At 44.5% G+C, this 144179-nt stretch overlaps 1 protein-coding gene across 2 annotated transcripts; it reads left to right on the top strand.

Moving 5' to 3' along the window:
- Nucleotides 1-37381: 37381 nt before the first annotated feature.
- LOC121270737 (microsomal triglyceride transfer protein large subunit-like) lies at nt 37382-132962 on the top strand. 2 transcript variants are annotated; one of them, XM_041176116.1, is made up of 18 exons: nt 37382-37954; nt 44215-44405; nt 46526-46669; nt 47662-47769; nt 58696-58812; nt 73441-73580; nt 74756-74903; nt 106383-106540; nt 108136-108304; nt 113668-113775; nt 115962-116174; nt 118825-119039; nt 122183-122280; nt 122412-122533; nt 124788-125018; nt 127085-127209; nt 129857-130027; nt 132483-132962. In XM_041176116.1, the coding sequence occupies exons 1-18, from the start codon at nt 37885-37887 to the stop codon at nt 132628-132630; spliced, it is 2676 nt and encodes an 891-aa protein (XP_041032050.1). In that variant the 5' UTR covers nt 37382-37884; the 3' UTR covers nt 132631-132962. The 2 variants fall into 2 exon arrangements, with proteins under 2 accessions (XP_041032050.1, XP_041032051.1); XM_041176117.1 differs by lacking the exon at nt 37382-37954 and adding an exon at nt 37969-38000.
- The last annotated feature ends 11217 nt before the right edge of the window (nt 132963-144179 follow it).

Here is a 144179-nt window from a genome sequence, read left to right as displayed (position 1 = left end):
TCCCTTTGAAGACGGAAAAATCTCAAAGTTTGTCATAGGTTTGTATTGTCATCACCGTGTGACCACATGATGGCATTTTCCTCCACCAGACCCCGAGGGGATAGCAAAAATGTAAGATGTTACAAAGAGAGCTTGGCAGGTACCGCAGGTTTGCAATAAAAGTAGTAGGGGGGGGTGGGGGGGTTTATATTCCGCTTGTGGATTATAACTTGCCACCGAGGAAGCTGATGGAGTTGAAAAGGTGTTCATCAATTTGTTGCGTCCATGCCCAAATAACTTACAATTAGCCAAGCAAACTGGAAGCTTAGTTACATGGGCAACCCGGCAGAATTCACTTCCCACAAGTCATGGTTGAAGGTGTACAATGCTGCGGTCCGGTTGTAGCTGGAATACTGCGTACAGTCTGACTGCTGCAACACACGAAGTCCACCCAGTCCCCCCACTGTGCTGAAGACTGGTCTCACTCATGAAGAGCAACTTAGTAAATTTTACTAGGGGCAGAAATTTATGCTGAGCAGGAAGGCAGGAGGGTGCCTGACGCCATCGCGCTCTTGTGCGATATTTCGGTCGGCGGGTGCGCACAGGAGTGGGCAGCACGCCTGCTGCCAACAATTAACAGGCTTATTAAGGCCATTGACATGAAACTTTTCACTGCCCGTCCAACCTTAGGTTGGCGGGCAGGTGAAAAGGCCAAGCAGCCTTGCATTTTATACGAAACCTCATCCACAGGTCGGGGGGGGGTGTGTGAGGGGGAAATGAAGTTTCCAACAGCAAATAAATCGTTCATTCATTTTAAAATTTCATTTATAACACGTCCCTGCTCAGGTGACAGGGTCAAGTGAGGGAACATGTTTCTAACATTGCTAAGCTTTTAATTTCTGATTTTTTTTCTTAAGTCTTCAGGTGTCTGGGGCAGCTCTGTGCCTCTGGGGTGGGGGGTGCTTTTACTGTGTGCACGTGCCCGCATGCGTGAAATTCTGCACTCGCCCTCCTACCGGCAGTGCTGAGCGCTGCAGCGTGAGTTTCCTGCTGGTTGGCCGTTAATTGGCCAGCCAGCGTGAAACCGATCGCGGGCGGTGGTCAGTTTCACAGCTGTTCCCGCTCCCCTGCCCTCCTGCTGCACCCGCCTGATGAGGGGAAGATCTTGCCCCAGAGGTATCTGGGAGTGCGCTCATGGGGCTTTTTAAGATACTTGATGGAATGGATATAATATACGAATGTTCTGATGTCGAGTAGCAGAACAAGATGACACCTGCTCAGGATTGTGAGGGGCTTCAACAACTTTAATGGGTTGCCAGGACAATTGATTTAAAGTTACAACAATCCACTCAATAAAAAGGAAAGCAGTTAGATACTATAACGAGAAGACCTTAGAATTGATATTCTGGTTGTTAAGATCAAATGGGATGAGAAGTTTTCTAATTGCATTGTAATTATGATTAAATACGCTTCATTACAGCCCCTGTTAGAAAGTGCTTATTACCAGAGTATGATTTAATATTGCCTGTAAAATATAAATCTCCCCATCAAATAGAATCCGGATAAAATTCTAAGGAAAACATGTTCTATATTTAATAGCAATTGGGTATAAGAGTTGTAGAGTTTCTGATATAAAATGTTTTCAATGTTGTGGCAAATAACAGCAAAATGCCCTTTCCCTAGGGGTCCTGTGGATGTGTTTGAGAAAAGTGGCCTTGTGTTGGAAACATTTCCTTCTGATCCCCAGTAGCCTAGTTGTGGCAATGAGGAGGCAGGTGGTGGGTGGGAAATTCTAAATCCAAGGTAGGTTTGTACTTGGACATTCCTTTGTAGTTTAACTGGGGGATGGGCATGCAGTCACATTGTGAGCCAGCATGCATCTGTCCCTTCTCTGACAGAGCACTCTGAGAAATTTTGTCAAACCACAGCTACCTGGCCTATGTCTAAAAGACCAGGCAGGAGTTAGTATTGTTAAAATTGTCCTTCTGTGACCTCCATTTATATAGAAACATAGAAACCAGGAGCAGGAGAAGGCCATTCAGCCCTTCGAGCCTGCTCCGCCATTCATTATGATCATGGCTGATCATCCAACTCAATAGCCTGCTCTCGCTTTCTCTCCATATCCTATAGAAACATAGAAAATAGGAACAGGAGATATATAGCACCTTTCATAATCTTAGGGCATCCCAAAGTGCTTCGGAGCCAGTGAAAAGCTTTTGAAGTGTAATTGCTGTCATAATGCAAGTGGGCTTGGGTGGACGATTTACACACAACCAATTCCCATAAACTACAATGAGATAAATAATTATCCAATCTGTTTGTTTTTTCTAAGGTGATATTAGTTCAGGGATAAATATTGACCAGGACACCAAGAGAACTTCCTTGCTCTCCTTCAAATAGTGCCATGGGATCTTTAATATCCACCTTAGTTTGCCATTTCACCCAGAAAACTGGAGGTCCTTCGGTATTGCACTGAATGTGAGCCTCGATTATTTGCTCTAGTCTCTGGACCAAGGCTTATACCTAGGACCTCGGGCATGAATCCCATTGCTGAACCAAGCCAGAGAAACATGTGGAAAAGCTGTTGCTACCTTTTACATAGCAAAGCCTGTCAGAGATAACAAAAAAGTCTAATAATTAATATATGGTCACAAATTTAGTCTACTCATCCCTCTATAGTCAGACCAAATATTTGCCCTTAATTACCTCATAAATTCTCATGTGTGTGTGTGTGTGATATTCTGCTAGACAGAGTGTCCAAAGGAAAAACTATTAAATTGATGCTTCTCTAAAGGTCATTAATGGTGACCTTGATGCCAGAACACGACCAGCGAGGGTTGGTCTGGAATCTCCAGGAATTGAAGGTCAATCTCCAGGACACTGCTGTGTGCAACCGTGGAGAAAAATCATAGGGACATTAGGAAAAATAGTTGTTTTTTAAATTTTCTTTGAATATTTCTCTTTACCAGATATAAAAATTTTGAAAATGGTGGGGGAAAGAAAGGCAGTTTGGCTAACAGTCAAGCATCATCCAATTGGGTAATGAGTCTTTTTGCTTTCCAATTGGTGTAGGAAGTGTTATCACTAGACTAGTAGTCCAGACCCCAGGGTAATGCTCTGGGGACCTGGGTTCGAATCCTACCATGACAGATGGTGACATTTGAATTCAATAAAAAAATCTGGAATTGGAAGTTTGATGATGACCATGAAATCATTGTCGATTGTTGTAAATATCCATCTGGTTCACTAATGCCCTTTAGGGAAGGAAATCAGCCATGTGGTTGACTCTTAAATGCCCTCTGAAATGGCCTAGCAAGCCACTCCGTTCTCAAGGGCAATTAGGAATGGGGCAATAAATACTGGCCCAGCCAACGATGCCCATATCCCACACAGAAACTTTAAAAAGGGAAGGCAGTGCGTCACAAGGGTGGATGTGTTGGCTGACTAATGGCTGGACTGTGGGGGCAAGTCATGTGATGAAACCTCCAGGATTACATTAAATCGCAGTTGGCAACCCTACTTCCAGCCAAAAGCGTCAAAAATAATTTATTTTGTAGTAGATCAAAGTTACCTTCCTAATGTCTGGCATTTAGTTTTAGATGAAGAAAGGATTTTTAACCAAGTATGTCAATGACATAAGTACATTCCTGCAGTTCATCTTCCTTTGTGCTAGATTCTATGAATGGGCCTTGATTATTGGAAATGCCTGAACATTCTGACAAGCTGCATGCCATGCCCATTGAATAGACCCATTTTTATTATTGGTGCCATTTGTCAAGCTAAGAAGGACGGCTTTTTATTTCAGAACCATTGTCTGATGCCTGGCGTGAGGAACTACAGGAGTTCACCTCAAAGGCCTGTCTCCTTACAGCTGAACAGCCTGAAGTAAAGAAGGTGGGTCAGTATACCTTCCTTCACTTTGCAGGATTGTTGCATTTCAATTTTCTATATTCTTGTGGGGAATTGCATCAACCCTGACACACACAAAGGTGAAAAAAAAGCATTTCAAGAACCCTAGGTGCGGCCGAGATGAAGATTCCAGCGCAGCTCATTGTCATCCTCACAATTAATGAGTAACTCACATGGCCCATGCCAGCTGGTGAATCATTCTTTACTCCCCGTTGACTATCTGCAAAAAAATATGGCCGTTTAGCAGCAGGAGGAGGCGATAATGATTTGGGGCTTCAAGCCGCACATCTTTCGTTTTTCCAACTTTAAGTTTGGCCCTGGCGGTAACAGCCTTTGCCCATACCCCACTGAGAAATATATAGAAATCGCATTATCGTAACAAGTCACAATGTAGCGGTCTTCTGTACGCACGTTGCAAATTCTTTTGAAGATGTTCTAGGTTTACATAGCTGATTCAAAGCTTTGAGCTTGGACTTGGGTACCTGCAGCCCATTGCTTTGTGAATGAAATGAAAGACGCCCAGAGTAGAATTGAACGTAGGCTGGAGAGCCAGCAAGAGCCCCACATCACTGGAGAGCCAGCAAGAGCCCACATCACTTCTATTTGGAAAGGCCAAAGGAAAGACTAGTAAAACTTGGAAGTGAAGGGTACCAGTAAGACCAGTTGGAACTAGTCTTGTATACCTTAAAGTGGAACTTCAATATTACTGGTGCCAGTATTAGCGATTTTAACTGGGATTTGAAAATTTTGAATTGGTTTTTCCTGCAGTCAGGCACTTAACTGGGCAGCGGTGATTCAGGGGGGCAGGAATTCTCCCCCTCTCCCTCCCCCCCGCCACCCAAGAGATGCTGGCCAATCAGAGGCTTGTGGCTGTGCATTGCTGGGCAGTAGTGGCTGCTGTCAGAAATACACCCACCCAGGTGGTCCAGTCATCGGCGAGTAACACAGGTCACAGGTGAATAATGGCAGGAGGGGTGCCATGGGATGGTGGGGGGGTGCAGTCATGGGAAAAGGGCGGTTCTCAGCAAAGGTGGGGGGTGGGGAAGGGGTGACTCACAGTGGTCACCCCCTTCCCGAAGCTGACTACTTTGTTTAGGTACTGTGTGCCTTCTTTAAGCGAGGGACCACCCCCTCCCACCACCCCCCCATCCTGGAAACCCGCAAGCAAACCTGACAGAGGTTCAGGCTCCCCACGTGATGAGTTATTAGTGCACTTAAAGGCCTCAATTGGCACTGGGATGGGAAGGCCATCCACCAGCGTTCCTGCATTTAATCAGGGTAGTAGTGGCAAGGCCCCTCTCCTCCACCCTCCCGTCCGATTTAAATGCCCCCCCACCCCAGCCACCAAACTCAACTTGAAAGCATTAAATTCCAGCCCCAGTTTCACAAGTTGGTCAATTAGATGGAAGTAGTTCTATTAACTGAAGCTCATAATGCCCAGGAAGAACATCAACTTTCCAAGATCACTTCAAATTTGCTACAAACATGCTGCAATCATCATGCCAGCATGAGCAAAGGATGATATAATCTGCACAATCAAATACATACATCTATTAAAAATGTGTGTTTTAAGCTGCTGTGTTATTAGGGCCCTTTTAGATTATCAAAAACCATAAAACCAAACATTCAAAAGAGTTTATTAATCTCCTGGAGCCAGGATGACATTTCCACCTTCTAAAAAATTTGAAGGTTCTTACCGCATGTCCACAATTACACTTCCCCCGGAATTTTTGTCATCCTGTCGTGCCTAATTCATTGCATTACACATTACAGTGCCTACTGTGTAAACTGGAATTTCATTCTTCAACCATATCGCTGACTAAACAGTTCTGTGGGGTGCCTGCAGTTCAAATCCCTGATCATTGCTGTCAACAGCCTGATTGTCAGGGTTGTAGCCCAATGTTTGGATATTAAAGTATAGGATTTCAGCAGAGAACCATAAGGTAGGGAAAGATTAACACCTCATCTTAATAACTTATAAAGACATTAAGCCATGCTCAATTAACCCCTCAACAGGGCACAAACAGTAGCAGGCCATTAAAAGATATTGAAAGGTGAAAGTTTCTAATTACAACTACGTATAAATAATTATTAATTTCAGAAACTAGAAATTCTGTATGACAATAGAGGTGGGTTATATTACAGGGTTATTATTAATCTGTATAAATGGAAAAACGTTAAGAGAACCATTTAACGATTGTTAAGTGTGTTTATTTCATTTTAAGAAAGTTAGATGATATGATGTAAGAACTTGAGAGCTTAAGAGAGGTCTCCTTAACAACACTCCGTGCTGCACTGATGTTGCAGTTCAGAAACTGGTTAGAACGAAACCTGAGCAGCCAGTCTACCTGTGAATTGGAGTTTGCAGTTGGCAGTAAATTTATTCTATGTCAAGTTATTTAAGACTGTGGCAAATGTAGTTGTTTATCATGAGAAATGGAGTGATTACAAATTCTAACAATCACCTGGTCTGTGATAGGAATAACAGTGAGGCCAATGGGACTCACTGTTAAAATGGAGTAAATCTAGAGAATGCAAATGCACAGTAAAATGCAGAAATCCAGGCATTGCTGTCAGAGATACCCTGCTTCTCCATAGGGTGTGTTGTTGCAGTCCACTTTGATACACTCAGCATTGAAATGACAGCATACCCATGCACTAAAAAATAGCTGAAAAGATTCGGGCCGATTTTTTCAGGATGGGTGAGTTTTTAACAACACAGGAAGGGCAAACAGAAAGTGTAACAAGAACCCTAACTCCCCAGCCAGGGGGAAGATGTAGGTAAGATGTTTCTGCTGGTTGGGGAGTCCAAAACCAGGGGACACAATTTCAAAACAAAGGGGGAAGCCACTTAGGACCGAGCTGAGGAGAATTTTTTTTACTCAAGAGGGTTGCGAATCTTTGAAATTGTCTACCCCAGAGGGCTGTGAAAGCTCAGTCATCAAATCTGTTTAAAGTAGATATTTACAGATTTATGAACACCAGTCACATTAAGGGATTTGGGATAGTGTGAGGAAAAAGGAGTTGAAGTGGATGATCAGCCATATTGATATTGAATGGCAGAGCAGGCTCGATGGGCTGAATGGCCCTTTTGTTGTTCCTAAGTGTTGATTATTGCTGAACAACCTCTCGGGCTGTAAAGAAAAGCATTTTCCAAGTGTAGAGTCCCATTCCCTAGAAAAAAATTAATGTTAGAGATTTTAAAAATAAATATTAAAATAAAATATCTCTCTCATTCCCCTCAGTTTTTCCCAATATTTATTTCATTTTCTTTACATCAGTTATACCTAATTTGTATTCCCTTCCTGGTTTGAACTCTTGTGTGTCTCAGAGAGGATCTTCAATCCGATTGGTTGAAGAGCTGCACAGCTCAGTTTTGGCTGTTTACCCAAGCCCCACATCCACTGTAGAAAGCATTGCACTAAAAAAAAGATGCGTGAAAATTTCTAGTGACAAGCCCATGAAAAGTCTGTGGGCAGCAAGGTGAACGGTCAGTGTCAATTTTTTGCTGTGGAAAGCAAAATTCAGGCCAATCACCTTCTGGATGTGGAGGCACATTTTGATGTGCAAGTGGCCACACTTCATTATTTTTTTGGAGGAAATCCGATTTTCCTCTGCATTCCTGACCCCCCATGCCATTTTCTTTTTGCAGGTTAGGAATGCCTAGTGTTCAGAACCCACTCCCGCCCCCACTGGCGTCTGGTCCCCCATCTTAAAGGGGGTGTGACAATTGGATTTCCTCCCACACACAATTTTCACCTGGTGGTGTGGGGTTTTGGAAGCCTATTAAAAGCACGCCAGGTTTAAGAGGCCGTGAAGAAAATGGAAAGCCTTCTAAGAAGTCAGGAACATGCTGAATGGCAAATGTAAAGTCTTTTTACACCTTCAAATGCCACTATTAGGTGCTGGATCATAATGCAAATGTATTTTTAATGCAGTGATTCATCATAGGGACCTTTCCTTTTAAAGGTAAGTTGACCCTTACATTGACCAGACTTGCATATTTCTTCACATGCATTAGAGTACTTTTCCAATGGATGAAATGCCATGATGCAGTGAAAAATGTTACAAAATGTCCTATGCTGACTCTTGTGCTGTCATCTTTTCTACTTTGATTTAAATGGCTGTTGCTGACTTTTTAAAAAACTGGTTTTGACACTTGAAAAAAATCTAACTACCTGCTCCCTTACATAATTGATAGGCACTCTGCTTTGAAATTGAAATGAGCACCTGCTGTTCTTTACTTCCCAGAGAGTAGTCTATTATTTGTACAGCTGTGACCATTATCAATGCTCAGCTGAGTTTCAAGTTCTAATGGGTTTCAGCACAGTCGGTGTCCATTCATCTGAGAACGAATGATTGTTTCAAGAAGTTGTAATAATAGATTGTTCCTTTGATGTGGTTTCTGGTTTGTTGATGCAAGCTAATAGGATTACAAATATCACAAGGTTTTTTCAAACAGCAAAATAATTCTTTTTCACAATAACAATGATATGGAGGCTTTTATTAGATGATGAGAGGTTTATTTTTTCTGAAGGAATGTACAATATTTTCCATTGATACTATATGGAATCTGAGGACCTGTACATAGTACATACTGGGCGCATGGCTATGGAGGATACATGGGCTCATAGAGGTGGTATTGGGGTGGATGAGTGATCTGAGGAGACATGGAGGATACATGGAGGCATAGAGGTGGCATGGGATGACATGGCTGATCTGAGGGGACATGGGCTGGCACAGTGGTAAGAGGTGAAGTTTAGAGGGCTTTTAAGCACGGTTGGAAGCTTGAATACTGTGTTGGAGAACTGAGGCGGACTTTCTAACTGGCCTGCCTCTGCGCCCACACTCCTCATGCACGCCAACTCAGCTAGCAAACTGCATTGCGAACCTGAGCCCAGTGTGAAAAAACATGGGTTGGGTGTGCAGGTTTTGAGCTGATTTGCCCCAGTATGTTTGATATAAAGTGAACAATTGCATTATTTACCTATATGTACATGGTAATTCAACCACATGTCCAAATAAGAGCAATAAAACATAATTGCTTGGATTATGTGTTCAGTGATGAATGAGTAACACTTACACAGCCACAGAACTACTGTGGCCTTTTACAATGCATTTTGCTGTCATCAGACAACTAAACAGTGTGGCTCCTTCTACAGGAGATCTGGGACCTGTGTGAACAGGGCAAATAATGGCATGTCACCTCGTGTGATCAGATTGAAGAATATTTACTGGAGGCACAAGTCTAAACCAGGAAGTGTAAATTAGAAAATTTACACAGAATTACATAGAGGTAAAATCACATACAAAAAACAAAAGAAAGAGAAAGAAAATGTGATTAAAAAAGAAATAACAGAGAAAAAGTTAAGAAATTTTTGTTTTAGTTTTCTAAAATCTCCAACAATAACTAAAACCTAAAGGAATGAGACACCACATTTGTAAAAGTATTTTTTTAATACCAGAGCTTGTTTGGCAGTAATTAAGATTAAACATATTAAAAGTTCACCTACCCATGAATGGACAAGCCCTCTAGTGTGTTTACTGTATATCTAGTGTGTAAATACTGCAACTTCACATTCACATTCATGTGTTTTGGTCTCTTGACAAGGTGCCAGTGTAGTAAAGCATCTCAAAGAGCAGGGCAAATCGAACAGCAACTTCCATGTATAACTGCATGTGCAAATGCTGCTGCCTGATTTCCTGGGCAGCCAGAACACTTGACACCGGCCTCCCCCAGCTCTGGGGAAAGTCCAAGCAGTAGCATGAGGAGGCTCTTAACTGGCCATTAACTGGTCACTTAAGGGCCTCAATGGGCGAGCAGGCTGTCTGATGCCTCCCCTAAATGGGTGAAACAAACGCAGCGGTGGGACAGAGGTGTAGGCGACGGGCACAGTGCCACTGTCATGGCGCCCAATATTACGCCCTTTCCCCTCTCCCGTCTGCCATCTCGCCCCCCTCCCCCCGCCCCCCCAGAGGTGACATAAAAATTCAGCCCAAATTGCCCAGCGGTGCATTAGGATGGGAATCAAGGTGAAAAGGTTAATCCTGGGCGCTAACCTTTCCAGAAATCCCAAGAGATGATCATTGGTCACTCGCAGAGGTTGAACAGCTTGTGGAGATCAGGCAAATGGGGACTGGGAGAGGCCAATTAGTTCCCTTACCTACAGAGTGCAGGTTAAAGCTAGCATTACACTTTTCAGAACAAAAACAAAAAAATACCTGGAACAACTCAGCAGGTCTGACAGCATCTGCGGCGAGGGATACAGTCGGCGTTTCGAGTCCATGTGACCCTTCATCAGGACTAAGAAATATAGAAATGAGGTGGAATATTGCACTTTTCAGCTGTGCTGTTGCACCAAGTGCCTTTAAGTTTTGAAGAGTACAGCATTGGTGTCACTCCATGAAAGAACAAACAGGCTGTTGTTTCATTATGTTTCAACAGACAGAAGTAAGGAGAACGACTCAGTATTCTGCACAGACTGGGCGAATCATCCCAAACTCCACTCCTGCTGTGAGCCGTCAGGTTTGTCGCCGATTCTCCAGGAGTGATGCCCAGGAGAGGAGTAAGCACCATGGGCTTTTCCAGGACCAAGAGTTACTGGTGAGGAATACATTTCTATTTATAGGAACAAGGTCGGAGCATTAGCTTTGATGTGTTTCAGCCATTGCGACTTTGAATAAAAGAAATATCACGAAGGAAGCAAAATACTGCAGGTGCAGGGTGCCTGAAATAAAAACGGAAAATGCTGGAAATGCCCGGCAGGTTTGTTGACCCCTCCCCTGAGCTGTGACATGCCATTTTGCCTACTTTCAGAAACTTCCCTGGCCTCTATGGCACGGTCTACAGCTGTTCTCAGCACGTCTAGGCAGCTCCAAAAGGCTGGTCACCTCCGGGAAAATCCAGAAGCTCCTCAAGAGACAGGTTTTTAAACAAGCCCTCGACGGGCTTAATTGGCCTTTTTTAGGAGCACGGGCGAGTTCATAGGCCGATGCTACTCCCCCTTCCCCCTCCCTGGCACTCGGGAAAATTTATGATGTTGGGAAAGGAGGCAGGTTGTCCAGGTACACCAGCTTTTACTCAGCCACTCGCTTCTCTTCGGCCCGATTTGGGCCACAAAAATCCGGCTGCATGTTTCAGGCCTGCGATTGTTTGAGGACGTTGATAATTTATTTTTTTAAAATCTTATGTCTGTGAGCATTTATTGTCTGCAAAAGCTTATTTATTATTTTTCTGTATACCTCTTGTGCTGAAGTTTCCAATTTTAAATGACCATTTACGTGTTTGTAATGGTAATTGCCTACGTAAACTTGTCACACTGTAATTACAGTCTGCTGCCAGCGGTGACACTGTGGGCAACTCCACATTGCGCCTGCCACCTCCTCAACCTTTACTGTCAACAAATATTTCATTCAAAATCTTATAGGTGCCTACTCTGGTCTAGTCATTTCCACTCCCCAACCCCACTTCACCTAAGGGTGATATCTTGACTCACCACTTGCAATTTCACAGGAGACAGGCTGACATCAATGTCCATGTGTATGCACACATGCATCCATGTGTGCATACGTCCGTGTGTGTGTGCGTGTGCGCGCAAGTGTGTCCACATATTTTTCTGTGCGCTTGTGTATCATTGTTTGCATGACTCCATGTTTGTGCATGCGTACATGTATGTCCGCATGTCTTTCTGTATGCCTGTGTATCCGTGTGTGCATGTGTCCATGTACATGCGCATGTCTTTTTGTGTGTGTGCCCGAGTATCCATGTGCGTGTGCATCCATGTGTGCGTGTTTATGTGCGTGTGTGCAAATATCACATCAGCTGGTCCTTAGGCAACAAAGTGGCAACCAGGTTCTATCATCACCACCCCCCCCCACCCCCTTTGCTTTTTAATTGCTGGCATCCTGTTTTTAAGGTACAATATATGAAATTGTGGGTTGAGTTTCTCCCACTGCTGTGTGTGCCAACATGGGGACAGACAGATCAAGGCTGATTCCCGAAATTATCCTATCTGTTGCGGTGATATTAGTGTCATCCTGACCTGCTATATTTGTTTTTCTTCTCAGGTGCTGGAACTGCTCTGCCAACTTCTACAGACTGACTCATTCTCTGCCATTCAGCAATGGCTGCTTTGTGCAGGTCAAAGAGGTGAGCGAAATCCGCTATCTTGTGGATCATTGATTGTGGTCTGATCTCATCTGTCCATAAGATCATAAGACGTAGGAGCAGAAGTAGGCCATTTGGCCCATCGAGTCTGCTCCACCATTCAATGAGATCATGGCCGAACTGATAATCATCAGCTCCACTTTTCTGCTTTTTACCCAGAACCCTTGATTCCCTTACTGATTAAAAACCTGTCCATCTCAGCCTTGAATATACTTAATGATCCAGGGTCTACAGCCCTCTGTGCTAAAGAACTCCACAGATTCACTACCGTCTGAGAGAAGAAATTCCTCCTCATCTCTGTCTTATATGGGCGACCCCTCACTCTGAGATTATGCCCTCTGGTCCTAGACTCTCCGACAAGGGGAAACAATCTCTCAGCATCCAACCCTGTCAAGCCCCCTAAGAATCTTATGGGCTAAATTTTCCCCCTGTCAGTGGGGGGGTTGTGTGGGGGGGCGTGTGGGAGCGAGCACGAACCTGATCGGCGATCGGGTGCGCGCCACCATTTTACATGGGTGGGCCAATTAAGGCCCACCCAGCATGATGCTCGCCCGGAAGCGCTGAGCGCTCCCTGTGCAGGCAGGGGGTGGTGGGGGGGGCAGTGGATTAGCTGAGTCGGGAGTGCATGCGCGCCTGAAAGAACACAGAAATCTCCCTGAGGCCTCAGAGAGATTTGTTTAAGTTTTAAACATCAAAATAAATATATTAAAAACTTTTAAAACATGTCCCCTCATGTGACAGTGTCACACGGGCTGGAATGTACCAATGAATTTTTTTGAAAGTTTTTATTGACTTTTTAAACAATTCATGAAACTTCATCCCACCCGTTCATGAGAAATGTGAAGGCCACCTGGGGTCTTCGCCTGCCCCCCCGCCAACCTTAAGGCTGGACGGGCAGCTCAGTTTATGGGTTTAATCAGTTTTTAACAGGTCTTAATAGGCCTTTGACAGTTCGGCAGGCGCACAGCCAACTCGGCTGTGCCCCCCACCCCCACCGACCTGAAACTCGAAATGACGGGTGGTGACTTCAGGACGCCCACACAACGTCACCGTGCGTCACTTTACGCACCGGCAAGCAGGCCCCGCCCCCCCGCTCGCTGACCGGAAAATTCTCCCCTATACATTTCAATAAGATCATTGCTGGCCCATTTGTTTCAATCAGCTCTTATAGGATTATTTTCATTATGTAACTTATTTCCTTCAATCTTTCTACAATTTGCTTAGATGGGTACATTAAAGAAATGCAAGTGGAGTATGTCATAGTGTCGAAGTTATTTTATCGACAATTTGGCACACTGCCTCTTTAAAACCTCTTCTTGGGAACTAGGACACATTGGCAAAGCAGTAATTTATTGCCCTTTCCTAGTTGCCACAGGGCATTAAGAGTCAATGGTGTACTATGTCACTGTTACTTGTACGTCAATTGTGTTTAACTATATGGAGGTGAAGGGCATTGATTTGCTTGTTACTTCGGCATGTATAAAGGGACACTTACTGACACTTTAGTGTGGCTGGATTAGGCGGTATATGATTATAATGGTGGACTGTGAATAAATCTAAGACTGAGCAAAGATTAATTCCAGTATCATCCCTTCACCAACCACCTTTCTGGAATATAACACACTAGAGTCACATATAGGCCAGGCCTTGTGGGGACAGTGCATTCCTTTCCCTGAAGGGCATTATGGGAGCAGTTGGGTTCTTACAATCCTGGAGCTTTTCTTGGTCATTTTCTGGTGTTACTAGATTAACTGAGTCCAATTTCACTCCTGAGTTTGCAAAATCTTGACTGTTTATTTGCTAGATATATACCTCACAGTGATGTAAATCATGTTACAACAGCTGGTCCCAGTGGAGTTATTTTTCATTCATGGGATGTAGGCATCGCTGGCTGGGCCAGCATTTATTGCCCATCCCTAATTGCCCTTGAGAGGGTGGTGGTGAGCTGCTGCCTTGAACCGCTGCAGTCCATGCGGTGTAGGTTCACCCACAGTCAGGAAAGTTGCAAGGTAAAAATAATCTGGGATTGATCATGTTAACGTATTTAAGACTTGGGAGCAGCATTAGCCCCATTAAAGTTCAGGAACCCATGTCCGCTCTTGGCAAGCATAAGGTTCTATGGGGCCTCTTGGCTGCTATTCCACAGGAGCTGGCTATACAGGCAAATCTGCCTTGGCACGGGGATGGGGCGAATGGAAGATCTGGCGTCCACTTAAGTTTAAGGAGCTGCTGATGGGACAGAAGAGAGGAAGGTCCTGCCTTTCTCTCCTTTCTTGCTGCCCTACACCAGTCTTTGCACCCTTCCAGCCCCACAAATTTTGGGGCTCCAGTTTCTTTTGAAAGAACATTTATTTTTGCCATTATGAGCTCTTTGGCCTGACATCAGCGATTTTTTTATGGGCACCATTTATTTGCAGAGAAAGACTTTGTCCTGGGAATGGTTCAGTCGGCTCTGGCAAGCTACCCTGGCTACCAGCAAAATGCTGATTACAGAGAGGAGCAACTAAAACAACAAACTGATTGCAGTCCTTCAGCCTCAAGCTCAAAAAGGTCAACTTCTAACAGGAGAAAACGTATTAGGTAGGAATAAAAGTGCTACACTATTGTGTAAATTGTGTTTGGGAGGTAGGAATTGCTTTAACCAGAACTGCTCAGCTTTTAAAGCCCTGTGTATTCATGGGATGTGGGCATTGCTGGCATGGCCAGTATTTATTGCCCATTGCTAATTGCCCTTGAGAAAGTGGTGGTGAGCTGCCTTCTGTAATTGCTGCCACTCACGTGGTGTAGATACACCAGCCGTGTTACTAAGGGAGGGAGTTCCAGCATTTTGACCCAGTGACTGAATAAACAGGAGGGAATTTTCCAGTGGCCCCCTGACACCCCCCCACCTTCCCCCTTCCCTGGGGCAGCAAGCCATTGAAATCTCCGTTACACATCGGCAGGACCAGAAGATCCCGACGGTGTGAGGGACTGGAAAATCCTGGCCGGCAATATAGCTTCCAGTCAAGATGGTGTGTGACTTTGGAGGAGAACATGCAGCTGGTGGTGCTTCCCTCCACCCACTGCCCTTGTTCTTCGAGGCGGCAGAGGTCACGGGCTTGGAAGATGCAGTCAAAATCAGCCCTGAGCAAATCCTGTCACAGGGAGTAATCTGACTTGATGTGACTTGCATGCATTTATTTCCTTTTACCCTTCTCTTTCACATTTGAGGTTTTTAATATGCTGACTTGTGTTTTAGGGATTTAGCAGTGTCAGGTTAATAATGAGGTGCTAATCTGATTGCTGGTATTCAAGTGGATTTCTTTACTCAGAGAGAATGTCAAACTTGTTACAACACAGTTGGTGCGAAACTAGATAAGTATATACGTACGAACATACAAAATAGGAGCAGAGGTAGTCATTTGGCACCTCAAGCCTACTCCGCCATTCAATCAGATCACGTGTTTCGATTTCCACATTCCCATCTACCCCAGATAACCATTGATTCCCTTGCCTAACAAGAACCTATCCACCTCTGCCTTAAAAATATTCAATGACCCCACCTCCACCGCCCTTGGAGGCAGAGAATTCCAAAGTCGCACAGCCCTCTGAGAGAAAAAACCCTCATCTTTGTCCCAAAAGGGTGAACACTAATTTTAAAACAGTGACCCCTAGTTCTGGACTCGCCCACAAGGGGAAATATCCCTTCCATGTCCACCCTGTCAAGACCATTCAGGACCCTATATACTTCAGCCAAGACAATCATGAATGTAGGATATGGTAATAGGGTGAAGTAAGATAGGAGGAGGTTTGTGAGTGCTATAGTAGACTTGTCGATCCAAATTTTCTGCTTCTGTGCTGCAAAGTGTTATGTAATTCTATATTATAATATTTCGAATCCATTCATGTTGTAATTTTCAATCGACTCTCGGGGCTTTATCCCATTGTGTTTAGATGACTTTTTACATTTGCACTTCCAAGCTGCCATAGTCTGACTGTGGATTGTTGCCTGTCCTTTGTCCATCCATTCCATCATCACAAACCCTTCAACCCTGCCCTCTGAAACCCAAACCACATACTACTCCCCTCCAAAAGCCTGTCACCGTAGGCATCTTCCCTCCCCCCCCCACCCCTCAAATCTTGTTACCTCCTTTGGGCTCCACGTCTTCCCCTTTTTTGTAAACTCCTGAGACTCCGTTCTACATGAGGAGGTGTTTGTCTAGGCGTTCATGCCCCTTCTCTCTGTGGGGAGTAGGAAATTGAAGGGTGGAAACCGGGGAGTGTGTTCGGGGCACATCTGCCGGGAACTGCACCAACCTTCTGACCCCGTCTTCCCCCTCTCCCCAAATATAGCCCCAGATTGACAGCAAACTTGACTATGTAGATTTGTAATAAAGTGTCTGAAGGGCTACTTAGTTTGCCTACAATGAAAACTGTGGTATAGTGTTGCAAGAACCTACTCTTTGTCACCGTTTGTAGCATCTTCTATTTTACGCCTTAAAACTACATTTTTATGTATAAAAATATATATGTAAACTATATTTTATGTTTATTTAGATATTATCTCAAAAAGAAACCCGAAATCATTGAAGAGGAGCAACCAGGTGAGAGAGTTTTGTCCAATTTAACTTGGCAAAAAGATGATCAAATCAAGCGTTCAACACTCATGATACAATTAAAATGTTGAGATCGAGCTAGAACCCAGGAGCACAGGCAGGTGTACAGAGTCAGCTCAAGAACAGATTTTATTTCATAGGAAGCGAATGAAGTACCATTTTCCAGGAAATATGTCCAGAAGGAAAATACACGAGGAACATGTACATGGGTGTGTGTTCCTACAAGCTAGACATTAATGGTGGTGATATCAGCATGTAATGTAAAGAGTCAATGAATGGGGTCTTATAACTTTCCTCTGTCCGTTATGCCAGCAGAGGCTTTAATGCACTTAAAATGAATTTATACTGAGTAGCGGAATATTGCAAATGTGTTTAGCACCCTTCTATTAATATTGCCAAAAGAGATGGCAAGGGTCCCATTTAAAGTAGGTATCTAATCTGGTCTCTGACTGACAAACCTGAACGCTGAGTCATGCACATCACTTCATTGAAGCTTTGAGGAGAAATGTCTGTCCCAAGTGACACATGTAATGTCACCATGTGCCATCAAGCTGACACATATGAGCACACGTGCTATGCCAGTCAAAAAAAGACAGGAGGAGAAACCAGAACATGTTAAGGGCCAAGTAGCACACATAAGAATTGTACAAAAGTAGGAAGGTCATGTTGAGTTGTATAGAACCTTGGTGAGGCCACAGCTGGAGTACTGTGTGCAGTTCTGGTCGCCACATTATAGGAAGGATGTGATTGCACTGGAGAGGGTGCAGAGGAGATTCACCAGGATGTTGCCTGGGATTTAACATTTAAGTTATGAAGAGAGGTTGGATAGACTTGGGTTGTTTTCGTTGGAGCAGAGAAGACTGAGGGGCGTCCTGATCGAGGTGTACAAGATTATGAGGGGCATGGACAGGGTGGATAGGGAGCAGCTGTTCCCCTTAGTTGAAGGGTCAGTCACAAGGGGGCATAAGTTCAAGGTGAGGGGCAGGAGATTTAGGGGGGATGTGAGGAAAAACTTTTTTACCCAGAGGGTGGTGACGGTCTGGAATGCACTGGCTGGGAGGGTGGTGGAGGCGGGTTGCCTCACATCCTTTAAAAAGTACCTGAATGAGCACTTGGCACATCATAACATTCAAGGCTATGGGCCAAGTGCTGGTAAATGGGATTAGGTAGGCCAGGTGTTTCTCATGTGTCAGTGCAGACTCGATGGGCCGAAGGGCCTCTTCTGCACTGTGATTCTGAATTAGCGAACCATTGATTGAAGTTGAATGAACGATTTTCACTAACAAATGACAACAATTTGTCTATTTAAAGAGTGCTTTTCATGTAGAGAAACTCCCTATGGAGCTTCACAGACACAGAGGTGAAAAGAGTTGGATGCTGCCATTTGTCATGGAGCTCAGAGAGTTGACTGAGAGTTTAGTCAATGAGGTGTATTTTGAGGAGGGGTTTTAAGGTGTGAATGGAGGAAAGATGGAGATGTTTGAAATTGAATTCCAAAGGCTGGGCATAAGGCAGCTGAAGGCTCTTAACCATGAAATATTTTGTTATTACAGAGAATTCCATCTTATTTAAATGTTGAATCTCTTGATCTTATGCCCATGTGGCCTAACTCCATAGGCTATAAGTGAATAACTATACAGACCATCATGTGCCTTGCATTGTGTGGAAGTTTAATACATTTGAAAAGGTTGAGCATTATACTCTCTTTGTACTTGGCAAATGGAATTCAATCTGGAGAAGTGTGAGGTGATGCATTTGGGGAAGGCAAACCAAGCTGGGTAATACTCAATAAATGGGAGGATATTGGGAGGAGTAGAGGAAGTGAAAGTCGTTGGAGTGTATGTCTACATCCCTGAAGGTGGCAGGGCAGGTGGACAAGGTGGTAAAGAAAGCATATGGAATGCTTTCCTTCATTGCAAAGGTATTGAACACAAAAGCAGAGATGTAATGCTGGTACTGTATAAAACATAGGTTAGGCCACAAGCTGGAGGTTTGTGTTTGGTTCTGATCGCTACATTACAGAAAGGACATAATTGCTCTGGAGACAGTGCGGAGGGGATTTACAAGAGTGTTGCCAGGGCTTGAAAATTGCAGCTATGGGGAGAGATTGGATAGGTTGGGGTTGTTTCCCTTGGAACAGAGGAGGAGGCTAAGGGGTGACCTAATTGAGGTGCACAAAATTAGGAGGGGCCTAGATAGGGTAGACTGGAAAGACTTGTTTCCCCTAGCTGAGGGGTCAATTACCAGGGGCCATCGATGTAAGGTGATTGGTAGAAAGATTAGAGGGGACATGAGGAAAATCTTTTTCACCCAGAGGGTTGTGGGCATCTAGAATTCACTGCCTGAATTGGCGGTTGAGGCCGAAACACTCAGCTCATATAAAAAGGTACTTGGATCTGCATCTGAAGCTGTAATCTGCAAGGCTACGGACCAGGTGTTGGAAAGTGGAATTAAAATGATCAGCTAGTTTATTTTTTTTCTCTTTTTTTGGCCAGCACCGACACGATGGGCTGAGTGGCCCCCTTTTTTTCTCTGTGCCATAATTTTTCTATGGTTTCTACTTGGTCCTGGTGGGTCTTTGTAAAACTTGATTATAATTCTGGTCTACTATGCAGACTGAGCTCTGGTGGCGTTGGAAGCCAATCAGGAACTCTAGAGGAACAAGAAGCTATTGTTTGGCTGAATTCTCTGCATTGAGCCCTGCATTCAGTCACTGTGAGAGAGGTGCTGAGTAACAGAAAGGACGTGGCCTGCCACAATAAAATAGGCAGCCTTCATTTCAGAGCGGCCATGGATGAGATAGAGAGAGTGGGAGATATTGCAGGAGGAAGGAAGAGATGGAGGAAAATTATTAGTTTTTATAATTTTAGAACATGTTGAAAGCTTATTGTTTGGTTTGCCATGTTGGAACAGATTGTAAGCCGATAAGGGGGAGTTTCACCCCCGCAAGGGTGGGTGGATTGGGGATGGTGGATGTTACAAAGTCTAAAACCCGATCCCAAACAGGCTCCAACACGTCCACTTCTGTCTTTACCAGAGGCAATTCAGGAACCTTGTGACTAACCCGCTCTCTGGAGGCAGGTGGAACATTCAAATCTTCTAGCAAGGCTTTATACTTGTGTTTTAACTGGGTTTTAATTTTTAACCCACGGAGGCCAGGTTTACCAGGGTTCAGGAATCACAGCAGGTAAAAGGTGAGAAGGGCTGGATTCACAAGTGCATTTATAGCACTGCTTGTGGGCCAGGAGGAGCAAACTTACCTCTGATCCTTGACTCCAATTTTTGCCCCAACCTCCATGACCTCTGACTCCGCCACCTTGAACTCTGACCCCACCTCCCCACTCAATGTAATCTCCAACAACCCATCCGCTGTAAGCTTTGAGACATGGAATAATAATCATGGGGGATTTCAACTGTCCTGAAGTTAATTGGCCAGAAGAGGTAGGTAAAAGGGATAAGGAAATGGAGTTCCTGCAATGTGTACAGGACTCCTTTCTAACCCAGTGTGTAAGAAGATGTACATAAGGTCTTTAAAGTAGTAAGGGTGAGGGGACAGGGGGTGAGTTCAAGTGAGGGTAAATTTATACGTCTGGAGGGAAAAGTCAAGGCTGTAGAGCAGAGCAGAGTAGAGATTTGGGTAAAACCAAACAGTTTGCATCAGGAAGGAACAGAACATTTAACAAAAATAATATGGCACTAGTGGCAATGCCTCTACCAATCAGAGTCCACTTGCCAACCAATCAGCATTCTCTTCTCATTCGGTATAAATTGTTGTTTTCTCCTTATATTGGTATTCTTGCGAGTGTCCTGATGAGTGCAAGACAAAAAGCTTCAACATGTCTCTTTTTCAGCAATACTCAAGTTCTATCCTCCCAAACGACTAGTAGTGACTAAGGCTAAATCAGGGATAATTAGCAAAAAGTTAAAATTGAATGCACAAAGCATCTGTATCAAGACAGACAAATCAGTGGCACTAATGGAGATAAATAGGTTGGATCAAGTAGTCATTACAGCATGGCCAAGGTTGGGAACTAAAAATTCCAGGGTGCTCGACTTTTAGAGAAAATAAGCACAATGGAAAGAGAGGTAGAGTAGTCCTCCTTGTATCACTGCTACTTTTCTCTTATGGTCTAACATGTGGTACTTTATCAATTCCCTTTTGAAAGTCCATATACACAACATCAAGCACACTGCCCTCAGCCACTTTCTCTGTTACCTCATCAAAATACTCATTTAAGTTAGTGAAACATGACTTGTCACTATCGAATCTGGGGCTCGCTCTCCTTTATCTGTCCATACTAGCCCAAGTGGCTGTTAATTTTCTCCTGGATTATTGTTTCCAAAAATTCCCCAACGCCAGTGTTAAACAGACTGGCCTGTTGTTGCCAAGTTTATCTTTCACCCTTTTGTGAACAAAGGGTGTAATATTTGCAATCCTGTGTTCTGACACTACCCCTGGTATCTAAGGAGAATTGGAAGAGGTGACCTGTGTAACTATGACCTCCATTTCTTCCTCCTCTTTTCTTACAAAGTCAGAATATGTTATTGCATTGAGCTTAATTGTATTTGCCCCTAATTATTAGTCAAATTGGTTCAGTAATAATTTACAATGATATTGGAATAGAGAGAAAATGTTGCTAAACATGGGAGGTAGGTTGGCTAGAATATTACAAATGCTGAAAACAGTTGACATGTTATGATTAAATGTGTATCTAGGTGAGGGTATGTCATTATTCTCTCTTAACTAAATTTCATCAGATCGTTCTTATTTCTGAATTCTGTCTCCCTTCAACTTAGATCACATAGGGAATGCTGAAGTTCTTCAGATTCATCAGAATACGTCTCCTGAATCGCAAAGTAATGCAAAAGAGGAAGTCACAGAACCGAACAGGGACACAGAGTGCAAAAAAACAGTCCAGGATGAATAAAACTTACCAGTCTGTCTTTGTGATTGGAGTCTAGATAGGAAAAGGTTTAAAAAAAATGTAATAGGATCTGATAGCATTTGATTATAGTACTAACATTTTTCAAGTGGTAGGTCCAAATCCTCAGGTTAAATTTAGCAGCTTTTTTTTTTGTAAAAGACTCTCAGATTATCAATTGGAAAACAATAAGTAATATACTTCTGGTCAAATGTATTTACTTTTCTAATATCTGATAGTGTACATCAAACGACAGTTGTGCAGAGTATATTTTCAGTTGGTAAAACTCAGCAGGTCTGACAGCATCTGTGGAGAGGGACACAGTTAACATTTTGAGTCAGAATGATTCTTCATCAGAACTAAAGAAATATAGAAATGCGGTGAAATATAAGCTGTTTGAGGGGGGGTGGGACAGGTAGAGCTGGATAGAGGGCTGGTGATAGGTGGAGGCAAAGAAGAGATTGCCAAAGATGTCATAGACAAAAGGACAAAGGAGTGTTGAAGATGGTGATATTATCTAAGGAATGTGCTAATGGTGACATTAAGGGTAGCAAGCAGGACAAACAAGTGGCAGGTGGCCCTAGTGACGGAAGGGTGGGGGGAAGGGATTGAAATGGGCTGAAAGGTGGAGATAAAACAATGGATCGAAATAAATGTAAAAATAGGTGGGAAAAGAAAAATATATTTTAAAAATCTAAATTATTGGAAAAAGGGGGATCAGAAAGGGGGTGTTGATGGAGGAGAGAGTTCATGATCTGAAGTTGTTGAACTCAATGTTAAGTCCAGAAGGCTGTAAAGTGCCTAATAGGAAGATGAGGTGCTGTTCCTCCAGTTTGCGTTCAGCTTCACTGGAACAATGCAGCAGGCCAAGGATGGACATGTGGGCATAAGAGCAGGGTGGAGTGTTGAAATTTCAAGAGACAGGGAGGTGTCATTTGGACTCGAAACGTTAACTGTGTTCCTCTCCGCAGATGCTGTCAGACCTGCTGAGTTTTTCCAGCTATTTTTGTTTTTGTTAAAGGTTAAGTAGGTTTTCTTAGTTCCCAGAGGGTGCAGGTACATTGCTGAAAGCTACCCCAAACTGGCACAACTTTCATCAACAAGGCCAGAAATGGAAAATATTCCCATTGGTGCTCTTCTGAAGTTGAGATAAGGCACATTGTTAGGACAGAGAGAAATTCACTCTGCATCCAATTCCCATCAATGCTGACTTTAGAATGCTCAATGCTAGGAGTGGATATCGAAATTGGAAGCTCATGGATGAGAACAAACATTTGAAAATAAGTCCAAGAAATGGAGCAATGAAGCAGCTGGTAGTTTACAGATTAAGACAGAGTATCAGCTCATTGACAGAGAAGTTACGATCGAGTAGCAAAGATCATTCTCATGATTACAACAAGCTGGATTCTTACAGTTTCATTCTGTTTCAGATTATAAATAGGATAGTTTTGTTCAAAATAAAGCACAATGGAACCTTTGTCAATGCCTTATTAATTACACTTTTAAATTTAATGGCAACTACATTGTTAAACAGGTGACGGGTATTTGTATACCTATTAATGGGGATAGCTGGGACACTGGAGGGATTGGAGTAGTGCTGACTGTGAACCGTCAATAAACTCTCTCCAGCAAAGAAAGCAGCTGTATCTTAGTTTTAACTTCACCAACTGGTGTGGATCCAGTTAACACCTTCATTATCCACACTTCCCTTATCTACAATCTCAACTACCTGGGAGAACTTAGGGCATTTTCTTTCAAGTTTGGCAGGAATAACTACGAAGAGGCAACTTCCTCATCAGTTCCAAATATGCCAATTGAGCAATCCCTCAAACCTTTCATTTTGAAACTTTCTTTAGCATGATTAAAATTAAACAATTATCACTGTAACTATTTCTATTTCTGTACACAAAGAAACTTTATTTACATCCTGTTGAAATGAATGAGCCAAACTGGTGAGACCACACCCCCTTCACTCGTTGATTTTGATGTGAGTTTTACCAGGTTCATTCTATGCAGAATGTACATCTAAACACAATATCACCAACTTATAAAACATTTGCATGATGGATGGCAATTTCCTTTTGCACAGTTGATCAACCCCACACATACACAATTGTTAGTCTCTACATTTTAACTTCCATGTTTTACTTTGCTAAATGAAATTATGGTTATTGCATTTTTTAAATGTATGAGAAATATGGGGGCCAATTTTAACCGAACTCACCTCTTGGGAAACTGACAGTGCAACTCCAGTTTTGTGCCTGGTTTGACTGAATTCTTCTTTGAAGTCTCCCTTCAGGTAATATTGGGCTGGGTGAAACACTGGTGTTCCACCTAATCCTGGCCAGTCAGTTTGGTTAAGATTAACCCCCATGGCTTTACCTTTGACTTTCCATGTTGAGCACTTATTATCGGCAGTGGCTTATTACAAATGGGTATCCATGTCATTATCTTTAGCTTCTTATATTTTATAACATGATCTGTAGGATTCCTCTCACTTATGTAAACAAGAATATTTCAGAAGAATTAAATTGTCAAAGCTCTCTCATGGCTGAGACTTGATTTTTAAATACTTGATGAGCATTCTTGCTAATAAAATCATAACTTCATACAGCCAAAGATCATTTGGCTCATTATGTCTGACTCTTTGAAAGAGCTATCCAATTTGTCCCACTCCCTACTTCTTCCTCCAACACTCGCAAATTTCTCCTTTCCAGCCATTCCCTCTTAAGACACTATTGTATCTGCTTCCATCAACGATTTAGGCAGTGCATTCTAGATCATAACACGCACTACATTTAAAACAAATCTCTCCATTCATTACTTCCTCCACCACCGACATACAGTAGCAGCAGTGTGTATCACCTTCAAGATGCACTGCAACAACTCACCAAGGCTCCTTCAACAACATCTTCCAAACCCACAACCACTACCATCTAGAAGGACAAGGGGAGCAGACACATGGGAACACCACCACCTGCAAGTTCCCCTCCAAGTCACACACCATCCTGACTTGGAACTATATCACCGTACCTTCACTGTCACTGTGTCAAAATCCAGGAACTTGCTTCCTAACAGCACTGTGGATATACCTACACCACATGGACTGCAGCAGTTCAAAAAAGCGGCTCACCACCATCTTCGCATGGGCAATTAGGGATAGGCAATAAATACTGGCCTAGCCAGCGACTCCCACACTACTTGAAAGAATTTTTGAAATGTTCTTACTAATGATTGTAGCAGACCTGTGTTCTCTGGTTACCAACCCTTCTGTCAGTGATAAAACAGTTTCTTCCAATGGAGTCTACCAACGCCTCTATTAAATCTCCCTTAACCTTCTCTGCTCTAAGGAGAACAATCCTGAATTCTCTCTCCTCTCCATATAACTGAAGATGTTGTTCCCTGGTACCATTCTAGTAGATCCATTCTGCACTCCCTACAAGGTCTGTAATCTTACATATTAGTTTCAATAGAAAAGTCCAAACCATATATGATACAATGCACCTCGGATTTACATTTTGTTTTAAGTTGATGTTAATGGCAAATATTTCTGCAGGTTATTCTGATTTGTTAATTTGCTTTTACTGAGAAGCTGTGGGTCTTCACACCCACCACAGAAGGACTTTCAATGGAGCCGCAGTGAAGGGTAGGAACTACAACGCTGTTACCTAGGATACCAATTATGCGATAAATTCACACCATTATGGTTCCATATGCCGAGCAACTGAAATCAAAACAATATCCAGATAGGCTAGTAAATTTATACATGCCTTATACAGAAATAAAGCTAAATTACAAATCATGAAAACTCAGTAAGCATCGATTATTTCAGCCAAATGAAACAGTCATTGCTCAATTTGCATTTCTGTGGCGTGCTTAAAGTACATTCTTAAAGCAGCTTGAATTCTCTCAACATAACATGCGATTTTCTATTCAATCTTATCCTCAGAAAACTATCAAAATCGGCTTAGCTTCCTCCCAACATCATAAGTTACTGCAGTGATTAGCAAGTGCAGCATATCTTAACAAAGAACTTATAACACAGAATACAATACCTGGATGAATGTACTTACATTTCGTTGGATCATAATTAGTTCCAGTAGTCATGATTCATTGAATGAACATATACTACACACATAGATTACTTATCAGGCTGAAGGAACACAGAGAAGCACAGCTCATTAAAGCACATTAAAGCACAATCGTATTCCTAATTCACAAAAGAGCTTTGCCAACTCCTTTCAGCCTTCAGAGTTATTAAGATACAGTCGATATAAAAACTTCAAGAAAGAATAAGATTTTGGGCAATCATAGACCAGTTACTTTCATGTCAGTATTGGGCAAACTAATAATTTCCTTCAAGATAAGATAAGGGGTCATTTAGAAATGTCCAAGTAAATCACAGTCAGCGTGAACATAATTGACCAATTATTTTTTTTGAAGGGGTTGACTGGTTGGATAAATGAAGGGTATTCCAGTAGTTGTAGTTTAAATGAATTGTCAGAATGTGTTTGATAAGGTGTTTCATCAGAACCTGCTTAGAAAAATTCAGGCATATGTTTATTATAAGAGAAACTATTGCTGCATGAATACAAAATTCCTCCTTAACTACAATGTCATCACTGGCCTCCTCTTTTTATTCATTAAGAACCTTATCCACATCTTCCACCTCCACACACACATTAACTTCTTGGTCCATAGTAGGCCTGACTTTTTCCTTATTTATCCTCTTGCTCTTTATGCACTCGTATAACATCCCATTTGGTTCTGCGAGCACAATTTTGAAATCTGTTGACAATTATGGTTTAGCAAACAGCGAAGATGATTGCAGAACAATTTAGCTGAATGAGCGGACGAGTAGTTGATGCAATTTAATGTGGATAAGGATGAGGCATTTGGAGAGTCTGAAAACAAGGAATTGGAATCTACAATGGACAGATATCATAGAAACATAGAAACTAGGACCAGGAGTAGGCCATTCAGCCCTTCGAGCCTGCTCCGCCATTCATTATGATCATGGCTGATCATCCAACTCAATAGCCTGCTCCCGCTTTCTCCCCATACCCTTTGATCCCTTTCACCCCATGAGCTATATCTAACTCCTTCCTGAAAACATACAATGTTTTGGTCTCAACTACTTTCTGTGGTAACGAATTCCACAAGGCTCACCACTCTCTGGGTGAAGAAATTTCTCCTCATCTCAGTCCTAAATGGTCTACCCCATATCCTCAGACTGTGACCCCTGGTTCTGGACGCCCCCAACATTGGGAACATCCTTCCTGCATCTACCATGTCTAGTCCTGTTAGAATTTTATAGGTTTCTATAACCTATATCAAAAGGTGCAGATGAACAGGGAGACTTAGAGAGTCAACTACATTTTAAAAAAATCATTCCTGGGATGTGGGTGTTGCTGGCTAGGCCAGCATTTATTGCCCATCCCTAATTAACCTCGTTCAGAGGGCATTTAAGAGTCAACCACATTACTGTGGGTCTGGGTAAGGACAACAAATTTCCTTTCCTAAATAAATTAGTGAACCAGATGGGTTTATAATGGTTTTGTGGTCACCAGATTATCAAATTCAAATTTCACCATCTGCTATGGTGGGATTCAAACCCAGATGCCCAGAACATAACCCTGGGTCTCTAGAATACCAAGCTAGTGGCAATACCACTATGCCACCACCTCCCCAACCATACCCTGAATGGGAATACTGGCAGATAAAGCCATAAACAGGATAAAAAAATTTTCGGCTTTTATAGACTAAAGAAGTAAATAAGTAATGATAAATTTGTAAAAAAAACATAGGTTATTGTCACCCCTTTACAGAAAGAGTATTATGTAGACAGCAGACTGTGGAGCTGAAGAAATGGCTATGAAAACTTTAGGAGAAATTTGAGATATTGCAGCAGAGAAGACTAAGTGGACATTTAGCAGATGCATTAAAATTTATCAAGGGTCTTAGCAGAAAGATTATCAAAGTACTATTTTTTTAGTCAGTAAGAAGAGATCACTAATTTAAAATAAACATTGAGAAAGTAAAGATAAATATTAGAAGAAATTTCTTTGTGCAGTGGATTTCTGAAGTATGGAATGTTTTACCATAGAGAATGGCTGAGGAAGAAGTGGCTAAAGATTTGAAGCACAAGGAGGTACAGACTAATGAGGCATCAAAATTTGTTTGGGGCTGCCCTAGCAAAGATCCAACACAGATGTGATGGGCTGAACTACTTCCTTCTAGGCCGTAAACCTCCATGATTGTGGAGGGACTCAATACAGTCATAATTAGGGTTTATGTATAATCAAAGTTTGTATCAACTAATCAACAACAGCTTGCATTTATATAGTGCCTTTAATAAGATACAAGTTCCCAAAGTACTCCACAGGAGAACAATCAGACCGAAATTAACACCAGCCCAAAGTAGGAGTATTGGAACAACTGACCAAAAGCTTGTTCAAAGAGATAAGTTTTAAGGAGTGTCTTAAAAGACAGGAGAGAGGGAGGAGGGGAAATAGAAAGATTAACAGAGGGAATTCAAGAGCTTAGGACATAGATGGCTGAAGGAACATCAATGGTGCAGCTAAGAAAAAAGGCAATGCACTGTAGGCCAGAGTGGAAAGAATACAGAATTCTCAGAGGTCGTAGGTCTGAAGAAGATAGGATGGAGTAAGGCCATGATGGGATTTGAACAAGAAGATAAAACCTTTAAAATCAAGGCCTGGAGTCAATGTGGGTCAGAGGGCACAGGATGATGGACAGAACTTGGTTCAAGTTAAGATAGGGGCAGCAGAGTTTTGGATGAGCACAAGCTCAGAGAGCGGAAGATGGTTACTGACTTGGAGGGTGTTGGAATAGTTGTATCTGGAGAAGGAAAGATTGTGTGGTCCTAGCTTTTCTTAACCACCCTGTAGCTCTTGTGGCAAGAAACCTGCATCAAACATTTTAGCTTCAATAGTGTTACTGAGTCTCTGGATCCTTTGGCCCTAGATTGACACGCTCTTGCAACTGAATATAAAGAGTGCATTCAGGTCTCGAACCAGCAGCCTGAGCTCATAACCTAAGGCATTCTAGGACCAAGGAACTTTGAACTGTTCTCCTTGTTCCAAAGGTCCAGGCAATGTAAGATCCCATGGCAATATTCAAAGAGAAGCAGAGAGCTCTCCTGGTGCCATGACCAGAGTTCCTCCCTCTGTCCATGAAATCAATTGCCCGGCCATTCATTCACTGTATTGTTACTCATGGGATATTGCTGTGTGCAGGATGGCTACCATATTTACCTACATGAATGGTCATTTCACTCATTATAATTAAGGTGAAGTAAAGTGATAAGGTACTATGCAAGTACCAGTTTTTTTCTGTACTTTTTTGTCCTTTTCTGAGAGCACACCAGGACTGCAAAATTGTGGTTTACTGGACATGCCGGAAAGATTTGGGGTGAAATTATCCCAGAATTGCACTAAGTGTGGTAGCGGGCATGAAAAACGACATTTTACTCACCAGCTGCAATGGCGGATTTTCACACTGTATCATCTACCTCCCACCTCATTAATTAGAGCCACAGGAAACATGCTGTTTCACTGGCAGACAGCCTCTGAATTGCTCACCATGCCGTTACCTCACCAATTCCTCACTCTGAGCACCATATCTAAACGCACACAGTTTTTTAAAAATTCATTCATGGCATGTGGGCTCCACTCCCTAGGCCAGCATTTATTGCCCATCCCCAGAGCAGTTTTGATGCAACTGAGTGGCTTGCTGGCCCATGTCAGAGGGCAGTTAAGAGTCAACCACATTGCTGTGGATCTGGAGTCACATGTAGGCCAGACCAGGTAAGGATGGCAGATTTCCTTCCCTAAAGGACATTAGTGAACCAGATGAGTTTTTACAACAATCGGCAATGGTTTCATGGTCATCATTAGACTTTTAATTCCAGATCTTTTTTATTGATTGAATTCAAATTCCACCATCTGCTGTGGTGGGATTTGAAGCCAGGTCCCCAGAACATTACCCTGGATCTCTGGATCACTTGTCCAGTGACAATACCACTCCATCAACTCCAGAGAAAAGTTGCCAAGCATTGAAGAAAAATTACTTGAATAATTTCTGGTTGTTCTAAAATTATTAGTAATGAACAATTTCTGAAGCATATACAAGGTTAGGTATTGAATGCACATGTCTTTTTTTCAAAGATTGCCTGAGATAAATTAATCAATTGTATGGTCAAGCACCCCACCAATAATGTGATGAGTGCTGGTAAACAGTCACTTGCTTTTCCAGAACTGCTTCGTCCAATTCTGGGTCAAGGGGAGTTGGAGTGTATCCTGACAAGTGTGGTACACCCAGAATGGAATGCCAGTCCATCACTGCATGCATGCACACATACTGTAGCCAATTCACCTAACCAGCCTTTGGATGGTGAGAGGCAACCAGAGCACCTGATGGAAACCCATGCAGACATGGGGCGATTGTGCAAACTCCACACAGTCAGATACCTGAGGTCAGGATTGAACCTGAGTTCCTGGAGCTGTGAGGCAGCAGCGCTAACCACTGTGCCGCCCCACCACTGGCAAGAAACCTCAAATTGCATAAAACCCCAGAGCTTTGATTGTCTTCTCATTGACTCTAACTCAAGGCTCTTATTCTAGTTAATGCAATAGTTTGCCTTGTGTTTGGGCTTTGTATCACTGTGTACTACAACATCACATTCATAAAGGTAAAATACTCAAGAAGCTCGACACCATCCAGAACATAGCAGCCCACTTTATCATCCACCATCTTAAACATCCACTCTCTCCACCACTGACATACAGTGGCAGCAGTGTGTACCATCTACAAGATGCACTGCAGCCACTTGCGAAGGCTCCTTTGATAGCACCTTCCATGACCTCTACCACCTAGAAGAATGGGTCATCAGGCCCTTGGGAACACCACCACCTGCAAGTTCCTCTCCAAGCCACACACTTCCTGACTTGGAACTATATTGTCATTCCTTCACTGTCGCTGGATCATAAGAACATATGAATTAGGAGTAGGAGTAGGCCACTCGGCCCCTCAAGCCTGCTCTGCCCTTCAATAAGATGATGGCTGATCTGATTTTAACCTCATATTCCTGCCTATCCCCAATAACCTTTCACCTCCTTGCTTATCAAGAATCTATCTACTTCTGCCTTAAAGATATTCAAGGGCTCTGCCTCAACCACCTTTTGAGGAAGAGAATTCCAAAGTCTCACAACCCTCTGACACAAAACTTTTTTCTTCATCTCTGTCCTAAATGGGCAATTTTGAAACAGTGACCCCGAATTCTAGATTCTCCCACAAGAGGAAATATCCTTTCCACATTTACCCTATCAAGTCCCCTCAGGATCTTATATGTTTCAATTAAGTCGCCTCTTACTCTTCTGAACTCCAGTGGATACAAGCCCAGCCTGTCCGACCTTTCCTCATTAGATCACCCACACATTCCAGGTATTAGTCTACCAAACATTCTCTGAACTGCTTCTATTGAACTCACATCTTTCCTTAAATAAGGAGACCAATACTGTGCACGGTACTTCAGATGTGGTCTCTCCAATGACCTGTATAACTGACACGTAACCTTCCTATTCTCGTATCCTAATCCCCTCGTAATAAACGATAACATTCTATTAGCTTTACTAATTACTTGCTGCACCTGCACACTAACATTTTATGATTCATGCACTAGGACACCCAGATCCCTCTGCGTCTCAGAACTCTGCAATCTCGCACCATTTAGATAATATGCCTCTTTTTTATTCGTCCTGCCAAAATGGACCTCACATTTTCCTATGTTATTCTCCATTTGCTAGATCTTCACCCACTCACTAACCTATCTATATCCTTTTGTAGCCTCCTTATGTCCTCTTCACAACTTACTTTCCTACTACCTTTATGTCATCAGCAAATTTAGAAACCATACCATCGGTCCCTTCATCCAAATCATTTATATAAATTGTAGAGGTGAGGCCCCAGAACTGATCCCTGTGACACACCACTCGTCACATCCTACCAACCATGAAAATGAGCTATTTATGTCTACTCTCTGTTCCCTGTTAGTCAGCCAGTCTTTTATCCATGCCAATATGTTATCCCCTGCACCATGAGCTATTATTTTCCACAATAACCTTTCATGAGGCGTCTTATCAAATGCCTTTGGAAAATCGAAGTACAGCACATCCCCTGGTTCCCCTTTATCCACAGCACTTGTTACTTCTTCAAAGAACTCCAATAAATTGGTTAAACATGATTTTCCTTTCATAAAGCCACATTGACTCTGCCTGATTACATTGAATTTATCTAAGTGCCCTGTTATACCATCTTTAATAATAGCTTCCAACATCTTGCCTATGACAGATGTTAAGCTAAGGATCAAAATCCTGGAACTCCCTTCCTAACAGCTCCATGGGTGTACCTGCACTAGATGGACTGCAGCATTTCAAGGTGACTCCATAGCCTTCTCAAGGGCAATTAGGGGTGGGCAACACATTTTACCCTAGCCAGTGATGCTCACATCCCCTGATGGAAGAATAAAATATAACTCTATAATGATGAACTTGTTATTTCTGCATTTGAATAACCTGGCTTGTAGAGGTGACATTGATTTGTAATGGATCCCCACCTTCCCTTTGGTCAATGTGACGCTGGCAGAAGGTCATCTAACAACAGGCCTTCAATTGATCAGAAAGCAAGTATTTCCATTATTCACAAAGGCAGCAGTGGCTATAACCCTACACAGCTAACCATTGCAGTTAGCCTTTGGTAGAAATAGATCTTGTTGTGAAATTTGAAATTGGTGCACAGCAAACATACTCTGTAATCCTTCAACAATGACTACGTTTTGGGGCACCTTGTCCTTGGGTTGAACACACAAGTGCTTTATTTGGCTTTGCAGAGCTGGGTCAGAATACTCTTGGCAGCTGCCAGTAAATGGTATGTCATTATTTTATATAATAAAATGATGTTATCACCACATTAAGTGCAAAAAAGTGCATGCTGAGGGGAAAAACGGCTTTCAATATGTGGCTTGGAAACCATCAATGTTGTGTATAATTAACCTGTGAAAGGAAACGCGACTGAAATTTGAGTCTTCAAACTGCATTAAAAAAAAGGCCTCCAACAATGTGCAGTGGTTAACTGGCAGGAGTCCTTCTTCCCAGTTAATATCATTCTGCAATTAAATCATGCTTTGTGTATTTGGACCTTTTCTTCCCTAATTAGCTGTTACAATCAATGAGGATTGTTGGCCTTCAGTTCTGAGGGAAATGAAAGTTTTCACTGGCTACAGACTCCGCTCACCAGAATGCAAATCTCAAATCCCAAGCTCCAACTGAGACTGGAATGATAATTGACGTACGGTAAAAGATTTTCCTCACACAGATCCTATGGCATGTTAACACAGGCACCACAAGTTTCATTTTGACGACCAGTGCAGCCATAAGTTTTGGACTGTAAGTGAGTGTGCGTTGGTGGAGTGGGCAAGCCGGGAGCAGAAGTAAAGAAACGCCACAGTGCGAATAGCAAATGCCCTCCACCCGAATAAGTCCAGGACGGAAAGGCTCATGGGCGGCTTTCCCACCCAGATGTTAACTGAGGCCCTTAATGCACGCAAGATCTTATTCCTCTGGTATTCAACGAGTGCTGGTTGGGAGGGTTGCCATGAGTGGAGCCCGAAAAGGAAACCCAACAGCTCTCAAGTGGGTTCTCTCGTTCCAAGGCACTCAGTGCCTGCTTGAGGAACCCAGCACTGGGAAGGGGGAGGCTGCTGAGAGGCACCCCCTTCCCTTTCTTCCAACACCCACCTCGCCAACAACCCCCCCCGCCCCCACCCCCCCAACCCTCAGCAGCACTGCCCCCATCCCGCCCTCACTCACTTGTGGCCTGGGTCCTTTGTCAATTCCAGGAGTCTTGGCTGCATTACTGGCAGCAGCCACTGCAAACTTATAGATCAATTTGAAACTTTGTTTTGCAAGCTTAAATATTCGTGTCTATGATACGCATAACAGTAAAATTCAAACTTTTGTATGAAAGTTCAAACCAAAACAGGTTCACACTTTTTTGTGGCAAGGGGTGCACTAAGTGTCAGAAAAAAATAGGGAATAGCTGCCGGCCTCTGTTTGGTTGGCAGCCCTTGGGGGACAGGACTTCTACTCCTGGGGTCCTAAATCCCAGGGAAAGCCCAGAGTTGGTCAGTTAAGTGCCTGATCGGCACTTAATTCCAGGTGCCTTCCCCAAAGGAGATGACATGGGGTTCCACCAATGGGCTAGACCCACCTGACAGTTCGGCGCTATTAGAGAGAAAGGAATAGAAGGATATGCTGACAGGGTGAGATGAGGTAAGGTGGGAAGAGATTAGAGTGGGACATACGCATTAGCATAGACTTATTGGGCTGACTGGACTTTTTCTGTGTTGCAAAATTCTATGCCAACTTATAGATCAATTTGCAACTTTGTTTTGCAAGCTTAAATATTCATGTCCATGATACGCATAACAGTAAAATTCAAACTTTTGTATGAAAGTTCAAATCTAAACAGGTTCACACTTTTTTGTGGCAAGGGATGTATTAAGTGTCAGAAAAAAAAGACAGAAAGAAATAATTTTTACAGTACTACACTGTACGATTTTTACGATATTTGCTAACAGATAACTTTTTTCAGAATTTGGGAACAGAAGGGGCATCACTCATGTGAAACTTGGAGAAGAGATGGAGTTCAGCTTTCGAATCAAATGTGTAGTGAGGATTGTAGTTAACAGATGAGTTATGCACATCCAATATTTCTAGCCACTAACCCTGGAAATTATATCAAACAACTGAGATCCGGCCCTTCACTCAATTAACTTCTTATTTTTTATATTTGGGATGAGGATGAAGATCCATAATACAAGAACCCACTGGAACTGAGCAGAGAGGGGACCTAATTGTTAAAGTGCCATGCTGTTCCATGATACAAGGAAGGCTTATTATCAACCCTTAACTCACCAAGGCATCCAAACACACAGCTCTCCAGGCATCCAACACTTGACAGAACTGGAGTGTATAATTGAGGCTGATACTTCGCTGCTATACCGAGGGAGCCCTGTGTTGTCAGAAGTGCTGTCTTTCTGAAGAGCCATTAAGTGACCTTTCCTTCATCATAAAGTCAGAAGTGGAGATGTTTGCTGATGATTGCACCACCCCATGACTCCACAGAAAATGAAGCCTGCATGCAGCAAGACCTCGACAGCATTCAGGTTTGGGCTGACAAGTAGAAAGCAACATTTGGGCCACACAAGTGTCAGGCAATGACCATTCCAATAGGACAGAATTTAACCATTGTTAACATCTGATGGCATTACCATCATTGAAATCCCACTATCAGCATCTTGAAGGTTACTATTGACCAGAACCTGAACTGGACCAGTCACAGAAATACTGTGGCTACAGGAGTAGGTCAGAGGCTGGGAATTCTCTGGTGAGAAACTCACCTGCTGATTCCCCAAAGCCTGTCCACCATCTCCAAAGTACAAGTCAGGAGTGTGATGGAATACTCCCCACTTGCCTGGATAAGTGCAGCTCCAACAACACTCAAGAAGCTTGACACCATCCAGAACAAAGCAGACTGTTTGATTGGCACCACATCCAACACCTTAAACGTCCACTTCATCCACCACCAAGGTGCACATAGCTGCCACTGTGCCATCTACAGATGCACTGCAGCAACTCACCAAGGCTCTTTTGACAGCACCTTCCAAACCTGCAACCCTTATTATCTAGAAGGACAAGGGCAGCAGATACATGGGAACACCACCACCTGGACGTGCCACTCCAGGCCACAGACCATCCTGACCTGGAAATATATCGCTGTTCCTTCACTGTCGCAGAGTTAAAATCCTGGACCTCCCTCCCACCAAAGATGCAACATTCAGATGTGAACCATCACTTGGACCTCTCTGTGCTTGTGCTGAACACCTCGCCTTGCCAGAGGTGTTCTTGAAATCTCTCCGTACATTGAATCCATATGGTTGCCCGCTGTGTTCACGACAGAGCCCACCTAAGTTGGTGTGGGAGCTTGGATATAATATTGTGCACCATCTCTGGACCTCTTTGACTAGTATCTGGAGGTCCTGGCCACTGAGGTGGGACGCTGCCCCTCCCGCTCCATTCCCGCCTCCCTTTCTATGAGACAACCTGGCGTGAGAAAGGTAAAAAAAGGTATGTTAGCTTCCAGCTTCCAATGGCCTCGCACACATATGTCTGCTTACATACACGAACCACGTTCTCTATCTCATCAATGCCTCATGTCGGATGGTGGATGAGGAGGCGGTGGGGTGGACAATGGGTTTGGACGAATGCAGGGTAGCCTGGCTTTGGTTCCTGTCTCTCCCAGATGCCATGCTGTGCTCCCGATCACAAACTACCCTGCTGGCCTGCTCTCGAAGTCACACTGTTGTGCCAGCATACACCTGTGAGGGTCCCGGTCAAGGGTCAATTGAACGGGCAGGATGGAAAGAGGGTAGGCGGAAGGGGAAAGGATCGTGGCAAATATGTGTGTGTTAGTCATCTCCTGAGGTTAGCTGAGTCAATAGAGTATATTGTGAGCAGCCAATGGTGCCCATCTCCATGGCAGTGTCTTGTAAGCTTTTCTAGCCTTGACGTGGTAGAGTGTGCTCCTTCATTACAATGTGAATAGGCAGCAGCAATGACTGTTTATTTAACCTATGGAAAGCCCACGATGGGCCATCTCTTCCAGTGTCAGCAACCAGTTAGACAACCATTACATCTTGTCCTCAACTGACTGTTGATTGAGGCCTCCTCCAAGTGACAGCAGCACCTCCATCCACTGCCTCACTGCAGAAACTCCCTAGTGGCCTTTCAACCCTGACCGAATTGCGTAACGCACGCCGGGCCCACCTCCACCACTTCCCGGAGGGTTTGCCAACCCTCCAGGATTGGCCCAGAGTCTCCAGGGGTTGAAGATCAACCTTCAGGACAGTGTTGTGTGCAATCCTGGAGAAAAGTCATAGGGACATTAAAAAATATTGTTTTTCTTTGTTATTTTCTTGGAACATTTCACTTGACAAGACAAGGGAGGGGGAGGGAGACACAGTCTGGCTGATAGTCGAGCATCATCCAATTGAGTAATGAGTCTTTTTGCTTTCCAATTGGCGTCACAAGGATGGATGTGTTGGCCGACTAATGACTGTAGTGGGGGAGTGGGGGGGGGTGGCAAGTCATGTGATGAAACCTCCAGGAACACATTTAATCACAGCTGGCAACCCTACTTATGGGGTTGGCAGGCTCAACTCCAGTTAGCCCTCCCTGGAGACAAAAATCTGAACGTTTCTCCTGAGTCAGGAATTTTGGGAGTGAACATTCAGCGCTGTGTGGTGTCTTCCAGTGGGAAGCTTCTTCCCCTACAACGCCAGATAACAGGGAATTCTGGTGGGCATTGGTGATTGGAACTCACTGTTAGATTTATACAAATGAAGTCATTCATAACCCCTCTTGCAATTAATTTTTAAAATGAGTGATCCCTTTTAATAAACTGACCCTTGTCATCTGCTTTGTTCTCTTCTTAAAAATGCTGTAATGTATTTAATATCAAGTCTGCACTTAATCATACTGTTCGATCTGTTTAATTGTTATCCCTTTTGTCAATACATTTCTCCTTGTCTGTTTATCCTCACTGTTAAAACTCCCCCCTTTCTGAAGCAAATACTGTATCACATTATAGCTGCGAATTGGGTTGTTTCCTGGGGAGTTTGAAAGTGTTACACCAATTTGCAGTGCAGTTTTCTGCCTTTTGTTCCTCTAAGAGGCCAAGAGATGAGAAAGACAGATAGATAGACAGACATACAGCCAACCAAGTAGAATGAGGCAGAGACAATGATGCATAGACAGACCTGTATAATCACACAACCCTACAGATTCCCCAACACACTCACACGTACATACATCCAGTCACTGGCATATAATCACAAAAGACATTCAGACAAGGCAAACACACATACCCACTCACACACACACACACACACAGAACTGCCGCCCTTTTGCAGAGTCAGTGACCTCTCCGGACCACCTCTCGTTCAATTACAAAGTTTTGCAAGTTCCGGCGAGTTTCGCAAGTCTCTTTTTTTAAAAAAAAAATAATTATTTTCTCTGCAGGTTCCACACACTCTGGCCCTTTCCTGCCCCGCCTGTCTGGATTTTTCCCTAGTCCGACCCCTATAGCCAGGCGGCGGTGTGTAAACCCCGACCCGCTTCCCAATTCAATTCCTTGAAACTGACCGGGATCTTACAGTGAAACTTTGCAGAAGATGGGGAGACCGGATGTCTCAGGGAGGTGGCTGCTGATGTTCGCGATGTCCATACTGCGAGCTGCTGAAGGTGAGACTGGAACCAGAGTGCAAACCGCCAATCAGGTTTTATTGAGGTCTCTCTCTCTCTCTCTGGTCTTTGCAAATTGTAAACTCTATCCCCTCTTAGCATTGCCCCAGGAAGCGGCCTGACCTTCAGAGCTGGTTTGTGTCTGGATAGGGAAGAGATAGGATTGGAAGGAGTGTAGGGTGATCCAGCCGCTGGTTTAACTAATTCCCCAGTTTAGATACACTGAGGAAAAGTTTAGGATTGGGAAAACACAAACAGATAGCACAAATGTAATTTCTTCTATAGGTTTGATTGGTCACATTTCTTCTGTATGATCCTCGAGTAAATTAAATTAAATATGCAGATATATGAAATACTTATATGTGTGTGTGTATACACAAGTGCTTGCAATCTGTTGATGCAAGTCACATATATAATTAAATTATGTGCATATTTCGGATTATATCAATGACTACATTTCATCATTTCCTAATTGGCTGTAAGGAATGTTTCGGGGTCCTAAGGTTGTGAAAAATGTTATTTTTAAGGGCAAGTCTCTTTTCCTTTTCACAGGAAAGTAGAGTGATACAGCACAGGAGGCCATTTGGCTCATCAATTCTGAACTGGCAATTTCCAACAGCAGTGTAGTTAGTCCCGAACCACTCCACTCTTTCCCTGAACCCCTGTAGTTTTTCTCCTTCAAGTATTTATCCAAGTCCCTTTTGAAATATTAACTTTGTGGTAATCTGAGGTGCAATACACCTAAAGAGAGTGTGAGCAGATTGACCACGTGACTGTATGACCCAATATCTCTGTAGCGTGGGCTATCATGTTGTTAGTTTAGAGTAGGGTCTGGTTGGAGAAACACGTGTCATGTTGGTGCTCTGTTGTCTGTGTAAATAAATAGCATGTGCTTCACCTCATATTGGTCTCTGCGCCTGCGGTTTATTGTTATCAACTCACCTGCTGACTGATAAGCGTGCGACCGGTTCGAATACAAAGTGATCCCACAGTAGGACATAAACCTTATATCCACCAACCCAGTGAATTGCGAATCCTAATCACTGTGTGAGAAAAGGTTTTCCTCATGTTGCTCTTGGTCCTTTTACATTCACCTGTGTCCTCTCGTTATTGTCCCTTCAGCCAATGGAAATACTTTCTCTCTATTTGCTTGATCTTTACTCTATGATTTTCAAAACCCAGAATAATCTCAGCTTCTTTAGTCTTTCCACATAACTGTAATCCCTCGGACCATTCCAGTAAATCTCTTCTATCCCCTCACCCAAAGCATTCACATCGTTTCCTAAAGCATGCTGCCTTGCTAGGGCTGCCCTAGTGTTTTACCTATGTTTTAGCATAGCTTCCTGATTTTTGTACTCTTATGGCCTGGGTTGGGAGCACAGGGCTGGGACATTTCCCAGCTCCACAAACCCGACCTGCTCTGGAAGTCGGGGTTTTCATTTGGGGGTTCTTTAGGAGTTGGACCCGCTGTCCCAGGAATGAGTGCGGAGGCTGCCAGGTGCGGAGGCTGCCAGGTGCAGAGGCTGTCTGGGCAGATAGCCTGCCTCTGTGCTCTAGCCTGCATGCAAGATTTTGCAAAAAAGCATAGCCCTCACAGCTCCCGCCCCCTCACCCTCCCGTACATGCCCCATCCATGTTAGCGCATGCCACCTCATGCCCTCTACCCACCCCATGACCCCACATACCAACCTATGCTCCTCTATCCATCGCATGACCCTTTATACCCCTATGCCAACTTAGAGCCAAGTCATGCTATCCCACGGCCCCCACCCATCATGCTTTGCCATCACGCCTACCATGCTAACTCACCCAGGATACCATGGACAGACCTCAGGGTCCATGCTGAGATTAAATAAAATTCTAAGTGTCTATTGCAGACTTATTTTTTAATAAAAGACACTCCCATTCATAATATCCATTTCATATTTTCCTGCATTGAATTTTACCTGTGTTCAGCCATTCCACCAGCCTGTCAAAGTCCTCTTGAAATCTATAACTGTCGTCCTCACTGCTTATTACACTTCCAAGATTTGCATCATCTGTTCCCAAGTTTTGTGTTGGCTTTTATATGTGTGAATAAGGTGATTGTTAACATAAATGAACTAAAGTGTTACCCTTGAAGCTAGGCTGACAGGTAGCAAGTCCGACACCTGATTGGCTGCTGGGATACCTGTTGGGTTCCCAGAACGCAATCTGAGTTGACTTTTTGGGTTCTGTTTTTCTTTCAAAAACTTAGTGCAAAGTAGAAAAGCTTACCATGAAATGGAAAATGTGATTTTTTTCCCCTTCCTGCAAGGTTTACTTAAAGTCTCACTCAGCAAGCCAAGTCAAGAGGAATGTGATGGCAGTGATTTGTGGTACAAGGTTTTTAAGAGACAATATTTTGTTCCAAGATTTACATTGAATGTGCATAATGCCTGAAACTCCAGTCAGGAACAAAATAAATCATTAATGCATGCACAAATTAATGGTAGCAGAAGCAAATGAATTGGGGCAAACTAAGAGCACTGAGCACATTTATTCACTGCTTTATTCAATTATGTCATACAATTTTCTTTAACACAATAATCCACAATTGCTGAAGGACACAACTGTTCAGTCCTATTCCACTGGTAAAGGCTGGAACAAGTGTCAACAGCCTGTGTAGAGGGGGGGGGGGGGGGGGGGGGGGGGGGAGAATGTGAAAGATGCTTAAATTGAATTCTTTTGTTTCTGATAAATTTAATGTTTCCCCCTGTGCTGTCGAGTAGCTTCTGAGTGGCCCAGTGTCTTTAGTCATCCAGTATTCTGTAAAGAAATTGTTAATGTTTTCAATGAGTGGGGACCTTGCCCAGAATTCTATGTAAATGTTGTTTTTGCACCTCCTGTTATTCCTTAATCTCTCCCTCCATATGAACACCATATTCCCAGCTACCCCTTCAACTATGTCATTTCCCTTGGCCTCTCAACACCTATGACCTTGATCAATGACAAGCTTATTTCTGACTACACCCTGACCATCAACATCCCTTTCAGATTCCATTCATTCTGCACTCACCTCTGGCAGAAAACCCTTCCCTAAATCATTTACTACTACATTTCCAAGCTGCCAATTGGCTAAAGTCCTTCCAGCCACCATAATACTTCTGCTGAAGAATTTGCCCGACTATTCCCTCACCATCATCTTTGCCCTTGTTGCTTGCAAAATGGTTGCTATCCCTCTCATTCAGGTTGTTCCCCTGGTAGGCTTTTCTTTGCCCCCTCTCAAGTCCACCCTTGAGCATAACTGGGGCACATTTGGCTTAACCAGCTGGCAGCAGATCTCACTGGACCAGGTCAAGTTCATGGCCCATCACCAAAGCCGTCACTACATCCAAATCACCCAAGGAAGCAAATATTCTGCCCCAGCTTCTTTTCTTCACTACTGACCAACTCTTTAACCTCTGACCGTGGAACTTTCACGTCCGCAACAAGTACAAGGAGTTCATGGAGCTTATGAGTTGACCTCATTCCTTTTCAAACTGTTGTCATTACCTTTTCCCCACTCAATTCTTCTGTCATGCAATCTACTACCCCCATCTCCAACCTCCCTTTCCTCTCCAAAGCCCTTGGACAATGTTGCTGCCTCCCACAATGACCCGTTTGAATCTCCTCAGTCAGACTTCCACTCCTTCCACAACCACAAAATGGATCTAACAAAGCTCAAGAAGGACATTCTTGTGGTTTTGCCTATGGTGCCATTTCACTCCTCATCCTTCTTGAGCAGTTTGCCACCTTTGACACCACCTTCTTCCAATGCCACCCTCCACTGTTCAGTTTGGTAAGACTGCCCTTGTTTGGTTCCACCCTTACCTATCTAATCATAGCCAGAACATGTCCAGCAATAGCCACTCCCACTCCCACACTGTTATCTCTTGAGTCTCTAAGGAATCTCATCATCTTCCCTCTTTCTCATCTATATGGCTGCCACTTGCTGGCATCAGCTGTAGATACATTGGATACCTATGCAGCTGACTCCCTTGGCTGTACCTCTCCATCACCTGCCTTGTCCTATTCACTGGCTCCATGCTGGCAGACTGTTTCTTTGACATTGAATGCTTGGATGATCTGCAATTCCTTCTGACAAAACATTGGGAACCACCGTCTTCAGTCCCCACTTTAAGTTCTGTATCTTTGCCACTGATTTCATCCCCTTTCTGGCCACTGTCTCAAGTTGGGCAGGACTGCTTACAACCTCAGTATCCTATAGGACGCTGAGCTGAGTTGAGCCTCTCACCCACTTCTTCTTTATCATAAAAACCACTTCAGCAACATAACTGCCTCTCCGGACTAGGCTGGTTTTACTGAGGCTTCAAGTTCCTGAACCTCTGGCTGACAAGGGAAAGTTAATATTATATTTAATGAGATTTAACCCGATACCATTGCTCATCTCTTCCTTTAATCTCTAATATTCAAATTCTCTCCTGCCAGCCTCCCATCCTACACACCCCACAAAATTCTGCTTATCCAAAACTTTGCTTTACTGCACCAAATAACACTTGCCCATCTCGCTTGTTCTTACTGACCTACATTGGCTCCCTGCCCGCCAGTGCCCCACATTTAAAACTCTCATCTCGCTGGTTAAATGCCTCCATGACCCTGCCCTTCCCTATGCCCCCACCCACCATCCCTCCTGATATCCCTTTTCATTGGCTCACCATTCACTCCCTGTAAAGCTCTTTCGATGTTTTTGCACTTTGTGTTTGTTGAAGAAGATTAAAGAAATTGAAACAATATGACTTAAATAGCCAGCTGGCCGGACAGAACTTGAGTATTGCTGAAAAAAAGACATGGTGAAGCTTTTTGTCTTGCACTCATCAGGACACTGTAAGGAGCCATTGAAATATGTACTTTTGCTTCTGGAACCTGGGACTTTGAATTTGGCTCAGACTGACATGATGGACATTCTTTCTTTCTGCCAACTGCAATTGCCCGAAATGAACATGCAGACTCTATAATCGTGTAGAATTTTATGAACTCTTATATTTACCAAGAATCCCGTCAAACGTGGATAAGTAAAAAATTAACTTTCCCTTGTCAGGAAGCGATCAGGTTGAGGGATAATCAACAATATCCAGTCCAAGCCAACCTTCATTCAACCATTTCATCTATATTCATGCCGCATCAACACTTGTTAAAACACAGCATCAAAATGCCTTCTGCCAACCTCTACCCCACACACTAAACATCTAATTCAATAAATAGCGTGGGTCCAAGAATCACCCACCATCAAGATGGTCCAACTCTAGAGATTGTGTAAACCTTCTTTCTTCTACATACCCTTACCACGCAGGGTCTCCGTATCAATATACCCCAGGTGTGTTGGAGGATAGCTGAAGACTTCCACTGTCACAAGCCAGAGTATAGAACTGCTGCTGAAAGCTTTTTCTCATAGATTGGACATTCAAGACTCCAATTGCAAAGTTGATAATCTTTTGCCCCACGTATCTCATATTAAAGGTGTATACTCTTTGTTCCATGAGCCCAAGATTTCCTCCATTGAGGAAGATTCCCGGCCTTCGGTCGTCTCTGAGGCTTCCCGTGCCTGAACAGCTGGAATTCCAAATCGTCATTTAAAGATTATCCCTGCCACATTTCTTACAGTCTAAAGTCCAAAATTGGTACCCAAGGTGCCCAACTTCTTCCACTGGATAACCCTCATGCACCTTGTTAAAGCTCAACTCCCACTGGATTGTGGGACATCTCAGACCAACACTCAAGGCTATAACTGGATCATACCGAAAACTCAGCCCAAAATTAAACAGCAGCCTAACTGGGGCTAAATACTTGCATTGGGTTTCTTCAATTTGAACCTCATATGTCATTATCTCATCTCATAATTATGTGTCATCCCTGAAGTAGTTTCACTGGAATTAAAACAATATTGGATCTATTTTTGGGTACAATAAAGGAAATATTCTAACTGAAGTCTGGAAAATCATTAGGATGCCAATGGAGCTATGAAGAGGAACCTGGGGACTACCAATTGTGGAAGCTTGGAGCTTTACAGTAAGGTTAGTAGGGAAATGTGAAGCATCTTTAAGGTTTTTATTAGAGTCTTATGGACTCTATCCTATTCAAATCCTGAACAGTTGTGAAAAGCTAGTGATCTCAAAGCACACTTGCAACAGATAACACACTTTGTTGAAGAATGGATACCAAGCAATCATCTAAATATGTAGTTGTTGCAACAAATGCTTGTTTAGACAAACTGTAGTAACTTTGTTCTTTTTCTGCCTTAGCACAAGCTGTAGGCCTTGCATATAAATCCAGTGCAACGTTTACATATCAGTACAATGTGGATTTGTTATTGGAGACCTTGTCCAGCCGAGCAGCATTGCCAGGATCAGGATTCAGGATCGAAGCTGCCCTTGAGCTTGGTGTGGTTTGGGAGAATAGCAGCAACCAGCACGAGCAGCTGATTCAGTTGCAAGTAAGTACATGACTTTCTCTCTGGAGGTTGAGAGCTGGATGATTGCAGACTGAGTCACTGGAATGATTCAACCCCACCAAGGCCTCACCCTCCCCTTCCCTCTGTCACCTCCTCCAGCCCGACAAACCTTCATGATCTCCGCACTCTTCCAATTCAGGCCTGCAGCGGGTTCCATATTTTCATTGCTCCAACAATGGTGGCCATGCCTCCAGCTGCCCAGGCCCTAAATTCTACAATTTGCTCCCTAAGTCTCTCCACCTCTGTCCTTTAAGCTACCCCTTAAAACCTACCACTCTGAACAAGCTTGTGGCCATCTGTCCTGAGATCACTTTACATGGCTTGGGTGCCACATTTATTTGCTAACTCTCATGTGAAGTGCCTTGTTCACAGCCATCTAATACCCGGTAATGACTTTAGTTACCCCTCCTGCTGACGAGCTCTGTCTCGGGCAGGGTGCAGTGCCAGCAACATTATTCCACGTATTTATACTGTTGTTTAGATTTTTCCAACTGCACACAGTAATGAAAGGCGGCTTTTTTTATTCATTCATTGAATGTGAGTCACGATACCAAGGCCAGCATTTATTGCCCATCCCTAATTGCCCCTTGAGAAGGTGGTGGTGAGCTGCCTTCTTGAACTGCTGCAGTCCCTGTGGTGTAGGTACACCCACAGTGCTGTTAAGGAGGGAGTTCCAGGATTTTGACCCAGCAACAGTGAAGGAACGGCAGATATATTTCCAAATCAGGATGGTGAGTGGCTTGGAGGGAACTTCAGCTGATAATGTTCCCATGTGCTTGTTGTCCTTGATTATCTAGGTGGCAGCTGTCGCAGTTTTGAAGGATGGTGTCGAAAGAGCCTTGGCGAGTCACTGCTACTACCTAGATGATTCACACGGCTGCTACTGTGCACCAGTAATGGAGGGAGGGAGTGTTTAAGGTGGTGGATAAGCTTTAACTTAGATGGTGTAGAACAGGCTTGTGCAACCTTTTAACTCAGGTGGCCACATTTGCATATTTTTTTGACTCGAGGGGCTGATGAACAAATTTCAGAAAGATTAGGCTTGGCACAACAATAAACTGAATCTCAAAAATAAGCTGAGGTTTCAAGGAAAGAAACAATTGCTGAGCAAAAGTACAGCAATGTCATAACAATAAATTGTTACATTAAAAACAGTAATTAATAAAAATGACGTGTGTGTGTGTGTGTGTCTGTGTGTGTCTGTGTGTCTGTCATTGCATTTAGACTTTTAGGGTGAATGCGTGAGTAAATGACCAACTTTATTTAAACCCACAAAAGCTTGCTGCTGATTGCCCACACACACACACACACACACACACACACACACACACAGATTGAGAGACATACCCACCTTCCTTTCCAGAAATACACTGATTACACACAGTAATGGAAAGAGGGACAATGGTTTCAGTTCCCTCCAGTCCCTGTCCATAACAATGCTCATATCACTTAACAGTTCAGAAGCATTCGTAAGTTTCAGATTTGATTTCCATTTGAAATGCTTTGAAATGGCTTCTGGACACTTTAATGATCTTCTCTACTAGCTGGAATCCTTCATTTTCTTGGAAAGGCTAGGGAAACCAGGATTCTCCTCCTTTGAGCAGAGAAGGTTAAGGAGAGAAAAGCAAAAAACTGCGGATGCTGGAAATCCAAAACAAAAATAAAAATACCTGGAAAAACTCAGCAGGTCTGGCGGCATCTGCGGAGAGGAGCACAGTTAACGTTTCGAGTCTGAATGACTCTTCAACAGTTGAAGACTTATTTAAGGTAACTGACAAAACAGCAGGAGTGATTAAGGGAAAAAAATACACAGCAAGTTAAGATAACTTGGAGTGAAAGGTTGTTGGAAGCAGCTTCAATGAGAAGCAGCACAGGTACAAATGGATAGATGGCCTCCTTCTGGGCTGTATAACTCTATGATTTTATGCAATTAGTGTCTGTTTAGGAAATAGTGAGCTCTGTGATTTTAGACAGGCCTGAAAAGTACTTTGGGTCTGCAGCACTCTAGCAAATTAGTCAAGGCACTGGACACTCTATCTCTTGATAAGGCGTATGTTAAAATTATAATCTTACACTGTGTCCCCCTCTGCCTTGGTCAACAGATACATGAAGTAAAGCTGCTGAATGTGTCAGAACGAACGGACGGCCAAAACATCTTCAAGAATGTTCATGTTGAGGCTTTGCTGGGGCCTTCAACAATGGCAACATTGAAAAAGCCTGTAATCTTTCACTGGAATTCTGGAAAGGTAATTTCTTTTCCCTCTTTAATTGGGATAAAACTCTTGACAAGTGTCAGCTTGAGGTAGAGCTTAAGCCTCTAAGTCAGGAGATTGTCGGTTGAAGCCACACTCCAGTACTTGAGCCCACGATGCAGGCTGACATAAGTACCGAGGGTGTGGTGCACTGTAGGAGGGTACCGTCTTTCAACTGGCATCTTAAGCCAAGGCCTTGCCTACTTGTTAAGGTGGATGTAAAAGAGTCTCTTGCACTTTTTGAAGTGGAGTGAGGGATTACTCCTGGTGCCTTGGCCCACATTTTTCCCTAAGCCAACATCATAAAAACAGATTTGGAATGAAATTTGACTTGGCCAATGGCACAAAATGGACAATAGCAAATCCAGGACCCATTTTATCCTCCACTCCAGTTTTCTTTCCCATTGTTGAAGGTTTAAAACGGGTTGCCAATTTACTATCAGGTGTTTCTCACTAATGCTCGAAACAAACTTCACGTCTGTTAACTGGTTCTTTGGTCAATAACAATTGATAGGTTGAGTAGACTCTGCCTATGTTTCCTAGAACTGAGAAGAACGAGAAATGATTAACTGAGACATACAAAATTCTTAAGGGGCGTGACATACTGGGAGGATGTTTCCACTGGCTGGAGAGTCTGGAACGCGAGGTCACAGTCTGGCCATTTGGGACTGAGATGAGGAGATTTTTTGGGTTCTTGTGTTTATGAAACCTAAACATTACTTAATATAAATTTTATAAATGAGTATCTCCCAGTTATTTGGAACTTGTGGCAGTGCCATGTTTAAATTTAAACTGTGATATTGATGGTTTAACCCCAATTTCTTTTTCATAGCTGTAATTGTTGTTTATTAATGGTGTACCAACTTATGGGCAACTTGTCTGGACTTTGTCATTGGTTATTCATAGTCATACTGGACAAAAGCTGACAGATTAATGCTTCTGAAATTTGGGGCCTTTCAGGAGTAATTTATTTCATTTTCTTTCAGGTAGAGGCTCTGTATGGCTCTGCTGGAGAAACAGGGTTAATTTTAAACCTAAAGCGAGGCCTGGTCAGTCTTTTCCAGCTGCAGATGAATTCGGGGACAGTCACCGAGGTAACACATTTTGTTTTTTCTCTCTGGTGCCCTCTTCCTGCGAGACCTTGCTGTGCACAAAATGGCCACTGCAGTTGCCTAGGTAACAATAGGGACTGTGCTTCAAAAGCTATTCGTTGCACATGAAACACTTTGGGATATCTTGAAAGAGATGGAAGTCACTATGTAAACGTGATTTGCACTTTGTTTCTCCTCATTAGAAAAGCTACGGTGCAGGGAGATAAAAACAAAAAACTGCGGATGCTGGAAATCCAAAACAAAAACAGAATTACCTGGAAAAACTCAGCAGGTCCTCATGAGGACTCAAAACGTCAACTCTTTTCTTCTCCGCCGATGCTGCCAGACCTGCTGAGTTTTTCCAGGTAACGGTGCAGGGAGAGGCCATTCAGCCCTTCATGTCTGCGCAGGCCAAAAAGGAGGAAAAAGAAACTAGCCACTCATTTTAATCTCACTTTCCAGCACTTGACCCTTTCAGTTTACAGCACCTCAGGTGCCAATCCAGGTGCCTTTTTAAAATGAATTGAGCGTATCCACCACCAAAATAGGCAGTGAATTCTAGACACCCTCCACCCCTCTGGGTGATAAATTTTTTCCTCATGTCTACTCCTGCGCCTGTTTCTTATGTTCATATGTTATTTGAAGGGACTAAAGAAGCTGCAGTTGTTCTCCTTAGATTAGAGAATGTTCCGGTATGTTTTAATAGAGGGGTTTTGCAAAGTAAATGGGGAGAAACTGTTTCTGTTGGCAGGAGGGTCAGTAACCAGAGTGCACAGATTGGGGGAAGAAGGCTTCTGGGATTCGGTGGGGAGGGGGGGAAAGAGATGAGGAGAATTTCTTTCACTCAGCAACTTGTAATGATCTAGAAAGCACTACCTGTAAAGGCGTTGGAAGCAAATTTAGCGGCATCTTCCAAAAGGGAATTGGATCTCTGCTGAAAAAGCAAACGTTTGCAGGATTTGGGGAAGGAACACTGGAGTGGGACTAATTGGGTTGCTCTTTTGGATAGAAGGCACAGGCACCATAGCCAAACGGTCGCCGGTGTGATTCTACAATCCCATGACTGCAGTAGCAACATTCTGCACAAGCGCCACCGAAAGCGATTTTGCCAGATTGGCGAGTGTCATTATAGAAATACGTTTCCAAAGTTGCTGACGGGCACCCAGCAATTCTGCATATTCTGTAAACTGTGTGAAACCAGGGACCTGCTAACAGCTTGCCTGCCTGTCACATGCAGTAATGACCTTCTTTGGTTCAACCAGTATTTGTGTAAAATCTGTGAGTAATGTTAAACCACCTCCATAATCAGCCACACAGGAGGATCAAATACTGAAGGATACTGAAGGACCTTTGAGAGAAAGTGAATAAAACTGTGGACTGGAGAACGCTTTTTGCAGCTTGTATATAGTGAGTATGGGCGTCTGGAAGGACAAATGCGTGTGTTCAGTTAAAGCCTGAGCATAGATCCAGTGAGTGTGATAGTAACATCACATCACTGGGGTCAGGTTTGTTCAGCCTCCTTATGTAGACTTTCTGTGGCAGAAAAAAGAATGAGTTAAGGGGGCTGAGCCCTTTTCAAAATGGTGACAGCAGCACTGGCAAAATTAAGGCCCCATTTTCTAGTTTATTTTGCGGAGCCACAGAAATTGACAGTGTGACAGGAGGCCATTCGTCCCATTGTGTCTGTACTGGCTAGAGCAATCCAGAATTAATCCATCTGCTTCTGTGCTGTCCAGAAAGCCCTGTGTCTTTCGTTGTTCATAGAGGCTTGAGGCAAGCAAGCGACTACCTATCGAACCACAGGATTTGCCTTTGCCCAGCAAAGTGTTAGAAGATTCTCCCCTCACTGCCCCCCTGATCTAAGAACAGCCTTCAAATCCCAAATTTGAACTTTATGTTGAGCCTTGCAGTTAGCGAAGACGAAGAAATGAGGTTTGTGGGAAGGGGAGGCCTGATGAATAGTGAAATTATTTGGGTTGTCTCCGCTTCAGTAAGAGGTCCAGTTGTGCCAGTGTGAACATTTTCGTAAATGTTGAAAAGATAGTTTTTTTTTATGTGCACAGAATAGTAAAAGACTTCTGTTGTTACAAATTGGCATATTATCTGACCTACTGCGAAAAATGCTACAGAAGATCCATTAACTAGATGATACCTTTCATAACAACTGGGTTTTACAGCTGAGTGTGATACGGGAGTGAATAAAACATGCAGATGGTACACACTATGTGCAAGGAAGCTAATGTAGATTAAAGCTGAAAGCCTTTATCTTGAGCACATTTCAACAGCTTTTAGCATGTTTATTCTGTGGAGGTCAAGACAGTTCAGTACAATTGAAAGTTTATATTCAGTATATTTTTGTTCTGTTTCTCACGACACATTCCTTTCAACGTGCAGTGTTAAAAAGAGCTGATTGAAAACCCAGCCAGCAATAGTATTATGGTTTATTGAGGTTAGAATAGATTGAATAATGCGTGGAAAGTAATGAGTCCAGACAGTTGGGACCATGGGGAACATTACACTCAGGTCCAGTTGACAAGGTGTAAAGTCAGACTTAAGATTTTTGAGATGTTTTGTGGTTTTTCATTTTATCTTTAGAGGAGTGTGCGAAACCTGGTAAAACCTATCCTTGGCTGATTTAACAGGTTGGATAGAGTCAAAGAGAAAGGGAATGGCTTGATGCCTGTACCTGCCACAGCTGTGTCTTGTGCCATGCTTGATTATGCTCATATAATATTTTTTAATTCATTCAGAGGATATGGGCACCGCTAGCTAGGCCAGCATTTATTGCCCATCCCTAATTGCCCATGAGAAGGCGGTGGTGAGCTACCTTCTTGAGCCGCTGCAGTCCATGTGGTGTAGGTACACCCACAGTGCTGTTAGGGAGAGCGTTCCAGGATTTTGACCAAGTGACAGTGAAGGAATGGTGATATATTTCCAAGTCAGTATGGCGTGAGTGGCTTGGAGTGGAATTTCCAGGCGGTGGTGTTCCCATGTGTCTGCACCCTTGTCCTTCTAAATGGCAGCGGTAGTGGTTCTCCAAGGTGCTGTCTAAGGAGCTTTGGTGAGTTCCTGCTGTGCAATTAATCATGTACTTGTTAGTTAGTCACTTCTTTGACTTAAAGGTGGGATTGTTTACCTTGAGATGGGACTTCTGCCTGCCCCCCAGTCCACATTGACATCAATTCATTTTAAGAAGTTAGGAACAGGAGTAGGCTATTCAGCCCTTCAAGACTATTCCACCATTCAGTTAGATCATGGTTGGCCTGTATCTCAATTCTGCCCTTGGTTCCATATCCCTTAACACTTCACCTCACAAAACCCTATTAATTTCAGTTTTGAATGTTTCAATTGACCCCCAAGCCGCAACAGTTTTCTGGGGGGTGAGAGTTTCAGATTTCCACTATCCCATGTACAAAAATACCAATGTAAGGGGAAAACAACAATTTATACTGTATGTGAAGAGAGTGCCAAACATCCTTCAATAGTTAACTGTCAGTCACTACCCTGGGTGCATTCCCCATGGCAAAGCCTCTACCAGTCAGAGTCCACTTGTCAGCCAATCAGCACACTCTTCACATACAGTATAAGTTATTGTTTTCCCCTTATATTGGTATCCTTGCAAAGGATCCTGGTGAGTGCAAGATGAAAGTTTCAACATGTCTCTTTTCTCAGCAGTACTCAAGTTCTGTACTACCAAAAGGCTGTGTATGTCGTGTATGTGCGTGTGTCGCGTGTGTCGTGTATGTGCGTTTGTCGTGTATGTGTGTGTGTCATGTATGTGTGTGTGTCCATAATTATTTAAACGGGGGAACGTTCGTAAAGACAACTTGTCTATGGGAATTGAGAGATGAAAGGTAAAGGTGCTGGATGCATACATTTGTAATGAAAGGCTATGGTGAAATTGAATAAATGAGTAAATAGGTTGGGTTTTAAAATTTGCATTAAAGAGGGTAAGGACTTGACTTTTTAGCTGTTAAATTTCAAAGGCTAGCTTAGAAGTGACAAGGGACTTTTACAACTTACAATGGTTTCATAAGTAAACAAGGGAAGGTTATTAAATTTTATTTGACCTGAAAGTGAAGGCAATAGGAAACAAGAAAGAGTTTTATATTTTAGAAAAGTTGAGTTCAAAGATCTGCTTAGGACAATGGAGTATAAGATGAAAAGAAAAAAAAATTATGTAAGGAAAGATGTTTAGTTGAGTTGTGGTGGCTGTATGGAGGAGATGTCCTGAGACCAGCCCTGTGGAGAAAAGTTATGAATTTGAAGCAGCCTTACAACTTCAAGCCAGAAAAGTCTTTGTTTTCAGAAAGCAGCCTGTTTCTGAACTAACTTGGATTTCCACAGCAGAGTGGAAGACAGTGAGAAGTCATGTAGTATACTTTACTAAAATAACAGCAGTTTTTCCTTGGGTAATATTACTGGATTTTTAAGATTAAAAATCTGTAAGGGAGCTGTTGCCAAGTAGTTCACTTGTATGTTCTGACCAAGTGGGTTTTCTTTCAGGGGAATGTTTTGCAATATTATTTTAACTGTGTCATTTTAATCTAGTGTGCTTACATTTTTTTTATCTCGTTAATAAATCTTTTAATGTTAAAATCCTAAAAGCGTTACTGGGATTCTATGCTTCTGGGATCAGTAGTTTTCTCCCTTGTTTCCAAAATGTTAAAAAAATATTTGTGATCAGTATAACAAGTTTCCCTCGGTAATTTGTCTTGCTCAGTGAATAACATCAGCTGTGATCATAACAACAGACATACACAAACACACCAATGTATATGTATGGACATGCAAGCGTACTCACGCATGTATATGTATCATGCACACGTGCTCACATTGTCGTTGTAGATAGCAGTCGATGCTCAGCCACTCTGCAGTGCTGTGTGGTGGTCTAAAGTTTGCAGATATGTCAGTTCATTTACTGCCTCTGGAAAGGCTTGGTAAAAGGGCAAGTGTTAAGAATTGGAACAGGGTTGAGGGGCTGACTGGCTTTCTCTTACACCTGTGTTCCCAGAATGGCCTGAAATTGGGTTCATTCCTGTGCATGGAGTTTCACACATGCTCAGAGTTTGGGCTTCAGGTACACGGAAATCCCAAGGTTGTACATGTGCCAAGGCTGCAGGTTTATTGTGGGGAAGGCGCATGTGCCATTGCTGGTTTGACTCAGAAGTTGGCAAGTAAACTTAAGTTCCCTTGCCGGATCAGGATGTAGACAAATTTGCTTCTGTACTTAACAGAATGTGATTGTCAGTTAATTGCTGTTTCTGCTTCAGTCTAAAATGGTTCAGCAGAGTCCTGTTGAAGTAGGAGTTCTGAGGAGGATCCACTGGGTTTGTCTTTACTACCTGGGCTCATTCATGTTTTTAACCTGCTTAATGTAATATAAATTGAGAGCTATTACTGCACTGGAAGCAGAATGTAGAAATTAATTGCCTTGTGTTGAAAGTTGTTTGCATCAAAAGTATTGTTTTCATTTATTTCAATACAATGGTTTCAATAAGCTTATAGCCTATTAATACCAAGGCAACGACATCGGTCAGCTACCAAGCCTGCAGCGCATCTGGGTCTGTTGTGTAGCTCACATTATTGTAGAAAACGTGTACTTTGTTTTAAGATGTAAAGTTGGCCCAGATCTTTCGGTCTCCAGATGGTTGGAGACCGGACATACCCCAGAAGCTATGCCCCTTGAAAGTCCCAGCACAAGGACTCCATGAGAGTTACCCAGGAAGTTTCAACTTCTGATGGACAATTCTGCTGCTCATCAGGTGCCTGCAAAAAAGTCTCCAAATCTGAGAGTTGGAGATTTCGGAAGGTTCTGACTCAGTTGCCTGGATGGTGACTCAGGAAATGTTAGAAAGAATCTAGTCTAAAACATATACAACTGACCTCCCCCACCCCCCACCACCCCCTGACACTCCCATTGACCCCCGACTCCACCGGACCCAACCTGACCTGACTCCACTACCTGAGTACCCGCTCAACCCCCCGACTACCCACTGACCCCCCTCCCCCCAATTCCCACATGACTGACCTGACTCCCCACCCAACCCAATCTGACCCGACCCGCCACCTGACTACCCCCTAACCCGACCAGACTAGCCCCTGACCTGACAACTCCTCCTGGCCCAACCCAACTCGCCCACCTGACCCACTGCCACCCTATCCAACTCACCCACCTGATCCACTGCCACCCAATCCAACTCACCCACCTGACCCACTGCCACCCTATCCAACTCACCCACCTGACCCACTGCCACCCTATCCAACTCACCCACCTGACCCGCTGCCACCCTATCCAACTCACCCACCTGATCCACTGCCACCCAATCCAACTCACCCACCTGACCCACTGCCACCCAATCCAACTCACCCACCTGATCCACTGCCACCCAATCCAACTCACCCACCTGACCCACTGCCACCCTATCCAACTCACCCACCTGACCCACTGCCACCCAATCCAACTCACCCACCTGACCCACTGCCACCCAATCCAACTCACCCACCTGACCCACTGCCACCCTATCCAACTCACCCACCTGACCCACTGCCACCCAATCCAACTCACCCACCTGACCCACTGCCACCCAATCCAACTCACCCACCTGACCCACTGCCACCCTATCCAGCTCACCCACTTGCCACCCTACCCACCTCACTCACCTGCCACCCTACCTCCTTACCTGCTCTAACCCCTACCCACCCAACCCCTTTACCCACCTTATCCCCTTACTCACCCTACCCACTTACCCACTGACCGTACACACTTGCCTTCTCTCCGTAGCTTTTCAAAGTGGGACACTTACACAGATGGCATGCCGCAGCTAGTGCTGTAAAAAGGGTCTGTGGCTTCTGGGCCGATTCTCTGTGCTGTTCCCACAAGCATCGTGTTGCTAACTCTGGTTGGATGTGTTTCATCAGTGATCCCCCTCCCCTAGCCACCCTGCCTCTCTACCCCCGCTGTTACCCATCCCCGCCTTCCCACGTCAATTGAAAAATGAACAGACCCTTTGTTACCTGGTTGGATTGTTCTTGACTGTCAAACAGCTTACGTTTCTTCGTCTCCCATTGCTAAGTATTTAATGAAAAATTTAGGGTGAGAGAGTGGTGTAGTGGTAATGTCACTGGGACCTGTACTACTTATGCACTGGGGTCATGGGTTCAAGTCCCACCATGGCAGATGGTAGAATTTAAATTCAATTAATAAGTTAATAGATAAATTCAATTAATAGCAAAATAATAATAAATTCAATTAATAGCAAAATAGCAGAGGAGGGGGAAGCATAGTAAATCCAGCAAAGAAGAGGAGGTTCCATGGCCCATTAATGTGATGAAGGAAGGCAGGTAGACCCTGAGGGTGCGGACCACCCATTGACTAGAGTGTAGAGGGATCCCCGGACAACCACCAGCCAACATCCCCCCGACCCACCGCTGTGTACCCACAGCGAATCCCCATCCCTAGCACCAGCCCGAACCCTCTTCCACTCCCAGTGGCCCTCCTGCAGCTGCCCTCCCTTTCCAGAACCTGCTCCCTTCGAGAAAGTGGAACTGGTGGGTAAGATCAGAAGTTGTTAAACTCAATTGTTAAGTCCTTAAAGCGAGCCCAGATCTGCCTATTCACCCTGTTGAGTGTTTGTCATGTTTAAGATTAGAAAGTAAGGGTTAGAGGCGGGAGGGGGAGGGAGAGGGACTGTTTTACCCTGGGTGGGCATCAGAGCAGAATGATGAGGAGGATAGTAACATGTCTCGGGAGAAGGTGGGCAGGTTGGTACAGTGGGCAGCCACATGGTAGATGAAGTTTGATATAAAGGCAGATGAAGTGATTCATTTTATTAAGAAGTATGAGAAGAGGCAATATCGATGTTAAAGGGGGCACAGGAACAGAGACACCTGGGGGTATTGGTACACAATCATTGAAGATGGCAGGACAAGTTGAGAATACTCCGAAAAAAAAATAGAGAATCTTTGCTTTATAAGTAGAGACATAGTGGAAAATAGAAAACAGACAATATGAGTAAATAGATATTTGTACTAACAATGGCCCAGATCTTCCAATCCCTGGATCAACGACCCAGGATGTGTGTTGGGACATTGCAGAAGTCCTGATGTGCTGACTTTTGTGGAAAGTTTGAACTCCCAATGGGGAACTTCCCTGCTCCCTGGGACCCTCGTTGAACATCTCTGACTCTGAACCAGAGTTTGAGACTTTGGATAGTTCCGGGGTGCTTGCCTAGGTGGTTACCCAGGAATTGTTAAACAGAAAAATCCTAGTCCAACTCTGGGGTAACTATAGAACAGATCCCTCAATCACTCACACTGACCACCACCATGACTCCCCCCTCAACTCCCTGACTACCACCCTGACTTACCCACATCTCACTGACACCCAATTGCCCCCTGGCCTGGCCTGACTCGACTAGCCCATGCCCCGACCCTACTACCCCTCCTCCCGACCACCTGACTAACCCCAACTAGACAAGACTAACCCCTGTCAACCCCAACTACACGCCCCCCCTCCCCAACAACCCGACCTACCCCCAGCCAACCTACCCCTCACTCATTGGCCATCTCACCAACCTACCATCCTACCCACCTACTACCCTACTCACCTGCCACCCTACTCACTAACCATCCTACCCAGATACCACCCTACCCACCTGCCACCTTCCCACCCTCCCAACCTCCCACCCTAACCACCTCCCACCTTACACTCCTACAAGCCTACCCACCTGCCACCCTACTGACCTGCCACCTCACCCACCTTCTCCCCTACCCACTTAACCTCACCCACCCTACCCATTCACTCATTCACCCATTCGCTAACATTCACACCGGACATTTAAACTTACCATTCTGCAGCTAGTGCTGTGCAAGGTGGCTGGGTTGGGGGAAGGTGCTTTGTCTTTCCTCCAGTGTTACAGCGCTGTGATGGAGTTCTCCGAGGAATGCCGTGCTCTGCATTCCTGGAGAAGCTGGGCTCGGAAGACCCAGCAAGAAATGTGGAGCAGCGGAGAGGAAAAGTCTGAGCGGAGTGGTGATGTGATAATGATTGCTGCCCTGTGGAAGATGTGGGCCATTAAGTTTAGAGAGCTAAAAACACAAATGGGATATTTGGCTTTATAAATAAAAGCATAGAGCTCAAAAGCAATGAAGTTATCCTGAACCTTTCCAAATGCTGATTATGTCCCAGCTGGAGTATCATGGCCAATTCTGGGCACCAGACTTTACCAAATATTTACCACACAGAAACAAGCCTTTTGATCCACCAAGCCCACAATTCTCCCAATTCTCGGCAGCTAACCCCATCAACATATCCCTCAGTACTTTTCTCCCTCATCTGCCGTCCCCATGAATGCACCTATACTATTTGCCTCAACTGCTCCCTGTGGTCACGAGTTCCACATTCTCAACACTCACTGAGTAAAGAAGATTCTCTGTAATTCCTTATTGGATTCATTAGTGACTACCTTATATTTATGGCCTCCAGTTCTGGTCAAGGCCTTAGAGAGAGGGTACAGAGATTTACTGAACGATGGTTAGAAGTTTTCACTCATGTGCAGAGATAGAGAAACTAAAGCAGAGAAGGTCAGGGGAGATTTGATAAAAGTGTTGAAAATTTTGAAGGGTTTTGATAGAGTAAATAAGGAGAAACCATTTCCAGTGACAGAAGACTCAGTAACTAGAGGGCGTTGATTGAAGGTAATTAGCAAAAGAACCAGTAGCAACATGTACAAAACATTTTTACTCAGTGTGTTGTCATAATTTGGTATGCACTGCCTGAAAATGTAGTGGAAGCAGATACAATAACAACTTTCAAAAGCGAATACATGAAGGGGAAAGATTTACTAGGCTAAGAGGCGAGAGCAGGGAAGTGGGACTAATTGGATAGCTCCCTCAAAACGCTGGCAGAGACCCAATGGGCTGAATGACCTCCTCTTGTGCTGCATCATTCTCTGAATACACCATCCCTTTGTCTGATGCCTACAAACGAACACTTCCAGGAGGGAGCGCAGGATTTCTGTCAGGGTCCACACTCGGGGCCATTCTCAAGCTATTGTTCCTCACTCGAGACGTCAGCTGTTTGGCAGGTTTAAGAACTGTCTAGGCTGGCATCGGCGCATCTTTCTTTCCACCGTGTGTAATGAGGCTTTCAGAGCTGACAGACCTTTTAAAGGTCAAATTTTCTGTTGTTCAATTATCAAAAGGCAGCTGCCAGTCTGAGCTGCAGATGTTCCTTCTGGATGAGTTCGGAGTGGCACATCGAGCGTTGCCCCGCAGGATGTTCCCTCAGATGCAGCCAATCTACTGAGGGCCAAAAATAAAAACCGGAAAATGCCGGAAATACTCGGCGGGTCAGGCAGCATCTGTGGAGAGAGAGAAACAGGCCGGGATCATCCGGTTCCACCAAAAATCGATGGACTTTTAAGGCCTACACGTCACATCCCCCGGAAATTCCTGGCCACAGAGTTAATGTTTCAGGTCAATGTGGGGTTCAGGTGCAAGGTTATCTACCTGAGGATGTCTCCCCTTGTGGGAGAATCCAAAACTAGGAGACATGGTTTAATAATTAGGTCTCCCATTTAAAACTGGGATGAGGAGAAGTTTTTTCTCTCAGTGGGTCATTAGTCTGTGGAATTCTCTTTCCCAGGCAGCAGTGGAGCCGGGGTCATTGAATGTATTCAAGGCTGAGTTAGACAGGTTTTAGATCAACAAGGGTGCTGAGGGTTATGTGGGGCAGACAGGAAAGTGGGGTTCAGCCATGATCTTATCGAATGACAGAGCAGGCCCAAGGGGCCGAGTGGCCTATTCTGCTCCTAATTCTTGTGTTCTCGTGTTTATTTTCTGTTTTTATTTTGGGTTTTGGTATTTTGCTTTTTTGCCATTGAGGACAGACCGACTGATTATTTATCGAATCTGTTCTCCTTTTAGGTTGATGTATCTGGCAACTGCAGAGTCACCTACAAGACGGGCAATAACCAGGTGACCAAGATCAAAGACCTTCACAGTTGCGAGAGACCAGAGTTTGGATCTGGTGCATCCAATCAGGTATGTTCCATTTCACTGATCAGTCGATGTAACTCGGAATCAACGTCGGTGTTTTATCTTTACTAACATCAACTTGAATATCCATTTGTCTCAGTCTGTACCGCAGTTACCTGACCCACCAAGGTGAATTAGCTAAAATGAAAGCTCATTGAATTGAAGGCAAATATTCACCTGATTAGGGAATTGGTTATACAGTTGACAGGGAGCTGGGGCGATGGGTATTTACTTGAATTGGAAGGAAATAACTTGTGGTATCTAACAAGGGTCTACAATGAGGCTTCACCATATTTATTAATGATGTAGAGTGCACCAGTGGTTTCAAAACATTTTTGGCCTTCTAACCCTCTTCAGATTTACCAACTTGTTGAGTACCCCCACAGCCTGTTTCTTTTCTAACTGCCCCTCCAATGGCCACATGTTTTGGAAATGTTACGATTGAAAAAGCTCCAATAGGGACAAAGAGTTTGATGCCATGTGTTATGATCGGATGCAAGCAGTGCACAGTACTCTAGCTAGGTTTTTTAATGATATGAAAGAGAAACTAATTACAAAATTTTGAACACATGTTATGAAAACATTTGCTAGCTCATAGATATATCAATGAACCTCTGACCCTCACTCACCCAGCAGCCCCTCTTCATAGCTCCCTCCTCTCCCGCACTCACTCACTCACTCAGGAACCCCTCTTCATAGCTCCCTCCTCTCCCGCACTCACTCACTCAGCAGCCCCTCTTCATAGCTCCCTCCTCTCCCGCACTCACTCACTCACTCAGGAACCCCTCTTCATAGCTCCCTCCTCCCCCCCACTCACTCACTCAGCAATGCCTCTTCCCAACCCCCCTCCTCCTCAATCACTCACTCAGCAGCTCCTGTTCCCAACCCCTCTCCCCCCTCACTCACTCACTTAGCTCTCTTCCCAACTGCCTCTTCCCCCCACTCATTCACTCAGCAGCCCCTCTTCTCAAACCCCTCCTGCCCCCACTCACTCACTCAGTAGCCCCTCTCCCCTCCCTCATCCCACTCACTCACTCAGCAGCCCCTCTTCATAGCTCCCTCCTCTCCCGCACTCACTCAGTCAGCAACCCCTCTTCCCAACCTTCCTCCCCCATACTCACTCAGCAACGCCTCTTCCCAAGCCCCCTCCTCCTCACTCACTCAATCAGCAACCCCTCATCCCAACCTTCCTACCCCTCACTCACTCACTCAGCAACCCCTCTTCTCAATCCCCCTCCCCATCACTCACTCACTCAACAACCCCTCTTCCCAATCCCCCTCCCCATTACTCACTCAGCAACCCCTCTTCCCAACCTTCCTCCTCCACACTCACTCACTCAGCAACCTCTCTTCTCAACCTTCCTCCCCCTCACTCACCCAGCAACCCCTCTTCCCAACCTTCCTCCCCCTCACTCACTCAGTCAGCAGACCCTCTTCCCAATCCCCCTCCCCGTCACTCAGTCCTCGACAGCCCCTCTTCCCAACCCCCTTACCCCCATTTACTCACTTGGCAGCCCTTCCCAAATCCCTCTTCCCCCTCACTCATTCACTCAGCAGCCCTTCTTTCCAACCCCCTCCCCCTCGCTCACTCTTCAACAGCCCCTCATCCTAATTCCTCTCCCCCGCAGTCACTCACTCAACAGCCCCTCTTCCCAACACCCCTCCCCTTCACTCACTCCTCAACAGTGCCTCTTCCCAACCCCGTACCCACACTCACTCACTCATCAGCCCATCTTCTCAACCTGCTCCTCTCCCTCACTCAGCAATCCCTCTTCCCAACCTCCTCATGCCCCCAGTCACTCATTCACTCAGCAGCCCCCTTTTTTTATTCATTCATGGGATGTGGGCTTCGCTGGCTGGGCCAGCATTTATTGCCCGAACCCAATTGCCCTTCAGAAGCTGGTGATGAGCAGCCTTCTTGAACCGCTGCAGTCCATGTGGTGTAGGTACACCAACAGTGCTGTTAGGAAAGGGAGTTTCAGGATTTTGACCCAGTGGCAGTGTCAGGATTGTGAGTGGGTTGGAGGAGAACTTCTAGGTAGTGGTGTTCCCATCTTTCTGCTGCCCTTGTCCTTCTAGATGGTGATGGTGGTGGTTGTGGGTTTGGAAGGTGCTGTCGAAGGAGCCTTGGTGAATTCCTGCAGTGCTTCTGGTAGATGGTACACACTGCTGTTACTGTGCGTTGGTGGTGGAGGGAGTGAATGTTTGTGGATGTGGTGTCAATCAAGCGGGCTGCTTTGTCCTGGATGGTGTTGAGCTTCCTGAGTATTGTTGGAGCTGCTCTCATCCAGGCAAATGGGGAGTATTCCATCACACTCCTGACTTGTGCCTTGTAGATGGTGGACAGGCTTTGGGGAGTCAGGAGGTGAGTTACTCACTGCAAGATTCCTAGTCTCTGATGTGCTGTTGTAGCCATAGTATTTATATGGCTAGTCCAGTTCAGTTTCTGGTCAATGGTAACCCCCAGGATGTTGATAGTGGTGGATTCAGTGATGGTTATGCCATTGAACATCAAGGTGTGATGGTTGGATTCTCTCTTGTTGGACATGGTCATTGCCTGTCACTTGTGTGGTGCGAATGTTACTTGCTACTTGTCAGCCCAAGCCTGGATATTGTCCAGGTCTTGCTGCATTTGGACATGGACTGCTTCAGTATCTGAGGAGTCGCAAATGGTGCTGAACATTGTGCAATCATCAGCGAACATCCTCACTTCTGACCTTATGATGGAAGGAAGGTCATTAATGAAGCAACTGAAGATGATTGGGCCTAGGACACTACCCTGAGGGACTCCTGCAGTGATGTCCTGGAACTGAGATGATTGACCTCCAACAACCACAACCATCTTCCTTTATGCTAGGTGTGACTCCAGCCAGCAGAGAGTTTTCCCCCTGATTCCCATTTTTGGGAGTCAGTTTTGCTCGGGCTCCTTGATGCTACACTCAGTCAAATGCTGCCTTGATGTCAAGGGCAATCACTCTCACCTCACCTTGGGAGTTCAGTTCTTTTGTCATATTTGAACCAAGGCTGTAATGAGATCAGGAGCTGAGTGGCCCTGGTGGAACCCTAACTGGGAATCAGTGAGCAGGTTATTGCTAAGCAAATGCAGCTTGATAGCACTGTCGATGACTCCTTCCATTACTTAATGATGATGGAGAGTAGACTGATGGGGCGGTAATTGGCTGGGTTGGATTTGTCCTGCTTTTTGTGTACAGGACATACCTGGGCAATTATCCACATAGCCGGGTAGATGCCAGTGTTGTACTGGAACAGCTTGATTAGGGGTGTGGCAAGTTCTGGAGCACAAGTCTTCAATATTATTGCCGGAATATTGTCAGGGCCTTCAGCCATTTCTTGACATCATGTGGAGTGAATTGAATTGGCTGAAGACTGGCATCTGTGATGCTGGGGACCTCCAGAGGAGGCTGAAATGGATCATCCACTCTGTCTGAAGATTGTAGCAAATGCTTTAGCCTTATCTATTGCATTATGTGCTGGGCTCCATCATTGAGGATGGGGATATTTGTGGAGCTTCCTCTTCCAGTGAGTTGTTTAATAGTCCACCACCATTCACGACTGGATGTGGCAGGACTGCAGAGCTTAGATCTGATCAGTTAGGTGTGGGATCGCTTAGCCCTGCCTATCACTTGCTGCTTATCCTGTTTGGCACGCTAGTAGTCCTGTGTTGTAGCTTCACCAGGTTGATACCTCATTTTTATGTACGCCTGGTGCTGCTCCTGGCATGCCCTCCTGCACTCTTCATTGAACCAGGGTTGATCCCCTGGCTTGATGGTAATGGTAGAGTGGGGGATATGCCAGGCTATGAGGTTACAGATTGTGTTTGAGTACAATTCTGCTGCTGCTGATGGCCCACAGCGCCTCATGGATGCCCAGTCTTGAGTTGCTAGATCTGTTCGAGATCTATCCCATTTAGCACAACATGATGGAGGGTGTCCTCAATGTGAAGGCAGGACTTTGTCTCCACAAAGAATGTGCAGTGGTCACTCCTACCGATACTGTGATGGACAGATGCATCTGTGCCAGGCAGGTTGGTGGGGATGAGGTCAAGTATGTCTTTCCCTCTTCACCACCTGCGGCAGACCCAGTCTAGCAGCTATGTCCTTTAGGACTCGGCCAGCTCAGTCAGTAGTGGTGCTACTGAGCCATTCTTGGTGATGGACATTGAAGTCCCCCACCCAGAGTACATTCTGCGCCCTTGCCACCCTCAGTGCTTCCTCCAAGTGGTGTTCAACATGGAGGAGCACTGATTTATCAGCTGAGGGAGGGCGGTACGTGGTAATCAGCAGGAGGTTTCCTTGCCCATGTTTGACCTGATGCCATAAGACTTTGTGGGATTCGGAGTTGATGTTGAGGACTCCCAGGGCAACTCCCTCCCAACTGTATACCATCGTACCGCCACCTCTGCTTGGCCTGTCCTGCCGACATACCCAGGGATGGTGATGGTGGTCTCTGGGACATTACCTGTAAGGTATGATTCCGTGAGGATGACTATGTCAGGCTGTTGCTTGACTAGTGTGTGAGACAGCTCTCCCAATTTTGGCACTAGCCCCCGGAGGTTAGTAAAGAGGACTTTGCAGGGTCGACAGGGCTGAGGTTGCCATTGTCACTTCCAGTGCCAAGGTCAATGCCGGGTGGTCAATCTGGTTTCAACCCTGCCCTTCTTCCCAACTATCCTCCCACTCACTTACTCAGCAGCCCCTCTTCCCAACTCAAGCCCATACTCACGCAACTTAGGAGCCCCTCTTCCCAACCCCCTCGTCCCCACTCACTCAGCAACCCCTCTTCCCAACCCCCTATGGCCCATTGGGCCTGTTCCACCACTTAACAGGATCTACGCTGCTAATTTGCTCAATTCCACTTTCTCGCTACTCCCCATATTCCTTGATTCCCAGAGAGACTAAAAATCTCTCTATGTTAGCCTTAAATCAACCACAGAGTATCCACAACCACTGGGTTAGAAAATTCCAAAGATTCATAACCATTGGAGTGAAGAAATTTCTCTTCATCTCAGTCCTAAATGATTGACCCCTGATCCTGAGACTTTAGCCCTCTAGATTCCCCAGCCAGGGGAAACAACCTCTTTCTTTTTATTCCTTCATGCGATGAGGACATCACTGGCAAGGTCAGCACTTATCCCTAATTGCCCTTGAACTGAGTGTCAAAGGGCAGTTAAGAGTCAACCACATTGCTGTGGGTCTGGAGTCACATGTAGGCCAGACCAGGTAAGGATGGCAGATTTCCTCCCCTAAAGGGCTTTAGTGAAGCAAATGGATTTTCACAACAATCGATAATAGTTTCATGGGCACTGTCACTATCAATTACTGTTTTATTTAATTATTTCCAGTAAATTCCACCAGCTGCCATGGTGGGATTTGAACCCATGACCCCAGGGCATAAGCATTGAGTCCAGTGACATTACCACAATGCTGCCATCTCTCCCTAAGAAACAAGCTGTTTGATAGTCAAGAACAATCCAACCGAATAACAAAGGGTCTGTTCATTTTTCAATTGACATGAGAAGATGGGGATGGGCAACAGTGGGAGTCCGCAGGTGAGGTGGATGGGGAAGGGGCATCAGTGACGAAATACATCCAACCCGAGTTAGCAACACGATGTTTGCGGCTTACTTCACAGAAGGGTATTAGCAGCTCTGCTCATAAACAGCAGGTGGAGCAATGGGATACAGAAATATAACTTGACTATTGCACTCTCAGACTGGTCAGCACCTCTTGTCCTTTAGCTACCAGGTCCTTTCATACAGGGGGTAACATTTAATGATGGCCATTATGTTTCTGTGGTAGAAAATTAAAATGGGAGTTAATAATTGTAGTTAATGCAGTCGGAGATGCCAATGGCACTTTCGTATTGCCTGCTACTTTCTGTAACTCATTTTTGGTTTTGTTTTTGAGCCCGCAACACTGTCAGGTCTCCAGTCAGTGATTCAAGCTGCTGAATGCGGCTAGTCTCAGCTGGTTTTCGAGAGATGAGTTCCTGTTCTTAATCGCTGTCTAGTGAAGCCTGCAGAAAGTGCGAGTGTGGGAACTGGGGAGGGCCCCTTCGAGTGGAAATGAGATTTCTGTTTCCCCTCCCCCTCCCCCGCCACCCCCTTCCCCACACCCTCCCCCTCAACCTCCAGAGTCAATTGGTCTGTCACAGTCAATTTGACAGCGGTCCATTGGATAAGGCACTAGATGATATTTAGCAGCTGTGTGCATAGACACAAGGTTCTGGATTTGTAGGCCTCACCAGGTTGTGCCAGTCCCTTGGTTCCAGCCCAACAATGGGCCATTATTGCAGGTATTAGGCCATGGGGCTACCTGCCCCCATGTGCTGACTAGCCAATCAGGCTCATGAACGAATCTCGTTGAGGCCAATAAGAGGAGGTTGACTCGGCAACTTGCACCCACCGCCCCACAGACCTCAGAGTGGTGGCCTGGCTGCTGAATCCATTTTAGAATTAAAGATTTGAAAAAGTTGGAGACAGGGCACCTCCATGTTGAAGCGGCCCCTCTCTTACCTACAGTTAAGGCCTGCTGCTCCTTTTGAGGCTGGAAGGCCTCAGATTGGCTGTCCCGCTTCGAGAACCCGCCCACTGTCCTTAATTGGACAGGGAAACTGTCTCCATGCCAATTAAGGTTGGAGGGAGGGAGCTACCCCATGTAAAATCCCAATTAGTGATGGCTTCCGCTGGGAGCAAGTCTGGGACCCGGAAACAGTCCCAACCCAGAGGAAAAATGCAGTCCCAAGGAGTCAAGGGGAAGGAATTGGACGTAGATATTAGCGCCATTCCCTGCATCTGAATAATTATTTAGCTTAAAGAGACCAATGGGCAAATGCAAATGGGGTGGAAACTTGTCTTGGCCATTGGCACAGAGCATTGATGTCAATGGAGCTGAATAATAGTGGGCGGAGAGTATATGCGACTGATCTGATGCTCAACCTTCTCGCACTACTTCCTCAGATAAATTTCCTGATGCGTTTAACAGGTCTGTATCTCTACCTTTACAAATCCCTAGCGCACAGCTGGCTGGTTTTAGCGTCGTTCCAAAGCAAAGGATTAATCACGCTTTGAACCGGTGAATCTGAATCTCATTCTGCTGATGCCCTGAAAGTTGTAGCCAGTAAAGGGTCTATAACATTGGGTCGCAGATGATTGTTTCTTTCCCTTCCTGCAGAATATTCGGGTTGTAAAATTCCACAAATCCACCCTGCAAAATGCAAGTGGGGTTATAAACGTTGGAACTTTTTCGGTAGCTGTGGGTGAGACAAGGGGACTTGTCAGTGGGACAATGTTTATTGATATCATCAGGAGGCCATAGATATTTGCAGAGTGCATTCCAGTGCAGAAGCTGTTGTTTGCACTCTCACAGCACTTTATTTCTAATTCGTGCTTCACAGAAGAAAGTTCATGGCTAATCCTCATTTCATGGACATCTAGATGCATTACAATTATCACTCTGGCACAGGGGGCCCTATTTATGCAGCAGGCGGTAAAGAAGGCACATGGTATGTTGGCCTTCATAGCGAGAGGATTAGAGTACAGGAGCAGGGATGTCTTGCTGCAATTGTACAGGGCCTTGGTGAGACCACACCTGGAATATTGTGTGCAGTTTTGGTCTCCTTATCTGAGGAAAGATGTTCTTGCTATAGAGGGAGTGCAGCGAAGGTTTACCAGACTGATTCCTGGGATGGCGGGACTGACATATGAGGAGAGATTGAGTCGGTTAGGATTATATTCGCTGGAGTTCAGTAGAATGAGGAGGGACCTCATAGAAACCTTTAAATTTCTAACAGGAGTAGACAGGGTAGATGCAGGAAGGATGTTCCTGACGGTGGGGGAGTCCAGAACCAGGGGTCACAGTCTGAGGATACGGGGTAGACCATTTAGGACTGAGATGAGGAGAAATTTCTTCACCCAGAGAATATTGAGCCTGTGGAATTCGCTACCACAGAAAGTAGTTGACGCCAAAACATTGATTGCTTTCAGGAATGAGTTAGATATAGCTCTTGGGGTGAAAGGGATCAAAGGGTATGGGGAGAAAGCGGGAGCAGGCTATTGAGTTGGATGATCAGCCATGATCACAATGAATGGTGGAGCAGGCTCGAAGGGCCGAATGGCCAACTCCCCCGATTTTCTATGTTTCTATGTTGTTCCATTTATACGCTGTCTGGAGCTTTTGTCTTGGTTGACCATCTTCCTCCATTGCCTCTCATCTTATCCTGCTGGGTGGGACTGCTCTTGTCTGGTCCCATTGTTAACTATACAGCCATAGCCAGAGTATTACCTGCAATGGCTTCTCTTCCCACTCCCGCACTATTAACTCTGGTGTCCCCTTCAAGGATCTATCCTTGGCCCCCTCTTATTTCCAATCTATATGCTGCAACTCAGCGACATCATCTGAAAGCACTGGGTCATTTTCCACATATGCACCAGTGGCACCCAGCCCCATCTCATCTCAAACCGTCTCTGCCTCTCCATCATCTTCACATTGTCAGACTGCTTGTCCCACATCCAACACTGGATGAGCAGAAATTCCCTTCAACTGAATATTGGGAAGACTGATACCATTGTCTTTCCCAGAAGGAAAAAAACAGTAAAAGCTGGGAAATAAGAGTACTGGTCCATTACTGGTCTTGTATACCTTAAAAAGGAACACCAATATAACCTGGGAAATAAGAATACTGGTCTGTACCAGCCTTGTATACCTTAAGGAACACCAACATAACCTGGGAAATAAGAATACTGATCCAAACTGTTTTTTCCCTTCTGGATTGGTCCTTGTCACAACTCCATTTCCTAGCCACCAACTCCATCCCTCTCCCTAGAAATTGTCTGAGGCTTCTTCAGTCTGCTCACAACCTTGGTGTCATATTTGACCTTGAGATAAGCTTCGAACCATATGCCTGAACTATTGCCGGGATCACCTGTTTTCACCTCCATAACATTGCCTGCTTCCTTCCCTGTCTCAGCTCATCCGCTGCTGACACCCTCACACCCATGAACCGATAATTCCAACACTTTGCTAGCTGGTCTCCCACATCCTACCCTCCATGAACTTGAGGTCATTCTGTGCTCTTCCACCTGTGTTCTTACCCGTGTCAAGTCCTGTTCACCAATCACCCCTCTGTGCACCATGTACATTGGCTTCTGGTTGAGCAATGCCTCAATTCTAAAATTCTCATCCTTGCTTTCAAATCTCTCTACAGTCTCACCCCTCTGTACCTCTGCAAATCTCCTTCAGCCCTACAAGCCTCCAAGGTGTCTGTGCTCCTCTATTTCTGGCTCCTCAATCGTTCCCAATTTTCCCATTGGTGGCTGTGCTTCAGCTGCCTTGAGCATGAGCTCCCTAAACCTGTCTGCCTCTCTACTTCATTTTCCTCCTTTCAAACTCTACTTAAGACCTACCTCACTGACAACCTTTTGGTCATCTGCTCTAATATCCCTTTATGTAGGTCAACGCCAAATTTTGTTCGCTCCTGTGCAGCACCTTGAGACATTTTATGACATTAAAGGCGCTATATAAATACAAGTTTGGTTGTTGACATGAAGACTGAATGCAATGAAGTCGTTTGTACAACTGCGAACCTGAATGGGCACAATTGCAGCTCAAGACTTTTCAGCCTCGCTGCGATCCATTTAAATCCAGAGCCAAGGGAATGATTTGGTAAAGCAAATGAATAAGATGGAATAATATTCCTGTTTCCCTGACATGCCACCTTGGTTTAACTCTCTTGTTGATATAGGGCTTCCACTCAGCAACCTTCACGTCGAAACACTTAGCCCATCAACTACATTCCTGCCGTTGTTAACTTTGGACCCATTCAGCGCTGCGTAACAATAGCATCCCAGAAATGTAGGATGTGCCTGTTGAATGGTAGTGCTTTGAGTTTAATAATCACAATGTCTGCTCCTTTATGTTGCATGCATTGTTCTTACCTGATTTTAATGGTAGGTAATTTTTTTGTTATGTTAAACCTAGCACCTGGAAGGGTCCACCCCCTGAAGCTTAATCAAGAACTCCATATTTATTTTCATCTGTTAGCCATCAGCTGCACTCCAAATAAATAGCCCTTGGCACAAAATTTGAGCTTTTACCTTGTCACAGACCAGGAAAAGAAACTGAGACAAGAGCAAAACACTGCAGATGCTGGAAATCTAAAATCAAAACAGAAGATGCTGGGAAGTTTTGGCAGCATACGTGGAGCGAGAAACGGAGTTGATGTTTCAGGCCTGCGCCCTTTCATCAGAAATGGAATTCAGGTCTCGGGCTGGGAACATCGTCGGAGCTGTTCCCACTCTGCTGGCTCCACTTCACCAAAAGCCCCGCTTGCGCACGTCCAAAGTGGATGAACCAATATTTCCAAGGCTGCGTTTGCGGCCAGTGCTGTGCGTGTGCAGTTGTACGCGGGACTGCCATCTTTATGGAGGGGTGGGGGGGATGCAGTCTGCGACATGAACCCAGCTTATTTACTTTCACGAACTAACTACCATGTATCAAAATAAAGCATCTGCTAACTTTGCCAAATCATATTTAGTTCTGCAACGCCATTAACTCATTGATCCTTCTCAAACTGAAGAGATTTGAGAACGTGACAGAACATGCAGACGATTTATGGCAGATTCTGCCCCTTTGCCAAACGACTAGAATGAGTGAGCTCAGTACAATATTACAGCAGTTTTCTTCCCTGTCTTTTTGGATCACTGAATATTTAGCAACATAAATTCACTGCGCTTATAAATTGCAGACGACGGAAATTATTAAAATGAGTTGAAGATTCTGGATTGTCCCTGTCACTCCTCGTAAAATACTGTTACACTTTCTCCAAACTTCAGTGAAATATTCCAAGTAACCTGCCGAATAAGTGATGTGTGGGATCCATGGAATCCACAAACTCAGAGCGTATCGCAACAGCTGAGTTTGAAAGCAAAATGAGTTGGCAGTGTGCTGGGTAAACTGATTGTTGTGACACGGCAGGTGATGTGTTTCAGGTGGATCAAGTCCATGAGGGAAACTTGATCACCTTATCACAACGGTTTTGTAATTTGTATTTATTTCGAGATGTGTGCACTGAATTCGGAAGTAATAAGACCACGAAGACTTTTAGAGATATTTTGAAAAACTAAGTTAAAATATTTGTTCACAAAAGAGAAGATTTCAAGCACATACATGGAATTACAAATTACTACTATAATAACTCCTAAAATCCCTAATTAACCTGACTCCCAGTTACACCCCTTTTAAGACAACAGTCCAAAAATAGATTTTAGATTTTAAGCAGATCCAGAAAATTAACACAATACCCTTGACAGTGGAATTCAATGTGGCTTTCTCCAGCTTCGGCTTCTGTAGACAGCCGGTTTATGTACAAATACTGGAGGCTTCGTTAAGGCTATTCCACACAATTCTGTTAGACCTTACAATGCCTTCCCCTGACTTATAGCCTCATTCTCCTTTATAAATGTTTCTCTCTTCTTAATAAATATAATACATTGTTTCCATATATCTTTGGAACTTTACCTTTCTTATTATATAAATCTTTTCATGTTGCCAATATTCTCAATAACCCCTTTGAAATTCAAACCATCATTGATGTCTTTAACCTCCTTTCACCCTCAGAGTGCTTTATGGGTATAATCACAGTGATTGGGATGTTCCTGGAACCTCAGCGCATTCCTTCAATGTGCAGTTCCTTGATCAGTAAACACCGATAACCAATACAGTGAGGATGACAAGAGTATCTGAACATTGCAGCTCCTTTACCATCAACGGCCTATCTTTGTGCCTCCATGTTCACCACCTTCGGTGTGTCACCCGCTCATTTTCTACATTAAGACAGTGACTATATTTCAAAAGTACTTCATTGTCACATGCTCTGGAATGCCCCGGGGTCATGAAAGGCAATGCTGGGACTGTTCTCCTTGGAGAGGAGAAAGTTGAGAGGAGATTTGATAGAGGCATTCAAAATCATGAGGGATAGGGACAGAGTAGATAGAGAGAAACTGCTCCCGTTGGTGGAAGGACCGAGAACGAGATTTAAGGTAATTGGCAAACAAGCAATGGAGACATGAGGAGAAGCTTTTTCACGCAGCGAGTGGGTGGGTTCTGGAATGCGCTGCCTGAGAGTGTGGTGGAGGCAGGTTCAACTGAAGCATTCTAGAGGGAATTAGCCAGTTACCTGAAAAGGCACAATGTGCCGGGTTATGGGGATAAGGCAGGGAAGTAGCTCTCGGTGAGCTGCTCATTCGGATAGCCAGCACAGACTCAATGGGCTGAATGGTCTCCTTCTGTGCTGTAACAATTCCTTTTCTTTTCATTACCTGACCCATGCATTGACCCATGACAACAAGAAGGATTTGCATTTCAATAGCACAACCTCGGAGTGTTCCAAAGCATTGCGAGCAATTAACTGTTATCACTGTTGGATAATGTACACAAACACAGCAGCCAATATGCACAAAGCAAGAATCCACAAGCAGCATAACGACTAGATAATCTGTTTTTGTGATGTTGGTTAAAGGATAAGTATTGACCATGACACTGGAGAGAACTCGCACGCTTTTCTTTTGAGTAGTAACATGTGAAGTAGCAAATGGAATTCAAGGGGCTTTAGCCTGTTTGTTGTGGCAGCAAAAATGTTTACTGAAGTACAGTCTTGTAGGGAGATGGATTATGGAAATTATGTGTAGCTTCAAAAGGGCACTGCGGCAAGGTTTATGTTGAGACAGGTAATTAAGAATTGCTGAAAGTATGGTAACAGTCTGAAGAGAATATTTTCCAGCTTTAAACAGGCATGTAAGTGTTACCAGAAGGGGGCCAAATCAGCATTATCTGCTCCCAAAAGGAAGCCACGTTTCATACATTACAGCAATGACTACACTTCAAAGGAACGTCATTGGCTGTAATGTGCTTTGGGACATTGCGAGGTCATGAAAAGCACGACATAAATGCAAGCTCACCTTTCTCTGGTCAAATGTTGCAGCTCAGCGCCGTACACCAGCGACATCTTTTCTATTTCTTACGCCAGCCATTCTGTGAGTGTTCTGTCTGAGGTTGCCACGGTTACTGGCCAAGGGCCTATCCTGTGCTGTGGGGACACGTCCATAATGAACTGAATTCAGGCCATTGACCTGAGCGACCTTCGAACCCAGTTCCTGGACGTGAACGCTCATTATCTAATTAGTGAAGCACTAAAAAATTAACATGCAGATTTGCTATGAGTGCCCTGCCCAAAGGCAGGTCCTTGGCTCATTGTCCGCTCATGCTGCATCCTGAGCTGCTTTCTTGGCAGTTTTTTGTCAGTAGTGGTTTGCCATCGTCTCCCACTCTCAGGGGCAGGGCGAGGAGGCAGGCCCCAAGCCTACCTCAGCCAGAGCAGGAATCGAACCCATGTTGTTGGTGTTATTTTGAACCCCACCTGAGCTAATCAGCCTCTAGCATACGGTGACAGCAAACAACTTGGAAGGCAAATAGAATGTTGGCCCTTACTGTAAAAGGGATGGAATATAAAAGTAGGGAAGTCTTGCTGCAACTGCAGAGAGGGCATTGGTGAGACTGCACCTAGAATTCTGCATATAGTTTTGCTCTGCTTATTTTTTTTCTTTCCCGGAATGTGGGCATCGCTGGCAAGGCCAGCATTTGTTGCCCATCCCTAATTGCCCTTGAACTAGCTTGAGTTAAGCTAGGCCATTGCAGAGGGCAGTTGAGAGTTAACCACAGTCTGGAATCACATGATGGCAGATTTCTTTCCCATTAGTGAACCAGATGGGTTTTTTACAACAACTGATGATAGTTGTCATGGTAACTACCATGACTAGCTTTATATTCCAGATTTACTGATTAAGATTTAAATTCCACCAGCTGCCGTGGTGGGATTTGAACCTATGTCCCCAGAGCATTAACCTGGGCCTCTGAATTACCAGCTCAGTGGCATTGCTGCTATGTCACCATCTCCCCAAGAAGGGGTATACTTGCATTGGAGGTAGTTCAGAGAAGGCCCACTAATTTGACTCCTAGGCTGAAGGGGTTGCCTTGCGAAGAAAGTTTGAGGAGGTTAGGCCTAAATTCATTGGAGTTTAGAAGAATGAGAGATGATCTTATCGAAACATAGAAGATCCTGAGGGCATTTGACAGGGTAAATGTTGAGAGAATGCTTTCCCTTGTGGCAGAATCTAAGACTAGGGGGCACAGTTTAAGATGGAGATGAGGAGGAATTTCTTACTCAGCGAGTTGTTAATCTTTGGGATGCACTACCGCACAGAGCTGTAGGGGCTGGGTCATTGAATATATTCAAGGCTGAATTGGGAGTTGAGGGTTATGGGGAACAGGCAGTAGTGTGGAGTTGAAACCATGTTCGGATCAGCCATGATCGTATTAAATGGCTGAGCAGGCTTGAGGGGTCAAGTGGCCCTACCTGTTGTTCTGTTTTTATGTTTGTGTGTTTGTAGTCGACTGCAGTTACCTTTCCGCAGTCCAACTGCTTTAATTCATTGAATGCCAAAGGAAAGTCGTCAGATCTTCCAACATGATGTGTATTTCAGAAACTTAGAAGTCCTTCAGTTTCCTGTTAGTTAAAGCAGATGTTTGATAAAAAAAAAATGTTGGCCTTTCATTCAAGGTTCTGGGAGTTCAGTGGCAGCCCACCTGTAAAGGTCTTTATTCGGTGGAGAATGGCGTTATCAAAACAGCTGTCACTGAAGAGAGTCACGTGGTCAACCTCAATCTTCAATCGACAATTGGTGCCAAGATCAGCTCAAGGTTTGCCAAATTTCACTTCTTCTTGTAAGTAGCTGTGGAATGGAAGGATAAGGTTACTGTAAAAGTGCAGTACCCTGCATGGATACGATTCAGGCTTCATCTGCCCTTTCAGCTAACGGCACTACTCAAAGATTAGGGGAGTTTTCCCGATTTCCTGGCCAACATTTATCCCCCAACTAACACAACACAAAAGAGTATTTCTCTGTTTGTGGGGCCTGACTGTGCACAAAATGGCTGCCAGGTTACCCCCCCCATATTACAACAGTAACTATGCTTCAAAAGTACTTCACTGGCTGTAAAGGGCATCTTGCGGTCATGGAAGGCGCCATATAAATGCAAGTTCTTCCCATAAAGGGTGCCAGATTTCAGAAATGGGCGTTCTGTTTGCCGGCAGGTAATGTCACTTAAATCTAAATTTGAGTTGTTATAAATATAAGTTGTCGTTGAATGGATAAACCGTGTTGAAAATCAGCCTTCTGCCCAATGTCATTCCATCCAAAATGATGCCTTAATTTCAACCCTGAGGAGGGCTGAGTATGCCTAGTGCATGACGGCATCCAGTGCCTAAAAATCCACTCCGTTCAGTGGGGATGGGCAATGAACGCTGACCCAGCCAGTGATGCCACATCCTGTGAACGATTTTTTTTTAAAAAAAACCTGATTTTTCTCCCAGTGTTTTTCTTCAGCTCTCCAGATATTCAGTCATACACCAATAACGTTAGGGCCAATTTTAACGTCCCAACTGAACTCACTTCACTCAGCATCGCCAGAGAGAGCTTACAGCCCAGATAGCTGCCAAATGGCAGGGCAAAGAAAAGAGGGGATTCAGTCGGCGTTGTTCCACTTACCTCCGGCTGCAGGAGCAGAAGATCAGGTGCAGAGGATGAGGCTCCAATTTGCTCTGATTTGTAGAGCGGAGGAACTCTGGTCCTGATATTGAGAAGTTTGTTTGTTTGTCAGCATGTTGAGAAGTGAGCAGCAGACCAAATTTTTTGCGGGGCCGTTTGGGTTAGTATTCCCACGTTCTCAAACGTTCGTTTAACGCATGGTGCTTTTCAATGCAACTAGTGGTTTGTTTCATTTGCTCCTTATATGCCAAATATGTTTTCACCCTCCATGTCTGAAGCAGGAGGAAGGTGCAGTTAGTTGACTGAAGCAATTATTTCTCACTACAGACAGCAGCTTCATTACTTGACTTCAGAACAAAGGCCCGGAGAATTTTATGGGAACAATCTTAAGGAAGCACTGCACAATCTCGGGACCTATATACCCTTACCTCTGACCGGGAGTTTGGAGAAGGCACCCTGCAAAGTCTGTACACCTGTAAGTATCCGCACTGTGTCCTAACATCACAAGTTTGATGAGTATGGAGGTCATGTTGAACTTGTATAAGACGCTAGTTAGGCTTCATTGGAGTACTGCGTCCAGTTCTGGGCACCATACTCGAGGAAGGATGCGAAGGCATTGGCGAGAGTACAGAGGAGGTTCACACAAATGATTCCAGGGATGAAGAACTGTAGCTATGAGGATTGATTGGAGAGGTTGGGACTGTTTTCCTTGGAGAAAAGAAGGTTGAAAGGAGACTTGATAGACGTATTTAAGATCCTGAGGGGTATGGACAGGGTAAATAGTGAGAAACTGTTCCCCATTCAACAGAACATAAAGAACTAGAGGGCACGGATTCAAAATAATTGGCAAAAGGAGTAAATGTGATGTGAGGATAAATTTTTTCACCCAGAGGGTAGTTGGAGCCTGGAACAAACTTCCTGAGAGGGTGGTGGAGGCAGGTTTGATCAAGGTATTTAAAAGGGAATTGGATTGCTACCTGAAAAGAGAGAATGTACAAGGTTACAGGGATAAGGCAGGGGAGTGGGACCAGGTGGAATGCTCTTTCAGAGAGCCAGTGGAGACTTGATGGGCCGAATGGCCTCCTTGTGCACTGTAAAGCTTCTGTGAATCTGTGAGTAGATGTTGTACCCTGTTTGCTGACCTTCTTTGACAGAGCTGGCTTTATGTCTTAAACCGTGGCTATTATGCCTTCCTGTGTGAAATGGTATTTTATCCACTGGATCATACGACAGATGAGAACTGCTTGCATATATTGCTCCTTTAACATATTAAAACATCCCAAGACGCTTTGTAGAAATGTTAACAACCAACAGAACCATGTAAGAAGATATTAGGACAAATGCCACCTTTGATGTTTTACATGGTTTTCACCTCCCACTCCAGGAGCTTGAGCACACATTCCAGGCCCACACCTCAGTGCAGTACTGAGGGAGTGCTGCACTGCCGGAGATGCCGTCTTTCAGATGAGACGTTAAACTCTCCGCTCAAGTGGACATAAAAATACCATGATATTATCCAAGGAAAAGCGGGAGAGTTCTCTCCGATGTTCTGGTCAATATTTATCCCTCCAAACACAAAAACAAATTATCTGGTCACTATCTCATTGCTGTCGCACTTTCTACTTTTCAATAGTGGCTATAATTCAAAAAAAGGAGCTCTTAGTCTATAAAGCACTTTGGAACATGTTGAGATTATGAAAGGTGCTATATTAATGCAAAACTTTCTTTCTTTCAATGGATTCTTATGGTAAACAATTTCTTTTTCTAATAACTCTTTATCTGAAATCAAATGCTTCCAACTTCCTGCATTATGGTTCTTGTAAAACCCTTGAGTTCGCTCATTGCTGATTCACCAAACAATGGAAATGGTCTTCCACTGTTAATCCGAACAGACAGTGAAAATAGTTCCTGATCTGCATGTGATTAAAGTGACACTCTGGCCACAATTTTTTAGCAAATTGGTTCTCTTGAATCCTTTTAACATCACATTGAAAGCAGCTGTTAGATTTGCTAGAAATTTTTCTACGCTGGTTTGATCAATCGCTGGTCAGAACGGTAAGCTTCCCTCCTCTGATTGTAATTTCACCTTTTTTCTACACTGTCCATATCGTTTTCCAAAACTATACCATTTGATGAATTTTCAGCGCAATACGAAAGATGCCTTGGAGCTGATTGCTGTCTGGAAAAGTAGTTTTTGTACCCTGTATCAATTATGTAAAAGAGGGCAACTGAATGCATCATTGAATTAAGATTAAATCATTTATTACACTTTTACAACTCAATTGTTGCAGATGAAATCATTTGAACATGTCAGTGCAATATTTGTAAATGCAGTTTCTCCACCGTTTATAATCAGTATGTGGTCAGCAGTCATCTGCTTTCTTCCCAAGGATGAAGGTTTATGACTTAATAATGAGTAGGGGGAGCACAGAACAGCCTTGGTTCTCTCTGCACTGCCCTTGGCCTTTTTTTGTCATTGTAGTTGTGCCAATTCCATTCTGTAAAGTCAGATGCTATCTTTGAGTTAATTCAAAAGCTTACATCTTGAATTCTTTGTTCTGCTTTTGAGGTGAAGCTGTGATTAGAGGTTACAGTATCAGCTGAGAAGTGTTGGAATTTTGCTCCATCTCAATCTAAACTAATTTTCCATTGTTTAAGCAGTCGAGAGTCTGAAGTCCAACCAGAATGTCATGGTATTACTCCTTGCTCTATCTCTTATACCCCTACCCTAGCCACCTGTCAGTCACATTTTGACCAACCCTGTTCAGCTCCAGCCATTGGCATTAAAACAGAAAACTGTGGATGCTGGAAATCCAAAACAAAAACAGAATTACCTGGAAATTGTGTTCTCTTGAATCCTTTTAACATCACATTGAAAGCAGCTGTTAGATTTGCTTGAAATTTTTCTATGCTGGTTTGATCAATCGCTGGTCTGTTCCGATGATGCTACCTTCAAAAACAGTTCCTCTGACATGTCCTCCTCCTTCCTTAACCGAGATTTTCCACCCACGGTCGTTGATAGGGCCCTCAACCGTGTCCGGCCCATCTCCCACGCATCCGCCCTCACGCCTTCTCCTCCCTCCCAGAAACATGATAGGGTCCCCCTTGTCCTCACTTATCACCCCACCAGCCTCCACATTCAAAGGATCATCCTCCGCCATTTCCGCCAACTCCAGCATGATGCCACTACCAAACATATCTTCCCTTCACCCCCACTGTCGGCACTCCGTTCGGGATCGTTCCCTCCGGGACACCCTGGTCCACTCCTCCATCACCCCCTACACCCCAACCCCCACCTATGGCACTACCCCATGCCCATTGCAAAAGATGTAACACCTGCCCCTTCACTTCCTCTCTCCTCACCGTCCAAGGGCCCAAACACTCCTTTCAAGTGAAGCAACATTTCACTTGCATTTCCCCCAACTTAGTCTACTGCATTCGTTGCTCCCAATGCGGTCTCCTCTACATTGGAGAGACCAAACGTAAACTGGGCGACCGCTTTGCAGAACACCTGTGGTCTGTCCACAAGAATGACCCAAACCTCCCTGTCGCTTGCCATTTCAACACTCCACCCTGCTCTCTTGCCCACATGTCTGTCCTTGGCTTGCTGCATTGTTCCAGCGAAGCCCAACGCAAACTGGAGGAACAACACCTCATCTTCCGACTAGGCACTTTACAGCCTTCCGGACTGAATATTGAATTCAACAACTTTAGTTCTTGACCTCCCTCCTCCATCCCCACCCCCTTCTGTTTCTTCCCCCTTCCTTTTGTTTTTTTCCAATAAATTATATAGATTTTTCTTTTTCCCTCCTATTTCCATTATTTTTAAATATTTTTAAATCTTTTATGCTCCCCCCACCCCCACTAGAGCTATACCTTGAGTGCCCTACCATCCATTCTTAATTAGCACATTCGTTTAGATAATATCACCAACTTCGACACCTATGTGTTCTTTTGTCTGTGACATCTTTTGACGATCTGCTTCTATCACTGCTTTTGCCTACAACCACACCACCCCCCTCCACTTCTCTCCCCCCACCCAACCCCCACCACCTTAAACCAGCTTATATTTCAACCCTCCCTGGAATTCACCTAGTTCTGTCGAAGGGTCATGAGGACTCGAAACGTCAACTCTTTTCTTCTCCGCCGATGCTGCCAGACCAACCAGTGGCAGTTGGCTTGAAGTGCATCACCACATGGGAGCAACCGTGGTTTGTTTTCAACCTGCCGTTCACCCATCACCCCTGTACTCGCTGCCCTACATTGGCTCCTGGTTTGGCATTGCCATCGTTTAAAATGCTCATCTTTGTGTTCAAAGCGCTTCATGGCCTTGCCTTTCCCTATCTTTTTAATCACCTCCAACCCTCCGGCAACTTTGTGCTCCTACAATTCTGGGCATCCAGGAATTTAATCGCTCCACGAGTGACAGCCATATCTTCAGCCGTAAAGTCTAGAATTCCCACCCTAAAACTCTCTCCCTCTGCTCTTTAAAGATACATCACGAAACCTACCTCTCTGACCAAGCTTTTAGGCCACCTGTCCTAACATCGTCTTATGTGGTTGGGAGTCACAGTTTATTGGATAATGTTACTGTGGAGCACCCTAGGACATTTTGCTACGTTAAATGGACCATATAAATGTTGTTAACAAAAACAAAAATACCTGCAAAAACTCAGCAGGTCTGACAACATCTGCGGAGAGGAACACAGTTAACGTTTCGAGTCCGTATGACTCTTCATCAGAAGTAAGGAAAAATAGAAAAGAGGTGAACTATAAGCTGGTTTAAGGGGGGGTGGGTGTGGGACAGGTAGAGCTGGATAGAGGGCCAGTGATAGGTGGAGATTGCCAAAAGATGTCATAGACAACAAGGAAAAAGAGGTGTTGACGGTGGTGATGTACACCTCTTACATAACACCTCTTTGTTCTTTTGTCTATGACATCTTTTGTCAATCTCCACCTATCACTGGCCCTCTATCCAGCTCTACCTGTCCCAACCCCCTTAAACCAGCTTATATTTCACCTCTTTTCTATTTTTCCTTACTTCTGGTGAAGAGTCATACGGACTCGAAACGTTAACTGTGTTCCTCTCCGCAGATGCTGTCACACCTGCTGAGTTTTTCCAGGTATTTTTGTTTTTGTTTCAGAATTCCAGCATCTGCAGTTTTTTGCATTTATCTTAGCATATAAATGGCTGGATATAAGCAGGGGTATTTGTGGTTTGCTTGCCCACTATAGAAGCTGTCTGATTTCTGTCACCCTTTGAAACACAAACTGCGGGCATTGGCAGCGGCAGGCAGCCTATCAGAAGGGCAGCTTTATATCTGGCCAGCAAGTTGAGTTTTTAACTCCAAGGTCATCATCTGCGAAAGCACAAAGGTACAGACCATCCCACTTTAAGCTGTACTCTGCTTCTAAATGCTACCTCTACTGGGTACATGTTAAGGTATGCAACACCCTTGAAGAGCTTGGAGGCCATGTTTTTGTTCCCACATCCACCCTGGGAAATTGCTAATTTCAATTCAAAGTAGAGTACTGGATCCAACCAAGCATTTTGAATCAATGATTATAAAGTCAGTGCAATCCCTTCAATCAGCACCCCTTGGCAAAGAAACCAACAACAGACAGAGCCATCAGATGTAATTATTAGGCAGCCGAAGAGAGAACTTACTTTTATATTATGCCTTTCAATCCCTCAGAAAATATAAGCCCATAATCTCTCCTCCCTGCCTTATCCTGCTACAGCTGTAGCCCTTTGATCGATGTGAAATAGCGGGAGAGATTTCAAGTCGGTAATCCCATCAAGGACATTCGATGACATGAAATCCACAGTAAAGTTTAGATGATTTTTTTTACAGTTTTCAGCTGAACCTTGAGATTAGATTGTGGCCTTGAAGTTAATAGCTGATACCTGTAAAAATACAGTTCAGTTCAGGTTTTGATCTGTTCTCCTGTTAATGACTTTCAGTTCAATTAGCAAACATTCATTAGTTATTGTGGTATTACTAGAACTCGAACAACCACTGTTATCTACCCTGATTGCCAAGAGGTTCTTTCTTCAGCGGGCCCTGCAATAATTTATTTACTGTTTTAATGATAACAATACATTTCTGTTGTTGTTTTCTCTAACTGTACATCTATTTACAAGTTCTGTAAATATTCATCACATTTTGAAATGCCAAAACTGATGACAAATAAGGTCAAAGACATGCTGGCTTCCTTTGATCTGGAGATGGATATTGGCTAATCTACCAGCTTCCATCACCAAAAACCATGAACCTGTAATTAATTTCAAGGTAGCTGCAAAAAAAATGATTTTGTGACATTAAAGGCAGAGGTCAGCAGGGAAAGTGAGTGTGTGTTTTCTTTCCTCCTACTTCTGTCTGTCCCTCTCCCGCTCTCTGCCTCTTTCTGTCTGTCTCTCTCTTTCTTCCTTTCTCTCATTCTGTCTGTCTTTCTCTCTCGCTCTCTCTCTCTTTCTTTCTCTATCTCTGTCTCTTTCTCCATCAGGCTTTCTTTATCGTTCACTTGTTTTTTCCCCTTCTTATCTCCTGTCTCTATTTCTCTTCATCCTTCACTTTTGTGTCTCCTCCATTTCTCTTTCTCTCTCTCTCCCTGTTTCTTTACTTCCTTCATTTTTAGCACATTTTTTCACCTCAAGTAGCTGGTATTTTCTTTTTGTTTTCCTTGTCATTTTAAGCCAGGGGACTGTAACTTATTTTAATGAATTAGTAGCTAATTAATTAACTAATCTGGTAATTAAGGAAGGGTGAACAGGCACGGCAGAGCTGGTGATGTGCTGTAACTGCAGCATTAGGGAGTTTGTTTTTTTCCCCTTTATTCTTTCATGGGATGTGGGCATTGCTGGTAAGAGTGACATGTGTTTCCCATCCCTAATTGCCCTTGAACTGACCTTGCTAAGTCATTTCAGAGGGCAGTTAAGAGTCAGCCACATTGCTGTGGGTCAGGAGTTACATGTAGGCCAGACCAGGTAAGGATAGCAGATTTCCTTCCCTAAAAGGGTATTAGTGAACCAGATGGGTTTTTACGACAATTGGTGGTAGTTTCATGGTCACCGTTACTGAGACTGGTTTTATATTCCAGATTTATTAACTGAATTAGCTGTTGTGGTGGGATTTGAACCCATGTCCCCAGAGCGTTGGCCTGGGTCGCTGGATTACAAGCCCATCGACATCACCACTACGCCACCCTCTCCCCCTGGTGAAGAGCGTTGCGATCCTGGGCAACCACATCTGAGGTAGGTCTCTTCGGCTTGAGGAATTCAGCTCAGAGTTGTTGAGCTGAAGCCTGAGCTGCAGATGTTATGGGAGGGGAGAATTACCTGGATGCTTTATTCCAGGAGGCAGTCACAGCCCTTATGTTAAGTAGAACTTCAGCATTGGTGAATGGTCAGGGTGCGACTGTGAGTTAGGCAGGTATAGGGATGTGGGTTGTATGGGATCAAGCATGTAGTGAAGGAGGAGCCTCAGCCCTTGACTTTGACCAACAGGTACGAGGTACTTGCTACCTGTGCAGATGAAAACAAAGACTGCAAGGTGGACTAGAAAACTGACCATATTGGTATAGGAAGCCATTCAAGTGGGGAGAGTGAAAAGGACTATGGTACTGAAAATGGATATTGTTCTTTGCAGCCGTAACCATGGGTTTCGAAGGTTGTGTTGCCTGCCTGGTGCCAGGTTTAAGGACACCTCCTCATAGTTGGAGATGAACTTGGAATGGGAGGGGGAGGATGAGGAGGATCCTGTTGTCATGGTCCACATAGTAACCAATGGGATAGGTAGAACCAGGAATGACGTTCTACTGAGAGAGTTTAAGGAGTTAGGGTCCAAATTAAAATACAGAACCTCAAAAGTAATACTCTCTAGATTGTTATCCGAGTCACAGGCCAAGTGGTAGAGGGTCAAGCAGATTAGAGACATAAATACGTGGCTCAAGGAGTGTTGTGTGACGAAGAGGTTTTTGACTCATGAAGCAATGGCACCACTACTGTTGAGGTGGGCTCCACTTAAACTGGCTGGGATTAGTATCTTGGCAAATTGTACAACTAGGGATGTGGATAGGGCTTTAAACCAAAGCAGGTAGGGGAGGGGGTCAAAGGAAGGGAGATTTAACCCCAGGTCCTTGTCTGGCGATGGAGACAGGAATGTGGTTGAGAAGAAAGAAAAACTTAGATCTTTTGGCAACATTTTCAAATTGCAGTCCCTCCCCAACTCCGTGCTACTTTTTGTGTGGCACTTCCACTGGTCAGGAATGTCTTGGTGCCTTGAATGACCCAGGATGTACCTCTTCTGAGGTCAGGTTTGCCATTGTCAGCCCCGAAGCAAATTTAAATTTCAACCCCCCCCCGCCCCACCCCACCATTGCTATTTTTCGTGTGCTGGTGTGTGTTTTGGAAGCCCGATAGGAAACCTGCCTCGGTGAGTTTGGAACCACTGGGGGAAGCCTGCTGATGAGTTGGAAACATTCTGGCAGGTAAGGTGTTGAATATTTTGACATCTTCAAATGTCACTATTAGATTCTGTATTGTGATGTAGATGTGTTTAACTGCTCTGTCCATTACACTGACTAGCATTGTTTAAGTATTGAGGTACATTAGAGTACTTTTCCCATTGGAGAAAAAGCCATCGTCCATTCAAAACTGTAGAAAAATATGCTAGGAAACCTATGATTTAATCATCGGATCTTTAAATTTGAAAAAAAAATGTCCTGCTGTTGAAAGTTTAAAAAGACCTAACCACCACTTCATTGACTGACAAGTAATCTATTTTGAAATGGAAATGAAGTACCATCTGGTCTTTCCATTGCATTGCCTGTGAGCAGCAATGGTTTGTTTTGATTGCTCTGGCTATTATGAACCCTTGGCTGAGTTTCAAAAACTACAGAACTACTTATCTCAGCAGGGAGTGGTATTCATCTTTTGATTGACAGTTTTAAGAGGTTACTAAAGGAGTATATGTATTTTGACCTGGCAAATGAATAAGTGTTTGTTTGTGTTTGCCACAGACTGACCACTTGAGGGGACTTAACATTTTTTGAATGGCTTTTATGAATTAAGAGTTTTTTTCAGCATGAAGAGTATTTGAATGGCAGCTTTATTGGATTGTTAGAAGTTTATTTTTCTAATGTCCATTTCAAAGACATCCTGAGGTCTGCCTGTAGTGATTACTGGATTACTGGCTATAGAGGATGTGAGGGGGCATGGACGGGAAATGGGGGGTGGGAATGGCTGAGGTTTAGGGAGCAAAAGGAAAATGTTGGGAACTGGGCTGCTGTCCTCAAGAAGTGTGGGCCTCCTAGCCATCCCACATGTGCACCCACACTCCTCCTGCGCTGCATCGCAGCTCGAAAAACCCAACCCCTCCCTGTGCGCGCATCTCAGAGATAAAAATACGGTGAGAGTGGGGTTCAGAGGCAGGCTCGGGTTTTGGAAGTCACGAACAGGCCCGACCCATGTTTCCCCAGCTCAAAACAAAAGCCCAGGCCTTAAAAACTTGAAGGGGAAAGTTGCGAAAATGAAGCAGTTGTAGTTATTTGAGTGGAACAAGAAGGGACAGAGAGTTTTAAATTCCAATAGTTGTTTAGAAATGAAGACTGAAACCAATACAGACTCCTTCAGACAGAGTTTTATTGCTCATCATAAAACTCTGTACAGACAGCACTAGTCTCAGCTGTTATCCCTTTTATACAACCAAATTGGTACTTAATTAAACAACTTAATAGTTAGCAATTGAACTTCTTTAACTGTTTCCTTCCCTAACAGATTCTCCTCTTCTTAAAAAGAGAGTAACCGTTAAGTTTATATAAATCATACAAAAAAAATTAATGGTAATAACAAACATCAGTATATTTTTCGTTTAATTCCCCTCCTTAAAAAACAGAACACATGTACAGATATGTCCACACAAAATAAGTATTTTTTCTTAAAGAAAAAGACATCCCTCTTTGAGGATCACGAGTAACTTCTTGGAGCTCGCTCCTCTTTTGGTGAAGCAGTCAGATATTTGGTAGCTGCTATCAATCCATTTGATCTTGGCAATCTTATTCTCAAGCATCTGTTTTAAGCTTGCAATGTTAATTCGCAATTTCATCTCTTTGACGCACTTCGTAGCGTGAACATTTTCCCAGTGTGACTTATTATGTATAAGACATATGATAGGTACCATTCCTGAATGCCCTTTTCCATTTAAAACTTTTCTGCCAATATCTTTGATATTATGAATATCTACTGCCTCAACAAGGGTGAGAGTCTCCGCTACCAATGTACTTTTTACAACTCTTCGTATCTTTTTAAGATTCCCATGCCAAATGGCAGCATTTGCCTTTGTTCCCCATGAGAAATATTATAAATTTTCCCGCACTCGAAAATCCATCACATAGATTTGCTTAGGACGCATCACTGAACACAGTTTCATTTTTCTAACATCACCCAAAGATGGGAATTTCAAAACACACTGCTCCATTTTTAATTTTGTTTATGTTTTGTTTGCCGGAATGATTTCTTCAACCTTCATCATTCGTTTTAGTGCCCAATTTCAAAATGTCAAAACTGACATCTGGCCTTGTTTGTTTGCCTAGCCAATTGAGTTGCCCAGTTAGACTCCTGAGTTCCTCTTTTCGTGTTTCAGAAGCCGCTGTATCTTTCTGGGAGGCCCTGCCATGACTAATTGCAATGGGACTGATGTTCTCTAAGTAGGATTGCTGATGTAAAAGGACGTGTGATCCGCTCTACCTGATTTCCAATCCACTGTACTTAAACACACCAGAAGCCTGACTTCTAACTTTAAACTCCGTTCTGAGCCCACTAATGACAACTGTTTCAAATTCGCTACTACCACCCCACAAAAAAATCATCTACATGCATCATAAAGATGCCTGCAAGTTTCCCTCCATGGTGCCAATAAAACATTGCCGGGTCTGCTTCCAACTGAAGAGAGCCCAACTCTAACAAAACTGACCTCACCGAGAAATACCAAACTCTGGAGGCATCATTTAAACTGTATACACATTTATTTAGCTTCCAGAGAGTTCCTTCTACGTTTGGCACCTCTTTTAGTGGACGGAGAAAAACTTGAAGTTGGTGCCCCTGCAAAAAAGCAGCTTTAGTATCAATGGACTTAACATTCCCAAGTATTTTTGGCTAATAGAGCTAAAAAGATCTTCAGCATAACTCTCCTTGCCATAGGATAATCTACTGTTATATCCTGATCACCCAATTTTTCTTCAAACCCTCATGCGCTAGCCTGGCTTTAGCTTTATAAGTCCCATCAGAAAGTACCTTTTCCGTGCATAAACATTTATGAGATAGAGCTGGTTGTCCCCGATCTGGAAGCTCTGTGTATACCCCAAATTCTTTCCAACCATGTAGTTCTTGCTGTTTGGCATCTTTTATTAATTTATTGTCTAATTTGTTTGAGGCTGCTAAGACTGCTCGATTGCATGGGATTCTGCCCCTTGTAGCGTTACCAATTTGTGCCATATTCCTTGACCTTATTAAGCTATGCCCTCTATCCTGCCTTCTATCATGCTGCAGACTGTTACTGTTTGATCTCCCTCTCCCACTAATAGATTTTCTTTCAATAGTTTGTGATCTCTTCCTAGAGGCATGTTCACTCCCAGACCCAATGTCTGAACTGATACTGCGTTTCCATGCCTTCCATTTTTGTACTTCATGTTCCCAATTCATAGGCCTAACTTCCTGTCCTTTATCTCGTACATTTAACCAGTTTTTATATTTTCCAGTGGCCTTCCCTGCTCTACCTACAGTCGTCGCATCCCACTATTGACTAGCCCCTTCTGGCAAGTATGTAACTTTAGTGCCAGCTTTCAGCAGTCGTCCTCTGGGACAAATTGTCTCATCTTTTTCGTCTGAATTACTGTCTCCATCTTCAGATACCCTGTTAACTTTGCTACCTGGTCCTCACAATCATACAACATACGGGTATGAGAAGTACATGGTTCCTCGTCCCTTCCTACACTTTCCGAACCCACAAATTTGCAGTCTGCGCCAACTAACCTTGGCGAGTGTACCTGAATGGTTTGGTTCCCATGTTGTAAAATGACTGTTTTACCATTCTTACCTATAATCTTTCCCAGGCCTTCCCACTTGTTAAGCCCTTCTCTCTTACAGTACATCATGTCTCCCTGATTGAAAATAGTTTCCGACAGACGTAAATCGCGTCTTAGAGCTCACCGAATTCTTTCTGAAACTTCAGCTTTAAGGAACACTCTTCTACTCTCATGTGGTGCGTTTAAATGCTCTGAAAAGATAGAACTGATCGTAGCTCCCTCCCAAGCTGGGGGACAATCACTCAGGTCTGAAGGAATTCTTGGATTTCTACCAAAAACCAACTGATATGAACTATAGCCCCAAACATCTGCAGTGAAATCTTGGCATGGACAGCCAATGCTAGAGCAGATGGTAATTTAAAGGGGCTTTTAGCTGTGGTATTCTTAACTATAATAGTCATGTTTTTTGCACATATCCCCGAACTTGTCATTAGCAAACTCCCCCCACTCTGTTTTCAGTGAGGAATCTCGCTGGTGGTCCCAATCCAGTCCCTATTCACTCCTCCATTACCTGATCCACAATAATTTTATTTACTGTATATGATTGTTGACTGGCTAAACCTTGTTGCCAAATCTACGAAATGTAAAATAAAAATGTCCTTTTCTTGATCCCACACATTTAAATCCATCGCCACAACTTCATTGAAATCCCTTGCTAAAGGTACACACACTATCGACTGTGACGGTGTCCTTCTGTATTTCTTACTTATATCACATCTATCGCTTATCTCCCCTATAAGTTTAGCGTCCTCTACATTCCTGATTCTTGCATCCCTTAGCAAAATTTTTAATCTTTGCGAGAAAGGGTGGGCAAACTGCTGATACAATTTTAACACAATTTGCTTTTTGCCTTCAAAATTCCTATCCCCTGACGCTAGTAATACTTCTTTAATCTCCTTAGTAGAAAAGTGAAGTTTCATTAAAGGAATCCACAGATTTTCCAAATACAATGGCTTTGTCATTTTCCATGTCCGGCTTCATTTGCACTTTTTTCATCAGTGGTCTGCCCAATAGTAATGGTATTTCACTAGACACTACATCCGTGCTGATGAAATGATTGACTCCAGCTATCTTACAGTGAATCACTTCCCTTTTTAAAGATTTTAGGGTATTATCATCTCCAAATCTAAAACTGGTGGAACTCAAATTCTTTAGCCTTATTCCAGTCCTTGTCATTTGAGATGTCCAGGTAGCATTTTAACCAGTCTATCCCACAGACTGTAGATGTGCATCCGCTATCTAGCGCTGCACAGTTGAAGGACTCTGCCACCAAGACATTCATCACTGGGCTGAAACTTCTTGTAGCTAATACAATGCCCTCTCTTCGATCAATATCTCCATCTTCTTCTTCTGAATCTTCTGTCTCATGTTTAATTTTGAACATCTTATTATATCATTTAAGACAGCTCATTGCATAATGATATTTTGAATCTCATCCAAAACACCAATTGACCACAACCTGGACATTTCTGGGGTTTATTCTTTTGTCATAAATCCCTAATTCTTTCCTCCTGCCATAATTGTCCAAGGTGTTTCTCTCCCCATTGTTTCCAGTTACACATCTCCTTTCATACTGATGCCTGTGTCCTGTTTCTAAACGATCTCACCATCCTGTTAACATTGTATCCTCCATTTTCTGTCTTACCACCGAATGGCCCATTTGCACCATGAACACTGCTGGAAGGGAATGTTTTCCAAGGAATCTTTTTTAAAGCTTCTGATGTCTGTTCTAGCAGCGTGTGTCTTTCTGTAAACTTAACTTCCATGAGAACTAGAATCCTGTCCATATTTGATACGTTGGCACAGTCTAGTAACTTGAACACCAGCACCAATTGGGGGATTTCTAGGCAGAACTTTTGCAATCTTGCATATAGTCAACTGAATTCCATTATCCAATCTTCTATGGAGCTTCCTTCCAAATTTCTAAATTGTCAAAATGGTCCAATTTTGACAAATTTAGAAATCTTTTTGATAGATCTTATCTATAAAATCTAATCAAGTTTCCAAAACTTCACCTGTGTCCATTGCTCAGGCTCCAACTCCAAAAATACTTCACATCTTATTTTGCTTTCATACTGTAGCGAAAGTGCAAAGGTCATTCCCTGTTTTTTTCTTTGGTAAGGACGTAACCCATGTCCACATGGTTACTTCATTTTTCCATTGATCATATGGTTGAAGCTCAGAAAGCACCAGTGGGTAATCATACCCCGACACTCTACATTTTGATTCAGCCTTTTTTTTTGAGTGACTCGAAACCACTCTGCTCATAAGGTTAACTCCAAATACAGTCTTTTGTCCAAAGAAGGCTTACTTTCCAATCTTCTTACTTACAAGCAGGAACCATTCTCTGCTACCACTGTTAAGTTCCGATAGTTGTTTAGAAATGAAGACCAAAATCAAGACGAACTCCTTCAGACAGAGCTTTATTGCTTATCATAAAACTCTCCACAGACCCCACTAGTCTCAGCTGTTATCCCTTTTACACAGCCAACTGTGGTAAACAACCTAGTGATTAGCAATTGAACTGCTTTAACTGTTTCCTTCCCTAACAAGTTAAGCGGTAATAGTGTATTTGAGATTAAAGGTCGATGTAAATAATAGTAAAAAAATTCAATTCAAAGCTCCTTATCTGAATGTATGAAGCGTTCGTAATAAAATGGATGAACTAGTGGCTCAAGTAGAACTAAGGGCTTACTGTATAAACTGGTGCAAAAGCCAAATTTTTCAGGCCCATTTTTAGGCAAAAAGTTAAGGGTAATGTTTACATGGGTAATGTTTTTGAGGGGCTTACTTTCAACTACCAATGCTCGCCGCTCACACAGACATCTGGTTACTTCACACAGTTACCTCTTAGGCTGGTGTACACTGACTCTGCAGTTAGCCCCAATCCTACCACCACCCCTTTAATGTGAAATTAAACTTTTACTAAAACTCCCTGGTATCTCAGTGGGCAAATTGCACTCTGTGATCTAACACTGATGCAGGAAGATCAGAAAACCCCTGCATCGAGCCCTGGTCTCTACCGCTTTCCTCTGAACGCAGAATGGGGTAGCGAGCTGAGTCAGAGCGGAGTGTCCTGGGAAAGTCTGAGGTCATCTTTTGCATGAAGTATATGATTCTTTGGCCAAAAGTCAGAGGTCAACTTTTGCAAAGATCACTTATTACTTGAGTATATACATTAGATCTAATTGGCATTACAGAGGCATGGTTACAAGGTGACCAGGGTTGGGAAATACTTATTCCAAGATTCTGAAAAGATAGGCAGAATAGAAAAAGAGGAAGGGTAGCCCTGATAGTCAAGGGTGACATAAGAATGTTAATAAGAAAGGGTCTTAGCTCAAGAGATCATGAAGTAGTATCAGTATGGAGGGAAACTAGAAATAACAAGTGTCAGAAAACACTGGTGGGAGTAGTGTGTAGGCTGGACCGAGCCTTAAGCAATAGATAGTTGGAGCTTGTAGGAAAGGCAATGTAACAATCATAGGGAACTTTAATCTTCATATAGGCTGGACAAATCAAATTAGCAAAGGCAATCTGGAATATGAGTTTATAGAATGCTTTAAGACAATTTCCTGGAACTATATGTTGTAGAACCAACTAGAGGCTTTAGGTTTAGTATTGTGTAATGAGGCAGGGTTGATTAGTAACCTCATAGTAAAAATTCCTCGGGGAAAAGTGATCATAATACAATTGAATTCCAAATTAAGTTTGAGAATGATGTACTCCAATCCAAAACAAGAACCTTAAACTTAAATAAAGCTAACTACATAAGTATGGTGATTTAGGGGGTGATGGGTGGAGGTTGGGTGGGGGAGGGGGAGGGAGGGAGGGTGAGGGAGAGCTGGCTAAGGTTGATTTGCTAAATAGGCTAAAAGTTATGATGGTAAATAAACAGTGGGAAACATTTCAAGAATCGATTAAAAATGTTCAACAAGGATACCTTCCACTGAAGAACAAAAATTCAGTGAGAAAGATCCATCGGTGGCTTACTAAGAATCTAGGGATATTATTATATTGAAAGAAGAGACTTGTAATGTTGCAAAAATACTAGCAAGCCTGAGAATTAAGGCAGTTTTAGAAACCAGCAAAGGGCTACCAAAAAGTTGATAAATATGGAAAAACAGAATATGAGAGTAAACTACCTACAGTGTTTACAAATATATAAAAATGGAGAGTAGCTAAAGCAAACACTGGTCCCTAAGAAGCAGAGACAGAGGAAATTAGCAAAGAAGAAAAGGCAGAGATGTTGAACAGATGTTTTGTGTCTATATTCACAGTAGAATACACAAACTTCATAATAGAAATAGAGGATAGCCAAGGGGCGAATCAAGAGTGAGAAACTTATGGTAATTAATATCAGCAGAGAAAAAATATTGGGGAAACCTCAGGGACTAAAATCTGACAAATCCCCAGGACCCGAGGTCCCTTGTTCTAAGGCACTAAAAGACATAACTGCAGAAAGAGTGGATGCAATGGTTCCAGTGGACTTCTGTTTGATGAGGTGCCACACAAACAGTCAAGACACAGGATAAGGGCTCATGAAGGCAGGGCTATAGCCCAGGGATTATTTACTCCATGTAAAATAGTGGGAGAGATTTCAAGTCAGTAATCCCATCAAGGACATTCGGTGGCATGAAATGCAAAGGGCAACTTTAAATTTTTTTTTTTGCAATTTTCATCTGAACCTTGTGATTAGTTTGTAGCCTTGAAGCTAATAGCTGATATCTGTAAAAGTTTGCACCTGCTCTCCTGTTAATGACTGTCAGTTCAATTACCAAACATTCATTCATTATTGTAACATGACTAGAGAAGAGGACAGTTGACGTTTCGAGTCCTCATGACCCTTCAGCTCTTGAAGGGTCATGAGGACCCGAAACCTCAACTGTTCCTCTCCGCCGATGCTGCCAGACCTGCTGAGTTTTTCCAGGTATTTTTTATTTTTTGTTTTGCAATATATTTATTGTTGTTTTCCTTAACTGTACATTTATGTCCAAGCTTTGAAAGTATTCATCATAATTTGAAAATGTTGGTTTTCTTTGACCTAGAGCTGGATATTTGCTAGCACCTGAAAATCTACAAACTTCTCTCACCAAAGGGATTTTCCGGTCCACCCCATAGTGGGAATTTCCAATCCTGCAGCAGAATCCCAGCCTCTGAACCTGCAACTAGTTTCAGGATATCTGCAGATAAAGGCCTTTGTAACATTAATGGCCAGGAGTGCGAGTGTGTTTCCTTTCAACCAACTTCTGTATTCTCTCTCCATCAGTCTCTTATGAGGGTACCCTACAGGATAAGGTTTATGGAGTTGGGGTAATGCATTGGCATGGAAGGAGGACTTGACAACAGACTGGAAGCAGACAGCAGGGATAAACAGGGCATTTTCAGGTTGTCAGGTAGTTACTGGTGGAAGGCTGCTAGGATCAGCCCTGTGGCCTCAGTTGTTTGCAGCCTATATTATTGTGAACGACAAGGGAGCAGAGGGTTCTGGGGGACAGGCAAAAAAGTGGAGTTGAGGCCTGTTTCAGGCCTGTCATGATCTTACTGGAATGGCGGAGCAGGCCTGGTGGGCCAAACAACCTATTCCTGCATTTCTTATGTTTAGGACTTAGATGAAGAGATTGAGAGGATCCTCTCCAAGTTTGTTGACGGTGCAGTTTTAGGTGGAAATGTAATTGGCTACAAAGAGGCTGCTAAAAGGTCAAGCGAGTGGGCAGCAAGGTGGAGTATAATGTGAGGCGTGAGGTTATTCGTAACAATAGAAAAGCAGAATATTTTTTTAAAGGGGCGAAATTTTAAATCTTGATGCTTGGAACGACTGACTCAAAGAGGGCGGGTGTGTTGTCAGAGACCCTACGATGCATGTTTTGACGTGTCTTCATTTTATATCGACCCCCCCCAAGTTTTTAAGATGTGTACAAGTACAAGGAACACGGAAGTTAGCAAGCAGGTGCAGCAAGCATTCGAGAAAACAAATAGGGTGTTGATCTTTATTGCAAGGGGATTGGAGTGCAAGAGGTAGGAAGTCTTGCTGCAGTCGGACAGGGTTTTGATGAGACCACACCTGGAATACTGTGTGCAGTTTTGGCCTCCTTGCCTAAGGAAGGATATACTTGCATTGGAGGCAGCACAGTTAAGGTTCAGTGTTTTGGTAAAAGCGGTTCTGAAGAAGAGTCATCTGGACTCGAAACATCAACTCTGTCTTTCTCTCCACAGATGCTGTCAGACCTGCTGAGTTTTTCCAGCAATTTTTGTTTTTGTTTCAGTATTTTGGTCCCTGGGATAAGAGGGTTGGGCTGTGATGAGGCACTGAATAAACTGGGCCTATAATCACCATTTAGAAGAGTGATTACCTCTTTGAAACATACAAGATTCTGAATGGGCTTGACAGGATGGACACAGAGGTTGTTACCCCTAGCTGGGGAATCTAGAACATGGGGGGGCACAGTCTCAGGATAATGTAGGACTGCGATGAGGGTTGTGACTGTTTGGAATTGTCTACCCTAGAGGATTATGGATTCTGCATTGTTGTGTATATTTAAGACAGATTTTTGATCTTTCAGAGAATCAAAGGAAATGGGGAAAAGGTGGGAAATTGGAGTTGAGTCAGAATGTCAGTCATGATCATGTTGAAAAGCTCAGGGGGTCTGTACGGTTTACTCCTGCTCCTATTTCTTATGTTCTTCTCTCCACTCTCCCTTCCTTAATGCTCTTTATTGACCCTCTGTTTTCTCTACCCTGTTTGAATATGTAGCCAGGGATAGACAGCTGCATTGGCAATCTGGGGCATAAAGGGGTTAAAGATAGCGCTATCAGTGGATACTGCGTCCAGGGCTTGGTGGAAGGGATGTTGGAGATACTGCTGAGTATTTGGTAGACGATCCAAGTGTGTGTGAAATCAGCCAAATTGTTCACTGAACTGAAGATCCAAGTAGATTAGAAGAGAAAAACTATGTAATCATTTAAGAAATAGAGGGAAATGCGTATTCAATTTCTTCTGGGTGGGTGAACTTAGTTTTACCGTTCTGTAGTGCCTGAAAATAAAGGTGGCATATTGTGATTTAAGACAATTATTATTTGTTTCAGGGGTGTCTTTTCCATGCTAGTTTGTTACGATCTCTATAGATTCATAGGCTGGAATTTTCCAGACCTTGACGCACAACGGCAAAAGCTTCCAGTCCCTCTGATTTAAACGGAATTCCAATGGGATTACCAGCCCTGCCATGGGTGGAGGGGGACTGGAAAAGTCCCAGCTACGGAATTAGCAGCGTGGAAGATGATCTGCCTATTTGTAACTGTGATGCACTTTAAGAAAAGCTTCAGAACAAGCAGAACCCGCAAATCCTTACAGCCCTGGAATTACTGATAATACTTTTCTTGCCGGGTTCAAGTAAGCTCAGTATTCCTGAGCTACCTGCCACTGATGCTTAAGTGCCTTTTCCTAATTTTGGCATTAACTTTCGTTGCGAGCATTTTTATTTTAAGGGTAACTGAGGGCGCAGGCTGCGGGGGTTCAAGCAACGGGGGCTGTTCACCGAAGAGAAGAGAAGATTAAGGGGAGATTTGATAGCGCTGTTCAAAGTCATGAGGGGTGTGGAAAGAGTAGAGAGGGAGAAACTGTTCCCGTTGGCAGAAGGATCGAGAGCCAGAGGGCACCGATTTAATGTGAATGGCCAAAGTAGTAAAGAGGTGACATGACGAAAACCCTATCTGTGCAGCAAGTGGTTAGGATCCGGAATGGACTGCCTGAGGGTGTGGTGGAGGCAGATTCAGTCGTGGCTTTCAAAAGGGAATTGGGTATTTATCTGAGGAGCGGGTGGGGGGGGAAGAAATTTGCAGAGCTACGAGGAATAGGTGAGGGAGTGGCAGAGAGGCAGCACCGACACAGTGGGCAGAATGGCCTCTGTGTTTGCTGTAACCATTCTATAATCCTTAGAAGGCGAGTGACCATCACCTTCTCAAGGGCAATTGGGGATGGGCAGTAGATGCTGGTCTTGCCAGTGACGACATCATCCCAAAGAATGAAAAGATAGTTTTGCGGCTGGTCTTCTCGCTATGTTATTTAAGGCTGGAATTGTGCTTTTGAACGCTTTTGTTGATTGATTTTGTTGCTTTTGAGAGCATTTGACAGAGCCTAGGATGAGATGTGCTAAGGAAAAACATCCCTTTGGATTTTTAGCACTAACTACAAGTGAGAAATGGTGGAACAGAATCAACCGGATATAGGCAGTGGGCCAAAGTGTCCTTTTCTTTTTCTTTATTCTTTCATGGGATGTGGGTGTCACTGGCAAGGCCAACATTTATTGCCCATCCCGATATTGTCCTTGAACTGAGTGGCCATTTCACAGGGCGGTTAACTGTGGGTCTGGAGTCACATATAGGCCAGACCAAGTAAAGTCGGCAGATTTCCTTCCCTAACCAGATGGGTTTATATGACAATCGATGGTCACCATCACTGAGATTAGTTTTCAATTCCGGATTTTATGGACTGAATTTAAATTCCACCAGCTGCCGTGGTGGGATTTGAACCCCTGTCCCCAGAGCATTAGCCTGGGCCTCTGGATTACCAGTCCTCATAATAAGTGCCTGGATGTGAAGCATCATGTAATACTCCTGGGATTGGGGTAATAATATTAGCATGGGTTGCGGTTTGGTTAACAAACAGTGAACAGTGAGTGGATAGCTATTTTTCAGATTGGCAGGTTGTAACTACAGTAGAAGAGTGTCATAAAGATCAATGCTTGGGCCTCAAGCTATTTACAATCTGTATCAATGGCTTAGATAAGAGAATTGAATGCAATGCATCCAAGTTTAATGCCGATGCAAAACATGGGGGGAAAGTAAACTGCAAGCAGGATGCAAAGAGGCTGCAAAGGTCTATAGGCCGGTTAAATGAGTGGGCAAGTAGATGTCCAATGCAGGGAAATGTAAAATTATCCACGTTGGTTGGGAAAAGTAGAAAACCAGAATTTTTTTAGTGAAAGGTGAGAGACCATTATGTATTGATATGGGGAGAGGATCTGGATGTCCTAGTACATGTATCATAGGTAGTTAATGTGGTAGCATAGCAAGAAATTAAAAGGGCAAATAGTACGGTAGCCTTTCTGCAAGGAGCTTGGAGTAAGGATCTCTTTCTACAATTATATAGAGCTTTGGTGAGACCACACATGGAGCACTGTGTACAGTTTTGGCCTCCTTGTTGAAAGATAGGTATAGTTGCTTCAGAGAGAACAAAGGTTCACGAGATTAATTCCAAGGACGAAAGGGTTGTCCTGTGAGGAGAGATTGAATAAACCGGGCCTGTATCCACTGAAGAATGATCAGTGACCTAACTGAAATGCATAGAGGGTTTGGCGTGGTAGATGCCTTTCTAGCCTGACTGGAGAGTTTTGAACTTGGGCGTCTAGTCTCAAACTAAAAGGCAGAACTTGAGATGGGGGGAAAGATTTCTTCACTCAGAGGATTGTGGAGCTTTGGAGTTTTCTACAGCAACAACTTTCAATTATATGGCACCTTGCAAAAACATTGCAGACCTCCCCAACGTGCTTCATGGGCGCATTATCAAACCAATTTTGATAGAGAGCCACATAAGGAGGTACCAGGATAGATGATCAAAGAGGCGGGAGTTAATTAGGGTCCTAAAGGATAAAACAGAGGCAGAGAAGCAGACATGGTTTATTCGGAGTCCAGGGCCTTGGCAGCCGAAGACACGGCCACCAGGGGTAGAACAATGAAAACCTGGGATTGGCAAGAGGCCGGAATTAGATGAACGCAGTTAGCTCATAGGGTTTTGGGGCTGGGGAAGATTACAGTGACGGAGAAGGGTGCATCCAAAGGGACAGGAAAACAAGGGTGTGAACTTTGCAAACAAGATGATATAGTTATAATTTAAAATCAGAATATTGTTTAAACATAGAATGCATGACTTGGAAATTATTTCTTTGCATCCTGTGGCAGAATCGCCGTGCCCGCTGGCATCGGGTGTGCTCGGGGTGAGCGGGCAACATGGCGAGAAGGCCACAAGTCGGTTTCACACTGTCATGAAGCCAGTTTGCGATCGTCCGCTCAGCTCACCGATGGCGGGGCCGCATTTCCCACCCTCGGATGTTGGGAATCTCATTTTAATACATCTGCATATTATTATAAGGCCCGCCCGCCGGAGTCGTTCTCCCCCCCCCCCCCACCACACCCACGCTGGATTGTCCCCCCACGTTGGAGCGATTGCACATCGACATGTTCCACAACAGCGTATAGAAGGCGTGCAGTTACAGGCTGCACTTTGAGGGGAGCTCCGAGTTGGGTGCACAGTAACGTTGCAGAGCGCTCACCCGGGGGTCGCCTGTTGGACTTCAAGGCTGAGGCGCGTTGGAGGGGTGGGGGGGTGGGCAAGGGCTGCCCTGCGGTTAAAGGTAGAGCACACGCACATGTTGGGGAGGGAAGCAGCGAAGTATTAGGGAAACCTTGTATAAAGCGACCATTCCTCTGCATCTGGGACAGTTCTGACGCAGCCACATTGATAATGGTTGGAGTCAGAACTATAGCTTCTCTGCCCACTCGAGCAACACAGAGGCACGAAGGTGCCACCAGGTGCTCCAGAGCTTTTCACCCCTTGGGCACTGACTGCAAAATAATGAGCATTTTAGTGGACTGCAGAACAGTTGGATGACTGGGCACATTGTACAATCTCCTTGCTAAAACTGGCCATGGAGCAGTCACTGGTGGAGACACTCACAGCTCCTTGCAATATCATCATCCTGGTTTGGACCAGTCTCCCCCATGGTTCAAGCTAACAGCGCAGCTTTGCAGTGCAGGTTAGGAGAATGCCTGTACCTGAGCTGAGAGCACAGCCTGCAGTCCAATGGGCAAAGCCGCTGCCAATTGGTCAGGTGGAGAGGGGCGGAGGTGGGTGGGGTCTCGGGCAGCCATGCAGCGCACTGAACTCTGGCCATCCAATTGGTGGCTAGCGCTCTCTGGGATGTGTTAAGGGGCCTTCAGACTTAACCAAGGGAGCTTCTTAGTCCACCCGAACTAACCCACCTGCCTCTTTCTTTCATCCTGCAGGAGGAGTACATCAGGAGCATGGAGCCTGGTGAAATAGCCTTATGCCTCGTGGCTTACAGAGAGCAGAGATGATGGAGAAGAGAGCGATAGAGGCAGAGGAAGGATCAGCACCCTCGGGAGAAGAGGCAGCTGAGGCTTCCGCACATGCTGCTGAAGAGCCACAGTGAGCTGTCGCTGGTCAGCACCTATCTAGACCCAGGGTCTATAAACTGCACCTTTCATTCCTGCAGATGACAGACAACTGAAGACTGCACATGTCCAGGGAACTGGTCAGTCACATCTGCCCCCTACCGCAGGATTTGGCACCACGGGGACATGGAGGGTATCCACTGCCAGTGGCCGTGAAAGTGATCGAGGTGCTCAGATTTTACACCAGTGGCTCCTTTCAGGGCTCCACAGGCGACCTCTGTGGGATATCTCAACCCTCCACCCACAAATGCTTCCATGAGGTCATGGACACTATCTTCGCAAGGACGCACAAGTTTGCGTATTTTGCTCAGGACCAAGAAAACCAGGACGCAGGAGCGCAGGGATTTGCCCAGATCTCGGGTTTCCCACAGGTGCAGGGTGCCATTGGCTGCACTCACATGACGCTCAGATCTCCATCCCAACAAGGGGTCAACAATGTCAACTGCAAGGAATTCCGTTCACTGAATGTGCAGCTGGTGTGCGACCACCACAAACACATCCTACAGGTGTGAGCACGGGTTTCCAGGGAGTGTGCATGACTCATACATTCTCAGTCGGTCACAGATCTCTGACATCTTCCAGGGTCCATAGAGGCTGCAGGGACAGCTCCTCACGGACAAGGGCTACCCGCAGACGACATGGCTGATGACACCTATGTGGTGGCCTCAGACTGCAGCAGAGTGAAGGTATAATGAGGCTCGTGCTGCAACTCGCAACTTGGTGGAGCAAACCATCGGGATGCTGAAGATGGGGTTCAGGTGCCTGGACAGGTCTGCTGGAGCCCTGCAATACAGGCCGCAGTGTTTGTAATGCAATCCCATTGCCTGCTGCACCCTTCGCAACCTGGTGCTGCAATGGGTAGAGGAGCTGGCTGAGGAGATGCTGGGGCTGAGGGTCTCCAGTCTGGCTGATGGCAGTGCGCATACCCTCTGTGATAATGCTCCGGTCACGGAGACACAGTGGAGGCCTGAATAGTCGCTCAATTGCAGGAGGAGGATGATGATATGCAGTGAGGACACTCCATAGATCTTCACATTACCTCTGAGAATGTCTGACTCTTGTCTTGGCTGAGGGCAGCTCTCTTGTGCTCTGTGATCAGGGCCATATCATAGAGACGCAGCCATGAAACTTTAGAAGCATCTGATCCTTTGTCCGCCTTCAGCAGCTGAGCCCTTCAGGAGCACAGTGTCACTGGTCACAGATGCTGAAGAGATGGGGGCCTGCCCCTCCTTAAAGGTGCTGAGAGCACACAGAAAGAATGACGGAATCTGTGACCCTGCCCACTATATCCCAGCAGCAATGACCAGCACCATCGAGGTGCAGGCATCAGTAATGTGTCCAGGGAGTGTGAGGCTGGACCGTCACTGTGGTCTGAAGGCTGCACAGAGCACAGGGAAGAGGCCCTGGACTGAGACACCTGCCTTTATCTTGTGCAGAAAGGTTTCACATCTGAGTGACACGAACACTGCTCATCAGAATAAGGAGCCACAGGCAGGGAGACATTCTTGGGAGTTTATTTCCAAAGTGAACAATATATACAATTGATTAACACCCATGCACAGGCTGTGCAACTACATCTTCTTAACTTTCCTAACCCTGCCCCTCTGTCTTGCTGCTCCCTGGACATCCACAGTGGAGGTGGAGGCAGCCTGCTGACTGTGACACCCTGTCTGTGATGACCTTGGCGGGCGTCCTCTGGAGGGCTGAGACTTGGAGGTTCCCGACCTGCTTTCGGGGTCCTGCTGTGTGGCAGTGGCACCCTCCTCGGCCTGTGGAGTTGGAGCTGCTGAAGTCACAGGAAGAGGGGATTCGGATGGGCCGGTCACTTCCAGAGTCACCTGGGTGAATGGCCCCAGGGTGTGCACCTGCTGATCCCCCTCCCTATAGGTGACCAAGGGTCCCTGACTGACTCCTTGAGGGGAAGGGGTAGCTGGAGTGAGGTCAAGCTGCCCCCACCACTCTCCTGAACACACTGTTGGAGGCCAACTACGGCATCAGTGATGGAGTTCAGTCCGCACAGCAGTGCAGGAGCAACATCCTGGACCAAGGTCTCCATGGTGGCCGCCATCCTACCAGTGTTGAACTCGGTGCGTTGCAATGCCGGAGCTATCACCTCAGCCTGAACACGGACGGACTCCTCCATCGAGCCTTGCAATCTGAGGAGTGTAGCGGACATCCCTTCCTGGTGTTCCCGAGCTTGTCTTTGCAGCTCCAGCAACTGTGACATGACCGAGTCCAGAGGCTCATCACCTGATTCTGACTCAGCAAATTTCTGGCCTCCAGCAGTCCTCCGAGTGCCAGGGGCCTGAGAAGTCCCTGCCTGCACCTGCTGTGGATCAGACAGTGCGATGTGCTCACCAGATTGTGATCCTGAGGCAACTCTAAAGCTAGGTCCCATCGAGGTGTGTGTCTCTGCGCTGGTGGAGGGTGTGGGTGAGCGCTGTGATGGGACTTCAGGGAGGGTACCTCCAGATTCCTCTTCAGAGGTTTCTTCGGAGTTTGATTGGAGGCCCTGGGTCATGGACTCTCTTGGCAGTTTTCCAGATGTGCCTGTGAAAGCAAGAGGAGATCATTAGTGCATGGCAGTGGCCTGTGAAACAGGACACATCACTCACAGCCTGGCTGTCTGTTGGATGTTGCACTGCTGGACCCTCACTTGGTGGAGCACTGCCAACCTCACCGTCAGCACAGGACCGGTCCAGATCCTCGCTGGCCAGCTGGATGGCTCTGTTTTCAAAGCCTTTGAGGACCTTGATTTCAGTCATTCCTCCATCGGTCTGTGACCTCTCCTGTTGTGTCAGCTGGTCCTGCATGGATAGAGATGGAGAGAGTGTAAGCGGGATGCCTGCCAGGCCAGATGATAAGTATACCTGGCCTGTGTGGGTGGTGAGTGGTCCCATGGGTGGGATGAGAACAATGACTGTGTGTGTGAGAGAGTGAATGGTGATGTCCCTTGAGCTGGCAGTGAGTGAGATCCCTGTGGGTGTGTGATGGGTTTGTGAGTGTGTGAGTTGAGAGTGATGAGAAAAGTGACTTACCCTGGCGGAACGGAAAAGATCATTCACCCTCTTGCGGCACTGGGTGGCTGTTCTCTTTTGCAGAGCGTTGGCGCTGACCACCACTGCCACTGCCTCCCAAGCTGGATTAGTGAGGTTGCTGCCTGTCCTGCAACCAGAGCAGGAGGTACAGGACATCACAGTGAGCACCCACTGTGTCTAAAAGGTGCTCAAGGGACACATCATTGTACCTGGGGGGGGGGGCTGCAGTCTTTTTGCCTTTCAGGGCCATGTCTTCTGTGCTGCAGTCATGAGCTGGAAGTGCTGAGAGGTGTACGCGCGGCTGGAATTTAAATATGGCACCTAGCTTGCTGTAGCAGCAAGGTTATGGTGTGGAGGGTGAATGGGAGCCCACCCACCATGGAAACGGCATGTTTCCCTGGAATGTATAATTAATGTGGCGGGTTTGGGATGATACAGCGTGAGAAGCTGCCACTGCGGCTGATGTGTAAAGTGTTGTTTTACCTGCCCGCTACCGCACTTAGTGCAAATCTGGGGAGATACTGCCCTTGGTCGAATTAATTCCCGACCTTTAACCTTTCACCTGTACACTGCAGACCTTGACTTGCTCTGTGCAGTGCCACAGGAGATCTATAACGGTGTGTGAGTGAGCGAGTCAGTGAGTGATGGGGGTGTGTGTGTGTTTGCGCCTATATGTAATGTTCAGGGTCGCTGAGTAAAATTCAGGTAGACAGTAAGATGTGGATTTCAGGTAGACAGTAAGATGTGGATTTCAGGTAGACAGTAAGATGTGGATTTCTGGTAGACAGTAAGATGTGGATTTCAGGTAGACAGTAAGATGTGGATTTCTGGTAGACAGTAAGATGTGGATTTCAGGTAGACAGTAAGATGTGGATTTCAGGTAGACAGTAAGATGTGGATTTCAGGTAGACAGTAAGATGTGGATTTCAGGTAGACAGTAAGATGTGGATTTCTGGTAGACAGTAAGATGTGGATTTCAGGTAGACAGTAAGATGTGGATTTCAGGTAGACAGTAAGATGTGGATTTCAGGTAGACAGTAAGATGTGGATTTCAGGTAGACAGTAAGATGTGGATTTCTGGTAGACAGTAAGATGTGGATTTCAGGTAGACAGTAAGATGTGGATTTCAGGTAGACAGTAAGATGTGGATTTCAGGTAGACAGTAAGATGTGGATTTCAGGTAGACAGTAAGATGTGGATTTCAGGTAGACAGTAAGATGTGGATTTCAGGTAGACAGTGAGATGTGGATTTCAGGTAGACAGTGAGATGTGGATTTCAGGTAGACAGTAAGATGTGGATTTCAGGTAGACAGTAAGATGTGGATTTCTGGTAGACAGTAAGATGTGGATTTCTGGTAGACAGTAAGATGTGGATTTCAGGTAGACAGTAAGATGTGGATTTCAGGTAGACAGTAAGATGTGGATTTCAGGTAGACAGTAAGATGTGGATTTCAGGTAGACAGTGAGATGTGGATTTCTGGGTCTGCCTTACTAGCAAATGAAGTGCAGAATCTCTCCTTTAAAACATTTTCTTGGAAACACATTTAGCCTGGGTTGAAGCAGAAATAAAAGCAAAAATACTGCGGGTGCTGGAAATCGGAAACAAAAGCAAAAATTGCTGGAAAAACTCAGCAGGTCTGACAGCCTCTGTGGAGAGGTAGACAGAGTTAACATCTCGAGCCCGTATGACTCTTCATCAGAACGTTTTAGCAAAGGTTTATTTGCAAATATAGCCCAATGTAAAATGCAGCAAAGCACAGCAGATTACAAAGGCAAAAACAAACAAGAGAAGGCATTGCCAAACGTTTCTTCATGATGTTTTAAAGGAAGAAAGGCTTGCATTTATATAGCAGCTTTCATAACCTCAGGAATTCTGAAGTGCTTAACCTTTTGTTTTCTAACCAGTGCTGTATTGTACGAAGTTTGGCAGCTAATTTGCAAGTTCTCACATGCACAAGGTGGTAATGACTAGATAATCAGTTCTTGTGTTGCTGAATAAGGGATAAGTATTGACCAGGGCATCAGGGAGATCTCCCCTTCTTTTCTTTGAGTAGTGCCGTGGTATCTTTTACATTCTCCTGAGATGGCAAAATGGGCCTGGGTTTAGCTTCACATCAGAAAGAGGGCACCTCCGACAGTGCAACACTGCAGAGTCAGCCTGGATGATGTGCTCAAATCCCTGCTGTGGGACTTGAACCTAAACTTCTGACTCGGGCATGAGTATCCTAGAATGAGCCACAGCTGATGCTGATCTAACCGTGCCAAGTCCTACCACGCTGTGCCAAATCCGACTGCAGTCATTTGGATGACGATATAATGAATCCTGAGAATCTCAGTGTGCTGAAAAGGGAGAATAAGTTCACATGGTGCTTGTATAATGAGATATCAGCATCATGAAAAGCTAATGCAGAGAATATCTTTAAGATTTGGCATGTGGGAGTGTTACTTCAGAGCCTTGTTTGGTGTCTTCTTTGCACGTTTACTCAGTTCAAAGTTCTGGGATGCAAACCAATTCCAATTTTGTTTTGGCTTTATGTCGTGTGTTTGCATTGGGTTGTAACTAAAGTCTAGCATCTTGTTCAATATTTTGGAGAGAGCTTCTTTATCCTTCCCAGGCAAGGCTGGAACCTTGGCTGCATTATTAATATCAGGGGGTAGTATTTCCCTTTACTTTGAAGCTAAGATTAAAAAATAAGGGCAAGGGCAGTAGGTGCACCATCACGTCCAAGTCACGCACCATCCCTACTTGGACATATATCCCCATTTTTCATCGGTGCAAGGTCCTGGAACTCCTTCCCTAACAACACTGGGGGGGGTACCATCACCACATGGACTGTAGAGGTTCAGGGAGAAGGCCCAACACCATTTTCATAGAATCATGGAAAGTTTCTGGCACAGAAAGAGGCCACTTGGCCCATCGTGTCTTTGCCAGCTGGAAATCGAGCCACCCAGCCTAACCCCGCTTTCCAGCATCTAGTCCATAGTCCTGCAGATTCCCGCACTCCAGGTGCACATCCGGACACCTTTTAAATGAGTTGAGGGTTTCTGCCTCTACCACCCTTTCAGGTTATGAGCTCCAGACCCCTACCACCCTCTGGGTAAAACATTTTTCCTTATCTCCCCTCTAATCTTTATACCAATCACTTTAAATCTCTGCCCCCTGGTCACTGACCTCTCTGCTAAAGTAAACAGGCCCTTCCCATCCACTGTATCCAGGCCCCTCACTATTTTATACATCTCAATCACATCTCCCCTCAGCCTCCTCTGTTCCAAGGAGAACAACCACAGCCCATCCAACCTTTCCTCATCGCTGCAATTCTCCAGTCCTGGCAACATCCTTGTAAATCTCCTCTGCTCCCTCTCCAGTGCAATGACATCCTTTCTGTAATGAGGTGACCAGAACTGCACACGGTACTCAAGTTGTGGCCTAACTAATGTTTTATATAGCATATCCTCCCTGCTCTTATGTGCTATGCCTCAATTAATAAAGGAAAGGATTCCATATGCCTTCTTAATCACCTTATCGACCTGTCCTGCTACCTTCAGGGATCTGTGGACATTCACTCCAAGGTCTTTCACTTCCTCTACCCCTCTCAGCATCCTCCCATTTACTTCATCTCTTTCGACCTCCCCAAATGCATCACCTCCCGTGTCTCTGGGTTGAATTCCATTTGCCCCTTTTCTGCCTGTCTGACCAGTCCAAATAAAAGTCTCAAGGGCAACTAGGGACAGGTAATAAACACCGGTGTTACCAATGAGGCCCACACATGGAGATTTAATTTTTTTTAAAGTTGTATTTATTTAGGTTCTTATCACATCAAAGTGTGAAACAATTTCATCCAATCACAGTTGCAACAATCCCACTGGTAATAGCGCTATCAGGGCACGGAAGTTGCTAGGTATGCATGCACAGTTTTGATTTAGTTACATGGTGGTTTATAAAGACACTGGCTGGAATTTTCTGGTACCACAGGAAATTCCCCCCCAAAGCCAACTGGCTGGTGGGCAGGACCGGAAAATCCCAGCCACAGATATATAGGGAGGAGGTTCTAAGTGGTCTGGCAGGCAGGCTTAAAGGTAGATCAATCTCCAGGCCCAGATGAAATGGATCCCAGGCTGTTGAGTGAGGCAAGGGAGGAGATAGCAGGGGCACTGGCAATAATTTTCAAAGCCTCTCTAGCCACAGGAGAGGTGCCTGAAGACTGAAGGACAGCCAATGTGGTACCGTTATTCAAGAAGGGAGGAAGGGATAAACCAGGGAACTAGAGACTAGTCAATTTAACCTCAGTGGTGGGGACACTATTGGAAGCAATTCTGAGGGATAGAATTAATCTACACTTGGAGAGACAGGGATTAATCAAGGACAGTCAGCATGGTTTTGTTAAGGGGAGGTCATGTCTGACCAATTTGATTGAATTTTTCAAAGAGGTAACTAGGTGTGTAGATGAGGGCATTGCATTTGTTGTAGTCTATTTGGGCTTCAGCAAGGCTTCTGGGAGACTGATAATGAAGGTAAGAGCCCATGGGACCCAAGGCAATTTGGCAAATTGAATGCAGAATTGGCTGAGTGGCAGGAAGCAGAGGGTGATGGTTGAGGGGTGATTTTATGACTGGATGCCTGTATCCAATGGGGTTCCAAAGGGATCGGTGTTGGGTCCCTTGCTGTTTGTGGTATATATAAACGATTTAGACTTGAATGTAAGAATTTGCAGATGACATGAAAATTGGTAGGGTGGTAAATAGTGAGGAGGATAGCCTTAGATTAGGAGGACATAGATGGGCTGGTCAGATGGGCTGATCAGTGGCAAATGGGATTTAATCCGGATAAGTGTGAGGTGATACACTTGGGCAGGACAAACAAGGCACAGGAATACAAGTTGAATGGGAGGACCCGGGGAAGTACCGAGGATCAGAGGGACCTTGGTGTGCACGTCCAACGGTCTCTTAAGGTAGCGGGGCAGGTAGATAAGGTGGTTAAGAAGGCATATGGGATACTTGCCTTTATTAGCCAATAAAATAGAAAGATGAGGGCAAAATGTATGACTTTAAAATGATTAAATGCCTAGCCTAATTAAGCCCCCACCCTTTAAATATATGTCAACTGCAGACTATATCAAATGTGTAATGCCATTAGGAAATTGACCAGTATGGTCATTAAACTAATGGCCATGAAAAAGAAAAGAAGGAAGTGCATCTCTATAGCGCCTTTGACGACCACAGGACATCCCAAAGCACTCTAGAGCCATGTACTTTAGAAGTGTTTGCGCTGCTGTACTGTACTGTAGGAAGCAGGGCAGCCAATTTGTACACAGCAAGTTCCCAGAAACAGCAATGTCCAGATAATCTGGGTTTTTTTGTGATGTTGATTGAGGGATAAATATTGGCTAAAATGTTGGGGGTGACCAGGTCACAATTTTCCCACACCATTTTTTTGTTTGTCCAAACCATGAGGGGACTGTCACTTATTGGAATTATTCTACATGCTTGTTTTCCATTGGTGGATTTTTTAAGTCTGTCACTACATTGAACTATTAACTAGTGACAGTCAAAACTTACAATGAAAGGTTACTCTGTTTCTCTTTAAGGCAAGTGACTATTTGAAAAGCCTCAATAAAAACAGTGACCTGCAGGATCTTTCTGAAGTATCCACCACAAAGGCTTTCCTGGCTTTTGTTCAGTTACTGAGGGAAGCAAAGAAGATTGACATCTTGAACATGCTGAAGAAGGCAGCTGGCAAAGAGATGTGAGTCAGTACTCCATGTTCCTTTCACAATTATAAATGTACATATGCTTAGGAATCACTTCCCCTTTGGCAGGCATGCACTCATCTCAAGTTTAACAAAGTACAAAAGTGGAAGCGCTTCTCTTTTCAGTGTTCTGGTGCCATCAAAAAAAGATCAGGTCATCCAAATCATTGATAGAGATTGTAAATAGCTGGGGCTGTTACTGGGGCTGGAATTGATCCTTGTGGTACCCCACCAGTCGCAGGCTGCCAACCTGAAAATGACCCATTTATTCCTACTCTCTGTTTTCTGTCCATTAACCAGTTCTCAGTCCCTGTCAGTATATTCCCCTCAATCCCATGTGCTCTAATTTTGTTTACTGACCTCTTGTGCAGGACCTTATCAAAAGCTTTCTGAAAACCTAAATATATTACATCCACCAGTTCCCCCTTATCTATTCTGATAGTTATAGCCTCAAAAAAACTCCAACAGGTTTGCTAAACATGATTTTCCTTTCATAAACCCATCTTGACTCTGTCCAATTCCACCATTAGTTTCTAAGGGTCCAGTTATCACATCCTTAATAATAAATTCTAGCTTTCTCCCTGCAACTGATGCGCCCAGTCTGACGTCCACTAAATGCTATGGAGGTGGGTCCATTTCTAGGGTGACTTTAGAAGAAGGGTAAGGCCAACAGCAGCAGGAGCCAACCTGCCTGTCCCTTGGACAAAAAGAAAGTACTGCAGTGGCTGGAAATCTGAAATAAAGACCAAGAGTGGCTGGGAATACCCAGCAGGTCAGGCAGCAATCCGTATGGATGGAGAAACAGAGTTCATGGTTCAGGGTGATGACTTTTTGTCAGAACTGGAAGATGCTGACTTTGAAGCGCATCGAAAATCAGGGAGACAGAAAGAACGAAGCAGGGAGGCCTGTGATCAGGTGATGGGCAGGAGTGGTCGAAGAACAAAAGTGATGCCAAAAGCAGGTGATGATGAGACAACTATAAAAACAACAGATGGGTCCAGAGGGACTGACAGCATGGATAAGGAATCTTGGCCGCGAGTGAAAGATACAGCGAGTAAACTGGACTTTATTTCGTATGTTGGTCACGTGCCCTATCTTATCTTGAGGAGTACAGATTTCTCCAATCACCGGTCATTTTTGAGTTGGTGGGGAGGGCAGAACTGGGATGGTCGACACATGTAGTAGCATCGTAATCATTAGCCACAAAGGTTTTCCTCCCTGTGCTTTTCCTGACAAAGTGGTAGACATGTTCTTTTGGAGGGTGTTGACGATTCCACCAAAGTCTCCTTGCACACATTTACACCTTTACTTGGTCAGGCCTTCGGTCACTTTTGTGGGCTGTTTACTATCAGACGACACTAATTGATGATAAATCGCAGGCTGTGAGTGGAGTTTTACAAAATGTGAATGCGGAGTGTGGCAAGAAACAGGTATGAGAATTTTCACCACCATTCAATACATTAAATATGCTGGATTCCCATTCTTTCGTTAACATATTCCCTTTGGAGATGACTTCCCGCTTGCGACTGAAGCTAAATTGCAGGTTCATTAGAGGATTGCAATTGTTTTGATCACCTGTGACGTGTTCTAGCTCCTTTCTGATAGACTCGGCAACAGCAGCGCAGACAGAATCATCACTGAGTGCACTCTCAGAATACCTGGATTTCGCCAAGGAAGCCCAGATTCCACAGCTGCGGACATTCTTGTATGCCACTGCCTTCTCTTCACACCCATCCAAAGAGCTTTTGCACATATTGCTGGTACGTATGAACCACCCATTACAGGACTAGTAACCCTGGCACAACCTTACATGCTACCTGTGTGCCTGAGCACAAGGAAGCTGACCTTGCCCAACAATATGAGGTCAGTTGATTTAAATAAGTTTGCGCCACTTGTGACTCAGCAAGCTGCAGGGGTGGGATGTGAGGTCCCAGCAGCCGGTAAAGGGCTGCTTTCTTGCCGGTAAATTGCCAGCAGGTTTCCCTGGGTTGGGAACAATATCTAGAGTCCAGGAGGTTTCATTAACACAATGTCTGCTTCAGCACCTGTTCTGCTTACAAAGTATTAGGAAGTACATACGTTGCAGAGACAGGCCATTCAGCCCAACAGTTCGATGCCAGTGTTTGCAATCCACACGAACCTCTTCCCACCCCTCTTTGTCTAACCCTATCAGGATATCCTTCCACGCCTCATTCCTCATCGACTAACGTAGCTTCCTCTTAAACACACCTCCATGTAATTCGCCTCAACAAATCCTTGTGGCAATTTCCACATTGTAACCACTCTCAGGATAAAGGCATTTTTCCCGAATTTCTTACTGGATTTATTTGGGACTATGTTATATTTATGGCCCCTAGGGCTGGTCTTGTCCACAAGTGGATGCATCTCCTCCAGTTGTAGAGATATAAATTGAAATATTTTCGATGGCCCTGTGATGACACTGGCACCCTGCATGTAAATTATAAGCCAGTGTTCCTTCATGCTGCTCAGCCACTTGCAATGTGACATGTTCAAAGCCATTGTACTCCATGCTTCATAATACAGTAATAGGACACCCCTTATCACATTATTGGCCCCAATATTTGTTTTAGAATTAGAATACTATACAATGAATTCCACAGCCAATGAGGTACTTTTGAAGTGCAGTCACTTTTATAACATAGGAAACATGGCAGCCAATTTGTGCACAGCAACCTCCCACAATCAGCCACTTAATAACAACCAGATGAGCTGTTTTTATGGGTGTTAGTCCAGGGAATAATATTGGCCAAGACACCAGGGAGAACTCTCCTAATTGTCTTCAAAATAGTTCCATGGGATTTTTGACGTTCACCAGAGACAGCAGACTTGGTTTAATGTCTGATCCAAAAGTCAGCACCTTCAACAATGCAGCACTCCCACAGTACTGCACTATGGTGTTACGCAGATTTTGTGCTCAGATCTCCAGAGTGGGACTTTCTCACTCAAGAGTTATCACTGAGCCATGGCTGACACACAAGGTAAGGATATGTTATCATGGCTGTTCAAGTTTCATACTGTTTGAGTTGAGAAGCTGTTTTTTCCAAAATTAATTGTACTGAAATGATGCATTCTGAACATGCTATAGTTCTTTGATCTAATAAACAAACTGAGTTTATAGACTTTTTAGCTTTCAATCTGCCACTCATGAAAGAAAACTTGCATTTATATATATACCCCAGAGATGTGACATATAAGTCGACCTTTGAAGACTCCAAAAGTCATTCCAAAAGGGTTCAGGTGGGAGTCAACTTATACGCCGAGTTTAAATTGTGAACCGCCGGCACTATGGTTGCCAACCCTCCAGGATCGGCCTGGACTCTCCAAGAATTGAAGATCAATCTCCAGGACACTGCTATGTGCAACCCTGGAGAAATATCATCGGGATGTTAAAAAAGATTGGGGTCTCTTTTGTCCTTTTCTTTGAACATTTCTTTTTATCAGATATAGAAAACTTTGAAAATTGAAGGGGTGGGAAAAGACTGTTTGGCTGACAGTCAAGCTTCATCCAATTGGGTAATGAGTCTTTTCGCTTTCCAATTGACGTAGGAGGGCAGTACATCACAAGGATGGATGTGTTGGCCGACTAATGGCTGGAGCATGGGAGCAGGTCATGTGCTGAAACCTCCAGAAGTACATAGTTGGCAACCCTAACGGGTGTGAGTGGTCACCATTTTGAAATGTGAAAAAAAATTCATATTAAGTTAATGTGACGTGGTTTATTGAATTAATTCATTCTGAGTCACTTTGGCTATGACATCATCATAACAATCCCACTCTGGATCAGATTTGGTGCCTTTTGTTTCAGAATCCTCCCTCCACAACAAATCATCTTCCTCTCCATCCACTGAATTCGATATTCATCATTTCAGCTTATATTCAGCGTGTACTTAACCAACAGTCCAAAGCCTGATTGGTAACCCATCTACCACCTTGAACACTGACTCCATTCACCATCACACCATGGCTACTGTGTACACTCTCCATAGGATACACTGCAGCAACTCACCAAGTCTTGTCTGACAGCACTTTCCAAACCCACGACCCCCATAGAAGGATGAGGACAGCTGCTGCTTGTCACTGCCATCAACTCCTAGCTCCCCTCTAAGTCCCACAACATCCCAACTTGGATATTGCAATTCATCCATTGTAGCTGGATCAAAGTCCTGGAGCTTCCTACTTGACAGCAGTATGAGAGTACCTTCACCTCATGGACTGCAAGGGTTCAAGAAAAAAATCACTGTTACCTTCTCAAGAGCAACTAGGGAAGCCAGAGAACCAAACGAGGAAAAAATCTCTTTGACCTTGCCCTCACTGAGCCACCGGTCAAAGATCCACCCGTCTACAGCAGTATTGGTAGGAGTGAGTGCTCACACTCAGGACACCATCATGTTGTGTGGCACTACCGTCGTGCTAAATGGATAGATTCATAATGGCACAAGAAGCTCAAAACCGGGCTTCCGTTAGGTGCTGAGGGCCATCAACAGCAGAATTTATTGCACCACTATCTTTAAGCCCATAGTCCAGCAAATCCCCCTCTCTGCCATTCCTGTCAAGCCAAGGGATCAATCGTGGTTCAGTGAGGACTGTAGGAGGGCATGCCAAGGCAGCAACAGCAGGCATACCTGAAAATGAGGTACCAGCCCAGTGAAGCTACAATATAGGACCACAAACGTGTTAAATGGTAGAAGCAATGTGCTATAGACAGAGCCAGGTGAACAATGGATTAGATTAAAACGTGGGTGGAAGAATTGAGCTCCAAATCTGTGGTGAGAGTGACTGCCCTTGACATCAAAGCAGCATTTGACCGCGTGCGGCATCAAGGAGCCCTAGCAAAATTGAAGTCAATGGGAAACAGGGATAAACTCTCCACTGGTTGGAGTCATACATAAAGGAAGATGGTTATTGTTGTTGGACACTATTCATCTCAGCCCCAAAACATTGCTGCAGGAGTTCCTCAGGGTAGTGTCCTAGGCCCAACCACCTTCAGCTGCTTTATCATTAACCTTCCCTCCATCATTAGGTTTGAAGTGGGGATGTTATTAACATTTGCGCATGTTCAGCACTCTTCGTGCCTTCTCAGCTACCGAAGAAGTCCGTGTCCACGTGCAGCAAGAACTGGACAACATCCAGGCTTGAGCTGCTAAGTAACAAGTAACATTCACATCACACAAGTGCCAGGCAATGATCATCTCCAGCAAGATAATTTAACCACCTCCCCTTGACATTCAGCAGCCTTACCATCGGTGAATCCTCACCACCAACATTCTGGGGCATCACCATTGACCAGAAACTTAACTGGGACAAGCCATATCAATACTGCGGCTACAAGAGCAGATCAGAGACTGGGAATCCTGTGGTGACTAACTCACCTTCAGACGCTGTCCACTATCTACAAGGCACAAGTCAAATGTGTTGTGAGGAATACTCCCTGTAAAACAGCCTGCTTGACCCATCCACCAACTTAAACATTCATCCCCTCCACTACCAGTGCACAGTGGCTGCAGTGTGTACCATCTACAAGATGTACTGCAGCAACTCACCTCCTTCAAAATCACCATCAGCCACCTCCAAAAAGAAGGCCAGCTGGTACACATTACCACTTGCAAGTTTCCCTCCCAGCGTCACACACCATTCCAACCTGAAAATATATCACCATTTCTTCACTGTCACTGGGTCAAAATCCTGGAACTCCCTTATTTACAGTACTGTGGGTGTACCTCTACCAGATATAATGCTGCAGGTCAAGATGGTAGCTCACCAACACCTTCTCAAAGCCAGTTAGGAGTGGGCAAAAAATGCTGGCCTTGCCAGTGATGCTCAGCCCCCACAAATTAATTAAAAAAAGAAAAAATATGTGAAGGTTTAACATTCAAAGAAAGAAGAAGCTCATATCTATTATCCATTGTGAACTCCACATATATCAACACCCTGGGGGATACCATTGACCAAAAACTGAACTGGACTAGCCATATAAATAATGTGGCTACAAGAGCAGGTCAGGGGCTCGGAATGCTGTGCCGTGTAACTCACCTCCTGACTCCCCAAAGCCTGTCCACCATCTACAAGGCACAAGTCAGGAGTGTTGTGGAATACTCCCCATTTGCCTGGATGAGTGCAGCTCCAACAACACTGAAGAAGCTTAACACCATCCAGGACAAAGCAGCCGGCATGATTGGCACCACATCCACAAACATTCACTCCCTCCACCACCGACGCACAGTGGCAGCAGTGTGTACCATCTACAAGATGCACTGCAGGAATTCACCAAGGCGCCTTAGACAGCACCTTCCAAACCCACGACCACTACCATCTAGAAGGACAAGGGCAGCAGATGCATGGAAACACCACCTGGAAGTTCCCTCCAAGCCACTCACTGCCCTAACTTGGAAATATATCGGCCGTTCCTTCACCGTTGCTGGGTCAAAATCCTGGAACTCCCTCCCTAACTGCACTGTGGGTGCACCTGCACCACATGAACTGCAGCGGTTCAAGAAGGCAGCTCACCACCACCTTCTCAAGGGTAACTAGGGATGGGCAATAAATGCTGGGCTAGCCAGCAATGCTCACAACCCGGGAATGAATTTTTTTTAAATGACATTAAAGGAGCAGGAGCATTGTTCTGAAACTCTGAAGACTGAAATGATCACAGCAGTCTGGACCACAATCAGGTCAAAGCACTGAGCTGTCAGATTAAGATAATGAAGTCACTTATGATACCATCAAAAGAAACTTTGCATTGTGGCCTAAGACATGTCCTGGCACTCTGGTGTGGCTTCCACATTTCCACTTATAATGGGTATCCTTACCCGCTGCCAGCGCCTACTGGAGATTTAGGCACCACCACCCATAATTTTCCATTTGTTCATTTTGATTGATGACAAATTGTGAGTGGCCGAGATTCCGATACAGAGCAATGGTGGAAATCTGAAATTTAAAAACGGAATATGCTGGAAGATCTCAGCAGGTCCAGCAGCATCTGTGGAGAGAGAAACAGAGTTAAGGCTTCGAGTTGAACTTTCAGAACTCAAGAGGGCGCAGTCCCTCAGTAAGCAAGGTGTTAGTTAACCAGTGCTGGGACATTAACCTGGTCATTCTCTTACAGGCTAAGCTTAAGGGTAAGATTGCAAGCAGAGAAATCCAGGAGACGATCACTTTGGTGACTGGAGCAGTGATTGGCAAGATGTGCCAGAGGAACTTGTGTAAACTCCAGGTTAGTAGTTCCAAACACTATTGACCAGATGCTAACGTGCAGATCAGTAATTCATAATCAGGGTTCTTCACACCTGGCAGATGAAATTGCTTTCCCATTGACAAAGCAGAGGGATGGTGGAAAAGGCTTATTTCGAATCAAACCCCATCAATTTTGAAATAATTATCATCCCATTTCAGATGTCCTGGGGTTATCTTTAGTCGTTGTTGCTGAGCGATCTGGGAAGTTAAGGAAAGGGATGGGAAAGCTGATCAGCAAAATGCTACTCAACAGATCCAGAATAGCAGTTATTAGCCAAGCTTGAGATATTTGTGCATCTCAACATGTCATCCTCCTGACCTGGAAATGGTTACAGACGTAAGGAAGAAAATGGGGAGAAAAATTACAACCATCTGTTCACTCATAATTTGTAAGGTTGAATCCACAATTTTAATTCATAGCAAACTCTGCAGTCTGCAGCAGCACAGTAACTTGTTAGACAATTGCAATGTGAATCGTTAACCCTTTTGACATTTTGCTATTCCTCTTGAGTTTTAAGAGTTAGTTTTGGCACTATCACTTGAGACAGAAGGTCAAGGATTCAAGCGCCCACACTAGACTTGCTAATAAGCCTCTTCCACCGTCCCTTAAATATGGTCCAATATGCATCTCTAGCCCAGCTCAGTTCATCCTCTCCAAATGGGTTTAATCAGCTGGGCTAGTGAGGTAGCTAATGGCCACGTTCTGCTGTGTGTCAGCTGTGGCTCAGTCAGCATTCCCACCTTTGCATCAGGCTATTGTGTGTTAAAATCCCACTCTAGAGACTTGAGCACCAAATTCAGAGTCATATTCCAATACAGCACTGCACTATTACAGCTTCTGTCCTTTGGATGAGACATTAAACTGGGGGCCCTTTAGCCTTCTTGGGTGGATGTAAACGGTCCCATGGAATTATTTTGAAGAAGAGGAGGTCAGTTTTCCCCAGTGACCTGGCCAGTATTTATCCTTCAATTAACATCACAAAAATTTATCTGGTCATTATGATTGGTCATTACTGTTTGTGGGAGCTTGCTGTGGCCAAATTGGCTGCCATGTTTCCGACATTACAGCAGTGATGACACATGCTAAGGTCCTGAAAGGTACAATATAAATGTCATTGTTGAAAAAAGAGATATGTTGCTGAAGCTTTTTGTCTTACACTCATCAGGACAAACGCAAGAATGTCAAACTTCAAACGTTCGCAACAATTTCCACTAAAGGAGAAGAGGGTGCTGATTGGTTGGCAAGTCAACTCTGATTGGCCGAGGCATTGCCACGGAGACTGGGGAGTCTATAGTTGCTTTCTCCATGGCAACACTTCAGTCAATCAGAGTCAACTTGCCAATCAATCAGCACCCTTTTCTCCTGTAGTATAAATTGTTGTGATAGTTTGAAATTTGACATTCTTGCGTTTGCCCTGATGAGTGCAAGACGAAAAGCTTCAGCAACATGTCTCTCTTTTCAGCAATATTCAAGTTCTGTACTACCAAGCCATTGTTAGTATAATTATAATATAGTGAAAATATAATTTTTTTAATTCAAAATACTTCAGTTTAATTAGTAACCAATTAGCTTGTTGCTGGCTGAGAAGGAGAATGGATTTTAAACTTTTAATGCCATCTGCGGTAGAATCTGGCACATTCATGAAGTACTAAACATAATGAACTAGCTGTGACTTGGCCAAGTACATTATAGAACTGGGAGCTGAAAGTATCAGGTGAACCCAAACTCAAATCTTGACCTTACTGAGTTCCCTATCTCGGTTGGTAGGGGGAGAGAGAGATAGGATGATGGAAATGCTAAAATATACCTCATATCAGGGGCTACAGAAAGGAAATTCCCATTCCCGAACAATATCCGACGACTCCTGCAGTAAAGTAGGAACAAGAGCATGAGGTATTCACATCTCAGCCTTAATGCCTCATCACTCAGATCATTCTCAGTCCACGAAGACTGATTACATGGGCAAGGTACTAGTGGGGAGTGGGGAGGGTCGGCGGTGGAGGGGGGGTGCGGGTGCTCCCTCGTGGAACTGGGACACCTCGACTTTTTTTGGAGTATAAGCTGGTGGGGAGAGAGGTGGTGGAAATAGTAAGAAAGTGAAATTAAAGATAAGCAAGTTACAGTATCAGACCAAGCCAGAACCTTATGTTTGTGATTGTTCGCAGGAGGTGGAGGCTGCAAAGAAAGTTATCTTGGATGGGCTGAGTGCGGCTACAGAAGAAGCGGATGTAAAGATGTATCTCCTAGCCCTTAAGAATGCACTTCTTCCAGAGACCATCCCACTTCTGTTAAAATATACAGAGTGGCAGGCAAGCTCTGTGGCAGCCATTGCTGTGACTGTACTGCAGCGGTTTCCAAGTGTCTATATCAGCGAGGAGGTAAAGCCACACACAGTGGTGTCTTCCTTAATTTTTAAGCAACTGATAGCCACCTCCCCTTGCAGCTCACCAGATTGAGCCCGTCTCCACTCCTGCGTCAGCCCATCTGCTGCTGAAACCCTCACCCACGCCTTAGTTACCTCCAGACTCGACTGTTGCAATGTTCTGCAGGCTGGCCTTCTGTCTTCCACCCTCCACAAACTAGAGTTCATCCAGAATGCTGCTGCCCTTACCCCGACTCGCACCAAGCTTGTTCACCCAATACCCCTGTGCTCATCGACCCAACATTGGCTCCCAGCCGAGCAAAATATCTGAACTTAAAATTCTCATCCTTGTTTTCAAGTCTCCCCGTGGCCCTGCTCCTTCAAATGTCTGTAATTTCCATTAGCTCTACAACCATACGTGATCTCTGCACTCTTCCGATCCTGGCTCCCTGATTTCAACCACGAGCGGCCTTCTGCTTGCCGAGCTCTAAGCTCTGGAATTCGCTTCCTAAAGTTCTCCAGCTCGCCACGTCTCTCTCCTTCTGTGAGCTGCTCCTTAAAACTTACCTCTTTGACCAAGCTTTTTGGTTACCTTTCCCAATAGCTCGGTGGCTCGTTGTCAAACTTTGTTTGGTATCGTTCCTGTGAAGTGCCTCTGTTGCGTTATAGGAGCAATATAAATATCAGTTGTTCTTTTTGCCGAAGCCTCAAAATTGAGCCGGGTTGGCTGCAGACAAGATTAATTGTCGGAGAGGGAGCTGTTACACGGTAGGTGGTGGTCCAGATTCTTTTAGTGAGCCCTGGAAGGGAACATCTGCTCCTACAGGATCTTTGAAAATAATTCAACAATCCCTTTGTCAGGCTTTCATCACCCCTGGGATTGGTGTGCAATGCAATGCACCGACCTGTTCTGGCATAAAATGGCAATCTTATTTACATCAAAAGGACCCACATGAAGAGCGGACCATCGCCTGAAACAGGCAGGTGCTCTGGACACCCGATGGTAGGCCCCTTTCAAAATGAGAGCCGCTTTCATCGCTGGTAGCAACAGGGCGGGAAGGCAGCTGACTCCATTTTGAAACTGTTAATGACAGGCAAGATGAACCCCAATGGCTCAAAAATGGTTTTCCGCCCTTTTTTTGAGGTGCGAATTCTGAAAAAGGCTTCACTGTATTATAATTGGTTATATCTGAGGCAAAAAGGATGGAAGCACAGGATATCCCAAGACAAATCCCACAAATTTACCGAATATTTTGCTGCCCAACGTTGTAGGTGGAGTCCGCGAGGCTGGCTTCTGATTAATTGAGTGATTCTGTAGAAAGCCTAGCGGAGTATAGAAAGTACAGGGGTGAAGTAAAAATGGTAATTAGGAAAGCAAAGAGAGGATACCATAAAAATATTGGAAGGTAAAATCAAAGAAAATCCTAAGGTGTTTCACCAGTACATTAAGAGCAAGAGAATAACTAAGGAAAAGGTATGGCCAATCAAAGATGTACATGGTAACTTGTGGGTCGATACAGAAGATGTGGGCATGGTTCTCAATGAGTACTTTGTCTCTGTCTTCACTAAGGCAAGGAATGATGAAACCATTCTAGTTAAAGAGGAGTGTGAAATATTAGATGCAATAAGCATAGTGAGAGAGGAAGTGCTAGAGGGACTGACAGCCTTGAAGGCGGATAGATCACCAAGGCCAGATGGATTGTATCCCAGGCTGTTGAAGGAAACACCCCAAGATCTCTGCATTTCTCCACTTCAGGTCTCATGCCCGTCTCCAGTTTTTTCCACCATTTGCAGCCACGCCTTCATTACCTACCTAAGCTCTGGAGTTCCCTCCGTAAACCTTTTGTGAGTGCACCTCAAAGTGGGTGAGAATGTCTAGTGCTGCATTCTTATCCATTGTGAATGTGGCGTGATGATGAACTGATGCCCCTTGCATCAAAGTTTAGATGGGGCCACATATTAAAAACTAACTTTCTGACTCTGTACCTCTGGCAGGGAGCTCTGCCCAGATAACATCACTCACAGGGAGTGCCACTCAAGGAGGGTCACCCACAGCGAGCCTCGCCCGCACATAATGTCACTCACAGGGAGCCTCGCCTGCTGGGATTGTCACTCATAGGGAGCGTCACTCAGGGAGTATCATCCACAGGGAACGTCACCCGCAGTGAGTGTCACCCATAGTGAGAGTGAATCTAAATTTGGGCAGGTGCAGCACATGATTTCCCATTTGAACCAACAGGTGGGGCACACCTGAGACCCGATGTGTGCTCCCACCTTGGAGTGCTTCCCTCTGGGAGTGCCGAGTCACACCTATAAAGTTTACATTCACTCTCCACTTGTTTACATAAGATTCCAATTCGAGTTTGCAGTCTATCTGCCATTGAGGCAAAAGTGCTGAAATCAGCCCTCTCTGAAACTTGGACCATGAGCAGTCATACACAAATAAACTAACCAGTGAGAAGAAATGGGATAAAAGGTAGCCTGGGCTTCGAGAGCCAAATTGGTTGTGGTGGAGCGGAGACAGGAGTGTACTTGAGGGCAAAAAGCCAAACACCCTTATACTAAACAAATGTCACCACTGAATAAGGAACTGTAAAAGTCAGTGGCCTGCTTTGTGTTGCTGATGGCCTGTTACATGTATAAAGATTTTACTTATTCACAATTAGGTGAAGAAGCAGATGAACAGGATTTTTCACCAGAGCAGAAAGCCCTATGGAGTAACTGTGCAACTGGCTGCACTCGATGTGATTCTAAATAACCATCCTACAGAAATGGAATTGAAAAATATCTTGCTGTCTGTTGGAGAAATAGAATCTGAACAATCTAAGTATGTCGCAGAAAAACTGCAGAGTATTCTGCACTCTGATTATCATCCAGCCAGGTGAGAGCAAAGTTAATGATAATTTAGAAATGCATGTTCTTTGCAACAGTCATAGACTAATACGAGCTTTTGGGGAAAGATGCCTCTGCTACTGTAGTGTCAGAGTATGAGCTAAAATGTGGAAAGTTCCTCCCAAGCAGTGGGATTATTATTAACAATATTATTGACAAAAAGGCAGCACAAAACCCACTAAAGCAACTTGTGAGCTGAATTTAGGACCCAGTTAAACACCTAACACAGAATTTCCAGCATAGAAACAGCTTATTCAGCCCAATGCCAGTGTTCACGCTCCACACAAGCCTCCTGCAACCCAACTTTGTCTCGCCCCACAGAATATCCGACCATTTTGTTCTTCCTCATGTATTTACCTAGCTTCATCTCAAGGAGGTGAATATAACCTACTTAGTAATAGATTCCAACAATTTCCCAATGACACACGTTAAGCTAACTGACCCGTTTTCCTGCTTTCTGTCTCCATCCTTGAAGAGATGGGTCACATTTGCTCCAATCCGATGGGACGTTTCCAAAATTTAGGGATATTTTGGAAAATTAAAACCAATGCATCTACTATCTTAGCAGCCGCTTATTTTAAGACTGTAGGATGAAGTCCATCAGGACCTGGAGACTTGTCAGCTTTTAATTCTAATAATTTCCTCTTTACCCTTTCCCTGATGATTTTAATTCTTTTAAGTTCCTCCCTCCCTTTCACCTCCAGATTCACAATTATTTCTGGGATGTTATTTGTATCCTCTACAGCGAAGACAGATGCAGAATATCTGCTAAATTCATCCACCATTTTCTTACCTTCTATTATTAATTCCCCATTCTCACTCTCTGGAGGACCAACATTCACTTTACTTACCCTTTTCCTTTCGAAATACTAGTAGGTAGGGCCATTGAATATTTTTAAGACAGAGGTAGATAGATTCTTGACTAACAAGGGAGTCAAAGTTCATTGGGGATAGGGGCTAGAATGTGGAGTTGAGGCCATACTCAGATCAGCCATGATCTTATTGAATGGTGGAGCAGCCCGAGGGTCCAAATGACCTACTCCTGCTCCTAATTCGCATGTTCATATGTAACTACTTCACATGGCCGTGAGTTCCATAATCTCACCACACCCTAGGTAAAGATGATTCTCCTGAATTTCCAGTTGGATTTATTGGTGACTCTCCTGCATTCATGGCCATGAATTTTGGAATTCCCCACACACCCCAATCGACCCCATCAAATCCCTTAATAATTTAAAAAACCTTAGTTTCCAAACAGCCCTTCTCTTTTCCAGAGGGAAAAAGCCCCAGCCTGTTCAGCCTTTCCTGTTAAGTGCAGCCTTGGCTCTGTTACCACTATTGTAAATCTGTTTTTTTGCACTTATGGAGACCAGAACTGAGTGAGAAAGGCAAAAGCTAGTTGATCACTCAGCAAGTTGTTGTGCGATTACTGACTAAACTTCAAATATAAACTATTCATGAGGTGCTGACTGTTCTTGATTCAGGCAGAGAGGGAGCACACACCTAAAGCAATTGATGTTGATGCACCCCCAATGGCATTTGCTGCTACATATGTTGGAGGAGGTAACTCAAAACAGACAGTGCCAGTGGGCCACCACTGGTGCACATTCAGGAGCTGGAAATGTATATCCCCACAAGGTCTAGGGTCAGCAAAACACTGCAACCAAGAAAGTACCCTTACTGTTTCATGTATAAGGACAGCTGTACCACTTCAGTGTGTACTCAGTGAGAGCCTCTTTTGAACTGACCTTAAGATATCTGCCCCCAGAGGCAGAGTCACATGACTATGGTCGGCCAGTTAGCCAGTACAGCATTGCATTTCTAGTACTCAAATACTTAACTCTTCCCTCAAAGAATTCAGTGAGGAGGCTGAGTATTATACACGTGAAGTAAAACACCAAGGAGTCAAAACAAGTTATTCACAACGGCAATAGGGAGGAAGCACATTCTATTTACTTGATTTGAACGTTCGGCTGAGTATTTATTTGTCATTGTTTAAAATAACAGGAACACAGCACAAGATGACAGTAGATGAGGAGGTGAGCATGAATAGGTTGGGACATAATGGTTTGGGCACCATGACTTAGTAGAAATTATCTGCCCCTTTAAGAAGCAGTTGCAACTGTGACACTCCATGGAAGGCACTAGCAGTTAACCTATGTTACTGGACTGTTGCTAATTCCTGATTGATAATTACATGCCCTTAATTCCTCATGATTATTGGGCTGCAGACTGGGTGAAGTGATGGAGCAGGCAGCAGGTTATATTGTAAGTTTGGTGAACTGGCACAGATATATGATGGCCTGCTCTGTGCACAGCTGCCTCATGTTTACACAATCCTGTGTCAGCCAAATTGGAAAATGCAGGCAATGCAGAAGTCAGCTCTTACCCCATTGAAGCTACAACAGCGACACATCATCGTATAAAAGGTCTCATCGTCGTGGAATTTCTTCTTATTCCAGCCACGTGCAGTAGGCCTGGGAAGAAAAGAAGTGGTTTCCTCAGGTGTGACTCTGGGTCAGCTCTCTGCAACAGCAGTTTTGCATCACGGCCTTGATTTAACTCATAACCTAAAGGGACTGATTTGTGGAACTGCATTTAGATGGTCCAGGAAAGCGGTGGCAGTACCCACAGCAGATTGGGCAGCTCCTAACAAATGGGCCTTTGTTTGGCGTTGCGAGGGCGATGTCAGTGAGTTTGTATTTGCCTGTTCTGTAGATTGTGTGAGGCCCATCTATCAGGATTCGATGGTTAAGATTGACTCCACTACTTTAGCCCAACAAGTAGTCACAGACTCCAACTTAGAATGAACACTTTTGAAGCAGGGTGAAGTGTTTACTCTCACCTTAGCCATCCTCGTGGAATCTATGTGAAGCGGCCAAATGTGCTTCCTGTAGGTTTTCACCAGCAGGAAGTGTGCTGAGGCTGCCCCTTCACACCATATAGGAAGATAATTCCATGTCATTGGTCTGGAGTTAGGAGAATAATGTTTTGTGCTGCGCTACTTAATCCTAAATTGTTGTTGAGGTATATGCAATTATGTTCCCTATGGTTACGCTTCCAATTATTCCTGGGAATTGTACGAGAAACCTCTTAACGCTTACATAATCCTTTTACTTTTAATCATTGCAGCAAATTAATTCGCAAAGTACTGAAAGACCCAAGGATATATAATTACAATCGACTATCCAGAGCTGGGAGTTCATCTTCCTCTTCCGGTTATTTAGCAGGTAAAAGGAATTTAACCTGCAAATCAATAATCATTAACATTTAAAATGGAGCTATCAGATTGCATGAAATATAGTTTCAGTAATTACTTATTTAAAGAAATCTGTTTCAATTTAATTTCTTTCTTTACAAGTTACCACAGATACAGTGTCCTTGTACAACCTGGACTTACTCTTTGCAGACAATGGAATCTTAAAGCAGAGTTACTCGGATATCTTCGTATCCACCCGGGAAAGTAAGCTTCATGCAAGTCAGGTGTGTTTGTTTGTTTTCAGTCTGCTCAACTTCACATCAAAGCTTGTGGTGCTTGGCCTAAATAGCCAAGTGGTTATGGTACTGGGTTTGTAACCCCAAGATCAAGAGTTCAAATCTCACAATGGCAAACTATGAAACAATGTAACTTCATCTGAAACAGATGGAAACAGGTTTACTCAAAAGAGTATCAAGAGTTCAAATCTCACAATGGCAAACTATGAAGCTCTGTAACCTCATCTGAAACAGATGGAAATGGGTTTGTACTCAACAGAGTTCAAAGCTTGTGGTTGAGTATTGTTTAAAGGTTATAATTGTGTTAGTGTCCAATTTACCAAATCCCATAACCAAAATATTGACTTCAGTAAGAAGGAGGGAAATGTCTTCACTTTGGAGCACCTGAGTGTTTAATAACCTCATTGAGGATCAACTCCAGATTGTGGATCATATTACATACATACAAGTGCATTTAACATCAGCTGCATTAATGCTAAGGGGCCCATCTCTTGTACCCTGCGGACGATGATACAACTCACTGATTCCAATGGCACATCCATCAGTTTAAAGAAAAGGGGGTTGAAATTTGAGCCAATAAACTGTCACTGTCATTAAGTGTGGTGAGAGGTACAAAAGGAGGGAGCATATGTTGATGGCATTTTATTCTGTTGATTATCCTTATATTTGCACTGCCAGGCTTGTAGGGTTAATGCACTTTGTCTTATGAGATCGAAGGCTCACAGTGGCTTGCACTACGTGGCCAACTCTGTGTTAGGCATTGTATTTTTGCTTTTATCTCTGTGTTAGGCATTGCCTGGCATGCTTCAGGAGCCCCCCCTCCCCTTCACCCTGGCATGACAGTCTCTGCTGCATTTACTGCAGTGGAAGACAGTGGCTGAAGAGGTGCATAATTCGCTGGCCACTGTTTTGTCCGGACCCTTTTCTCAGCCAGCTGAGCTCTCCATTTCCCCTCACCTCTTCTAATGCCCTTTCAAACAGTCAGCCCCCGGGGTCATGGCCGTTGGCAACTATCTCCCAGTTGTTAGTGCCAGCGTCCTATCTGCCCTGCAAGTTGCCTTGTCGAAGCGGTATGGATGCCTGGCAGATAGTGACCCAGTGGCCAGTGCGGAAGATCTTTGGGTACGTGGCCATCATCCATCTGATGAATATGGCCGAGCCGATGCAGACCTCGTTGGCTTAGCTATCAGTGTATGCCTATGGAATTAGCAGGCTGCAGGACCTCTGAGTTAGTGACTTGTCCTGCCAAGAAATGCCAAGGATACGTCTGAATCAGCGAAGGCAGAAACTGTTTCTCCTGCCTAGCATACGTTGTGCGGCTCTCGCCATCGTATAGGGGTGCACTGAGGCCGTAGGCTTGGTAGGCTCACAGCTTGGTTTTCTAGGAGAGGTTGCTCTTGTCCCACAAGGTAATTACTGCATGGATAAATCATGGCTAGGAGTGCGTTATATGGCTGGAACTATAGCAACACTTGGTGCCTCTGGTGCTCAGAGGTCAAAACAAATATAATTACTTAAACATTGAGGTTATTGGGACCGTAAAACTTCCTCTCAAATTTCTTCTCTATTTTCTGTATGTTTGCATTTTACTTACATTTCGGAAGTTTCTGTTGGAGTTTTTCTGCAAGGGATCTTCTCTTTGTTTTAAATGATTTACTGTCAACGTTGCAGCTGCCCAGCGTGTGAACATAATTCTTCACTTTCGCATTGTCAAAACCTTGTTATTCTCGTCAGGGGTTTCCTGCTGTAGCCTTAGCAGGAACTCTGTCCACGCTGCTTACGGTGGGATTTCTGATAATCTTCCACTGAAATTACAGCCGCCGATTGGGAGAACGCCAAGAGAGTTGCTACTTCTTTACCTGCACCATCGTAGCAATGAGCCCGTTGAGAGAGCAGGCTGCACCACCACCATCTCAATGGTTGGCTAGTGCCATCAACACCAAGAGCAAGTGAAGAAAAACCCCTACATAAAACAAAAGTTTGACATCCATTGACAGAACCATCATTATTCTGGTGACACAATAAGTTTTGCTTTATAGATTCTATATAAGCTAGAGTAGTCTGGCAATTTCACATAGTACACGCAACATTCTCATATTAAGTGTTTAGCATGTTTTCCTATGCTGTGGGCTGGCTTTCCCGGAACTTGATCTAGATCCAGCTCTGATTTGACGTGGTGCAGCCATCCCTCTCCTTATTGTCACTGTTACTAATCACATACACCTCTTCATATTGGGAACAGGTAACAATCGAAGCCCAAGGCCTAGACTCATTTTTCAGAGAAAGCTCGAAGGAAGCTGAGGGTGATGATGATGAAGCCATGGCTGGTATGTCGGTTATCCTCTTCGATGTCCAGCTCCCTCCTGTTGTGTTTTTCCAAGGATACACTGACTTAATGGAAAAGATCTGGTCCATCACTGAAGAGCCTATAAGCATAATAAAAGGATCCATCTTACTTATTGACCATCTACAGGTAATGAAGTTCAACACAACCTCATTATTACAAACAGATTGATGCAAACTACAGTCAGCCATGGTTCAGTTTGTAGCACTCCTGCCTCTGATTCACAGGGCTCTGGGTTCAAGTCTCACTCCAGGATTTGAGCACAAAAATCCACACTGAGACTCCAGTGCAGTACTCAGGGAGTGCAGCACTGTTGGAGGTGTCTGTTTGGGTGAATGTAAAAAAGAGCAGAGGAGTTATCCTTGGTGTCCTGGCCATTATTTATCCCTCAGTCAACACCGGAAAAACAAATTATTTGGTCACCATCGCATTGCTGTTTGTTGGAGCTTACTTTGTGCAAATTGGCTGCTGCCTTTCTTACATTATAACAATGACTACACTTCAAAAAAGTATTTCATTGGCTGTAAAGCACTTTGAGGCATCTGGTAGTCATAAAAAAGCACTCAATAAATGCAAGACTTTCTTTTCTTAAACATGTCATAACAAACATCTCCATTGATCTACAGTAGTCAATAGCAACAATCAAATAAGATGATTACAGTCAGAATTGTTACTTCAACAATTCCTGCAAGTTGGCATTGATAATGATATTCGAACATAGCAGCGATATGTTACAACCTTCAGTGAAGCCAAGACAATAACAAAACCATGGCAATGAACAATTGTATTTAAGCACCAAAATATAGATTTTATACATGTTATACAATATGTACAACATTAATGACATCCAGTGTTGTGGCAATTTAATTTTAGATATTTTGATATATACTTTTGCAAGTTTCCTTATCCTGGTTTTACTTTATCTCCTTGTTTTGAATAATTAATGCCTTTTAGTTATTCTGGGTGGAATCATTGTAAGGTTCTTGGAAAGGAAGAGCTTTTATTTATGAAGCACTTTAGCACATTAATATTGAAATATAGTCACTGTTTTGTAAGCAAATATAGGAACCAATCTGTGCACAGCAAGGTCCTGTTAACAGGATCCAAGCTAACTGATAAAGCCGAAACAAAGACACAGAGCTTTTCCTTACTGAGGGAGTTTATTGACTTGTTCAGTCTCTCCTCCCACTCAGCCCAGTGTCCCAGTTGTCCCCTATTTATATGTGCTGAAAGACAATTAACACCTATAACCTGTTGCTTTTAACCTTAACAATGTAATTGACATGACATTAACAAACCTTAAAAGGTAATTGACAAGACATTAACTGGAAATAAATGAATGGTTTCAGTGGCATTATTTTAGGGGGGGAATATTAGCTGAGACACTGGAAGAACTCCTTGCTCCTTTTCCAGTAGTCTACAGGATCTTCTACATCCGCCTGAGCAGATGGACACCACATGTGACAGATGGCACATCTAATGGTGCAGCAATCCCTCATTACTGCAGTGAAATAGAAGCCTGGGTAGCGTGCAGGAAGCCCAATATTAGGCATTGAGTCAATTTGCAATTTTTCCCAAAAAGTATGGTAATATTGTGTATGGTCAACCATGGCGAATCACGTGATTATTTTCTATTTGCAATACAAATTTATGGAATTCAAGTAGATGGATTGAAAAACAAAAAAGAGAAAATGTTAGAAACACAGCAGGTTGGTCTGTATGTGCTGAGAGAAAAGACAGGTTTGTGTTTTAAGTGCAGACTCCTGTCCAAAACTAAGAAAATGAGAGGCAGACAGGGATATTAAAATAATCAGAACTAGCAGATGGGAAACAGAGAGGAACCATGAATAGAATGACATTACAATCATCTCAATCAAGTAATGGACAACTAAGGGTGTATAGATAGCTGAGGGAGAGTGAAATGTAAAGAAAGACAGGAAATATAGGTAATGGATCAAAAACAAGGGGCAAGGTGTGAAATTAAAACCAGTTTGAAAATAAGAAGATTGCGGAAGTCAATGTTCACCCGCTGTCATTTCAGATTAATCTATTTCTATTCAGGAAGCTTAGGGAATTTAAAATTACATTGCAAATAACAGAGATAATACATTATTTTCTCAGTTCACTCAGCACAGATTAAAAATACTTACTATTGATGTACAGATCCAGTGTGTTCAATTTCCTCTCTCCTGTAGGCAATCTTATTACAGTCTGGGCTTCAAGCAAACACTGAATTTCAAGGGGGGCTTGGAATTGACATTTCAGGCAGCATTGAGCTCAGCTTGTGGAGTCAAAGATCCAAAACCAACATTAGAAATAGGTATGTAAATAAAAGGATTGATGCCAGCCGTTGCATTGTGTTTTTCTATGAAAGTGGTATTGGTATAATTCATAACTTAATTATTAAACTCTGCCGCATCAGTTAAGCTATCCAATTCCATCAGTTACTTTGTCTTTGACTAAGCTCAGTGCTCCATGTCCACAATTTTGGACAATCAGCACTATCATAACCAATGGTTCAGCTCCAATGAGTTACAAGTGAACTCTTGGTATTTCGATCAAGCTGTTAGTAAATGTCTAATGAGCTAAGAGTGCCCGTAGTTTAGTCATTTCTCGTGAAGGCGAGCTTGAGCAAATATCGGGACTGAAAAGTCATTAGACCACGGATATTGTCCACAATTCCTTCCCCACACCAGTCCACCTCTCTCTCTTCCACTAAGGCCTTCCTTAAAAACTACCTTTTCAACCAAATTGTTGGCCACCTGTTCTAATGTTTCCTTATGTGGCTTGGTACCAATTTTTGGATGATAAAACATCCCAGTGAAGTCTCTTGGGACTTATCAAAGGCTAGTTCTTATTGTCACAGTTCCAGTTTTGCCTGAACTTTATGCTTTAGACACCTGGATTTATTCATTTCTATACCTGTTCATTGAGAAATAGATTTTGGTCACTACCATCTGATAATCTGGCAGAGTGGATTGCCTGCCCTTCATAGAATTCACCCATTTCCATTTGGTTGATTTAGTTGCCTCACCTTCTGCCTCCTCCCAATAGTCAATTGATACTGACAATCTAGGCTCACGCATGAGATGTGATCATGCCATGTTGAGATGTTCATTTTTTCAATGTCAACTGTCACAATGGGGTTGTAGGTTTTGGCCACTAGAGGCCTCTGTGAAGCAGGATTCTGAAGTCCCCTATCTCCATTGCCATATTGCAAATAACACATTTCTATTCAGTGACTGATGTTATGATGGGGCAGGTGGTAATTGCCAGGCCACTTTTGGAGATTTTAAATATTAAATTAAAACGTTTAATAACAAAAGAAAACTTAAACACAAGATTACAGTTACACCGTTAAATTCAGTCTTACAACATTTTCCAAAATACTTCTACTTCTGTCTTTTCCAAGCAACATTCCCTATAGATTCTTAACCTATAAAAAACTCCAGTAATACTGCTAGGCACCCACTGTTGCTATAGGGGAGATATTTCACAGGCTTCTCTCTCCCCCTCGCTTGGCAGTGGAAATCCAAGTCTTGTAACAAAACCTTGTTTTCTGGAACAAGCAAACACTTCTCTGGGGTGGCTAGAGACTGCTTATTTCACCAGTCTGTCCTCGCATAGCACATTCTTCAAGATTACATGGGCCACACACCTCATACAGCTTTTAACCTTCCCTTAAATATGCTTTTTCCCTTTCATCTTTAAGCTCATTGTTCTTAATTTTCTTTGGAAGTTGCCTTTCCCAGAATATAAAAATCTTTCATGTTGTCCTATATTGTTACCTACTTTCAGAAAAAATAAACTTAACTTTGCTTTATTCATTTATGATCTTTGCCAATTATAAAACTTCCTTTTATTTCCCTTTGAAATTCAACAGCTAAAAATTCAACTCCTCTTTTATCTCCTAATGCAAATTCCTATTCATGCTGAATCTACTGGTATCCCATCTTAGCTTGTTCAACTCCACTTCAAAGATGCCTTCTTTTACTGTATCCCATTGATGATTTAAACCTTGCAGTCTGACTGTCTTCAGTTCAATTAGATTGGTCTCTCACACACACACACACACACACACACACACACACACACACACACAGGGCGGGCGGACTTTTATGGCCCCTCCCACAGACGAGGTCGTCCAGTTTCGCCTGAGTCAGTGGAGGTTTTGAACGGCTCGCATCATTTATCGGCCCAGCTCCCACCACGATGGAGCCATAAAATTCCAACCACTGTGTCTATCCCAGAGGGTTGCTTCATCGCGGAATAGACTGAGGTAGACAGACTTTCGGTCTGGTGGGAAATGGAGGATTATGGGGATTGGGTGAGAAAGTGGGTTTGAGGAAGAAGATCGGCTATGGTCGTATTGAATGTCAGAGCAGGCTAGAGAGGCCGAATGGCCTATTCTTGCTTCTATTTTCTTATGTTCCTAAACACGGCACCCTTGTGTGCGCTGCACGATCCCATGAACAGGCATGAAGTAAAGCTTTAGTGATGCTGGTTGAGGGATAAATGTTTTATTTATATACTTCTCAGCTGAATGGGAGGTTGGTGTGGCCATGGCAAGACTTAATTTACAGCAAATTGCAGTTTGTTGCTGTGCTATGGGAGCTCTCTCATCCTTTCCGTGACCAGGTGAGAATCGGCACACAGTGAGAACAGCAATAGCTCACATTTACACTGAACATTTTAATGCAGCAACACGACACCAGACACTTAATGTAAACGTGCTATCAAGCAACATTTGCCATTGAGCCACATTCTGAGCTGTGAGGACAGCTATCTGTCAAACTCTGGCAATTTAATAGAGTTTGTAAGATTTGCAAAACCTGCCTGGTCCATTCTGGAAGAGGGAAAGAGTAATTTGCAAGCACTGGTAAATGTAGATCTGTTGCTCGTTCGCTTGTTTAGAGCCTTGTTAAATGCCAGTATATAATTGTCATACTTTTTCCATTGATCTGCAGAGGGATGCTGGTGATTAATTCTGTAATCGATGTGGACACCCCCTTTGCTCATGTGGGAGTGAACAGCAGTTCTGAGGTGGCGTCTTCATTGGAGTTTGTCAGCTCTGTTAACTTTTTGGATTCCCCGATTCTGACCTGCCTACAGCTGCTAAAAAAGTTGTTCCCATACAGGTAAAGCAGGTCAAGTGTAAACCTTCTATCTTTGCCACATTCCTAGGGCAGAAGTTAACGTTCTCTCCCATGGTGAGTTTGGCGAGGGGACATTTCATTGGGCGGGAGGGTGTCGGGCAGGGATCCCACCACCTTCCTGTGCCCCCCCCCCCACCCCCCCCACTCCAATTAAGTCTGTGGCAGGAAGGCTCGTGGTCAGCCTCCCCCCACCCCGCCACCAATTGAGGCCCCTTGAGTGGGCAGTTAATGCCTACTGAAGAGCCTCATCCTGCTGCTGGTGGTATTAACCCAGCAGCGGGTGGGGATTCACCATGCGGAGGGCACAATGAGCAAACCCTGGTTAAGGAGGAGGTCACTCGGCCCATTCAGTCTGTGCTGACTCTCCATGGAGCAACCCAGACAATCCTACCACCCCCCCAACTCGATTCCTGGGGCCCCGCAATTTTATTTCCTTCAAGTGCCCATCCATTTCCTTTTGAAATCATTGATCATTTCTGCTCACTGCATAAAAAAGCTCTTCCTCATATTCCCCCTGCATCTCTTGCCCAAAACCTGAAATCTGTGAACCTAGTCTTGTACCATTAGCTAATAGGAGCAGTTTCTCGTTGTCTATCTTATCCGAGCCTGTCATAATCTCGTACGCCTCTATCGAATTTTCCCTCAATTTCTGTTCCAATGATAAACAACCTCAGCTATTCCAACCTAACCTTGTAACTAACGCCTTCCTACCTCCCTCCCCAATCCCTGGAACCATCTCCTCTGCACCATCTCAAGGACTTTCACAAATATGGTGACCAGAACTGACTACTTTAATTGGGGCTCTGCACACAGTACTCCAGCTGTGGTCTCACCAAGGTTCCCTACAACTCCAGCATGACCTCCCTACTTTTGTAATCTATGCTTCGATTGATAAAGGCAAGTGTCCCAATCTGCCTTTTACAAATCCATGCTGGCTTTCCCTAATTAACTCAAACCTCACCATGTGCCTGTTGATTTTTTTTTTCCCCCTTATTATTGTTTCTAAAACTTTATCCACTGCGGGTGTTAAACTAACTAACCTGTAATTGCTAGGACTGTCCTTACACCCTTTCTTGAATAAGGGGGTCACATTTAACACTCCAATCCTCTGGCACCTCCCCTGTATCTAGGGAAAATTGGAAGATTATGGCAAGCCCTTCCGCTATCTCCGCCCCTACTTACTTTAGCAACCTGGGATGCAAGTCATCTGAACCAGGTGACTTATCTACCCTTTTTAGGACCCCCCTCTCAATTTTCACCGTATCCATTTCCCCCACTATCTCCGCTTCTATCAATATTTTGTCAGATTCCTCTTCCTTGTAAACAGACACGTTAATAAAATCCAAGAGTTCATCTTATATTCATTTTTACCCTGTTACATTTTGCTTTAAAGCTCGTCCTGTTAGCATTTTTCCAGGCACAACCAGGGTTTCACAGCCAATGATTAATTTTTTTTAACTATGTACCATTGTAGGGAAACATAAGAACTAGGAGCAGAAGTAGGCCATTCAGCCCCTCAAGCCTGCCCCGCCATTCAATACCATCATGGCTAAACTCATTTCGGCCTCAGCTCCAATTTCCCGCCCTCTCCCCATAACATTTCAACCCGTTGCTAATTAAAAATCTGTCTACCTCCTCCTTAAATTTATTCAGCGTCCCGGCATCCACTGCACTCTGAGGTAGTGAATTCCACAGATTCACGACCCTTTGAGAAAAGTAATTCCTCCTCATCTCTGATTTAAATCTACCGCCCCTTAGCCTAAAACCATGGCCTCTTGTTCTAGAATGCCCCAGAAGGGGAAACATCCACTCCACGTCTACTTTGTCTATCCCCTTTAGCATCTTATATACCTCAATTAGATCTCCTCTGACCCTTCTAAACTCCAGCAAGTATAGGCCTAAATTGCTCAGTTTCTCCATATAAGACCAGCCCAGCATCTCTGGAATCAATCTAATGAACCTCCTCTGAACTGCCTCCAGTTCAACTACAGTTGCAACTACCAGTACACTCACAGAAATATCCCACAAACTGCAAATTAGATAACTGACTATTCAGCCTGTTTTTGGTGGTGTTGTTTGAGGGATAAATGTTGGCCAGTAGAACTCCTCGGCCCTTCAAACTTTTATGTTCAGCTGTGCAGGCATCCCTCAGCAGTGCTACACCCCCACAGTACAGCGCTGAAACATCAGCTCGGATTATGGGCTCAGGTGGGGCTTGAACCCACAACCCTCTGACTCGGAGGTGCATGCACTCTCCCCTCTAATTAATGGCTCTCTAGGGCCCTACAGGCGATGTCAATCTAGTTTGCCCTTTTAGGAGATTGGCCCATTTGGATATTTGGTGTTCAGTTATCTCCACCATTTTGAAAGTTGCTCTTCATCACAGAATATAAATAGAGTTGAGGCTTAAAGTTGTCTCTTCCTCCTTCGTTTTCAGAGAGACGGTGACAATCTACGAGTCTTTGGAAAAAGGGGTACAGTTTACCATTGGGAAGAAGAGAACACTGAGAGCTCAGGGCACAGAGCTACCGCTGCATCACGCCAACTCAGAAATGTGTAAGAAGCTGCTCTCAGAGAGAGCATAAGCTTCAGAGCTGGCAGTGAACTTATTCGACACTGAGTGCCCTGTCCAAGTGCAGAATTAGCTGGGCCCGACGCTGCCTCCTGCTGTAACTTTGCTGGAAGTGCAGTGTAAAAAAAATTCCATTTACCCGTGACACCGAGGAAATTCCCAGCCTCTGTTGCCAGGCGAATTTAGAGTTAATCTGTTCTCTTGCAGACACGCTCCTTCAATTGGTGATATTAGTGAAGCAATTTAAAAGGAAAAGTGCCAATGTGAAAATCAGTGAAAGCCGTAAGATGTAACAGCATGTCTCTTGGAGCAATCAAAGTACTGTGGTGATAAAAGCCACTTATTCAAATCTGCAGTATGCCACGTGTTGGTTAATCTTGCAAAGCTGGTTGTGGAGTGTTTCATATAATTGTCTCCCATTCCCTAAGCTGTGCTTTGGTGTTTTACTTTTACCTTTTACCCAGTTTTTCTCCCTTCCCACTTTAATCGCTTTATCAGTTGCATACGCTCCCGTGTATTCGCCAAAGGCAAGGTCAGAACAATGGGCTTTGACTTGCCTGCCTATTTCTGGCGAGCCATTCAGAGGCCAGGAGGGTTGCAGGTGGACGGTTTGAGGTGAAACACTTCTCCATGAGATAGCAGAAGTGTCCAAGTGACCCCCATCACCACCACCCCCCCCCCCCCCCCCCAACCACCCCGGCCCTCCTCCACCAAAAAATAATTGCTTGATTTGGTTCTCATTTGCAGAGGGTGGATTTAATGCGTTCAGAATAGACAAGACCCGCTCTGTCAGTGGGCTTCACTCATTAACTTATGAAAGGTTTGCTCACTCTTTATTTGGATAGAAGCTGCCAATATTTCAAAAACAAAACTGTGCTGTCAACTCCTGACAGTCATTGCTGCTATTTAACTCTCCGTGGCCTCCTTCCCTTTCTCTCTCTCTCTCTCTTTCTTTAAAAGCTTCTGAATCCTACCAGAGTCTGAGAACTCTGCAACCATCCAGCTCTGACTCCTTATGCATTCTCCTCTCCCTTCAACCCACCATTGGCAGCCATGCCTTTTGCCATCTAGGCCCTAGACTCTCAGATTCGCTACCTGAAAACCTCTCCTTTACTCATCTCTCCCCTGTTAAGGCGCTCCCTAAAACCTACCCTTTTGACCAAGCATTTGGTTACATGTCCTAATGTCTCCTTGTGAGGCTCAGTGTCATTTTTTTTGTCTGAAGCACCTTGGGATAGTTTACTGTGTTTAAGGTGCTATATAAATGCAATTTTTTTTGTTGTTTCTCTCCTCTGATTTGTCCCCCTCCCCATTTTGTTTACCCCCCCTCTGAAAACTGATGCTCACCAATCTCTCTGCAAGAGCACCTCTCTTAATGTGTTGAGTCCTGGCTGTGAGTGAGAGCAGTTTCTTTAACGGGGGGAGAGGCTGATCCCAATCCATCATGTCCTTGTCCAAGATCGGCAAGTGACAGTTCTCCAGGAAGTGGTTCCCGTAGAGCATTCGGGAGCCAGAATCCTGGCCAATTTACCTGACCCTACCCACGATTGTTCAAAATGCAGCCAAACGGGTTGAACATCAACCTGCAAATCCTTCCAACACACGCCAGGCAGGAAAAGCGGGAGAGATGCCTCATCAGCCATTCGATGGGAAGAAAATTGAAGCCTTTACCATCACTGTCCGTAGCTCCAGACTACAACATGCATAGAACCATGTCACAGCAACTCACACTCGCACAATCACAGAATTGTTACAGCACAAAAGGAGGCCGTTCAACCCATCGTATCTGCACTAGCTCTCCGAATGAGCATTTCCCTCAGCACCAGCCCTCCAACTTCTCCCTGTAACCTTGCACATTCTCCCTTTTCAGATACAGCCTAATTCCCTTTTGACTGTTTCAATTGAAACTGCCTCCACCACATTCTCGGGCAATGCATTCCAGAACCTAAGCACTTGCTCCGTGAAAAAGCTTTTTCCTCGTGTCACTTTTGCTGCTTTTACTAATTCCTTTAAATCTGTGCCCTCTGGTTCTCGATCCTTGCACGAGTGGGAACAGTTTCTCCCGATCTACTCTGTCCAGGCCCCTCACGATTTCGAAAATCTCTGTCAAATCTCCTCTCAGCCTTTTCTCTTCCAAGGAGAACCGTCCTAACTTCTCCAAACTATCTTTAATAACTAACATTCCTCATTCCTGGAACCATTCTCACAAATCTTTCCTCCACCTTCTCTAACGCCTTCACATCCTCCCTAAAGTGCAGCACCCTCAACTGGACACAATACTCCAGCTGAGGCCGAACTGGCATCCCACAAAAGTTCAACACAACCTCCTTGCTCTTGTACTCTATGTGCCTGTTAATAAACCCCAGGATACTGTATACTTTATTAACCACTCTCTTAACCTGTCCTGCCACCTTCAATGACTTAAGTGCATACACACCCAGGCCCCTCTGCTGCTGCACCCCCTTTAGAATTGTGCCCTTTATTTTATATTGTCTCTTCATGCTCTTCTTACTAAAATGAATCACTTCTCATTTTTCCACATTGACCTTCATCGTGGGGGAGGCGGCGGCCTAGTTGTATTGTTACTGGACTGGCAGGTATTCTGGAGACCTGAGCTCGAATCCCACCACAGCAGATGGTGAAATTAGAATTCAATAAAAATCTGAAATTTAGAAGTCTGATGATGACCATGAAACCATTGTGGATTGTTGTTAAGGATTCATCATTCATTAATGTCCTTTAGAGAAGGAAACCTGCCGAACTTACCTGGTCTGGCCTACATGTGACTCCAGACCCACAGCAACGTGATTGACTCTTAAAATGCCCTCTGGGCAGTTAGGGATGGGCAATAAATGCTGGCCTACCCAGCGATGCCCACATCCCATGAATGAATATTTTTTTAAAAACCTGCCAACTGTCGCCCCCATTCTACCTGCTTGTCTATGTCCTTTGATGTTCTACACTATCCACCTCATAGTTTACGATGCTTCCAATTTTCGTTTCGTCCGCAAACTTTGAAATTCCCCTGAGTGAACTGTAACAGAGTGGGTACTGCGGACCCTTTGACCAATGCTGAAACCCATGACAAAAACAGAAACAGAAATACCTGGAAAAACTCAGCAGGTCTGGCAGCATCGGCAGAGAAGAACACAGTTGACGTTTCGAGTCCTCATGACACTTCAGCAGAACTCAGCACAGGCTGTAGTTTGAATCTTGGCCTGCAGTGAGAACTGAGTTCAAAGGGTAAGGTAATGGAGGGAAGACATACAACAGCAGCTAATTCACGATCAAATTCACTCCCCATGCTCCCTGGATAATGGCAAGCCATTCTCTATTTTGAATAAATTAACTGGTGGCGGGTTTCCCCAGGGTATGGTCAGTTGGGCACATTCAGTATCAATGGATAACCAACAAGTGAAGTACTACTGCAGCTTTGAACTTTGAACCGGGGCCTAAATTTTTTGAATGTAAATTTAATTTTTATAAATCTGGAGTTAAACTAATTGCAGTCAGCATTGTTTACAATCATCTTATTTTGTTATATGTCTAACTGAATTGAGCACTGTCTGTATGAAGTTGATGTTTTGTCGCAGTTTAAATTTTTTTTCTTTATAGAAGTACTCGGGTTGTCAACTCTGGGTCTGTTCCACACTTCCACCATTGTCCATCCTCCTCCCCACTTTCTGGAATTTACCTATTGAAAGCAGAACAGACTCTTTTGGGCAGAATCTTACCACCATTGTCCATAATCTCGGGTCAGGACCATTTCCAGCTCGCGACCCCACATGGGGTCAGAGGCCGCCAATGAGGAATCTTGAGGCAGGTGGCCAATTAAGAGGCGGTCTCCACATTCGCCGCCCAATTAGGGATGTCAGCCAGGTTCCCCAGTGAGGTGGCCCAAAAGAAGGGCCTGCAGCACTGCCTGCCTGGCAACGCCACCAGGACGGGTTGAGTGTTGCTAAAGCAGTTAGGAGATCACCAGTGCACCTCAAAATGGAGGCGAGGCTTTTTACCCCTGCAGCTCGTTCATTGGGTCAGTGAAAGGAGGCAGCAAAGGCCCAATGGCCTGCTGCTGAGAGGCTGCCTCCAAGCAGCTGCTAGCCTCTGGACTCAGCAGGGATCCAACTTGACACCGGTAAGACACCGGGTAAAAGCCCTTATGATTGATCTTCCTGGAGCTGTTCACAACGATGCTGTGGAGATCAAGGTTAAGTTCCTGGAGAGTTCAGGTCAGTCCCGGAGGGTTGGCAACACTAACTGGTTAGGTGAAAAATGCCCCTCCCCCACTCTAAGCAGGTAAATAATTGACAGCCCTGAAGGCCCGCTCGCTGAGGGTCATTCTCTAGTTGGGACTCTACTTGTTAAGTGATTCAGTGCGTTTGATCGAGTTCTGTTTTGAAGATAACCCAGTGGTTTCACCACATGGAAGGTCTACATGATGAAGGGTTGCCTCCTTACACAGGGTACTGTAGGGTAATGCAGCCAGGAAGCTGGTGGCCTTGCCCTAGTTCCTGATCATTGTTGCCTCCCAGCACAGAAATGCCGCCAACTTTGTGCTGTTGTTTACTGTCTCGCTAGGGAGATGGGAATGGCTGGTGTCAGTCCTCACCTCAAATTGTGGGGGGAAGCTCAGGGAACATTGTTGGGGTGAAAGTAGATGGGTACTGTTGTGAGCTTACATAGCTGCTGAAAAACATCAGGTGACATGTTGAGAACCAGATTCATGCTCTGACATAGCCCACATATCTAAATGATCCTATAACTAACCTCAGCCTACTTACTGCTGATGGTGGATGCGCAAAAATAGTGAATTGTGATAAAACAGATTTAGATGAACTAAGATGGACTTCTTCCCGAAAATAACACTTTGGGATGCACTTTATGAGTAATTTGGAACATCATCATGTTAAATGTCACATTTTTGAGAAGGATTATGGTTCTCAGAGCATTCATTCACTGGAGTTATCCTTGCTTCTTGGCTGGGTCTGTGGTAGACTCAGTGATAAAATGTCTACTCAATTCTTCAGTGCTCTTTTTGCAATTGGTTTACTTTTCTCGGAGTCCACAACCAGGCTCAACTAATCAAGTTCAATGAGCATAGATCAGTCAACAGACGCACACAATCAAACACAGAGCAATTGAAAACCATCGAACACTGCAATGGATTGTTACAATTATTCAACAATTCCGTTATTATTATGTGATCACCAGGGTGGTTGACGGTGAACTTGGAGGGACTTTGGTTCTCTTTCCTTTTTTTTTCCTGTCAATCCCTGCGTTCCTTAGACTGGCTGCCAAACGCTTCATAGAGGCACAGAAAATAGAAAGCAAACCTTTCCCCCTCATTATAAAGTAACACTAAGCTTGTAGATAATTCCACAAAGTATTGGCAGAGGGGAAAGTTGCCATCAGTGGGTTTGTACATAAGAACAATGGTGGAAGTGGATCCATCCGGCCTACTCCATTCAGACAGGGAGCAACTACCACACCAATGACACGGGGACTCTTGTTCCGAGAGCAGAGAAGGTTGATAGCTGTGTTCAAAATGACCCTTTATTCTTTCGTGGGGATGTGGACATTGCTGGCAAGGCCAGCATTTGTTGCCCATCCCCAATTGTCCTTGAACTGAGTGGGCTCGATCAGGGATTTCAGAGGGCAAATAAGGTCAAGCACATTGCTGTGGGCCTGGACTCACATGTAGGACAGACCAGGTAAGGATGGCAGATTTCCTTCCCTGAAGGATATTAGTGAACCAGATGGATTTTTACAACAATTGATGCTTGTTGTCATGGCCCTCGTTGCTGAGATTTATTCATTCCGCCACGGTGGGATTTGAAGTCACATCCCCAGAGCATTAGCCTGGGCTTCTGGATTATTAGCCCAGTGACGTTACCACTAACTCATAAATCAAAGTAAACTAAAAGTCAATAGCTCTCCATTCCAGTCCCATCCGCAACGATGCCTCCTGGTGTCAGGACTGGGAAATCCAGGCCAATGAATGGGACTAATTGGATAGTTCTTTCAAAGTGCCAAAAGAGGCATGATGGGCCGAATGGCCCACCTCTGTGCCGTATCATTCTTTGATATGAAGGGCCGGAGGCTAAGATTAATTGTCCTTCCCTGATCACTGACCCGAGCTGAAATTTTAGCCTGCATTAATCTGCACCACTGAAGGGGAGCTCAATGCATTCTGAGTCTAAACAAAGTTAAACTTAGAATGAACAGAACCAAAGGAAAACTTGTAAATTGTAACAAAGATCATCTCGGGACACATTGGCCCAATATCAAGCTATCGCTTAAAACACACAAGAGGCTGATTTTAATTGGTTGCTGACCAGGTGTGAGTCAATAATGGCCTAGAATTCACAGCACTGAACTCACCTCCTCCGTTCCCCACTCCTTCTGTTTATCTGGGGTCCTGCACACAGGTTTCAGGTGAGGGTTTCATTCCAGTTTGCTGGACCACATGCCCCCACAAGGAACTCCGGCACCATGTCCCAATGTCAACTGTCTTTGTTATCAGGTGTTGAAGGGCTGACTCATGGCCCTTAAAGTGACCACCACAGGCAGTCAGGAAAATGCTGCTTTTATATCCCTTTGATTTTTTTTGTCAGGTTGGAAGGACCATAGTTGCCCCTAAGGAACCTCCTGGTCCGTTGTGCAGCCTCCCCCTTAATACCCTGCAAACGCCTCTCCCCCCTCTAGGTAAAGTTCCGGCCGCACCTCTGTGTCCTGGTCTCCAGAACCCACTCCCCAGCCCGACCGACAAGGTGCCGAGCTGTGAGCACTGGAAAACTTGGCCATCTGACCAAGACAATTGTAAGTCAGGCCTGGCCTTCAGTACAGCTTGGGCATTGTGCCTGATGCCAGTGGGGGGCGCTTGTAGTCCCCCATCACCCACCCTATATACGCTCAAGGTTTCAGCAAAGTGCTCAGATTCTAGCCAGATTCAAGTCATGTGAGCGACTGAGATGCTCTCAGGATTGTCCTTGAAGTAATCATTATTTGTTTAAGCTGTCTAGTCATTATGCTGGTTTTGAACTAACAAAGTCTCCAACAAGCTATACGGCCAAGTAGGTTGAACTGGTGTGAACCCACGGTCACCTACAAAGGAATAGGCTTTGTATAAAAACTCCCCAAACCCGTTTTCGGGCTCCCCCATCAACCTCGTGCCCTAAAGCCTGGGTAACGGCTCCTGCAACTACAGCGGAGGTGGGACTCTCAGGGGTGCCCCTCCTGAGAGGGGAGGCTTGAAGCAGTCTGAAAGAAAGCTAACAAAAAGGTTCAAATCAGGAGGCAAAGAGGCCACTGGGAAATTGGGCAAAACTGTTGACCAGGACGATGGCTGCTGTTCACCTGTGGGTCACTGAATGACCCACTCCTGATCACCGAATACATACCCAGGACCTATCGAGGCATGACTCAGGCCAGATTCCCAAGGAAACTTTAAGAGCACCCCTCGTGCACACTTCTGCAAAGTTCTGGGATGTGAACAGGTGTGCGTTAGGAAGGGAAAACTTACATTTATGTAGCGCTTTTCACATAATGAAAAGTCCAAAGGCAATTCAGAGAGGCATTATAAAACAGAGTATGACACTGAGTCAGATCAGGACATATAAGGTCAGGTGATCAAAAACCTAATCTAAGAGGTAGGTTTTAAGGCGAGTATTAAAGGAGGAAAACAAGGAAAGGTGTAGTGGCGGCCGGGGGTGGGGTGGGGGTGGGGGTGGGTGGCGGTGGAGGTGCATTCCAGGGCTTGGGGCCTAGGCCATTGAAGGCATGACCACCAATGGCATAGCAGTTATACTTGGGAATAAAAGTTGACGGAAGAAGTGCCCAGGACCTCTCCTCCAAAGCACAATGGCTTGTATCTTTAATAATGGCCTGGAACCTGGATGGACCTGGACTCTGTCCCTCCCTCTTACCAACCTGACTCACAAGTTTTGCCCCTGTTAACCTAAAATTTATTGGGAGGGAAGGAGGTGGTTTATTCAGCACAGGCCTCACAGCATCAAGCACTCTCCGACGGTCAGTTATCTAGAACTTTCCGCAGGGAGGGATTCTGTCACGCGGACATCCTCTCGTGTGAGGTTTTCAGCGAAACTTGCCTGAGCTTCGATTTGTAACTTTGTCAGATTGCGCAAGATAGAATCAAAGAATGGTTTTCTTTTTATTCGTTCATGGGATGTGGGCATCGCTGGCTAGCCCAGCATTTATTGCCCATCCCTAATTGCCCTTGAGAAGCTGGTGGTGAGCTGCCTTTTTGAACCACTGCAGTCCCATGTGGTGCAGGTACACCCACAGTGCTGTTAGGGAGGGAGTTCCAGGATTTTGACCCAGCGACAGTGAAGGAACAGCCGATATATTTCCAAGTCAGGATGGTGAGTGGCTTGGAGGGGAACTTCCAGGTGGTGGTGTTCCCATGTATCTGCTGCCCTTATCCTTCTAGACGGTAGCTGTCGTGGGTTTAGAAGGTGCTATCTAAAGAGGCTTGATGAGTTCCTGCATCAGATGGTACACACTGCTGTCACTGTGCGTTGGTGGCAGAGGGAGTGAATGCTTGTGGATGGGCTGCTTTGCCCTGGACGGTGTCGAGCTTCTTGAGTGTTGTTGGAGCTGCTCTCATCCAAAAGTATCCATCACATTCCGGACTTGTGCCTTATAGATGGTGGACAGGCTGTAGGGAGTCAGGAAGTGAGTTACTCATCGCAGGATTCCTAGTCTCTGACCTGCTCTCTTGGCCACAGTATTTATGTGGCTAGTCCAGTTCAGTTTCTGGTCAATGGTAGCTCCCAGAAAGTTGATAGTGAAGGATTCACTGATGGTAATGACATTGATTGTCAAGGGGTGATGGTTAGTATTTCTCTTGTTGGTGATGGTCATTGCCTGTTACTTGTGTGGCCACTAGTTAGCTCAAGCCTGGATATTGTCCAGCTCTTGCTGCATTTGGACATAGACTGCTTCAGTATCTGAGGAGTCGCGAATGGTGCTGAACATTGTGCAATCATCAGCGAACATCCCCACTTCTGATCTTATGATGGAAGGAAGGTCATTAATGAAACAGCTGAAGATGGTTGGGCTTAGGACACTACCCGGAGGAACTCCTGCAGTGATGTCCTGGAACTGAGATGATTGACCTCCAGCAACTACAACCATCTTCCTTTGTGCTAGTTATGACTCCAACCAGAGCAGAGTTTTCCCCTTCACTCCCATTGACTCTAGTTTGTCTAGGGCTCCTTGATGCCACACACAATCAAATACTGCCTTGCTGTCAAGTGCAGTCACTCTCACCTCACCTCTGGAGTTCAACTCTTTTGTCCATGTTTGGACCAAGGCTGTAATGAGGTCAGTAGCTAACTGACCCTGGCGGAACCCAAACTGGGTGTCAATGAGCAGGTTATTGCTAAGTACATGCCACTTGATAGCACTATTGATGCCCCCTTTCATCACTTTACTGATGATGGAGAGTAGACTGATGGGGCGGTAATTGGCCGGGTTGGGTTTGTCCTGCTGTTTGTGTACAGGACATACCTGGGCGATTTTCCACATAGCTGGGTAGATGCCAGTATTGTAGCTGTACTGGAACAGCTTGGCTAGGGGCACGACAAGTTCTGGAGCACAAGTCGACAGTACTATTGCCGGAATAATGTCAGGGCTCATAGCCTTTGCACTAACCAGTGCCTTCAGTCATTTATTGATATCACAATTTTATCAAATTACAGCACAGATGGAGTCCATTCGGCCCATTGTGCCTTAACCTACTCCCTGTGAGGGCAACTCAGCTTGTCCCATTGGCAGCCCTTCCCCATTGGCCTGCAATCTCTTCTCTTCAGATAATTATCCAATTCCCCTTTGAGAGTGGTGACTGAATCTGCCTCCTCTGCACTCTCAGGAAGCGCATTCCAGAGCCTCGCTGCGTGAAGAAGCTTTTCCTCATGTCGCTGTTGCCCCTTTCGCCAATCAGTGTAAATCGGTGCCCTCTGGCTCTCAATCCTTCTACCGACAGGAACAGTTTCTCCCTGCTTACTCTGCCCAGAAGCCTCATGATTTTGAACAGTGCTATCAAATTTCCCCCGAATCTTCTCTTCTCTCCAAGATGAACAGCTCCACCTTCTATCCACATAATCGAACCGAAAGCAAGAACTTGGCACTTACCATATCCTCAAAGCATTCTGAAGTGTGGCAGAGATGCTGCTGTGTCGGCTTGTGTGTGGTAGCCGAAGGGTATGACACTCAATTGGCAACCCAGAGGTTGCAGGTTCAAACCCTGGACTGTTGGGGAACTGAACTCACTGAATGTGATGATTTGTGGCCTGAAGCAGGTAAAGTGATCATGGAAGGTGCCAAAATCCCACTCATGTCATTTGGGGAAGAAAAGCTGCTGCTACCTGATCCAGTGACTCCAGTCTCACACTTTAACGATTGATTCTTAATGCCTTGCAGGGTAACAATGTAAGAATATGTCCGTGTTCTGAGACCCAGTGTGCTGATGAAGGATGCAGCAGCCAGTTTAGACCCAGCTGGACCCCAAACCAGCCATTGAGATGAATGACGATTTCATCAGGTTTTTTGTGAAATTAGTCAAGGTAGGAATGTCGACCGGGACTGGGAGAGAATTCCCACTCTCCAGGACAAAAAGGTCACTCCCGCTCTCCAGGACAGAAAGGTCATTCCCGCTCTCCAGGACCGAAAGGTAATTCCTGCTCTCCAGGACTGGGAGAGAATTCGCACTCTCCACAACAGGGAGAGAATTCCTGCTCTCCCGGACTGGGAGAGAATTCCCACACTCCAGGACATGGAGAGAATTCCCGCACTCCAGGACTGGGAGAGAATTCCCTCTCTCCAGGACTGGGAGAGAATTCCCGCACTCCAGGACTGGGAGAGAATTCCCGCACTCCAGGACTGGGAGAGAATTCCCGCACTCCAGGACATGGAGAGAATTCCCGCTCTCCAGGACATGGAGAGAATTCCCGCACTCCAGGACATGGAGAGAATTCCCGCTCTCCAGGACTGGGAGAGAATTCCCGCTCTCCCGGACTGGGAGAGAGGTCCCGCTCTCTCGGACTGGGAGAGAATTCCCGCACTCCAGAACTGGGAGAGAATTCCCGCACTCCAGGACTGGGAGAGAATTCCCGCACTCCAGGACATGGAGAGAATTCCCGCTCTCCAGGACTGGGAGAGAATTCCCGCTCTCCCGGACTGGGAGAGAGGTCCCGCTCTCCCGGACTGGGAGAGAATTCCCGCTCTCCCGGACTGGGAGAGAATTCCCGCTCTCCCGGACTGGGAGTGGATCCCTGCCCTCCAGTAGTTTTACTGCTTCTGTTTGTTTTCATTTAATTTCTTATTTTTAAGGTATTGATAAAATCCACTAAAATACAACATCTGAACATATTGCAGCACTCACACCAATCCTGTGGATCCTGAGCCATGAGCTACATCAGGAAAATGAGTGAACCCTTTTCCATTAATATCAGTCTTATTTCAAGTCAATGAACATATTAAGAACATTAATGATTTTTTTCTCAGTTCATTAAGTCTGGTGTGCTTCATTAACCCACTGCA

This window comes from Carcharodon carcharias, chromosome 28 (genome assembly GCF_017639515.1).
Source record: "Carcharodon carcharias isolate sCarCar2 chromosome 28, sCarCar2.pri, whole genome shotgun sequence".
Lineage (NCBI taxonomy): Eukaryota > Metazoa > Chordata > Chondrichthyes > Lamniformes > Lamnidae > Carcharodon > Carcharodon carcharias.
Note: the sequence above shows the minus strand (reverse complement) of the source record. Positions and strands in the feature narration are given on the sequence as shown.

Excerpts from the sequence above, each read along its gene's own strand:
- LOC121270737 (XM_041176116.1), top strand. The coding sequence starts at position 37,885 with ATGGGGAGACCGGATGTCTCAGGGAGGTGGCTGCTGATGTTCGCGATG. Across the intron at positions 73,581-74,755 it reads GGTGCCAAGATCAGCTCAAG|ACAGCAGCTTCATTACTTGA; the intron begins GTTTGCCAAATT and ends TTCTCACTACAG. Across the intron at positions 74,904-106,382 it reads CCTGCAAAGTCTGTACACCT|GCAAGTGACTATTTGAAAAG; the intron begins GTAAGTATCCGC and ends TTTCTCTTTAAG.